General features: G+C 46.3%; 1 protein-coding gene across 1 annotated transcript; it reads right to left on the bottom strand.

Annotated features, from left to right (window-relative positions):
- Positions 1-1977: 1977 nt before the first annotated feature.
- Positions 1978-94129, bottom strand: UCMA (upper zone of growth plate and cartilage matrix associated). The gene is made up of 5 exons (XM_086919842.1): positions 93984-94129; positions 92008-92073; positions 91827-91922; positions 45445-45543; positions 1978-2969 (listed from the first exon to the last, which is right to left on the bottom strand). Exons 1-5 carry the CDS (start codon positions 94039-94041, stop codon positions 2872-2874), a joined length of 417 nt encoding a protein of 138 aa, XP_086775968.1. The 5' UTR covers positions 94042-94129; the 3' UTR covers positions 1978-2871.
- Positions 94130-121896: the final 27767 nt, after the last annotated feature.

Below are 121896 nucleotides of genomic sequence, written 5' to 3'. Positions count from 1 at the left end.
CACCACCAGAGCATCACTCAGGGGTACCACAACATCACTATGCGCTACCACAGCACCACTGAACACCACAGCATCACTTGTCGCCACCACAACATCACTCCGCGCCATCACAGCATCAATCTTTGCAACCATTCAAAAACTGGTTCAAATATGTTCTCTCAATGTTTCAAGCTTCATTGCAAATGTCACAAAAATATGTTAATAGTTCACTTCTGTTATTGGATTTTCATCACAATAAAATACAATGAACATAATCTTCATAAAAGTTATTTACAAAAGCTATTGCCATTATAAATTACAATAACTTTTAAGTATTAATTATTTTAAAAAAATGCAATTTTTATTTGTAATATCAATACATCTAAGTCACGTAAATACAACACATATTGCATTACAAATGCAATAGGTGTCACATTTGCGAAAGTTAAAACTATTGGCATTGTAAATGACAAAGCTATTCAATTCACAATTCACTATTTTCCAAACCAACACATAAATAAAAAATTTGTCATTTACAATACCAATAGCTCAAACTTTCCGAATGCGAGACCTATTGCATTGCAAATGCGTGTTTAAATTATTTTTTGGGGTGACCCAGCAGCTGTAATTTGCTGCCCCTTTCTTAAAATATGCTTTTGTGTTCAGTTAATTTCTATTTTTTTTTTAAATGTACAACTCGAAGATGGTCGTCCGTCATCTTAGAACTGTTTATTAAAAATACTGAAAATGGCAGATCTGCCTTGATGCATATGCATGCATGCTTCATCAGGTTTATGTGCATGATTCCTCATGCACCAGTGGCGGCCAACAGAGAGTGGTGGGTGGGTGGAGGCAGGCAGGAGTGGAGGGTGCAGGCGGAGTTGGAGGGGGAGCGAGCAGGGAGTTTGATAATAAAAAGTAATAAAAGACTTACCTGTTGCTTCTGGCTGCCTTGCCATCCTCTGCTTCCAGTTCCTGGTCCAAGCAGCCTCTGGGACAGCATCACAGACTCTCCATCCAATCTCCGTGCTGCTCTCAAGCATGAGTGCAGCGTGGAGATTGGCCTGAGCGGGCTGGATTAAAACTGACCAAACTGGCACACGCACTTAAAAGTTCACCCTCCTCCCATGGCCCAAACCTTCCTGCACATGCTGACTCGGCCAGCAGCTGAAACCCTTTCAAAGTTTGTCAAACATGTGCCTTGACACACGAGTTCACATGGTGTTGCAAACAAGCATTGACAAAGCCAGTAGCTCTGATTGTAAAGCCCCAACTTATTGACGTTGCCAGTTCTTGTGGAAATCTGGCTACCTAAATAGATCTCAGCTGCAAGTATTACTTTTTTCAACACAGAGCGTATGCAAGCTAGATAAACAAAAAATACACCCCCTGAACTCTAATTAAAAGCTAGGGCCTTTGAGGGTCTTCGTTTATTTACATAAAGCTTTGGAGGGATCCAATGTAATGGTAAAATGTTATTTTTGTGTGTTTACCCAATTTTTTTTTTATAAATAATATGTGTTTACACACTGTTGAAAGCTTTTGTCTTGTAGAATACAGCATAATCCTTCAAAAGAAAGCCTAGTATACATTTTTATGACATTCATACAGGAAACACGAAATATATATATATATATATATATATATATATATATATATATATATATATATATATATAAAAACGAATGTATGTCTGTCTGTTTGCCCTTTATGCATTACTACGCCATTCATCTGATCGGCATGAAACTTTGGGAAGTTGTTGAGTACACTCCTGCGAAGGTTTCTGGCAACAACAAAAAACGTTACATTTTTTTTAAAAATTTGTTAAAAGTTGTTGAGTACACTCCTGCAAAGGTTTCTGGCAAAAAAAAGAAAAATGTGTTAAATATCGTCCCCCCGGCCCCAAGGGCCCACATAATCTTTCCAATACTGAACGTTTACAGTTTCCGGTGCGACTCGCTTTTGCAATGACCATCAAAAAAGCACACGGACAATCGCTGCAAGTGTGTGGACTAGATTTGGAGAATCCGTGCTTCCCACATGGACAACTGTATGTGGCCAGCTCATGCGTCGGAAAGCCTTCTGATTTATTCGTGTACGCACCAGACGGAAAAACAAAAAATACCGTGTATCCACAAGCACTCGAATAAAAAAATAAGAATTAAAACAACACTTTAAAATGTTTTCCATATTAAAATGAATAAGTTTCATTAAAAATGACACAATGTATATTGAATGTCATCATAACAAGTTTCCTTAAATTTCCTTTCTTCTGAGATCGCAACAAAGCGCGACGGGTAAGCTAGTATCATATAAATGAAAGCTGTTACAAAAACTAGCCTTTCAACCTATTTTTCCAAATATAAAATAAAAGTGTACACAGTCATCAGGCAATCACCATTGAAAAATATGACACCTATTTTTATGTAATCTGTTTATAAAAATTTCGTACAGAAGTTTACACTTCCCCTTGTACATGAAACAGTTTCTGAATAGATAAAGTAACAAACAGGTTGTCTTCCAACATGAAGCGCATTTCTAGACGCTTTAGCTCAAGCTATAATTTACATATTGCCCCAGGAGGCCAAGTCTGCATATCTTTGACAGGTCTTTTGGAAAAAGCCAGATTTTTCACACAATACAATTAAAGCAAGCTCTAAATGGCACATAAAAGGCAAAGAAACAAAGATGCGTATTAAAATAACAAAATAAATCTATGGTGTAGTATTTGGTCATCAATTTTAAATTTCTGAGCCATTATTGAGAGACAGGCCATGACTATGTCCAAGATATGGCCACGTGTTGTTTACAGCACGCCGTCTCCTTCTAGCTGTCCTTTTGCACAGGGAACGCTCCTCGGTCTGAATTTGCTCTTCCAGCCTTTTGGTTAAATTAGATGTTGTAACGTTGGTAATGGTAGGATGGGTCGAGCCCATCATAGTGCCACTGGCGCCACTGCTCGACCTGCTCACGAGTCCTCTCTTGTTGTTCTGCAATGGAAATAAAATAGAAATGAGGGGCAGACTATTCGGGCGAGTGTTGCACGAGGGACCCAACTATAATACTGCCCCTTGAAGTACTTCTTTAAACCTATGGGCCATTGGCCCTGCTCACTCAAGCTGGCCAATGCTACTGCTAGTGCCATTAGATAGCTTTGGAAGAGTTTTTTCCATTGCATGCTCTTCACACATTTCAGCCTTATAAAGCTCTAAACGAGGAGCCCCCTCATAATTTGTGTTCTTTTTCACGTCACAAGTGTAAAGCAAATCAATGCCCCTGTTGTCCATTTTGCCTACTTTTTCACAGGAATACACTCAGTAACAGGTTCCAATAGCAATGATCTTAAAATAGAAAATCACAAATATTCACACCTTTTGCATTAATTCATTTGGAGTTTTTTCAGTAATACGTAAACATGCGATGCTTTTTTTGTCAGTAACCCAACATTTGCACCTCATATCCAATAGTAATATATACATTGATTGTGCACATGTAACGGTATTTCAGTCCGCACCACACCAGCTTAAAAATATTAAGTGGGGAAAAAACTTGTGGAGAATGTTTTTCTGCCAAGTGGTTTTATTTTTTCTATTTGTTACGCATAAACTGGCACAGTAAGTGCCTGGTTTCCCAAATACAAACATATTCAAACCATCATTGTTTATTTAAATTGGTCTTATCAAGCCAAGGGCTTTTAGCTCTTTTTGTCGTTTCTTACAGAAGCGCAAACAAAGCAGGGGGTGTCTTTATCTGCTATGCAACTGCTGTGTGGGGAACAGAATTGGCAAACCAAAGACATTCAGTTTGACTGTCATCAAACTGTAAGTGCTGGATATCTGCATTTTTTATCTCATCATGCCTTCGTTCCTTCAATGGTGTCTTTATTTTATTTATTTTTACCTTCTTCTTCTGTCGTGTGTTTCCTACTTGGACATTGTCGTTTTTCTTATGTTAGCCAGACTATGCACGCTACAGGCCGCTTTTGTTTTTCACACATTACCAAAGCATACGCTTGTTTTTTGTGTTACACTGTATTTTCACATATAGTTGGCACACGCTTTTTGTTCTTTTCATGGGATTTAGTCTCCAAACTGAACTGTATGGTGGACATCTAAATTAATTGCACGACTTAGAGGTCAACCTCCAACAGCCCGTCGGAGTGAGTAACCATTGGAGGAAAGGATAAAACTTTGGCCAGTTTACAACTAGGGTCTGCCTGCCTTTAAATCGTGTGGGTTGACCATTTTTTTGGTGGTAAGGTTACTCTGTTGCCATTGTGACAGAATATCCTTCCCTACAACATATAAATCAGTGCCTAACCCTTGATGGCGGCTTAAAGAAGCCGCACTTTAAAGATTCTTCTGTCTGGTCACTTCAACGTATGCAGCACTCTATCTTTACTGCTAGAACTCCCTTGAGAAAAAAGGCTAAAACAGAATCAAAACTTTTACTACCTTGACCTAAGAAAATGGAATGTGTTGCCTGTTGAACTGTGACTTGATTTCATGGGCAAACTTAATGTAATACTTTTCTGAAAATTTGCTGGGATTAAATTAATTTATTTCATTTAACGATAGCAAACATTTCCTACTGTAAAAATGTGCATGGACTCTCAGTCAGAGAAAGTTCTGCATTTTGTTATGCTTCGCATTTTTCCTTGGAGGAGAAAAAGTAATTGGCAGTATGCTCATCGTACAAATTGCCTTTGCTTTTGGTAGTCATTTGAACTCTTTTCTGTACAATAGAGATGTTCTGTGAAGTGATCTGTTGCATCTGGGCATGGTTCGGACACAAGGAAATATTGTAATAGAAAAAAAGCTACTAGATCTAAACACAGACTACTTCAGCTTAAATCAGTTCAGAAACGTGCCCCAGATTGCAGTGAGCTGCGTCCAGGAAGTGGTAAGGAGGCAGACTAGTGCTGTCTCTTCCCCAAAACAAAAGTTGTTAAACGATTTTCCCTTTCTGTGATTACTGTCTTGCATGTGGTTGTTACAGTTTAAAATTGTAGTTTTAACCTGCCTGTGATTGTATATTTTATCACCTGTATTGTGTTTTAATCTTGTGGTTTTTCCTGCCCATGATTGCTTCCATTTAACGTGTTGAATTGTGGGATTTGCATCCCAAACTCTGTCGTTTATCCCTCTCATTCCGGGTAACAATTCAGTTTTCCCTCCAAATTTCTTCTTTGCTCTGTGCTAAGACCTGTATGTGAAAACAGTGCACCACCAGCCACCATTGTGTGTTCACAAGCCGGTGAAACCAGCCTCCCTAACCCCCCCCCCCCCCACCCCTCCCTCCCACCCCCAGCAACAGGGATATTCTACGATTCTAAACAGGAGAAGCAGCTACCAACTCCCTGGACAGCAAACCTTGTCTGAGGTCGCTGGGACCTTATCTGGTCTGCTAGTGGTTATTTTTATTTTAATTTTAAAGGTTTTATATAGCGCTGGCTAGACCCAGAGGTATCAGAGCGCTTTACATGAGTATCAGATCATCGTTACTGGTTACATTGTTACAAAGGTTACACAGTTATTAGAGCAAGGCAACATATTTACTTTAAAGGTCGAGATAAACTATACGCACAAATACGTAAGGAGAAAAGCAGGCAAGCAGATAGATTCAGGGGAGGTGGGGTAGGAGCAGGGGAAGTAGACAGATAATGAAGGCGGGAAAGAGGAGGGGAGGGTGAGAGACGCAACATGGATAGAGGAGGGAACGGGCGACGGGGACACAAACCGGTAGACGAGTTAAAGCAACGTCCAAAGTCCAGTAAGCTGTGGTTCCAGGGGAAGTGGTATCACTTCCCCATCTCTGTTGAGAGAGGCTCCCTTTACGCAGTGGACTTCCTCAGAGGGGTCCCTGAGACTCCAAGGCCTACATACTGGATCCTTCCCCAACAAGCATTTACAATGCAATGGACTCGTCTTTGTTAAAGTTAGAGCTATCTGCATTGCTCATGACATTATTTTTGTTTTTAAAACATATAAATAAATGGTATTGTCATTTACAGTGCCAATAGCTTAATCTCTTGCAAATGCGAGACCTATTGCATTTGCACCCACACACACAGAGCCACACACACCCACACACACAGAGCCACACACACAGCCACACACACACAGAGCCACACACACACAGAACCATACACACACAGAGCCACACACACACACACACAGAGCCACACACACACACAGAGCCACACACACACAGAGCCACACACACACAGACAGAGCCACACGCACACAGACAGAGCCACACACACACACACACACACACAGATAGAGCCACACACACACACAGAGCCACACACACACACAGATACACGCACACAGAGCCACACACACACACACACACAGACAGAGCCACACACACACAGAGCCACACACACACACACACACAGACAGAGACACACACAGACAGAGCCACACACACACACACACACAGACAGAGACACACACAGACAGAGCCACACACAGACAGAGCCACACACACACACACAGACAGAGCCACACACACACACACACACACACACACAGAGCCACATACACACACACACACACAGGCAGAGCCACACACACACACAGAGCCACACACACACTAGCCAGCACACTGCATACCAAGCACAACTCTATAGGAACAGTTGTGAAGTCCTTCACTAAATTAAGCAACACAGAAACACAACGTGACACACTCTTTCTCTCTATAACTTAAAGCCAGAGAACAATTCTTGACAGAACATTCTGAATCTAATTCAATATAAATTCAACACGTCATTAAGGCACGCCCACCTCAGCATCCGCTGTGGAGGCAAGTGACTCACAAACATGAACAACTCATTAGGCACAACACCACACACATCCATCTCAAAGACACAGAACCACACACACACACGTGTAACACACTTCATCCACCGCACACAGACACCAGCAGTGCACCCAAAGTATCGCCACCTGCCAGGGACGGACATCTCACTGGTGTGGGGTGTGTGTACACAACCAGCAAAGCCCAGGGCCACACCTTTCCAACACCAACATCACAAACTGCAGCTCCGTGAACAAGCCACCGGTGCGAAACCGAGAGCCACACCAGAAGCACCAGCCAGGCCTAGTGCAAGGGAACAGTAACCAGACGGATGCACAGCACGAAACCTTCCCGGGTAAAGCGCCTGGAGCCCCTACTCTTAGACTGCGCGCTATAGGAATGTCAAAAACGTATCACAACAAAGCAACACGTACTATGTAACATAAGCAAATAAGAGATAAAAAATGACAGGGTGTAGCATACAACACAACCGAGGATAGCGCTTAAGAGAGTGATATTCAGAACACGTCATAAGACACAGCTCCTGGTATTCAGCACCCGTCATGAGACACAGCTCACCGACGGGGGGGAGGGGGCGTTGTGGGGGGATTGCACTCACCTCCAGTACCATCTCCGTCAGCTGAAAGCGCTTGTGAGAGAGCCTGTTGGGCCCCACGTGCTGGTGGTAGTAGACGCACAGCACTTCATAGCACTTCAAGGCCGGCTTCAAGCCGCTCTCAGTCAGCTCCAGCACCCGGTCCTTGCCGTCGTAGGTCGGGCAGTCCAGACCCTCCTCTGCCCGGCAGAGCGCGGGCAAGAGGAGCAGTGCCATCAGGAGGCGCCCCAGGCACAGCATGGTACCCACTATAGGGACCCACACTCAGAGAGCAGGCACTCAAGGGGCAGAAACTCCGAGTGAGCACTCAGGGGACAGGCACTCAAGGAGTGGACAGACAGACACTAACGGAGTGGACAGAGAGGCACTCAGGGAGTGGACACGCAGGGGATAGGCACTCAGGGAGTGGACACGCAGGGGACAGACACTCAGAGAGTAGACACTCAAGGGACAGACACTCAGGGAGTGGGTACTCAAGGGATAGGCACTCAGGGGGCAGACACTCAGGGGACAGACACTCATGGGCTACTAATTCTCAGCATACATACACTCAAGGGGAAGTGAAGGGTGCAGGAGACACACTTGGGTGGCATCAGGAGACAGACACTCGCTGTAGTAAAAGGCACACACTTAGCTACACGTGACATGCATCACTGAGCTGTAGTAACAGGTGCACACTTAGCTACATGTTACAAACATTCAGTGAGCTGTAGTAACAGGCACTCACTGAGGTGCAGGAAACACACCCACTTGGTGTCATGTGGCATGCACTCACTCAGCTGTATGAGACACAGTCACTGAGGTGCAGGAAACACACGCACATGATGTCATGTGACAGGCACTCAGTGCGCTGCAGGAACAGGCACACAGGTGCATGTGACAGGCACTCAATGCGCTGCAAGAACAGGCACACAGGTGCATGTGACAGGCACTCAGTGCGCTGCACGACCAGGAACACAGGTGCATGTGACAGGCACTCAATGCGCTGCAGGAACAGGCACACAGTTGCATGTGACAGGCTCACTCCCTGCCTCCTGGGTACAGTCACTCACCAGGCTGCAGCAGTCCCTCACTGTCTCTGACGCTCATGGGATAAATCCGACAGAGGGAGTGACGGCCACCCTGCACGTCTCTGCACTCCTGCCTGTGAGGGGGGCCAGGGATGGGTCTCAGGGACCCCCGACCCGCACACGCCAGCACAAGAATAGGTCGAACCCAGCCCGGCCCCCATACCAATCATAGCCCCTGGCCACACACATGGCCCGCCCCGGCCCAAGGACTCACCATTTTTAGGTAGCAGCAGTTGTTTACAGGCTAAAAATACCCGAAGGGGGAAAGAATGGGGAGATATACATGGGTGCTGACTGGGGGGATGTGAGAGGAGAGGGGGACTGTAGGACCTCACACTATGTAAACTCCACTGGGAGACGTGTCACTGTGGAGGGTAATGGGGGCTCCGTCTCACTCAACACAGGCCTTGGTGGGACACCCCAGGACCGACAGACAGACGGACACAGCCAAGGAACCTTGCGCCACCGGCGTCCGGGACCACAGCCGCAGGCGAACAATGCCATCACAAGAATAGGCCGAGCCCACCCCTGGCCCCCATACCGTACATAGCCCCCAGCCACACACATGGCCTGCCCCAGCCCAAGTACTCACCATTTTTAGGTAGCAGCAGTTGTTTACAGGCTAAAAATACCCGAAGGGGGAAAGAATGGGTAGATGTGCGTGGGCGCTGATGGAGGGAGGGGGATGAGAGAGGAGAGGGGAGGGGGGCTGTAGGACCTCAAACTATGTAAACCCCGCCGGGAGACATGTCACTGCGGAGGGTAATGGGGGCTCCGTCTCACTCAACACAGGCCTTGGTGGGACACCCCATGACCGACAGACAGACAGACGGACACAGCCATGGAACCGGGCGCCGCTGGCACCCGGGACCGCAGCCGCAGGTGAGCGCTGGGTGCGAGACAGGCCTCAGCCCACCCCCACACGCATGCGAGACAGGCAGAATGGGCCGCCCGGCCCAATAAACAGGGTCCCGGCGCCTAAGTCTGCAGTCACGGCGGTGATTCCCTGCAGTCCCGGGCTGCGGCAGTAAAAATGGGGCAGATGAGGGGTAGGATCCCTCTGAATTGAAAATAAACAGCGGGGTTGGCACCCGCTTAGGAATTAAAAATATAATGCGACCCGCGCAATAAATAAAAACAATCACATACGCGGTGGACCATGCCATGAACACCACCATGTTTCTCCGAGGTCAAGCAGAAATGGATCGGAGAAACGCCCCGTCATTTTCAGACTGGGGGGCGAATTTTTCTTTCTCTGCTCTTCCCATTGGCTGTAATGTAAACAACGGGCGTGTTTTGACTTGTTGTTGTTTACATTCCAGCCAATGGGAAGAGGAGAGAAAGAAACTAAAAAACACACCCCTCAATCCGAAAAAGACGGGGCTTAAATGGAAAGACAAACCTCTTCTCCAATGGCTGGCCAGCATTTAGGAGTCCAGCCAATGAAGAAGAGGGGTGGGTTTAAGCCTCGCTACTGAAAACATAAAATCTCGCCAGCGAGACTGCGCAAGCGCAGCCTACGCTAGACGAGACCTAAAAAGGGGAGAGGTAGTGCTTTGGCAAGGGGTGCCTTACCCTACCTCAGCTGTGAGTGGCTCCCTTGGCGCAGTGGACTCTCTCAGCGGGTTCTCGGGTTCGCTGAGACTCCAGAGTATAAATATTGGATCTTTCCCCAACAAGGGGAGAAGGAGCGCTTAGTCAAAGGGCACAAAGGACAGGAGGCTAGGCAGAGTAGCAGGCAAGGGGAGAGATTAAAGGGAGAGGGGATAGCAGCTAGGGAAGTAGACAAAGAGAGAAAGAGTACTAAATGGGAACATTTTTAAATAATGAGTTTTATATAGCGCTGGCTAGACCCGAAGGAATCAGAGCGCTTTACATGAGGAACAATAATGTTGCAATTTTCAGTCAAAAGTTACATAAGTATCCAGAAAAGCATTTAAAGAACATAGGGGACAAGGTGGATGGAGCAAGGAAGGGTAAGGGGAACATAGGGGACAACGTGAATGGAGCGAGGAAGGGTAAGGGGCTGATTTGAAGGCATCGAGAGAAGCGCTGGCATTTTGCCTCGAGGTCAAGGGTGCGGGTCCTCACAGAGTCAACATCTGCCCTCAGATCCCTGAGTTTGGAGCCCATCTCAGATTTAAAGGCATCAAAGGAGGCGCTTATATCTGCTTTGATGTCATCCCGCAATTCTTATTTGAAGTCTCTGAGCGCCACCAGCAGGTCCTCGTGGGTGAGCACCATCACCCCTGCTGTCTGAATGCGCTCTTGGCCTTGTACACTGATAGGTGGTTGTATCTGGTGTTTCTATTGAATTAGGGTTGGTGTCCTCATTGGTTGGGTATTTGAGGGTTCTGATAGGTCTAGGGTTCCCATTGACTGATGGGGTCACCTGATTACTACGGTTAGAAAAGGCCAGGGTTAGGGCGTCTCAGCCCAGGCGTTGAGGCTAAGGGCAGAGAGGACAAGGGCAGTTGCCTGTTTGAGACTGTTCAAGAGTGACCAGGGCCAGAGTATCTATATACTTTCAATGTACTTATGGATCCATATATTTATCACCTTCTTTTAATTTAGCATTTCCAATGCACTGCCTTATTTTTCAGCCTATACTTTGCTCAATATATCTTCTAGCCCAACCTTCTGACTCATCTCAAACTTCTTTCTACTACTCTTTCCAGTGCACTACCCTATCTCTCATCCTATACACCTATCATTATATCCTCTACATCCACTCTCTCATTTATCCCAAACCACTACTATGATCCCCAAAATAACCCTTTCTAAACAATCTCCTACCCTACCTCTCTTTGCATCATCTGACACCTCTTTTACTATACCGATCCCCTAAAACAAACCTTTCTAAACTCTTCCCTCTTTTCTACCCCTCCCCAACCACTTCTTAATCCAAATAACTGACTAACATACACACCACTAAAATCACTTTCATGTTACACCATACTAATTCAACACTAATCCTGATGGGTTCCAGAGTAGCGTGCTACTTGCGCTTCAAAATCCCATCAGGGGTAGCAAGCGCTATATAAAGACAAACCTCTTTCCCTCTTCTATCCCGCCACCTTCCCTGGTCTACCCAATTAATTGAATACCATATCTACTACTCAAATTACTTCATATTTTACTATACTAATTTTCAACACTAATCCTTTATGGGTTCCGGAGTGGCGTGCTACTCTCCAGAAAAGCGCTTCAACACCCATCAGGGGTAACAAGTTCTATATGAATGCAAACCTTTCCTCCTCTTTTATCCCTCCACTATCCTTCTCACTCCAAATAACTGACTAATGTCCACCACTGAAATTACTTTATATTTCACCATATTAATTTACCACTAATCCCTTATGGGCTTCCTGAATAGCGTGCGTCAACACCCTATCAGGGGTAACACGCGCTATATAAATTCAAACCTTTTTCCTCCTCTATCCTTCTGCTATCATTCCAAATCCAAATAACTGACTAACCTATCCACCACTTAAAATGTACTTGCATGTATCACTATACTAATTGAACACTAATTCTATTACAGGACCGGAGGCTTCAGATTATGCTTCTCAAACTTTACTGCATCAACACAGCAGCCAATGAAAATATATTGTTTTCGCAACAAACAATAAATGACTACATTTCCCAGGAACACCATGGTTATAGGCACGCCCCCATAGTCCATAAGAACCCTCTGCGTGCGTTACACATCCTCTTTCTTTGCTGCTCAGGTCAGAGTTAAGTGCATCTCCCCTGGGTCCCCTCACTCTGCTTGTGTTTGGGTTGTTCCTTTGGGGTTGAATTGTATTGATTTAAGATGTGTTGTATGATTGAGCCATAGCTCCGAATTGAATTGTTTTATTATTTCTGTTGGAATTGTTGTTGCACTTTTCTCTGTCCGTTTACGAACCACTTCAGAGCCGTTGACTTTGGACGTCAGTCTTTCGGTCCTCGCCCTTCTAGCGCTCAGGACAACGGTCTTTGGCCGGCAAGGGGGCCGCCGCGCTAACGCATACAAGCCCGCTACCGGCAGCCGCAAGGCGCGCAGAGGCTTCCCTCGTACGCCCTGACGCTTCTCCGGGTGGCTCTCGGCCGACGCGCGCTACCTTCACGCTTACCAATTTGGGCTAATTGGGCGGTTTTGGTAGCGTTTGGGCGGCGCGCCTCATTCTGATCCCTTGGCTTTCTGCGAACGCATTGCACACGCGTTCCACACACCGGCGGGTCCCCTTGTGTGATCGCCAGCGCTCTTGAGCCTGTTGGTTGGAAAATCTGCGAGGCCCAGAGTGTGCACATGCTCTCAGAATCAAGGGCCCAGGTCTTTGACCTTTGACTACAGCTCTGCTGAGGGGGTTTGGGAAACGTTACCGTCAAACTTGTTCAAGTGTGCCCGGGCTGACCCCCCCCGTTACCACCCCTTTGTACCAGCAGTCGACCGGCGTTCCTTCACGATGGAGGGCTGGGTTCGCTACCCAGATGAGGACATCAGGATGAGGAGGAGATTGTGGATGGACAGCGAGAAGCTGTTCTAGAGGACAATATCGTGGAAGCCCTGGATGCCTCGGTCCAGGCTTCGGTTTTGAAAGCTATGGAGACGCAAGTCCCGCAGACGGTGCATCAGGCGCTTGCAGAGGCTCTGCGCCCTATTCGGAAACAGCTCGAGGGTTTTGCCAAACGCCATGGCTATGGGAAGAAGAAGAAGCAGAAATCAAAACACGCAGCCACTTCTTCCGAGACGTGTTCGGCGGGTCAGCAGTGGCCGCATGCTCAGTCTCTGGCTTCCCTGCCGGCGAAAGGGCCATCGGACCAATACTACGTGGGCGGAAAGGCCAAGTCTAAACGCCCGATTCCTGTGGATACGGACACGGCTACCACGAATAGGGACACGGGTACCGACACCGACACCTCGGAGGAGCGCCCTCCTCCCTTTAAGAAGGCCAGAACCGAACCGAATCCGGCTGAGGAGAAAATCGGGACATTCAACTTTGACCCGGCGGATATCATCCACCCCCGGTCCTCGGACTGGATCCCTCCCCCGGCGGTCGCTGAATATCTATATGAGAACCTCCGCAAACCTTTCAGCAGGGAGGTCCGCAAACATTTAAGGTCGGAGTGCCCCCGGCCTGAGATTCAAGATGGCGTAGCAGACACTCCGGAGATAGACGCGAGCATGCTCACGTTCTTACGTAAATTCTCCAAAGACCCTAAGAGGGGGTTGGATAGGGCCTGGCGAGGCTGCCAGGATAAGATGTTGGATGTCGTGGGGCCCCTAGCGAAAATTCTGGAAATGGCGCTAAAAGCCAAGGAGGGTCCGGACGCAGTGGACCCAGACATTCTGGCAGGCTGGGCCCAGCGCACCATTTGCCTCGTGGGCAACGCGAACTGCGCCATCTCTTCCGAGAGGCGGAAATCCCTACTCCTTCGGATGGACAGCAACCTCACCGAGCTTGCGGAAGCGGAACCCGGGCCCCTGGCGGGGGGTTTCCTCTTTGGCGACAAGTTCGTGAAGGACGTTACTAAATATGTCGGCACCTTCACCACCCTTGACAAAGCCCAGAGCGGTATCAAGCGAGCCCTAAGCCAGGGGGTTTTCAACAGGGCCGGACGAGGTGGGGGCCGCTCGTCAGGCCGAGGATTCCAGCAAGGCTCCCAGCGTGGAGACTTGGGCCGTGGTCGTGGAGAGTGGGACTCCACCCGCGGTGGGACTTTCTACCCTTCCAAGCGAAGATTCTCGAAGGGCCGTTTCCAGTCGGGAAACACCAGGGCCAACTTCAAGTTCAACCAGAACTCCGGTGAGTGTTCCAGATCTTTCCATTCTTCCGTTGGGGGGACGGACGCAGCATTGCATGGCGCAGTGGCGAGCTTTGACGCAAGATGCATGGGTGCTGCAAACGATTCAGGGATTTCACCTGGAATTTTATTCCCGCCCAGCTCAGGGTTCTCCCCCTCCGCCTCTCCATTTTTCCCTACAAGATCACAATTTTATAAACGAAGAGGTGGAAGAATTGCTGAAGAAAGGGGCGATCGCAAGGGTTCAGAGGGGCCCTCGGTCTTTCTTCAGCAACGTCTTCCTTGTCCAAAAGAAAGGAGGCGGCAACAGATTGGTTCTCAATCTCAGGGATTTCAACCAATACCTTACCTACAACTATTTCAAAATGGAGGGGATCCACCTCCTGGCAGATTTGCTGCAGGAAAGGGATTGGTTTGTCCGCCTGGACCTCAAGGACGCTTATCTGTCTATCCCGATTTTCCCACCGCATCGCAAGTTTCTGCAATTCATTTGGGGCAACCAATGTTACGAATACTTGGCACTTCCCTTCGGTCTCTCCTCGGCTCCATGGTGCTTCACGAAAGTGATGAAACCGGTGGTCGCCTTCCTCAGGGAAAGAGGGGTACGACTGATCATCTATCTAGACGATATATTAATTATGGCGTAGGATCGCATTTGTCTCCTGCGGCATCTGAATATGACCATGTCTTTACTCCAAAGCTTGGGTTTTGTAGTCAACTCAAAGAAATCGGTACTGGTTCCGACGCAGTTGGTGGATTTTCTGGGGTTCACGATAGATTCTCTGTCAGCTCAACTATTCCTTCCGCAAGCCAAGTTGCGGGATTTGAAATCAGAGATACGGAAGTTGTTGGACAGTCAGGTAGTGACTCTCAGGACGCTGGCCAGAGTAGTGGGCATTCTGGCATCGTCCATTCAAGCGATCTTTCCAGGGCCGTTACATTACAGAGCCCTTCAAAGGCTCAAGATACAACATCTACGGAGGGGCCTCTCATACACAGACTCGGTACCTCTCTCGGAGGAAGTACGGACAGAATTACAGTGGTGGTTAAGTCACGTAGATGCCTGGAATGGCAGGGCGATTTTCGGGTCACAACCAGAGGTTGTGATCGAGTCCGACGCCAGCAGGTGGGGCTGGGGCGCGCGCTGTGGAGAAGTTTCTACAGGCGGCAGATGGTCGGCGCAAGAACTGGAAATGCACATAAATTGTCTGGAACTGTTAGCGGGGTCGTTTGCGATTCGCACTTTGTCCCCGAAACAGACGTCTTGTTGCATCCTCCTCCGCTTGGACAATGTGTCGGCGGTGAGGTATATCAACAAGTTGGGCGGCACGAGGTCGTCGATGCTTGTTCAAATAGCCAAAGATTTTTGGCATTATTGTCTCCAGAACCAGATTTCGGTGGTGGCGGAATATATTCCGGGCCAGGCCAATCAAGTAGCGGATTGGAATTCCAGACATCTCAGGGATTACAGTGAGTGGAAGCTGCTCCCTCGTGTCTTTCAGTGGCTCCAGGCCACATGGGGCCCGTTTCAGACGGACCTGTTTGCCTCCAGGCTCTCGTTTCAGATTCACCGGTTCTTCAGCTGGAGACCGGACCCAATGGCGGCGGCGACGGACGCCTTTCTCCAGGACTGGTCTCAGGGGACGCAATATGCGTTTCCTCCCTTCCTCTTGATTCCCAGGGTAATGACACAGGTAATCAGACAGAAAGCGGAGATAGTCATGGTGACTCCGTGGTGGACGTCTCAGGCTTGGTTTCCCAAGCTCTTGCAGTGGAGCTGCGATTGCCCACGAATGCTTCCGGACTCGAAATGGTTGCTGCAGGGCCCTCAGCAGGAACAGCACCCGTTGCTTCTGGAAGGCAAGCTGTCGCTGATGGCATGGAGGCTTTCCGGGAACAGTGGCAGTTGCTGGGAATTTCGAACGAAACTGCTGAGTTTATCAGACAGGCATGGGCGCCTTCCACCAGGAAACGTTATTCCTCAGCCTGGAAAAACTGGGTGGATTGGTGCGTGGGACGACGTTTGGACCCCGTGGGGGCGGAGTTGTCCCAGGTTCTGAATTTCCTGACGGAAAAGGCCGGATCAGGTTTAGCGTACCGGTCGGTTAATAATTTTCGGTCGGCAATTTCGGCGGGGCATGCCCAGATAGACGGGAAACCGGTGGGCATGCACCCGATGGTATGCAAGCTGTTAAAGGGCATCAGGGCTGCCAAGCCGCCCGCGCCCAAATATACAGGTTTGTGGGATGTATCCTTAGTGCTTTCTTTATTCAATACATGGCCGAGTAATGCTCTTCTGTCCAGAAAGCAGCTATCGGCAAAACTGGCTATGTTATTGTGTTTATCGTCTTGCAGACGGACTTCGGATGTGAGAGCGCTCGACGTAACAGGTAGAGTGTTCACCCCGGAGGGGGTTTCTTTTCATATTACAGGTCGCACTAAAACTTTGTCACGTCACATTTCATATAATGCTTTTCCTTCAAATGACAAATTGTGTGTGGTTCATTGCTTGAAAGCTTACGAGGAATGTACTAAGGCCTTGCGGCCGCAGGGTTGTAAACAATTGTTGATTGCCATTCAGAAACCCTTCAAACCTGTGGCTGCAGCCACGATAGCTAGATGGTTCGTTAAGTGATGGCCGAAGCTGGTGTAGATACTAGAATATTTGGTGCTCATTCTGTGAGAGGCGCAATGGCGTCGAAATCGTCTGGGTTGGGGTCAAGTATCCAAGATATCATGCGTTGTGCAGATTGGTCGTCTGTATCGACTTTTAAAACGTTTTACTATAAGCCGGTGGGAGATATTACTTCTGTTATATTTAATCAAGCTTTAAACCAAGCATAATCTGTAATAGAATCAAAAATTTGCTAGCATTCGCGCCAAGAATTTTCAATTCTATTAAGGACACGGAGGCGAGGATTATCCCACCCGGCTTAATGTCTGTATATCATACGCTTGCCCACCCTGTATTTCAGTGATTACGGTGGTGTTATCCTTTTTTCCAGGAGCTGAGAAAAAGTCGGATTAAGAGACGATGGCCGTCAAGCTGTTGAGCTGAAGTTATTCTTCCATGTTGGAGTTCGTGTTGGTTCATGCAATGGACTTTCGCCTCAAAGAAAGAGGATGTGTAACGCACACGGAGGGTTCTTATGGACTATGGGGGCGTGCCTATAACCATGGTGTTCATGGGAAATGTAGTAATTTATTGTTTGTTGCGAAAATAATATATTTTCATTGGCTGCTGTGTTGATGCAGTAAAGTTTGAGAAGCATAATCCTCGCCTCCGTGTCCTTAATAGAATTGAAAATTCTTGGCGCGAATGCTAGCAAATTTTTGATCCTCTATAAGTCCCGAAGTAGCGTGCTACTCACCGAAAAAGCGCTTTGACGCCTCGTCGGGGGTAGTAAGCGCTATATAAATGCAATTACAATACAATACATAGTCCATGTTTTTTCTTCTCCAGGGTTATTTCCGTTTCTCGCACCGTCCACCCAAGTATGGTGTGCTTACCCATTTAAAGGACAATTGTTATGTCATTTAATATTTCACTACTTCGATTCATATGGAAGCTAAAGATTTACTGCCTGTAAAATTTTAAACTATAGAGTATGGTTTGTATCAATGCATTCCCTTTCTAAAATAATCTGAAATGTGATGACTAGACTGAGAAGCTATCCCACCCCATACACTAACTTCAAGGACTCTAATTGTGCAAGCTGTGTAAGCTGCTACCAGCATCCCAACAACCACAAATATGTATTTATAGAAGAATGTTCATGCATGTTAATACACGGTTGAGCTGTTTAAAAGCTGGTCGCAGTATAACTGGTGTGAAAACACTGACATACTTCTGCGGGTAGACACTGCACTGGAATTCTTTTGGAAACTAGAAAAAGATTGCTGTGCTTTGATAAGAAATTATGGGTGATCAAGCACTAATCAATGCAAAATAGTTTTTATATGTGTTAGAAAGAACCATAGCTCAATTCGAAACTATTACCCAACAAACAAAACTAGACAAGATAGTCCGGGATATAAAGAATTACCAGAAACTGAAAACCGATCTCTACGTGTCTGAAGACTACTATCAAGAAGAAAGTGCTATATTTACCAACAGAGGTCGCCACTACCTAGACGTTTGGTGCCTTTCTCTGAACGCTTCGATATCAGAGGGGTCTGACACTGAGCAACAGCCAGCCGCCTGGCTCTAGTTCTCTTGTAGCCACTGACCCTTCTTTTTTAGAAAGAGGCAGACTGGGTCAAGGTCATACAGGATGAGGAGGAAACCCAGGCTACAGAGGGAACAGAGGCGGAGGGGGGCACAGGGAGGGTTATTACCTTCCAGATGCACACGGAGATAGGCAAACCCACACACAGAGGTACAAGTGGTAGAAGATACAAATTCAATGATACCCAGCATAGACACGGCACCCATCTTTACTCTATTAAATCACATTTTAAACCCCCCTGAATTGTCTGTGCGTGGCCATGGGCTTAGTTTTATACCCACCATGAGACATGATTTATTTTTTTCCACTGAGATAAAAATGCAAAACATTTTTTTGTAAAATTACATTGAGTACTTTTTTGGCCGCTTATCCCTAAACAGGAGCAAGGGTGCAACAGGGCTATGACCTACGTCCAGTTTCTTTCCCATCACATGTGATCCTTGCATGGATCTTTGCTTTTGAAAAAGCACCAAGGGACATTAAATCAACTGCTACATTACAACATTTCACAGGAAGAGAATCAGGCCCCACACACCATGAACTGGGATGTAATTATTAAACCTGCTGACAAATGTGATAGATTGCATTACATTACACCCAGGCATATTGTGCAGAAGTCAATAGGAGATTGTTTATGGAGGAACACTACACTAGACTGAGAAGCTATCCCACCCCAGAAATCCAAGCACACATCAAGCAAACAACCAGGGAGGGTTAGAGAAAGGGGTTCCAAAGTGGAAATGAACTCAGTTCCTCAATAAAAAAAAACCATCAGAGAATACTGAAAACCCACAAAGATTTGATGAATCCATATTATCGGGCTGTGGTCCTATTCTGGAACCACTTTGTCAATATGTGGATTTATTTGTGAAACCATTTGTCCCTAGGACAAGTGCTTACATTAGGGATTGTGTGCACTTTGTACAACGCACTGAGGACTTTCCCTGAGTCAGTAAATCACAGCTGTTAGTGACTCTGCATATCCAATCGCCCTTCACTAACATACGACAACATGAGGCTCTACAGCCCATTCTTTGGCTATTGGACACCGGGGGACACCTGGTTTTGGTTCTCTCTGCCTTCGTGGTTGAGTTGACGAAAATCTCATTAGCCCGCAAATATTTTCAGTTTCAGGATGCCTTTTAATTCTAGAAAAATTGGTGCGAAAATGGGTGGCGGCTTTGCTCATGCCTGGCGAATCTGTTTAAGGACAGTTATGAACAGCAACACATGTTTACTGGCGCTAATCCTTTTATTGACAATATCATCATGTGGTTACAATACATTGATCATGTTTTTTATTTAGAATTATAATGAAGGTTCACTGAAATCATTTTTTTCACTGGGTAAATCTTCAACCTAAGGGCATCCAGTTCAGTATAACCCACAACACATAGACCAACTCTAAAGATCTCACCGTCAAAGTCGGTGACAATAGGCTCTTTACCACTTTTTTCAGTAAACCTCCCGAAAGGAATTCATTACTGTCCACTCAAGTCACCATTTTAGGAACTTGAGAGATAATCTCCTGTTCAGGTAAGTTGTAAAGTTAAGTAGGAACTGTACCATGAAAACGAATTACTTTATAGAATCAGCTCAGTTGATTGAGAAATTGTCTGAACAAGGTTATCACATCACACTGCTTAAACAATCTGGAAAACGGGCCTGATTCACTCACAGAGAACATATTTTGGTCTCATAACTAAGAAAAAGTACTGATCAAAGTCTGACTTTTGTTAGTACATTCATGATGGACCATTTGGCTATTCTTAAAGGGATATCTAATTAAATAGAAAGCCTTTTTTATCACACAACCATTTTTAACACTGATTTTTTTGTTGTTTTTGGATCCCACGCTTAGCTGTATTCTGGCTTGTGCCCTTATTGAGCCTACTAAGATGCTTGCACATATTCATGCTAGGCCTCGTCAGTGTCTTAGAGGACATCGATGTGCTAAGGGTGCATATCCTTTGGGATCTCCATAGTGCCATATGCGGATAACACTCAGCTGGTTGTCTCTTTTACTTATGAGTCGGATCCCTTAACATCCACCCTTGGACCCTGCCTGCTCCCCCAGACCTCGAGGCAGGTGGTGGTTCAGGCCCTCGTTCTTTGCCATTTTGATTATGACAATCACTCTACCTGAAGTCTCCTAAAAGTGTCACGCAGAATCACAAATTGTGCAAAATGCAGCTGTACGCACATTATTTGGAATTCCTAGATCCTAGTCAGTCAGGCAGGAATCGACAGATCTTCACTGGTTCCACATTGCCCCGAGAATAGAATTCAAGGAATTGTGTGTCTCTCACTGGGCGATACAGGGGCAAGGCTCGTTTATCCTACGTCAGTTTGTTGCCCATCATATCCCCAATAGATCACTTCAATCCTAGAGCCCTCACCTGGCTACCATCCCCACTATTGAAAGAGCTAGAAGTGGTGGACGGTCCTTTAGTTTCAATGCAGCTAAGCTTTGGAATACTCTTTTCCTGGCCATCCAAGTCACAGACAATGAGTTTCGTTTTCGGAAAGCTCTTAAAACGTGGCTCTTTACATAAACTTAGGGCTTGATTACTAGCTTGGCGGTGAGGGAGTGGGGATGCATGCCACCGCCCTGCTCCCACACTGCCAAACTCGACCCCCGGCTGCCTGCAAGATTAGAAGTTTTCTCCTGGTCCGGGGACAGTCCTTTGGCGTTCCCACAGCAGTGCCTTTCAAAATGGCACTTCAATGGGAAGAGCAAAGCCTGTTCCTGCATGGCATGGACTGTAAAGTCCATGCCGTGCACAAAAGGGGAGGTGCATGCACACAGGGGGGCACACAATGTGCACATGCATGTAACTCATGGGTCATGAGGCACCATCAGCCCCTGTAGGTCCCCCTTTGTTTCCTCACCGCCACCCTAACAAATGCGGTATCACCGTCGTGTTTAGGGTCACAGTGATTGAAGTGGCACTGCCAAGCATACTGCTGCCTCAAGACCGCTGCACCAGCATCGGGGATCATAACTACCTGGCGGCTAAGGTGGTTCACTCATGGTCCGACTGCCATACTCCTAAAACGGCGGTCGGACCACTGGTGCAGCGGTCCCTGACCGCCACCGCACACCGGTTCGGTAGTCCATAATCAGGCCCTTAGTCTCTTAGGAATCTGCCTTGTTGTGTATGGTGCAATCTCTCCCTAACTAACACTAGGATGTCTTAGTGTCGCCATGCGCTTTACAAATCTTATAGTATAGTATATTATTATTTGTTTATAATTTCAACACTACAGCAATTGTTTTAACATAGACTTATAAGCTTCATTATTGTTCTTTGCTAAAGGTTGCTAGCTATTCTTTTGTCCTGAGTAAGACCTGTTCTAAATTAGACATTAATGATTTTTGCTTGGTCACACATGAATTGCAGATAATATGTCATTGAACTGCTAAATGAGCCATAATTGTGATCAATGTGTATTAATGTTCCTGGGGCAGCCATAAGTTCTTCACTGTTCTTTTGCAATGCATCTTCATTTGGAGCACCTATTACCAAAGTGTTTTGTTAGTTATTAATATTGTCTTGCCCTTACTACATTTATTTATTTTTATTTTATGGAGTTTGTAGAGCGCGCAGCTACCCCCGAGGGGGTGTCCCGGCGCTAAAATCCAGGGGTACCCAAGTGAAAGGGGAGGTGAAAAAGAGGGAGATGAAGGGGAGACTAGAGTCCGGAGAAAAGCCAGGTTTTAAGTTTGGCTCGGAAGATGGTTTCAGAGGGACAAAACCTCAGCTCAAGTGGAAGGGAGTTCCAAAGTCTGGCAGCAATGACACCGAAACCTCTGCCACCGGTTCTGGACAGTCTGTAACGGGGCGAGATCAGGAGGCGGAGGTCATTGGATCTCAAGGATCTGGTGGAGCGGGATATCGAGACCCGATTTTGCAGGTAAGTAGGACCGAAGTTGTTGACGGCTCGATAGGTAAGAGTGAGGACCTTAAACTGGATGCGGCTAGCCACAGGGAGCCAGTGGAGTTTCCTCCGGTATGCAGAGACAGATTGACGGTACGGGATATTACCGATCAGTCTGGCTGCAGCATTCTGGACAATCTGCAGCCGACCAATCAGGTACTGGGGAGCCCCTGCATAGAGGCTATTGGCATAGTCCAAGTGGGACGTGATAAGGGCCTGGGTGACTGTGCGGCGGGAATCCATGGGGAGGTAAGGAAGGATCTTTCTTATCATGCGTAGTTTCATGAAGCAGGCGGAAGTAACTTTATTGATCTGAGTTTTACATGACAGGGAGTCATCAAATTGGAAACCAAGGTTCCGTGCCGAGTGAACCGGGAATGGGGCAGGATCAAGAGCCGTAGGCCACCACCAAGAAGAAGGGATAGAGGTTTTCTGATTAAAAAACAGAACCTCTGTTTTATCTGCGTTCAATCTAAGGTGGTTCGTAGTCATCCAGCCACTGATGTTATTGAGGCATTGGCGAAAGTTGAGAAATGCGGAGTCCGAGTGGTCCCGAAAGGAAAACACCAGCTGTGTGTCGTCAGCGTAAGAGACCACCCTGACTCCGTAAGATTCCACCACGTCCGCCAAGGGGGCCAGATAGACATTGAAGAACAGGGGGCTTAGGGCGGAGCCCTGCGGCACCCCACATGATAGAGGTTTTTTCTCTGACTTAAAAGGGCGTAGCAGTACCCTTTGACTTCTGGATGAGAGGAAGGACTCGATCCAGCTGAGGGCAGTGCCACCGATGCCTATCTGTTTAAGACGATCCAGGAGGATGGAGTGAGAGACCGTGTCGAATGCCGCGGACAGGTCGAGGAGAACCAACATGGCCTCCTCGCCCCTGTCCACGCACTCTCGGATGGTCTCAGACACCTCCAGCAGGGCCGTCTCGGTACTGAATCCTGCTCTGAAACCGGATTGGGATCCATGAAGCAGAGAGTGGTCTTCTAAATAGTCCGTAAGTTGGAGCTGTACGGCTTTCTCCAGGACCTTGGCGGGTTTAGGAAGAAGGGAAATGGGACGGTAGTTGGAAAAGACAGCGGGGTCTGCGTCTGCCTTTTTCAGAATGGGGATCACCAATGCCTCCTTCCAGGTGGTTGGGAAGAAGCCATGGTGAAGGGAGGCATTCCAGACGGAGAGGAAAGGGCAGGCCAGTGAAGGCGCCAGTTCTCCCATGATTTTAGCGGGGACCGGATCGGAGGGGGCACCAGATTTACAGCCGATGAGTAGTCTGATAGCCTCGTCCTGGTTGAGTTTGTTGAATGCAAGGAAGGATGGAGACTCAGGGGGACTAATAGGGGAAGATGGAGTGACAGACTCTGTGGGGAAGGAAACACAGAGTTTGTTAATTTTTTCCAGAAAGAAATCTGAGAGTCCCTCACAAAGAACCTGACAGGCGGTGTTCTGGGGGGCCCTAGCCGGAGGGTTAATAAAGTCTTTAACGATGTTAAAGAGCGTTTTTGATGAATTTTTGGCTTTATTGATTTGAGCGGCAAAGTGGTCTTTCATCGCGCATTTTTTAAGTTTAAGGAATTGTTTTAGGGCCGTTCTGTAGAGATGTTTGGCTTCAGGATCGTAGTTAAGTCTCCACTTGCGTTCTAGAGCCTTACATCTGCTTTTCTCCTCCTGAAGGGGGGTGGAGAACCAGGGAGCAGAGGGTCGCGATCTGGTGGAGGAAATGGTTACCTGGGGGGCAATAGAATCAATTGCTTTGAGGAGAGTAGAGTTCAACCTAGAGACATTTTCATCAATGTCCGGGGAGAGGTGCTCCGACTGATAGTGGAATAGTGGATCCAGGGTAGCGCAAGTGACCTTATGCCACTTTCTTCCCAGTTCCTTCTTAGGGGCCATTGGGGCAGATTTGCGTCCCAGAGTGAAAGAAAATGGGACGAAGTAGTGATCGGTCCAGGTCAGAGGGAAGGGCTGAAGGACAGTGATGAGCGGGAAATTGGCGAATATAAGGTCCAGGGTGTGGCCTGCCACATGGGTGGGACCTACAACCAGTTGTTTAAGATTGAGGCTCTCCATGGTGTCCACCAGGTTGGTAGCCTTAGCGCAAAGCGGGTTGTCGATGTGGAGGTTAAAATCGCCCAGGACAATGAAATTTTGATGTTTAATAGATAGATCAGCCAATAAGTGGACAAGGGCAGTGAGGGAGGGGGCGGTGACGGGAGGGGGACAGTAAACTAGTGTGCCAGCTAAGATTGCAGACGCGGAGTCAGAGAATTCCAAAAACCACTCCCTTAGACTCGGTCATGTCCTTTTCAGCAGTACTTTAATTCTTGCTTTAGTTTAGATTCCTGTCTGCTTGTAATCTTTAGGAAGACCGAGTCTAAGGGAGTGGTTTTTGGAATTCTCCAGAATTGCCAGTGGTTCTGTTCCTCCCTCAAGGGTTGGGGTTAGCTTTTTGAAAGCTTCTGTGCCTCAAAGTCTTGGGTTTTACCACCATTAACTTCACAATTCAATGAATGGGACTGCGAGTCCTTACTCACTGCTGATTTTCGAATGGGGGCTAGTTTTTAGTGGAGAATCGGTTTACTTGGACATTTTGGACTTTGAGACCCTTACACTTCGTGAGCTGTAGAGCGCACCTGAAAGGCCACTCTTGGCACAACTGGTGTCCAGTGTAATGCTTCTATAAGAGGAAAAATGTACTCGGTTTCCTTAAGGCCTTGTATGCATCTTGGATGTCGACTAGCTGAAGTACAGTTCTTGGCTACGCCTGTGTAGGTTCTGATAACGTTGTCCAAACGCGATGACATCACGTGATGATCACTTTGTGGCATTAGCTTGCCATGAACATCACTTTACTGATCATCTACAGATGGAAGCACGAAATCTTGTAACTAAGTTGATTTTTTAGCGGAATTAGAGATCAGGCTCTAAAGTGACCGCTAAGTTTCTAACTTTACAGGGACTGCTGTTTGCCCTGACCATTGGCGTGGTACCTGTTTAAAAGTGACCTTTAGTCATTGAACTACGCCAGCACAGACTGCTTTCTCGCTGGCTCGGCTGCACATGAACTGTTTGGCACTGGTATTCAGCTGAAGGGGCATCTTGCTCGCATTACAACAGTTGTCTGTTACACACCCAGCCTGGATTAAGATAGCCATATTCTATTTGAAATGTCCCGTATGGAGCTCTAGTAGTGTGCAGTCTTGTGTGTGATCACCACCTGCCTGTCTCACCTATGAGTATGTCTATTATTGAGGTGTCTGTTCATCTGAACGTCCCGAAGCCGAGCTGCCTGTCCCGAAGTAGGGATATTATTTTTACTGCTTCATTTGAATTGGCTGTATACCTCCCATCTAGGGTTGAGAAAGGTCAATCAGTGCATGGACTGAGTACGCATATCGCCGACAGGTATTTTACCTGCAGACTGTTCTTATTTTGTTTGTGTTCGTTCAATAAGCCATGGTGTGGTGATGTATTTGTAATTTTAGTCTGCGCAGGGGTAATGGTGTTTATGAACGCGGCACTTTTTGTATGATGTTCACTCATTGGTGCTCGGGTTCAAAGGCTAGTTTGAAGGTTTAATTGGAGAGGGTTTCATGCATGCACGCTCACTCCTGAGCATTCATTCATCCACACCCAGCAATCCATCCAGATATGTATTTAAATCCATCAATATATCTACCAAACAGCTTTCATACATCTCTCCTCAATGAGGCCACAGATCGATCCATCTATCCATCCTTATACACAAGTATCCATTCTTCAGTGTGGGTCTGTGTGTGTGTTGTCTGAATGTGTTATCTGCATGTGCATCCAAATAACAATACCCCAGTGAAGGGCTCATCATTACAACAAAAATGCATGCACTTTAAATTATGGCCAGGCCTCTGGCTGTGTCAATATTGGTTTCTAATTAGACTGAATGCCCGAGGAGATCAGTGAATAGCTTTATCTTTTGGCAAAGGCTTCCAATAAGTGTTCAGACTAGCTCACTGAGCCCTAAGGAATGCGAGCTCATTCACCTGCTATGCAATGCAATAGGTCTCACAATTGCAAGATTTTGAGCTATTGGCATTGTAAATGACAATACCTTTCATTTGAAAGTAGTGAAGTAGTGTGGCTCACTGGTTAGAGGCGGCAGACCCGAGAGCAGAGGACGGCCCGGGACCAGGGTTCGATTCCCGGCGCGGCAGGTTTCTGGACCAGGGTCAGCGGACTCGATAATTCTCTCGCCTCGGTGCCCACTCTGATCAGCGATCACACTCGGCAACTCTGGGCATTAGCTTGCCTCATCTTCACTAACGGCCCCACCAGACCGCCGGGGATGACTGGTCTCACCCTGGAGATACCCATTAAGGGACCATCTCTCAGGGAAGCCAGGAAGGGTTTCGCAGCGGTCGAAGCGCCTTGGGACCCTACGGGTAAGTAGTGCGCTATATAAATGCCAATACATTTACATTTACACATTTGTGTTTAAAAAACCTGCAATAATAAAAGGCATTGTCATTTACAATACCAATAGGTCAAAGTTTCTAAAATGCGAGACCTATTGCATTGCAAATGATTGTTGTTTACAAGCGACCCATGCTGCGCTTTCAGTTAATAGAGGCCACACCTCTTTCTTTAGACTAGCTGTGTCTACAGAAAGGTCTGCCGCCACTATTAAAGAAAAAGCTAGGTATTTGTAAAAGCACTGCGTGAAGGCGTACATGGTGCGTTGAATCTTGCAGGAAAGCACCTCGTGCCTGCAGTAGGAAAAACCATTAAAGAAAATAGTGCTTACAGAGTAAAATAAGACAAACCCTGTAACAACTGAAGCAAAAGGGCCAGTCCTTAGGGGAGGTTACAAATGAAGACAAGACGGTACTAAGGAGGGACTAACAAGCTTATTAACAAATCAGAATTCTGCATTTATGAAAGACAATGACACAAGCCTATGACAAATATGTGCATAGAGTGGGCGGGGCTTCAAGTCCATGCCCCAATATAGCATGGCTCGCAGAGCAGCGCAAGCGCTACCCAGGTTCGACCTAAAAATAACAAGTGGCAGAGTAGAGTAGATCAGAAACAGGTTTCCTAGAAGAAAGAAGGACAATCCTGATCTTCAAGAATCTGAAGGTAGAGCGAATGATGGTTCTAGTGCTTCTTGTTAAAATGGCTGTTTACGTGGGTTGTTGTCCAGGAAGAGTTGATGGTGGTCTTGGTGGGTTTGCAGTTAGGAAATCGAGGCATTCCAAACGCTACCCCTGTGACAGCCCATACATGACTCCCATATCTGTTTCTTCATTTATTTTTGATTTTGTTAAACAAAAGCAGAATACAACCGTATGCAAGCACACAATGACACTATCAACAAAGGTGATAGAGAAGATATGCTCCCTCTGCTGAGGAAAGGGTCATGGTTACCAATGACCGTATTGCCTTTCATCAACATGCTTTGAAGTGGCTCAGACAGTACTTTACAAAACATGTAAAAAATACATATTTACATATGAAATGTGTTGATTAATGAACAACACGTTACAACAACAAATCAAATGAGAAGATGTCCACTTGAGAAGAGTAACCGAGGAGGAACTTAAACTGACGACTTGGGGCTTGATACAAAGATAATGCAGTCCCTAGATGTATTTTCATGGTTCTTTCAGCGTGAGGCCCTTATGCCAGTCGCTGTGTCTAAGCCTCTAAGGCCTTACTTTGCCAAGTCCTTCTGACATTTAGCTACCTTCAGTGTGAGCCCCCCCAAATCATCGATGTGATTTGGGGACACGAGGTGAATGTCTGATCATGTAGGTCACAGGAAAAGGGGGAATATCTACCCGATTATATTCTTTACACTGAGCAAAGCCTTTATCAACAAATACCGATTCTCAGGCCTGCAAATAAGCCTTCATTATCAGTAAAACAACCGAGACACTCTCCAGATACTGGAGCCAACGTCATGGATCCTTTTGGTAGTACAGCAGAGGTGATGTGGAAAATTAAACTGATTTAGCTTGTAGAGACATGCCTATTGAGACCACTCACAAACAACCACTTGTCATTTAGGTTCAGAACCCAGATGGCCCTCCAACCTACTTCTGGGAATGATGTACTGATGGGAGCCTTCTCCATTGCCAGTTTGTAGACATAAGTTTTAGTATACGAAATGAGGTGAACTTACAGGCATCAAACTGTTTTGGGAAATAATCCAGGAATATTCAAGTGATAGTGTGGCTCCTAAATGTATGAACAAATCAATGAGCATGTGCAGGACATCTAACCTGGGCTTCTATTGGAATTCTATAAAGCATATTAGCAAGCCCATTATCGCCGTTTTAGCAGCAGTTTCCTGCTGCTAAAACTGCGATAATTTTAACGAGGTTCTTGCGAATATGCCCGCTAGAGTGCTATCCTCACCGTTACATTTAAGTTGCTTTATCGTTAAAAAAAGTATCGCCTAACACAGATCACTCTAGCATAGGATTCCATCAAGTTTTGGTGTACTTTCGAGGCCAGGATATCCCAGAGGAGAAAGGATGGTCATTAAATCGATACGCCCAGTAGTATTTTAATTGAATGCTGAATTGTTCAAATGCTAGTCAATGATATACTGGTGTTTGTAGCAAATAACTTACATTATTCTATAAGAACAGGACACAAGATAACGAGGCAATCCGTTCACCCCTTCAGAAGCAGATATGGAATCACTTCCGGATAAGAAAACCAGTACTTAGCACATATTCTGCTAAAGTAGCCAGGCACCAGATCCCCTGATCTAGAGTCTTCCGTTCCCCCAGCTCATTCGGTATAATCAGCGTGTACCAGTTGGCGCAGGCCAATTGACACAGGCCTTTTTTATTCACCTTCCTCTAACAAGATGCAGGAGAGCAGTAGAGCACTGTTTGAAAAACACCCAGATGGAAGTAATGACAATACAGGACAAAATAGAGCTATGGGAATAATAACTTTAAGATTCAATATGTTCACACAGTCATTAATATGGACCACGAGATACACTTTTGCATCTTCTAGTACGTCAACCTGGTTTTACGAGCATTTGTATACCACACAGACATTGATAGCTATCTCTATTTCAATGTACTTAATCACGGGAATAAATCACTTACAGTTGTAGTAAATCAATGTGTTTGTGGTTTGAGGAGTATAATTCAGACGTATCTCATTTGATAGTATTGCAATAAAATGTGTTCGGGGGCGTTGCCAAGCCCAGCAAGATGGAGGACTTGTGATTCCTGAGCATCCTCACCCGGTTGCCTTTCGCTTGGCCCACAGTAACCTAGTAGTGGTGCCTAGTCCTGCCTAATCACTCCCCCAACAGGGCACAACTAGCAGTTGACAAGGGGTTCACTTCGTCCCACAAGGCAACAACAGCACCGCATGGCGCCTCAGCCCCTGGGATCAGACGAGGCATGGAGAGAGACCGCAGGGCCATGTGGTCCAGGGCTCAGCATCCCCCCCCGCCCCCCAAGGGCTGCTCGCTGCCACCCCACACACCAGAGGACAGAACTGTCCGGTGTGGGTCCTGAGGGGGACCAAGGCCTGATCCCGCTAACTCACACCTCCAATCCCTCCTGCAGCTGCATCCGGCCCCAGAGGAATGATCCTGGAGAAGTGCGCTGCAGCATGGGTGATTGCCGAAAGGGAAACACTGGAAGACTACCACCGACTCCCCAGCAATGCCTCCAGGATCCAGTGTGGGGCTCACTGTGTCCCTCAAGAGAAGGACCAACGTATGGCACCTTGGTCCAGAGGATCCTGCGAGGGGTGGTAAGGGACAGTGAGGCACCTCCACTGCCCCACACACCATAGAGCATCACTGACCGGCGTGTGCCCTGATTGGAGCTGGGGCCCATGCCCCGACGAACCCTCCAGTGACCATAACCAGCCTGGAGACAACATGTCAGAAGGAGTGTGGAGACTGTTGCAGGCTCTCTCATGGCACCAGGAGATAGCACCAAAGACCTGGCTCACCCCCAAGACTGCTGCTCATTCCCCTTGATGCCCCTGTTTTGGTAAGGAGGACTATTCCCTGATTAGGGGGTTCCATGGAATGGCCTCCAGCAGCGGGTGACTTGAGGGGACCACTGAACTGCATCCCCTAAGTGACTTCAAAGCTGGCCTTTGCCCCTGAGGTGATGGGGGAAGTGATGGGAGGAGACAGTCGGGGAGCACTGGCAGTGCTGCTGAGAACACACCCACTGATCACCTGTTACTAATGGTGGAGCTTTGAGCTTTTAAGGTACTGCCGAGCCCTGACATTGCACCGCTGGAACGCAATCCACCAAACCAAGTGACTAGCTTACAAGCGCACCACCCTCACCTTGCCCACCCAGCAGGGCACCATGTGCCCGAACCTGTTGGTGTACCCCCAATCAACAACTCACCAGACGCTCCACAACCCTACTATGAGGGGGAACTGGTGCACTGGACACTCCCACACCATGCTGCTGTTATCTACTGCCCTTCAGACAATGGCCTGTGGCAGAGGCAAGAGTGACTCCACCATTAAAACGTTCCTGCAACTACCACTTCAGCACCCCTCAGGAGAGTATGGACTGCCACTGATTGGCCGATACGGCCCGCCACATCAGGTCACTAAGGACCTGCTCCTCCAACTCTTCCAGGAACTCCCAGATGGCCTCAAGGGAGTCTAGACCTACCTCCAACAGGATCTCCGTGCCCTCCAATCAAATGACATCGGAGAGAGGGTAGCTCAGGCCGAAACTTTCATCAATAAACCAAACGAAGTGGACGAGATGCTGCAAAAACAAATCCTCCAACTTGTACTCTCGCTTGCAGGAGAAATTCGAGGACCTTGGAAACAGATTGCGCCATGGAGCAACTCACCCAACACATCAAGAACAACAATCTTCTAGATGACTTTCAATCCGGCTACAGTCAAGGCTGCAGCACTGAAAGAACACTGCTACAGGTTATTGCTGCTGCCCTATGAATCCTAGATTTAGGCAGCCGCATTTACCACTTCCCCGACAAGGAACTGATTATATCTAAGGCTCAACAAGTCGGCCTTATCGCCTTCAACGGTGCCCAACTCTTCCTCTTTCAATAACTCTTGGGGGCCACATTAGCTAGACAGAGTGCCTTCAAACCAGATACGGACTTCCCATAGCACCTAGTACCATTGGGCTCACCCCTTTCACACTCTCCTCACCTGGAATGGCCAAGCCCAATCCACAGCTACACTTGTGGAGATGAAACTCTTTTTGGGGTTGCCTACGGAGACAGCGGAGTCTGGAGCTCTCAACAATGGGCTGGGAGCTCTCCCTCCCTGCACTTGTTTCCCTCCTCAAGGAATTTGGGAGTTGGCTGGCCTCAAGTTCAATATGACATGTTGGTCCAATAACTCTGTTCGATACCTAGGTATTCAACTTACAAAAGCCACAATGCGTGGGATTCTTACCCAGCTTCATGAACTAAGTCATTCCACGTGCAGTGCCAGAACTATTGAAGACATTCACTCGGAGGTGGGCCCCTGCAGTTTCAGAATTGTTTTGCTGCTGGTCTGTGCACGAGGACTCTTTTCAGGCCTCCGGCTTCAGTGCTCACTACTGAAGCCTACATACCTCCACATTTCCGAGGACCAACCCCCTAGAGACCCCAGAAAGATATGTAACCCGCAGCACACAACATAACATCCAGATTCAGTCTTGAGCCTTTAAACCCTTTGCCTCCTTCTGCATCGCTGCCTTCACAAGCATGGATGGAACCTGCAATCTTCTGTGGGCAGGCAGATGGGCGCTGGGCCTCAGACACCATGTTAGGCCTTGTCTTCTACACTGAGTTTAGGTGGTGCTGGCAGAGTGATTCATGTCCTTCAGCACAAGCCCAGGTCTGGCATCCCTCCACATGAGCCTCCACTGCCATGGGGAACGTTGGCCCTAGGCCATTATTGCATTCTTTGATGTACAGCAATTGGGAAGAGGCCGAGTGAAGCCCTGGGAATAGGCATGCCCCTTTATCAGTATTTATAAAGGAAGGAATCGCTATAAAGATAGATCAGAAGGTGATTTATGAGCCTTTTGAATTAATATGTTTTAAGACTCCCTTGTAATCAAGGCAGCATCCCTGTGTCAAGGGTGTCATCCCTGTTTCAAGGGTGTCAGTGTACATTTTAAGCTGCCGGGGGGCAAGAATCTCAATATTTTCTTAATAACATTCTTTGAATAGACTATCATAGCATATTGCGGATGGGAGGTGGTCTCTGCCAACAGAAACCCATCCCAGCGGACAAGTGTAAGCCTCAGGCAAACAAGAAAGAGACCCAGGATGAAAATGTGCAGTGTTCTTAACCCATCGGTCCATCTCCTGTCATTGGAACCTGCCTCCCTCGTTTCTCCTTCCTATTCTTCCAACAGCGTAATGTGATCCGTCTACCTCTCAGTGCTGAGTGCTCTTGTCCATCATGCTCCCCCTGAGACCATGTCTATAATACTTTCTATATCATCTATTATCTTCAGTATAGAAGATGATCTCTTCCCCTTCAGCTTTTTCTTCATTGTAGTGAAACCTCTGTCCCACTCCTCCAATCTCGTCACTGCAAAGTGCTTTGTCCATTTTTATTTATTTATTTATAGTCTTGTATCGCGCATGAATCAGCCCCGAAGGGGTATCTCCGCGCGTGGCTTCTGAGAGAATTAAGGCAAAACTATAGGTCGGAAGAGAGCAGAGGGGGAGCTAAGTTAGTCCTGTGTAAATAAGTAAGTTTTCAGTTTCTTTCTAAAATTAAGAAGATGAGGAGTTTGTCTTAGCTGGGGGGGGAGGGAGTTCCACAGCATTGGACCTTTAAGGGAGGGGGCACGACCACCCTGTCTTGCTCTGTTTACTTTAGGTACGTATAGTAACATAGTGTTGCTGGAGCGTAGGGTACGTCCAGGAGAGTAAGGAAGAAAGATATCTTTCAGATATTTGGGACCAGAGCCGTAGATACATTTATGCATAATGCAGCAAAGTTTAAAATGAATCCGCTGTTGCACCGGGAGCCAGTGAAGATGGGAGAGGAGGGGGCGGGAAGGAGTGCGGGGGGGAGCATTCAGGATGAGTCTTGCCGCGGTGTTCTGTACCACCTGCAGTCTGCGAAGTTGTTCCTGGTTGGCAGATATGAGTAGACTATTACAATAGTCCACTCGTCCAAGGACTAGTGCCTGAACCAGCGTCTTCCTATAGATGTTTGGTAGGAAGGGGAAGATACGCCGTAGAAGACCAATTGTGCGAAAACACGTTCCCGCAACCTGACTGACGTGATCTTTCATAATCAGGGATTGGTCCAGACGTACCCCCAGATTCTTAATGGTTTGCTTGGGCGCTGGGACAGGTCCGAGCTCAAGTGGCCACCATTCCGGGGACCAGAGCAGGGAGGCCCCTCCGAACAACATGACCTCAGTTTTGGTCACGTTGCATTGGAGAAAGTTCTGGGCCATCCAACCTGCCACCGCTCTCATACCGTCTTGGAAAGATTGCATGACTGCGGGTGTAACGGTTTGAAAGGGGAAAAGCAGCTGAGTATCGTCAGCATAAGAGATGGGTGAAAACCCGTGAGATCTAATGATCTCTGCTAGGGGGGCCACATATACGTTAAATAACGTGGGGCTTAGACATGAGCCCTGTGGCACCCCCTTGGTAAGCTTCCTGCAGACAGATTTATAGGAGCCTAGTTTGACACCTTGTTGTCTGTCTCCAAGGAAGCTCTCCAGCCACGCAAGGGCGGTCCCTTCTACTCCAGCTCCCTTCAGACGGCCGAGAAGAACTTCATGCAACACCGTGTCGAAGGCAGCGGACAAATCCAATAGCACCAGAATCACTGAGCTCCCTCTGTCAAGTAACATTCTGATGTTATCTGTTACTGACAGAAGGGCTGATTCGGTGCTATGGTTGGGCCTAAAACCAGATTGTGAGTGGTCTAGGCCGCCCGCTGCCTCGATGTAGTTGGACAGGTGTGCATTAACATGTTTCTCGGCCATCTTGCTGTAATAAGGAAGGAGCGAGATAGGACGGAGGTTGGAGAGCTCCGTCCAAGGAAGGGCCGCATTCTTGCGGATTGGGTTCACCACTGCTCTCTTCCATTCAGTTGGTACTTTTCCCTCTTTGAGAGACTGGTTGATGATATCCTGAATGTAGGGGGCTAACAGGGTGCGAAGTGGGGTTAAAATTTTGGCGGGGATGAGGTCATCCGGAGATCCAGATTTGACTTGAGTCATTATTGTGTCAAGCTCTTCGATGTTTATAGGGGGGAATGTAGTTAAGGTAAAGTTTATATTCTCATTGAGGGAGGAGGCCTTTTGGGAATCGCTATTAGGTTGGGATCCTAGGATTTTACCATAAATGGATTCTATTTTGTCTTCAAAGTAAGATGACACTTCTTCGCATAGACTTAGTGAGAAGTCATCTGGGCAAATACATGCTGTAGGTTTTACAAAAGTGTCAAGAATCCTATACAATTCTCTAGGAGAGTTATCAGCTTCCATGAGCTGTTGAACGATGTTGTTTTTGCGGGCAGCCTTGATGTGTTTATAATAATTAGCTTGGGCTGCACGATGTGCTTTTTTATTTTCCTCAGAGTGTGATTTCCTCCATCTCTTCTCTATCCTTCTACATTCTTGCTTCTCTTTTCTTAGGGCCTCGGTGTACCATTTTTCCTGTTTGGCCACCGGAAACTGTCTGTCCATAATTTCTTATATGTCCTGAATGCGGCATGTGCACTCCTTCAGTCCTCTAGGTGCAGCTTACCTCCGACCTGTCCTTCTTTCCTCCTCTTCCACCAACAAAGTTGCTCTGTCTACTTACTTGCCTGTCTTTCTATGTAAATTGGTCTTCCTATTTATCTATGTCAATTTGTCTATGTCTTCTGCTTGGGTTCCTTGTGCAAAATGCCCTCTCCCACCCTTGGAGTGAAGGTGTTGTCCCTTCCATCCTCTTCATGCCGCTCAGAGCAGTTTACATCGATCTCTTCTCTAATCCCTGCAGAGAAGTCCACTCTCGCTCGACTGATGTCCTCACGTCTCTCTACAGTCTACCTCCCTTTGCACTCTCTGTCTACCTCTCACCAGTATCTACCTTCTTTAATCTCACTCACTCACTCAAGTGTCCATTAATCAGAAGGACCCACAATCCTCCTTTCTGCAACTTCCTTTCTCAACTTGTCCCAGACTTGGCAGATTTCAAATTGTTAGCAAACCTCCTTTATCTTGGTCCTCGGTGTCCTAATCGAAAACCTTCTCAAAATCCCCATTCTAACATCAAAGTTTCCTCTCAATGCTAGCCATGAAGTCAAGATGTCAATATTAATTGGTGCAAAGCCTTTTGTGTCCAGGTTGGTTTTGTCTACCTCTCCCTCTACAGTGTCAACTGAAATCAAAATCTGCCTGCTCCTCAAAACATTGCAATCCTGTATGTTTGCCTGCACACTTCACACATTTTTCCCCCCGTAGTTTTATTTAGTGCAAACTTGACCTGGTGACTTGACTGATGTGCTGTACATGATTACCAATTACGTTACACAAGGACAGAATATTTGTTTTTTGTAGGCATGGGGAGATTAAGTGATTTGATGTTGAGTGTCATTGCCGAGACTCAAACCCGGTTCCCTAGATTAGAGATCGACCGCCCTAGCCATTAGGCTACATCCTCTTCCATTCATGCTTGGATTTACATGGGTTTCTAGGGCTGTATCCTCTGTTGAAGCTCCAGCATATTATTATATATATATATATATATATATATATATATATATATATATATATATATATATATATATATATATATATATATATAAAGGTAAAGAAGAGGGTGGCCTTGATGCAAGAGCCGGTGACCATATGGAGATTGGTTGGTTTGATAAAAACCTTGCATCATTTGTGCCACTTGTCTTTGAAACAGTTAATTAAGCTATGTATGTTGTGGTGGTTCTTTGGTGCCTTTTGCTTCACGGAGTTGCTGGGCAGGGTTTCGGAAGGTGGTATGAGAGTGAAGGATGTGGAACTGAGCATCATCATTTATGCTTTAGCTTGAGGAAATCCAAGATGGATCAAGTGGGAAAAGGAGCAAGGATTATTTTAAATAGGATAAATAATAACGTGAGCCCAGTGTATGCTTGGTTTAAGGTTTAAGGAAAATATAACTTGGATTAACATTTTTGCCATAAGGATGGGAACAGGCTACTTGCTGCACAGATTTTGGTGATATGAGGAAGGGATTGTTATACATGGTAGGAAACCTAATGGATTTTGGTACTCGTTCATTTCGGATTGGCGCAGCAGCAAATAGGCTACATTTTTTGCTTTAAAAAGTTATGAAATTGGGTAGATGGTCCTCTACATGTTGTAAAAGTTACATCAGAGATATTGAGATGTGTTATTGAGTTCATGATTCTATTATGTTTTCTCTTGATTTCAGGTTGTGTAGCAGGACATAGTATGGCATGTTTCTACGTGTGGATTATTGGGCCTTCCTTTATTAGGTGCAGGCGGAAGTTGGTCCTATTGGAAATAACTTAGGTTTTCAGTCCACGAAAATTAAGACTGAATGATGGGGGAGAGAAGGAATGAAGTGGAGTTAGACTTATTGCCAAGGTTGTCTACCCTTTCATGTGGAAGATCCTGTGTGGTATATAGCAAATTCACTTTGGAGAGAATGATTTGGTTCAGCTGTCTGGTTTGGGATTGTTCAAGTAGATGAAAAAAGATTCTGATTCATTGGTCGCTTGTGGTCTTGCACGTATATGCTGTGGACGGCTCCTTGTGGCAAGGAGGGTTTGGTGTGCAGTGGTACAATATAATGCAGTTCAAAGAGCCAGGACGAAAGTTATAGAGGTGCTATGTTTTGCCAAGGGCGGTGGTAGAGCATGTAGACAATAAATGTGAATATTTCATGTTCTTTAGGCAGGATGTGAGTAGCTAATGTGGATCATTTAACCTTCATGGGGGAATGAAATTATACTTGTTTGAATTAAGAGATAGCTTGGCAAAAACGTTGTAGGTGTCTCAATAGTACTGTTGAATATTTCAGGCTGTTTGGGCGACAACCAGGGAAGGAGTAGAGGTTGTTAAGACGACTGCCTGTTAGGGACAATAGCTCTACTGAGAGCGGGAGCGGGAATAAAAAATGCGTGTTCAGGGTTGTTCCTGGATGGCAGGTAAGCATAAGTATTTCCAAATGGGTTGGCAGAGTTGGGATAGGGCAGGCCTTGGCAGAGGGAGACCATTGGAGCGATGGATGAACAGTGAATGGAATGAGAGCGGTATGGTGAGAAAGATTTGATTGGTTTAGTCAGGGTTTGTTCATGTTGGGAGGGTGATTATGGTTGGGGGGCTAATCTGAACATTGTAGTAGTGTGGTGGGGATGCTGACACATGATTATGTATTTAACCTTCAACTGTTTACCTGCCCTAATAAAGCGGTCTTTTGCTCTCTAAATTGGTATAGTTATTATGTACCTTTATCACCCGATGATTGCAAGCAGATTGGTTTCTAAAGTTTCCTTGATGTTGGCGCTACACAGTCTCTAACCCTTTCTAATCTCTCTCTTATTTCTCTACACTTGGCCCTAATTTCTATACCTTTGCAGAATCTACCTTCCCTCCTCTACCTCACACATAACTGCAGACTATCTTAATGAATCTGTTTTTAGGGTACAAATATGAAATGGCACAACAGCCATTTTTATAAGTTGATCGAGGGAGCATTTATCTTGACTTAAACATTGTTATCAATGACTTTCACAGTGTACACATGGAGTATGCACATCTCCATGAAATAGGCAACATTGTGTGCAGCAAGATGAGTTTTAGATTGTCTTAACTCCTCTATTTAGCAGCAAGAATTTGATTATGTAAACTCTCATTACAGTGCTGTGTTCCATAGATCAAGCCTATTATGAAATAGTCTAAACTGTAATGGATTGATTGAGAAATTCATTTCTTATATGCAAAAATTCAGGTTTCTAATTATATTTGAAGTGAGAGCTCATTCCATACTCAGGTCTGGTTGTTTGTGATGAGTATGTTTTTGTATCTGTTTTTTTTTTTTTTTTTTTTTTTTAAAAACCTTTATTTATAGAAAGCACAGTACACAGCGTCTGCCTACAACCCCACAGGGCCGGCCGCTATGACATATCGGAAAAGGATATAAAAGAACCATTGGGGCAGAACGCCGTTGAAGCCATCTCTGAACACATTGCATCGTATGGAGCGTAAAACCATAACATGAGGATAGAAAAAGGTTTAATTTTATGATTTTGTGGAGTACAATTTACCAAACTGCAAAGAAAATAGAAGCTAATAATAGACCAGGATAGACATCATCATTCAAGGAGCACCCGGAAGGAGGCGTAATAGAGGAAGGCATGTATCAGAAAGCAATTTCACCGTCCTCAAAAAACGAAGGCCAACCGCTATGTCACAGAATATTACGATGCAATAAACCCCTTGATAACACTAAACCCCGACCCCAAAGGAAAAGAAGAAGTGTAGAAAAAGAAACAGAAAAGAAGAGGAAAAAGAAAGAGGGCCATAGAAACAAAGATAGAACATAAAACACAGCCCATCCCCCCACCCTGCATACCAGCGGAAGGCCACGGCCCACCCCCCCCAATAGGCATGCCTGTCGCCCCAAGAGAACCCCCAAGTGGGAAAGAGAATAATGAGAGCGGGATAAGACCATCCCACTCTCCAACTCTCAGAAGAGGTGGGAGGAGCCAAATATAACATACTCCCGGTCTCCACCGGCCCCGTAAACAGCCCCAACCACAATTATCATCAGCACAACAATGGTGGCGATCAAAACTGAAGGTGGGGAGAGACATTTCAAATATACGAGTAAGTCAGATATACAGCAGTCCGATCCTAGTCCCAGTCCGTCAACTTGTCTATAACACTAAAGTAGTCCCCGAGCCCTGGCCCGATCGTGGGTGACCCCGTGTATCCACCCACCATAAGGAGTCACAATCGTGGGAGAAGGGGGAACGCAATAGGACAAAGAACCCGCCTAACCCTGGCCCGATCTCGGATATATCTCAGGACACACCCCTCGCCGAGTGCCAACCCCCTCCACAACAAAGAGACAAGATGGATGCGAAGAAGAAGGGGGAGACTCACAGTTACAAAATGGACGGCGCTGAATACCCATCAATGCATTAAGCCCAAGTAAAAAAGTTGCAAAGTTTTCCCGATAGCACAGATACAACAGGGGAAAAAACGTAGGCTTTAACGAGAGAGTCTTCAAGGGGGCCAAAAATCGCTCAGCCAGCCGTCCCATTGCCGATGATGGTGATGGAAACAAAGAAGCAGTCCCCGAATGTGCAGACAATGTATCACAGGCAGAGTCAGTAAGCCGTCTTCCGCGCGAGCCGATCCAGTCGTTCCAGGTCTCACCAACATTAGAAACACTTGATAACACCGTTGCAATCCCAGGCACCAACAGGGAAGTGTACAAATGTTGCTGGAAACAGTTCCCCCGAGTCTGCTCCGAGTCGAGGGCCATGTCATCGAGTTTCTCACATAGCCTGTGGGAGTCATGATACAGCACCGATCTCAAGTCACTGAGGGCAGACAGGATATCAAAATAAGACAGGGTAGGCTGCGGTCCCCCCGTGCCCGGGTCACAAGCGGGTGCAGTCAAGGCAGTCCCCGGCCCAGCCATGATGCCGCAGGCACGGAGCGAGGGTGGGCGATCTTCTTCACTCCGAGAGCCAGCAAGTATCATCATTTCGCCCAAAAGCCGTTTCCGAAAGCATTGGGGGGTCAGACAGTAATCTCCAAGTGCCTCGACTCCCATTACCGCCAGCTATAGTTCCACGCCTTCAGCGAGGGGACCCCGCCGGCCAGGACAGGAAAGCAGGGTGAACGGACAATCCACCGAGTCCGGGCAGGACCCGTGCTGTAGTCTAGGCAGCCCTCACCCAGCTCGTAGCAGAAGAGCCGGCTGTATAGCGCGGACCACTCACCAAGTGCGAGGAGGTCGCAGCACATAATACTCCACAGCAGCCAGCGCGCTATAGTCCGTGATCAGGGATGGAGCAGATCCGCACAGGCTGGGGGCATCCTACGGGCAGGCTGGTCGTCTTTGCTCGTTGAGGTCCGGCATCCGGCGGCGATTCACGCCGGGGACAGGGCGTCGGGGCGGGCAGCAGGCTATCTCCGCCTTCCGGACGAGCTGTGACTCCGGAGGAACATGGGCGATGTCAGCGCACCGTCCGCAGCCGAACAGGCGATGAATTGGACAGGATACCAGGCAGGATAGTGCTGCGGAACTCAAGGGCCGGCGGAGCCGGGAGCCTACACGTCCGCTCCGGTCGCCATCTTGGCTCCTCCGTTTTTGTATCTGTTGAAGTAGTGTGAGATGCTAAGGGCATTAATGCAACTGGTAAACAAAGGATGTGTTTTTTTGTGAGGATTATTGAAGTTTGTATGATTCCTTCTACAAACGACTACAACAGAGATTGATACTTACCTGAAGGGACATGACTTGCTCTCTCGACAGACTTGGATCTGCATTATTACCACCTATGTTAATAAAATTACCATATTTTGGTCGCCATGTTTGTTCCAAAAGTGGTCATAGATGTAGCTCTCTCTCCATATGCTCTTTCCATCACAAGCTACAGAGGAATTTCAGAGCAGTCAGAGTGTTGTAAGACTGTTATCAAACATTGCTCCCAGTTTAATGCTCAGGGTTGACTCTTACATACCTGTAATGGTCGCATTATTTCTGTGTAAGATTATTTCTAGGTTTTCTTTGTAATACTGCTTATCATTGAAGTTCTTTTCTAGATGCTGTAGAACAACCACACATGTCCCACTGCTGTATTCGGTGTCAGAGATGCACCCTGTTATGGCATCAACTATTTTGCTCTGCTTGTCCAGCCATGCCTGAATTTACTCAACATTACATGTCCAGATTTTAAAATTGTAGGGGTATATTTACCAGGAAATGGTGCAGCGTGGCACTGCGAACAATTTAGCAGCGCTGCACTGCATCATTTAAAAAAAACTCAGGGATGTGCTGTATTTACAAGCATACGATGCACCCCAGTGTTTTTCCTTGCGCTAAAAAAAAAGCTACCTAGCGCTAACAAAGACACCCTTGCGCAGTAGTGGAAGGGTGCCTGCATTACAGGGAATCATTACTGTAAAGCAGGCACCTTTGTACCATGTTGCAGGAAGAATGTTTATGTGCAGGAAGTAATACCTTGCAATGGAGAGCAGCCAGACATTCATACATTCAAATCTGGTGCTCTGTTTCATGCCCCAAATGATTATTGTGATTTAGAGCCAGCATCAGGTGATAATGCCGGAACCTTCTATAGAAATGGCCTACAGTCAATTATTGATTATATGTTGGTTACTACCCCTATTAGCTCTAGAGCCAGTCGAGTGCCAAATAAATGTACAACTTTAAGTGATCATGCTATTTTATCATTACGGATAAAGGTATCCATAGGGCAGTCTGCCCATATTTTAAATGTTGACACCCCAGTAGTGGCAAGGAGAAATGGTATACAATTAAAAGGGGCTTGTGTTAACCAACCAAAATGAACTGCAGAAATCATATCAACTACACTGAATAAAATAGCAATTTGCCTAGATTTAGAGGCAGATGCAGGAGAAACTGTGAAGGCTTTTAGTGACCTACTAGAGGAAGTAAAAAGGGTTCTTACCTGTAAAAAAGAAATGATGAATAAGAGTCCGGATAGGGGTTGGTTTGACTCCCCCTGCACAATGGCAAGGAGAGCCTTGCTAAATGCCCTGAAAAGAAAACCCAGACTCCCAAATGAAATCAGAGAACTGCGGATTATATATAAACTTAGTAGGAAATAGAGAGAAAAGGCCATAAAAGAAGAAATGTGGGAGGATCTTACCAAAGCAGCAAAAATGGGTAATTGCCGTGACTTTTGAGGGATTGTAAATGCCCCACATTTCAAAAATTCTGTAGATCCTACATTAGACAACAACGTAACCGAGGAGGCATGGGTTGCTCATTTTGAGAACATCTTTTCGGTAACAACAAATTCAAAAATACCATCTGTTAATATGGAAACAAGCGAACAAGTTCCCCTCTCATTCTCATTTGTGGAAATAAAAGAAAGCTTAATGTCATGCAGTGCAAATAAGGCCCAAGGACCAAATGGCGTCCCAGTTGATTTCTTTCAAGGAGTACCAGAGCTATGAGCACCCCCATTAACTAACGTGATGAATAGTATAGCCCGAGTAGGTCCCCCACATTCCTGGTCAGCAGGCGTCATTGTTCCAATATATAAAAAAGGAGACAGGGCTGATCCATAAAACTATAGGTCAATATCCCTGCTGGATACAACAGCAAAACTTATGGGATGCCTCCTCCTTTCTAAGTTAGAGGGTTGGGCCAAGGGAAATAATATCTTAATCCAGGCCCAATACGGCTTCCAGCAGGGAAGAGGCACCATAGATCAGTGCTTAAATTTGGCGCTTATAACAGACATTTATACCAGGATAAAGGAAGGGAACATATATATGGCTTTCATGGACCTGTCTGCATCTTTTGACTACGTGGTCCATGAAAAGCTATGGGCTGTACTGGGGGAAATGGGGGTTGGCTCAGCCATAATAAACTTCATTAGACAATTGTACTTCAATTGGACAACCACGGTCCGATACACAAAAAATGGGGACTGCACACGCTCTTTTAAAATCGCCAGAGGAGTAAGGCAGGGATGCTTCCTTGCCCCATTCCTCTTTTCCATTTACACAAATGGAGTAGAAAATTCTCTCTTTAAGGCTACAAGAGACGTTCCTATGTTTAACTCACAACTCCTACCAATCTTGGCATATGCAGATGATGTAGTGTTGATCGCTAGGACAGGCCTCGGTCTACAACACCTAATATCTTCATATGTATCTTTTATGGATTCAATAGATCTAAGAGTAAACCACTCCATGTCCTTTGCAGTAATAGTGGAAACAAAAAAAAGAGATAGAACTCCCTACTTACATGTGGAGAAGGAGAGAATAGAGGAGGTTGACTCCTTCCCCTATTTGGGGGTACTTTTTGATAAGGACTTATCGTGGTCAAAGCTAGTTGAAGGAAGAAAGGGGTAACGGAAAGATCCCTTTCTGCTGTAAAATCATTCGCCAAAAAACTAGGGGCTAGGCCACTCGTGCCTATAAGAAAAATTTATCAGGCTAAAGTCAAAGCACCAGTAATTTATGGGGCAGGCGTGTGGGGTATTGTAAATATGAGCGTACTACAAACTATTGAAAATACGTTTTTCAAATCCTTAGTGGGCCTCCCAGTCTCCACGTCCAACTACCTTCTACAAATAGAGCTGGGTCTCCCTCACATATTAGATACATTATAACTGGCCCCTATTCTTTTGTGGCACTCAATATGGAGGAGGGATACAGTGCCGCTGACACAAACCATAATAATGAATTGTTTAAATATGGATAATTCTAGGATGTCGAGATGGTTGGGTTATGTGGAAATACTTTTAAACAAAATTGGCCTTCCACAACTGTTTAACGATCCACCCTCATGTAACAAAGTCTCAAAGCAAAAGATTAAAAGCCTGTTTAAGGAAATGATGGATTATGAGAGAATGGAGCAACACAGAAAGAATCAGGCAGTTGCAATATATGGCCTAAACCCCCAAGTGTCGGAGGGAGGCTTATTTTATCTGTCAGACGTTACCAACTCACAACATAGATTTATACTGTTGAGATTTCGACTGAATGTGATTCCGCTTATGTTAGGTTACCCTGACAAAATATATAGGCATGCAGATTTAACTCTGTGCCCATGTGACAAATTGTCTAGACAAACTGATTTGCACTTAGTTTTATTCTGCAGCCTTTATAAGAAGGAAAGGAACGAGTACCTAAAGCCGTTATTTAAAAAAAATATTTTTAATCAATGTCGGGTGGCACTATACTTCTTAAAAGGCCTATTTGATCCTTTGACATGTTTTTCATCAGCGTCGTTTTTGTGGGCCAGTATGAAAAAAAGGAAAAAGAGGGCGATGCTAATAACAAATGGGTCTGCACCTTGAAAATAGTTTCAAGTGTTCTGGGGTTTGACAACTAAATAATGGAGTTTAAATTCTAAAAAGCCTGACTGTTTTTTAAATTCTTATTTTCTGAAAGATTACATGAATTATAATGAGCACTTAAGAAGAAAATTAATACTGTAATTTTTTTTTTTATTTATTGTACTTTTTTATCTTGTAAATTTATCTTGTACTTTTATGATCATTTTTTTTTGTTGATCGAATAAAGTTTTGATTAGGATTATTGTGATCAAGCGTCAGTGCTATTATTTTACCAAGAAGACCAGTAACATATTGTTTTATAGACATCTTTAAGAGAGTTTTGAGAACAGCATAATAATAATGTCAAAAAGTAATTTAATGCCAGCAGGATGCTGCTGGAATGAGGGGGATTTTCCACCTCAAAATAGAGATCCCTAAGTGATTATTTTTGTGTGTGATTGGTGCCAGAATATCCTTGAAGTACGGATGACACATACTTGTGGCATACCTCTTACAGATGGAGGTGTTCTCCAGGTTCTTGATATTAAAATAGGTCTGGAATGCACTACATGGGCGCCAATTTATCACAATCTTTAAATGCCCTAGTCTAATATTCTGAGAGCAGTGGCTTATTGCTGATAAGCAATATGGTTAATTATACAACAAGGAAGCAGTGGAAGGCCTCGTATGGTCTGCGTCGGTCATTCCAAGGTCTTCATCAGCACTTTCAATTCTATGAGCTTGTTACAAATGGACAATAGGAAAAATACACAAACTTTGGTGTGTGTTGTATGTTGTCAAATGACAGTTGCTCACAGGATTGCTGTAGCTATTTGGCGAGCAGGAAGGAGCGGTAAGCTGTATCCATCAGCCCGGGCAATGCTACTGTCCACCACACCCTCCAAGATTTCACCATTACCCTGAAAATCCGTCAGCTCCAGCGCCTGCTACCCCAAGCTAGCACTATCTGGGAGATGTGCATGTTTAGGGCATCCTTACCATCTTGCTCTTCTTCAACATAGTTCTCAAATTCGTTCCTTTGTTCTTCATAATATTCCCTCCTTTGCTCATCAGCTGACAGCCTTTGTCTGTTCTCCACTACAATGAAAATGTGAATTGAGTCAAATATGGAAACGCTTTTGCAATTAAGCTAATTGTTATTTAACCACATAACGTAACATCTTCTGGCTGTCTCTAGACCTTCAAGTTCCGTATTCATGTCACTATTTACTAAGCATATGAAAACCTTTAGATAAGCAAGAGCTGTGTCAATGCAAGAGGAAACACGGGATGAACGAAACACTGCAAAATACCATCAGTTAAATGCACTTTTATAAACACATAGGCCCTCATAATGCGTGACCTTGTTAACGAGTCGGAAATATTACACCTGGTAATTACAATAACTCAGGGGGTGGTAGTTACTGGGTGTTGCTTATTCCTACTTGCTTTGCTTAATTTGTAAAAGAAGTGCTGGTGCTTGACTCCACCTCCAACCTCTTTAATCCACCACTAGATTCTCACTGGATCTATACTTCTGGCTCACAGGCTCTTTTTCATCACTGATTTCTCCCTTTGCCCCCATTTTTCACCCTTTCTCTTCCTCCATCTTTTTTCCTTTTGTGTTTACCTTTTTCTTCCTGCGGATCAAAGTTTAAGAGAAAATAAGTGCTAGTCCTCAAAAATGAGTGCTGGTGCACCCAACCAGCAACTACCAGTTCAAATTAAGCCCTGGGTTTCTTCCCAATTATGAGCTGTTGCCCTTTAAATCAGTGTTTTACTGATTAATGCAAGTTGCACCTCATTCTGGCCACTTTTCCCATAAAAACTTCTGCCTGTTTTTCCCAGGCCAAATTTGTCCTGGGAAAAACCTAAATAATGTGGCTTTTCCTACCAACTCGTAATCTTGATGCAGAGGGTAACTCCGACTGAAGGTACAGTGTGATGTCCGCAAAAATCTTAGTGAGGGGCTGTTAGCAAATGCCTATTTTTGTATGGTCACACCAAGTTTTTGGACTGATGCTTCTGGTTTTTCAACTCCAAGAGTGCACCGAGGCCTGCTAACCAGACCTCAGTACCTGTACCTAACCCTTAAAACGAGTATGATGAATTTACTTTTATCCAATTGGCTAAGCAAACTTACCTGTAAGTCTCTAGTAAATGGTACCCAGGGCAGGTAGGTTAGAGGGTCCCCTTAGGGATTGCAGCACTGTTTGTGCTACCCTGGGAGTGACACACGTAAAATGAGACTCCCAGCCTGCCATTGTCATGCTAGAAGAGCAGTTTAATCTGCTAGCCCGACTTTGCCATTTAAAGTAATAGCAAAGCCAGACTTCGCCCTGATATATGTGTAAGTCGCCCCTATGGAAGGCCTCTCGAGTCCTAAGGCATGGGCAGACCATGCAGTTTTACGTGGTCTAATAGAAAATAAGTGAATCTGTCATTTTTATTGTGGAAAAGCTTGGTCGCACAATTGGCGAGTACAGAGGTACATGCTGACCCCTCAGCTCTGCTTGATTCTCAGGTCAAAATTTATGTAACAAGTTGCAGTGTGCAACTTTAGAAAAGTTGCCACTTTATTGACTTTAGTCTCCTGTGCCCATACTGGTTGCACACAGGGCCCTGTCGCAAGGCAGTTTTCTAACCTGTTGGGGAGATGTGCTGACGACTCCAAGGAAAGGATACAATAGGGGCCTGCTCTGGAAGGGGGTGTCACCTCCCTCCTGCAGGAAGCCACATGGGTGTAGGCTCAAAAGGTGAACTTCAAAAGAGAAGCCGCCTTTGAAGGGCACATGGGTAACACTTGGGAGAGGGGTTGCTCCATTGTTCAGGCAGAAAGTCTGGCACTAGGGACAGGAGCGGAGTAACCAGTTGCCTAATCGGTTTTCCAGGAGCATGTAGCCCTCTTGGTAGCCACATCTCTGGGCTGGGCAGCTCCACATGCTGGGAGAGGGGTCCTTCCATATTGAAGGTGGGTAGAATGGTGCATCCACTCGCAGGAAGCGGTCATCAGGTGGGAAGGAACCTGGAAGCCTATTGTCTACCAATTACATCTTGCCCTGAGGGCATTTTATGCACAAAAGTAGGGCACCCTAATGAAAGAGAGGGACGGTGCCTGATATATCCTGCTCAAGGGGAAGTCGTCTCCAGAGCCCAGCCAAGATACTCCAAGGACTAGCTGACTGGCTTCCTTTTTCAGCACAGGGACACAGATGAAGAAGCCTGTTGGGGCAAGTTGGTAGCCGCCAACTGCTGCAGTACAACATCAGGGATTAAGGCCTGACACACAAAGTTGCACTTGAGTTGGCTGAACCCGAGAGTGCCATTGGAGTGCAGCTGTGACCTCTAAAGGGTTAGTTATCGACCCAGGAAGGATTGGTCAGTGATTGCAATACTGGACGACTAGTAGTCTAGTGGCGACTGGATTCCTACCAGCACCGACAGTACTTAGAGGACCGAGGAATAGTCACAGCAAGACCCCCTTAAACATCATCACCTCCACAGTATCCTTTGAGCATCTGTAGCATACTTCATTCCTTGCATGAGGACTACTTCCATGGGAGAGCCATGCAAAGGATAAAAGTGCCTGGAAGAGACTGAAGACTGCTTCACTTGTTGAGGTAATAATTTTTGAGGACCTTGCTGGTGCACCCGAGTGGCTACACACTGGAGTTGGCCACCTAAAGTGACACCAAGCTACTGCATAACACCTAGCCCAAACTCTTTAGTGAAAATATTTCCGTGTCAAATTTGTTGACTTTGTCAAGCTTACTTTGCGGTTGAGTGAAATGATTAGATTTATTAAACCTTGTAAATTCTATATCTCCATAACCCTCTGTATTTTAGACACAACGAAAAAAATCCACTGTCTATTTTCAAAAATTGGTGACATATTTCTTTGGCGACGTGTCGATCTCCTCTTCAATTGTTCTGGTGATGCTTAAATGCTTTACACTTTTCCCTTTCTGTAAGCCTTCTTGCTCAGAGCCACAGCTACCCAGAGTTCATCTGTAGGTTTGGCCAACGAAACCTAAGAGTCCTAAAGGGGTTTGGTAAGTGTATTACCAAGGTGAGGTCGCACCATAAACAACACACCATTTCCACACAGCGGCATAGAATAAGTCAATATTTTGATGTAAATACAGAAATAAAGACCTGCTAAAAGAAAAAAAATATTATTTGATAGTAACCGTGGTAAAACTCTCCAGATACAGAATCATCAGATTTTGTCTGCCTGCAATATTTTTGGCCTCCTGTTGAGGATTGCGTATTATTTTACTATAATGCATACTATTGTTAGGACCAGACGGCAATAGAAGAGATTTTCTCCGATACCTAGACGATCCTACACAATTTTCAATTTCAAAGCTTACTGCACCTTATCCAGCAAGAAGTGAAATGTTTCAGGAGTTCAGCTGTTTTCAGAAATGGTCTACATTTTCAGCTTTGCAAAATGAAATGGAGACTTGGCTTCGAGCAAGAAAGACAGGCTGTTTCCCTACTAAATGATCTAATCCAGCCAATTTCACGTGTTGACCTTCTTTTACAGAAGGCAAACTTGGCATCATCTTTCTACTTCCCTGGAGGTTCACTTTCATAGCTTCTGCCATGTGGGAACCCATCAGTGAACGAGAGGGCTCAGGCTGGGGACATCGATTAGTCAACACAGAAGCTAATGGAGGCGGTAGAGAGAGGTTTAAAGTAGAGTATTTACGTTTCAGCTTGACAAATGGGTAGATAAGTAAATAAAAATTGTTTAAATCAGTTGTCAGATGTGTGGCATTCACCAACAACGTTCATTTTTTTTTTTTAAGTTTGAAGTTTATTAAAGTATAAAGAAGCAAAGACAGAAATGAAGAAACAATCAGAAGTTACAAAAAACAGCAAGAAATCTCTCTTACAAAGAAGCAGAATCGATAAAGAACTCTATACATAAAATATGGCAAATGATAATGTTCAAGGACACAAGATAATTGAAGCATAACCTGTTAAAATAAAACACAGAAGAGATATGAACAATAAAATATAATTAAGAAATATAATCACGGTGGTTTTTGAACTTCAACAGTACGAACTTGAGTGGTAGGTGGGATCTGAGCAATTCTGGATAAATACTCAGTGAGGGGAACCCATAGAAGATCACGTTTGATTGCGAGGGAAATGGGGGAAACATAATTAGTGTCTAAGCAATGATTAAAACATACTGCATTCCACCAAGCATTGAAGGAAACATCATTAGCCTGCTTCCAATGAACCAACAGCGTTCTATTTAATAAAATTAATAGATGAAAAATATGTGATGTGTGCCCTCCCAAATAAGTGTAAAAGAATATATTTGAAAGTTCTTTAGAGCATGTTTTAGGTCTCGCCTATAGACTGCTTTAGTCTGCTGATGAGCAGACCTATTATATCCATTATTGAATTAAATTGGGTTTTGTGCTCACTCCCTGCTCTTAATCCAATTTCTTTTCTTGTCTACCTCAGGTCCCTGCTCTTGAGTCCATTGCTTTCCTTCCTATCCTTGTGTTTGTCTCGCTCAAGAAGCTTTGTAGGCTCACCGTGTCTGACTCGATAACTTCTAAGATTGCTACCCCAAACTGTATTGCAGAAGGTCATCTTAAAATGTTGTTCGCCCATTCTACACATGCGCAGTGGGCATCTTTAATAGTTTTCCATATACTTTGTTAAAAGTAATTCAAAGATGACAGCAGAAAGTGCATATGCCTGTACGACGACCATCTTTGGCTACAATATTGAGGTAAGTTGATATTACCTACTTGATATTTTTCACTGCCACCTGAATGGGGCTTGTCAGACGTTGGCCTCCTGGCCCTATCAGAAGCCTGGCTAGAGTGTGGCTGGATCAAGACCGGAGTGTATATCTCTAGCCCTATAATGGCTTCTGATTTGGCAGGTTCATGCTAACTGAGGCACAGGCCAGTGAACCTAAGTAGGACAAACAGACGCTATCAATTGGAATAGCTTCTGCTTGTTATGCTGCCACACTGATTCTAGGCTAAGATCAGTAGCATAGCCAGGAGCCCATCCAGAGGACCAGCATTGTGTCAGAAGGTAAGCTGAGATGTGGGTAGAAGAAAGGGATTTAGAGCCCGAGCATGCATGCATGTATGTGTTTGTGCATGCACACCAATGCTTGACTGTGTGTGTGTGTGTTTGTGTGTGTATGTGTGTGTGTCTGTCAGTGTATGCATGCATGTCTGTGAGTGAGTAGATGTCTGTGTGTTTATGGAGGTGGGGGCAGAGAGAAAATGTTCATATGGTGGGCCACAGGTTAATTTTGACCATGCTTTTCATATTGGGCCATTCTGTATCTGTATAGGTCTAGTCCCGTCAGAACAATAGCCGTGGGCTAATGTTGACCATCATAGACACATTGTGAATATTCCAGGGCAAATCGTGGCTATCTCTGAGATATTTTGACCAATTTAGGGATTTCCTTCTCTTGCCAGATGTAGGATACCAAATACCGGTCGTTATCGGCCGATTTCGGCAGTTACCGACCGGTATTTGGTTTTTGATATGTAGGGGGCCTAAAATTTACAGAATCTGTCAATTTACTGATTCAGTAAATTTACCGATTCGGTAAAATACCGAATCGGTAAATCTAGATGTAGGTGGCACTGAAAACAGTGCCACAGGCCATTAAGAATTCGTTATTTACCACGAAGAAAACTTCTCAAATGTCTGCATTGCATCTCTAGCGCGGATCTTGGTATTTTGGGGACAAAAACACTATTTCCTTCATGAAAGTTGCCAACGTTTCTTTGGGGGAATTAATTTATTTATTTAAAATAAAAAGTATTTCTTTAATACTAAAATATGTGCAGTTTCATGGTTATGACTGAGGATTACAATGCGCCCGTCATTTCTGCGGGGCCGGGGTTGTGTTGCTCTAGTGGAGAGCTCAGACTAAAAGGACTCTGAATGTATGATGTGAGCTGATCGAGCGTTTCACGAAGAGAGGAGGCGGCCGCCTTGTCAGCAGAGGCGCCGCCGTGGCAAGTCTAAGTGGGACCTTGCTCTACCCAGCACCCAACACCAGGCCCTCGTTTCCCCCGAGTGGTGAGGGCAAGCTTCAATCGCGGGTGAAAGTGCTTGTGATATAGTGCTGTGGTTACCGCGACTGTAGGCGCCGGCGAGTGAAGGCGAAGGCAGAGGCGAAAGTGAAGGCGGGGATCCCGAGTGCCTCGGGCGGTGCCGGCACTGCAAACACCGTGGAAGAGCAGAATAGCCTTCAAGAGCGTTGCGGGAGATCAGGAGCTGCAACGAGCTGCTGGGGGCGCTGCGAGTGCCGTAAGTACTGTGGGTGCCACGAGTGTTGTCTTGCCATGCCGTGGTAACCCGACCCCGACCTCAGATTAAGTCCTGACTTCACTTCCCTAACGCGGACAGTTGTGACTCGTGACTTGGGAGCTGAGAAAAGCTTAGATGTGATAACGAGCTATTAAACAGCCTTCCTGAAGTAAAACATCTGCTGAGCAGGGTTTTCCTTCGTTCATTCGTTTTTCGACAGGAGGCGTCCAGTATCCAGGGTTTGCGTGAGACCCACAAGAGCGGGAGTGGGAGTGAGGAAAGCAGGAGACCGGCAGGAGAGTAGCAGTAGAGCGGCGGCAGCAGCTCGGACCCAGGAACCGCGAATCCTGGGGGGGTGGGCGTGAAATCGGCAGTGAATCAGGAATTGCAAAATCAGAAAAACCGCAAACTGCAAAAACTGCAGAAAACGCTCCAAACAGAAGCCAGTGAAAATCGAGAAGCCATACTGGTGTCACAGGAGGGCTGAAAGCTTGAAGGCTTTGAAGGCGAGGAGCAGTGCAGTGCAGCGGCAGCAGTCGGCATGCGAGGTGAGAGGAAGCGGCAAGCACTGTGCATTGTATGAAGTTTTGAAAGTCATGCCATAACGTAACAACGCACCGCAGCGCTTAGACAGCTTGAACTGCCCGGACTGCCCCCCGCTGAGCAAATACGGGGGGCTCGGTGAAGAGCAGCTACTGCACGAGCTGCGTGCCCCTGCGCGCTCCTTTTACGATAAAAAGAAGATCAATCAACTGTTAATTCTGTATGGAGCTTACAAACATCTAACTGATTATTTTATCTTGAATGAAATTATAATCTGAAGTGGCCCACATCGACTGTCATTCATCTATTAAACAATTTAAATAGACAAACTTTCACTGGGAAATAGACTTACTCTCCTTGATTCACATCCAGTGGTGAAAAAGAGTTCAAGCCAAGATCCTCCCGGAGCAATGAGATCCGGTAAAGTAAGAAAGTACACTGCTCCCAAACGAAGGAAGTCCAAGCAACTAGACGCAGCTGGGGTTCAGGGCCACATCAAGCACACCCCAAATCCTCAGAAACTCAAGAGCCTAACTCTACGGGATTATTTTAGAAAGACCCCGTCTAAAACCGAAGAACTAATACAACAATCAGAGCAACACCCGCAAGCTTTGGAGGCAACCACCTCTACAACCTCTGACCACCAAGGGATTGACCTTAAAGCAGCCCTGAAAAACTGGGCATTCAACACAATGCCAGCAAAAGAGCCGCAAGATATTTATTTTTTCGGGTCCACCTGCACCAACCAAAACAGGGCAGACACCAAAACAGTTTCTCTCACCCCGGAGATGCCCTCCACCCCTCTGGCAGACGAAATCGGGACTGTTCTTCCACTGCAAACACAGCTGGAAGACATAATGTGTTCAACAGAAGCTTCTCCCTTGCTGACACAACTTCCACATTTCCCGATTAAGCCACTCATGGGCCTCCCACAGCAAACAACGATGGCCCAAATCCACGGGCAAGTCGGGCCACCGCAATCTAATGATAGCTGCCAACCTCCAAACCCGCTAACCTCACCAATAACAAAAACATTAACAGAACCAACAGACGAAAGTCCATTACACAAGTTATCTTCACCTTTTGGCCTAATAAGAACTCTATGCCAAAGCCAATCAGCGCAGAAGGCAGCAAATGATCAAGCCACACCAAATCTGTCACTTTTCTTTAAAACCACCCCAAACTCCTCAAACCAGAGTCTCACCCTGGATGACAAACCTAACACAGATGAGGACACCACGACCAGCGCTTGGCCCCAACTATTGCAGACCCTCCAACAAATTGTGACCGCACTCAACTATCACTCAATAAAATTAGAGGTCCAAGTGGATCTACTAAACACCTTGGCACTCTTTACGTCAGGGATTGATGGCAAACTAGATCAATTGAATTCATTAATCTTAAGAGCGCAAGCATCCGCAAACTTTGTCCAACCAACGTCCTGCTGCTCTCCAATTATCAACTCCCTTTCCCTGCTCCCAGATTACCTTTCCACAGTTATCAGGGAAGTAAAGCAGCTGAGGGGGGGTAACGTGTCAGCCATATTGCAACCCACTAAACATCAAGAACAAGACAATCCACCGAAGGATTGCGAAAACAAAAAAACAAAAACAAAGGAAGAAGCGGATATTAAAGGGTCCACCAACCGCCTTCAACCGATGAATGATCACTTTCATAGCGCTCTAATAAATCCAACCCCGATGGTTGAAAACTGTATTCTTCCATCATCAACTGGGCTCATAAATCAGCATGTTAAACCTGAGGACAGACGAATCAACAGTCCTGATTCCTCGCCCGTTCCATCAGTCCTGGTCTCTCCCAGACCTATTCCCCCCTGCAGCAAAAGAGAGCGCAAACGTCAATGAAAAGCGAGGAACAAACTCAGGGCAAACTCCAACGTGGCCCCATCTTCTCGATAGCCGAAAATAAAAAATCCTCTTTAGAGCTCAGCACAGTGGCACCAACAATAAACCCAACAACAACCTCGAACGGACCAACTGTGGTCTTACCCATTCAACAACTGGCGAGGAGCCCTCAGATCCTAAGCACATCAACAATCGCCTCGGCAATGAAAACAGAGGGTAGTGATCCTGCAACAAGCACAAGGGTGAGTCCAGTCAGGTCAAGCACAAGGGTGAGTCCAGTTAGGTCAAGTAACACTGAGCAAGAGACAGCGGCAGGTAAATCTCAGCCCCTAATGGATCTTCCCCTTTCTGGAAATAAATAAACGTCAAAATTGAGTCTTACCAAAACCATTTGCAATGACATAGCTGCACGGATCAGACATACTTCACAATTAAAACAGGTTCCCTTCCAATCACCACAGAAGCCACATCAAAACGGATCTGATGCAACAATTGAAAAACTGATCCCCAAACCCACAACTCCACCTGAGCCGGGAACTGACAACCAATCGTGTCACCGGATTTTATTAGCCCCCGAGTATAAATCTAAGGGGCGGCACGATATTCTCAACAGATCAAATCTGCTGAAATTAGCGGAAGCCATACCGGGGCTAGTGGGCCTAGATACGAATAACATCGAATCTATTGAATTTCTTCCCCCACGAGGAAATCAACCCTCTGAGGTCACTGTTGTTACTTTCACGCAGGCAGGATGGGCAGGAGCCTTTCTCGAACACAAGACCACACTGCGGAATTGGGGGATTAGAGTGCACCCCTATTCAACGCCAGGGTATCCAATCACGCTGCTATCAGGAGCAACTACATCCAACAAGCTGGCCTGCACTAAAAATACAGAGCATGGGAGGCCGTTCTCCGTTCTAAAAAACGCCTCAGGGCCGGGCACAGAATTTAAATGCCCTGAAACAGCGGCGAGAAGCAATGAACCAGACCACGCCTGGGGATGGCTGCCAGCAGTACTGGCCACAAAAAGCAGAAACTGACCACCTGCGACAAGACCATTAGCAAAAACATACAATTCACTAAAACCACTCCCTTCGCCAGGGGTACAACAGCACAATGGGGCCAGTGGCAAGGGGGAGCCACTTTTCTCACTGTGCTCATGGAACATCTGTGGCCTACACCAAAAAATCCTAAATGAAGACATCATGTCCTTCCTGGGGGAACACATGGCAGTTGCCCTGCAGGAAACTTGGGAGCTAGAGGGTCGCCCCATTGAAGAATTCATTGAATTTCGGAAGCAGGCTCTGAGGGATAGCCGTTTCGGCCACCCTAAAGGCGGGCTCTCCATATACATATCCAACAATCTAAAAGGTGAACTGAGTCAACTTAACTTGAAAGAAGACTGGCTATTGGGGGTCAAAATTAAACTACGGAACAGACAGCGATTGCTCCTACTTATAAATGTGTATATTAATCCTAACACCAGCACAAAAAAAGACCACCTGGCCAGATTTTGCGAAACTATGAACGATATAGCCACAGAATATCCCAACTCGGACCGCATCATCACTGGAGACTTTAACACGAACCTTTTTCACGGGAGTACAGCAGACTCAGAAGGCCCCAATCTGACCAGTATTATTGAGGATGTCCCCCAATCTAAACCCCCCATGCAAATTTCCAATACACTAGGCGAGACCACTGTGTTAAGACTTTACAACGCGAGTTATCTGGTGGTGAATGGAAGATCAGCAAGCGATGCCCCCCCAAACTGGACCTGGTCAAATGGAAGAACAAAATCCTACCTGGATTTCGCTATTTGCAACTTGGATTTCCTGTCCAATCTGGCCAGCTTCTCCGTTCTGCCAAGACTTGAGAGCGACCACAGGCCATTGGTCATTTCCTTTGCCACAAACTTAACTCTCCATAAAAAGGCACCATTCACATACAAAGGAATATATTCCGACAACCTAAAACGCCTGAAATGGAATGAGTCTAACGAACAGTGTATCCTAAAAACAAGCAAGGATTTTATCATGTGTGCTCTTGACCAAATGGCCTCCCCAACAGCAATATGGACGCAGTTATGTACACATTTGATCAGACTTTATCCAGCGACAAGGCAGGGCCCAAACCGCACACCACCAGTAGGAGCAACAGCACTCCCCTTGATACAAACACTAAAAAGAACGAGAAACAACGCACTGAGGTTGCTCTTAAAATCTCCAGAGAACAGCAACCTCCTCGACACATATCGTCATGCCCAAAAGGCATTTAGGAGGGCAGTTACCCAAGAGAGAAAGGACCAGGAATCTCAATTCTGGGTCAAACTGGTATGGGAAAGTAAACGACAAAACTCAAAGTCATTTTGGTCACTTATCAACAATATCGATCGAACCACAACATCATTCGGATCAGCGAACATCCAGGAAGCAGACTGGATCTTGTACCTAACAGAGCATTTCCAGGCACAAGATAACCCTGACAGCCTTGGATTAACATGGGTTTCTGACACTGGCACGGGTGCAACACCGAATTCTCCACTCGATCAAATGCAGGGGCCTTCCTCATTTGAGGAACTGTCTGAAGAAAGAGTAGTCAAAGCTCTTACCAAAGGAAGACAAGATGGAGCACCAGGCCCGAATGGCCTGCCGCAGAGGCTATTCAAGTCCGATGTCCCTTTCTGGTCCAAAGTGCTATTAAACCTTTTTAACTACACCCTGACTTACCAAACTATCCCGGATTCTTGAAGAGGTGCTATTATCCATCCCATCTATACAGCCGGTCCACGAGGCAACCCAAACAACTAGAGATTAATTGCCTTGTTGGACATAGAAGCAAAACATTTTGCAGGCCTCATTTTGGAGGATCTGAGACAATGGGCAAAGGATAAAAATCTGATTCCTTTTAATCAAACAGGATTTGTTGCCAAATCAGGAACAATGACAAACTATTGGCAACCTCCACCATCATTGACAAAGCCCTCACAAATTCCAGGTCGATTTATTGCTGCTTTGTCGACTTCAAAGCAGCATTTGACAGGGTGCCTAGGGCAGCGCTGTGGCAAAAACTGAAGCAGTGGGGAATCCCAGACAACATCTTGAATTCCATCATCCTGCTGTACTCTAACACATGGGTCCGAGTGAAGCTAGGGTCTGGCACGCATCTCTCCCGGAAAATCTGGACCTCTCGTGGAGTCAAACAGGGATGCATGCTGGCTCCCCTCCTCTTCAATCTCTTCATTGCGGACCTATCAAGCACCCTAGAGGGAGTAATCAGTCATCCACCAAAAGTAGGAGGCACGGCATTATGCAATCTTTTATATGCCGACGACCTGGCACTGTTCAGTCTCACCAGAGTGGGCCTACAGAGACTTCTGGACGCCTTAACGCAATACACGGCTAACAACCAGTTAGAAATTAACATGAAAAAACTATGGTTGTCCCGTTTGGCAAAAAACGCTACAGAGGTGGAGGCTGGACAATAAACAAAGAAAGCATTTTAATCGGCCAATCGTATAAATACTTAGGGGTCCATTTGGACTCCAGGGGCAGTTTTACCAAACAGAGCACTGTGATTGCAGCCAAGGCAACAGCGTTGATGATATCCCTGGCTAAGCTATCGAGGAGACTCTCTGGCCCCACGGTTTTGCCCTTACTGGAAGTGCTTAGAGGAAAGATCGGGCCCACTCTTTCGTATGGTATAGAGATCTTCAAGGGAAAAATGAACAATTCCCTTAACAAACTGACAACTAAACTCTATAAGAAATTGCTTCACCTACCGAGGTCCTCCTCGCCAGCACAGGTCAGATTAGAGCTGGGCCTAACAAACTATGAATCCTCTAATGTTGGCTCATATCTTAATCTGATCCACAAACTAAGGAAGGCAGAATCTGGTACCCTGGAACTCCTGGTCTGGAATGAAATTAGTGTGAGCAATCCGGGAGGAACTTACGGCCGCCTCCTAAACGACTATATCCAACAAACGTCTGCTGCGGATCTCTGGGCCCTTAACCCAAGCCAGACTGCCTTCAAAAACACAATTAAAAAAGTTATAAGACTGAAATCCCTGATCATAGACAAAGCTCTCCTTGCGAAACGTAGCCATGCTTGGGCAGTAGCCAACTCCTATAAACGACTTCAGCCGGCAAACTATCTGTCAATAACATTTTCTTATCATCTAAAGCGATGCCTGATCGCCCTAAGACTGAGAGATTGCCGCTTCCTACAAAATCTCCCTGCATGGCGTCAAAAAAAGGCTGATCAAACGTGCAGAGGGTGTGGGTCAGCAAACAAAACTTTTTTGCACGTGCTTTGTATATGCCCCTTCTTCATTTCCCAACGCAGACGCCTACTCAGGCCGGAATGGAACAGGCTGGGAGTTCGGACTTGCAGACACGCCATTACTGCTGCTCTGTCTTTAGAGAACACTGACTTAAACATAAAACTGGCCAAATGTATTCAGTATGCCTACAGACTCTTAGAAAAATTGGACCACTGTGAAGAATAATGTGCATCTAACTCCACCTGCATTGTCTGGGAGTGCTAATTTCTAAATTGACGTTGCAGTAAGCACTGATAAGAAAGCCACATTGCACTCTGTTTTTATTTTCTTCATTTTTTAATCTCTTTTAAGTTGTAAGATTGTATTAATGTGCTGGAAGAATCTTTTAAAGATATGTTTTTATATATCTAAATAAAGAAAGTTTATATGTATGATGTACGTACTATTCGAGTTTAGCGGGGTGAGGGGGATGTAGGAGGGCGGGTTCTTCCCCTAGTTCGGGTCTTGTTGGGGGGAGGCTGGTCTATGGGTAGTTTGGGGGGGATCCATTGGTTGGGTCAGGCTCAGGCCCTATGTTCTGGGCCTAGGGCTACCTACACCGCGATAGGTACTTCAGTGTTCATGAGGTATGGGGTAAGGTCACACGAGAATGAGGTTGTCTCCTTGTTATATTTGCATGCATCTAAGGGGCCCGGCACAGAGGCACTTCCTTACATGGTTTACCAATGGCGAGCGCAGAGGCTAGAGTGATTGGTCCCGGAGCATCACTTCAAATCCTTAGCTGGAATGTGCGGGGAATGTTGGACCAAATTAAGAGGGGAGCAGTACTGCGACAGGCCAAAAGAGAGCGCGCTGATGTACTACTCTTACAAGAAACACATTTACTGGGTAACAAAGCACTTTGCCTGCAGCGATTTGGCTATCAGCAGGTTTATCATGCAGGCTTTGTTAGAGACTCCCGAGGGGTGGCCATATTAGTGCACCGCAGACTCTCCTATGTCCATGCCACTCAATGGGTCGATCCACAGGGTAGGTACATATTTATCAGGGGTAGAATTGGGGAGGAGACCCTGGTATTAGGTAGTGCATATGCTCCACCTCCTCTGCAGTGGTCCCTGGTTGAGAGGCTCTTTGCCCTCTGGGCCGACATTCCTGAGACACTAGCGGTGGTGGGGGGGGGGAGGGGTGGTTGGAATGATGTAATGGATGGGTTGGTGGATAGATGTAGGCCTGGAGGTGGGCGGGCACCAGTAGCATCTACTAAGTTTGGGGACATGGTTAAAAACTTAGATTGGGTGGACTCATGGCGGTATCTACACGCACTTAGGCGGGAATACACATATGTATCTGCAGTCCATAATTCCTTCTCCAGATTAGACTATCTTTGTCCCACCAGCGGTTATTGGTAGGGTAGGATCGGCGGCTATTTTGCCGCGGGGACTATCGGACCACTCCCCTGTAAATATCGAGTTACTGCAGGGTAAGGGGAGGCAACCATTTCGGTGGTGCCTATCCACGTGGCACCTTCACAACGAAGACTACCAGAAACACATGAGGGAGGCCATTGCCCACTTTTTGGTAGAGAATGTAGGATCGGTCACAGCTGCCGGGATGGTGTGGGAGGCCCTGAAGCCCACGCTGCGGGGAGTGGACATTGCGTGGTGCGCGGCTGCGCGGCGGCAGCGCGAAGCGGACTTAATACATGCCGCGGCGGACATAGAGCCTTTTGAGCGCCGTTGTAGCGTAGGTGGAGAAAGTCAGATGGTGGGGCAACTCCTCTTGGCACAGCAATCTTATTCGTCCCTGCTCTTAGAGGAGGCACGCCAGGCGTGGCTAGCGACGCGCAGCAGAATTTGTCAGTGGGGGGATAAGTCGCGAACGATGCTGCACCGACTTTGCCAAGGCACGTTCCAGGCTCAGACATTGCCGGGGCTCCTGGATGCTGCTGGAGATCCGATCGCAGGCCCAAAGGTTCTGGCGGAAAGTTTTGCGGATTATTACGCGAACCAATATGCCCCGAATGAATGCCTCCCAGCGGATATGGTAGACAAGTTCATAGCTGACCTGCCACCACGGGCGGTGTCGGACGAGGTGCGTGAGGGCCTCGAGCTCCCATTGACGGCAGAAGAGTTGGGAAGGGCCCTGGGAGAACTTTATACTGGAAAGGCTCCTGGGCCCAATGGGTTTCCAAGCGAGTTCTACAAGAAATATCACCTCCAGCTCGGCGCGCCCTACAGGGCGGCATTGGAAGAAGCACGGGAACGAGGCTGTCTCCCCGCAGACTGGAGACATGCTGAAGTGGTAGTGTTTCAGAAGCCGGGCAGGCCTCCGGAACAACATGCTTCTTACAGGCCCATATCTCTACTAAATGTTGAGGCAAAAATTCTAGCCAAGTCGCTGGCTAATCGTCTCCTGCTCCCCATTGCGGGACTCGTCCATCCAGATCAGGCCGGGTTCATGTCCCATAGGGCTACCAGACATAACATTCGTAGGGCCCATGTGGCAGTAGCGGCAGTTCCAGAAACCGTGATGCAGGCGGGACTTCTCCTAGCTGAAATAGATAGGGCCTTCGACTCACTGAGTTGGGTCTACCTGTTTGCGTTACTGCCCCGGCTTAACCTAGGGCCTTGTTTCCTGTCCTATCTGAGACTATTGTACACGGACTTGATGGCCTCGGTTAGAGTGGCAGGTGCCATATCATCCAAATTTGCAATCGGGCGAGGCACCAGGCAGGGTTTCCCTCTTTCGCCATACCTCTTCGCCCTAGCCATGGAACCACTGGCGGCTTGGGTGCGTATGGACGCACCGCTTAGCGGTTTTGGGAAATGGGTCCGTCGGATAGAATTGCCCTATATGCGGACAATGTCTTATTCTTTCTTACCAACCTTAACAGATCGGGGCCACGTATACTTGAGATAATGCAGAACTTTGACGAAACTTCGGGCTTGTATCTGAACCCCCCGTAAATCGACTTTGTGGGTGCTCGGAGCACAATCCAGAGTAGGGGAATGGGCATCCACGCTACAGGTAGCAGTCGGAGGCATTAAATATCTAGGAGTGTTTATCTTAGAGGTCCCGGCGATCTCCTGGGAGTGCAACTTGGTGCCGGTTTGGGATCGGGTCCCGTATGCCCCTTACTATATATGGCACATCGGCCATTTTTAAAATGGTGGCCCTCCCCCGGTTCCTTTATCAGCTACAGAATCATCCCTATTGGATATCACCTCAGTGGTTCCGCCTAGTAAATTCAGCGCTGGGGCAATTTCTTTGGGCCAGAGGTGCGGTGAGGGTGGCACTGCGGACGTGTTTTCTCTCAACGTATTGTGGTGGTTTAGCGACCTCAGATATCCTCTCCTATTACCAGGCCTCCCATCTCCTGGTCCTGAATGAGTGGTGGTACGGGTATAGGGGTGACCCAGCATACGCCCTGGAGCGACACCTTATGGGCTCTAACTCCCTACATGGGATACTGTACGCGGCAAGGCTTCGAAGGAGGCTGCCGCCGGCTACTCAACTGGTATTCCAGATTTGGAGGCGGGCACTGCATCGCATGGGATGGTGGGGCACGCTGACCGAAGAAACCCCACTGTGGAATAACGGATGCATTCCAGCTCTGGAGTCCCTTTGGGGCTTCAGGCGCTGGGATAATATAGGGATTTCAAGGCTGGGGGATGTAATGTCGGGAACGACACTTAAATCCTTCCAGGATCTCCGAACAGAATATGACATGCCCCGGTCCCAGTTTTTTCAATATCTGCAGTTTTGCCATGCCATTACACCGAGTTTGGAAGGTCTGGATTCCCTCCCAGAATTTAGTCCATTGGAAGCCAAGGTCTTCATGGGGGACTTAGGAGATAAAAAGATATCTCACATCTACCAGACACTAGTCACACACTGCTCCACAACATTGCAGAAGCTCAGAGAGTCATGGGAAAGGGATGTAGGGGTACTGGAGGAAGAAGATTGGCGGGAGGCATTAGAGGCCCCTAGAAGTGCAGCCATAGCGATGCGCCTGCGGCTTATCCAATTCAAATACTTACATAGAATCTACTATACTAGGGAGAGATTGTGGCGGGCAGGCCTCATTGCATCCCCAGATTGTCTTAGATGTGAAAGGAAGGAGGGGACGTTGATTCATACGGTGTGGAGTTGTAGCTCGCTGGCCAGATTTTGGAAAGGGGTGTGGGATTGTCTGTCCGAGGTTCTAGGGTGGGAACTCCCACGCACAGCGCGACTAGGTTTGCTACATATGTTGTTCGAGGTGGGGGGGAATAGGTATAAGAGGCATCTATTGTTACTAGGCCCGACCCTCACCAAAAGGGATATCGCCAAAGCATGGAACGATTCCCGAGCTCCTTCTGTTCCGGTATGGAAGAAGGGGTTAGATTTTTGTATGGGGCTGGAGCAGCCGATCTTTGTGGCCCGGGGCTGCCCGCGTAAGCACTATAGGATATGGAAGAGGTGGGCCGATTATAGGGGTATGTGGCTGGAGCCTCCGGAGGAGCGAGAGGCTACTATGGAGATTGTATAAAGAGCCACGATGGAAGGTGCATGTAAATTCTGGACCAAGCACTGATTTGCAAAGTAGGGGAGACAGTTGTGTGTGACCAGGGGTTTGGGGGGGTGAGGGAGGGGTGGGGAAGTTTATATTGTTAAGTTTGTTATTATTGCCTGACACAAAAGGATGCAATGATTGCTACTTCATTGATGCTTTGTAATGATTGGCAGCTTATTCCGGAATGCGGGGTGCTGTGCTATGTGTGCAATCTATCAAATAAAATCTGTTTTCAAAAAAAAAAATGTGCATTTTCAGAAACTGACAAGCTGCTGTATGGAGTCAAAATTGTTGCATTTCTAAAATATATTTAAATCTAATACTTGAGTATTAATTCATGCTAATCTGAGTTTTGTTGTTGATTTTGTTGTTGATTTAGGTTCCTTGTTACTAGGGGGCATTTCCCGCTGTTGGTATTTTTAGGTCTGTGTACAGATATATTATCATATACATTGATATAGCTTTTTATACTATTATTATTACTTCTGTTTGAGGCCAGAACATGTAAGATTTGTGTAAAAATTATGTTTTCTAATATTATAAGGTGACTGTAAATTGAGCAGTGGCACTGCTGCACGCACATTAAATACTTGTATAGCGCTTCTGTTTACGTAATTGTGAGATTTATTTAACTATTGATTTTTTCCTACCGTGCTCCTACAAGTAGATTCTTAGACAATGTGATTGAAAATCTGCTTGTGGTAAGGATGATTATATGAAAGAAAGTGGAAGGCTGAAGTGAAGAAAGATGCTTTATTCTTTTTGGCAAATAGTGGACCATGTAGAATTGGATGGTCAGGTTGAGCTAGTTCAAAAGAAATCTGTGATGAAAGTGCACCTTTTGCCACCACAGTTATAGGTTTTCGTGGGAGGGTGAACTTTCAAGGCTCCTTATGAGGGCACAACAAGAAAGTATTGGAATAGTTCATTAGTGCCTCTGCATAATCTATGGACTTTTAGCCAGCGTATGCATAATTGGGTTGTAAAATGTACTGTTTTGTCTCGTTTTCAAACTTCTTTTGAGGAGGAAGCCACAAGGGAATCTGGTTTGCTTGAGTCACACAGTCAATAGATACCATTCTGGACAGGTATTTACAGGACCGGCTTTAGCGCTGGTGCCGCCCTGTGGGAGAATTATTCTTGGTGCCCCCACACTACATGAATGCCTCCTTGGATTCTCTCACTACGACCGGGCATATGTGCCCCTCATCGCTCCAATTATATGTTTTTCTAAACACAGCGCCCCCCTGAGGGCGGCGCCCCCACCACACGTCAGCACCCAGTGCAGCCGCACCATTCGCACTGCCCTAAAGCCGACCCTGGGTAGTTAAGCCCCATCACTTTTTGTTTTCACCAAGTGCCACTGAAAAGAACTGCATTTTCTGCAAATTTTCCTTATTCACCCTCTCTGCCCCTTGCTGACCTGGGTCTTCACACCACCGTGTGCGACTGTTTGGAAACATTGAATTCACTAGATAATATTGGACAAAGATTGCCCTCTTAATTGGTAATCTGATACAACCCCCTAGCTTTTACTTCTCGCCTGGGAAATATTATCATAAATATAAGCTTGTCTTCAGTGATTCTAAGTTGGTTGTAACATCTCTAATATCTCTTCAAATGTTCTTGAAATTTTCTACTTCTTGCCGCTGCTTATTTTGTTTCAGGCATCAGTGGCATCTTGAAAGAGACTCCACTTTACTGCTCTTCTGCAGTGCTACTCAAAATACACAAGAGAAAAGTATGAAACTACTGGCGACTCATCTGACTTCCTATAGATTTCCCCTCCCCTAACCTCTACTGCTCCACTGTCTGCCTCCTCCAAACCCAGTAATGCATTAAGGAATCTCCAGAATAGGAGTTATGGTAGCTTGTTTTTCCATCTATAGCTTCATATTGTACTTCTGCCATTTCACTGGACTGTAAACAGAATGTGTTACTGTTAATAAGTTGAATGTCACTGAAAGTATCCACCTCGGAAATATAGAAGACTAATTTGTCCTTGCCAGGATTTATGTTTATTTTTTATATATTGTTCCATGTATTGCGGACTGGGGATTCTTCATAATATGGACTCTAACTAATCAGGTTTGATGAAGAATAAATAACAGAAATCGAAAACAGGCAGGTAGGTAGTGGTGCTGAACAACTGGCTTAAAAAGTCACATCAGATGTATTGAGGAAGCAATATAAAAGGATACAGTTACAGCAAGGCTTACAAGGACCTTTTATTCCTCTCCCTGCATGAAAACAAGTGACCGTGGCACTTATTATGTCCAGGTTTGATTACTTCCATGCTCTCTACCTGGATAATAATAAGACTGTTCTTCCTAAACTGCAGCTTGTTCAGAATGCTGCAGCCAGATTAATTCTTGATATCCCTAAATTTCATTCAGTCTCTGAGGGGATTCGGAAACTTCACTGGCTACCTGTGAACAAACGAATTACCTTTAAGACTCTTTGTATGGTTAACAAAGCCCTGGACAATATAGGTCCAGGACAACTTAGGAATTTGTTTCAAAGCTACATTGCTTCTAGACCGCTACGTTCCTCAACCTAAAATATTCTACTTGTTCCTAGGTACAAAAAATCGAGATGGGGAGGTACAGCCTTTTCAGTGGCCACATCCAAGCTGTGGAACTCCCTTCCTTATTCAATCTCCAGTCTTCAATCTCCCGCTTCATTTCTCAAAGGCCTTGAAGACTTGGCTTTTTATCCTCTGATGGTCAGTCAGCGAGCTCCTTCCTTGCCTTCTCCTTCCTGCCTAAGACTAACTGCTATTAACGCCTTGACACCATTTTGCATTTGTTGCGCTTTAAAAGTCTTTTTCATTCATTCAAGGGCAACATTATTAACATTTGCTCATGTTTCGACATGAATGGATGAGAGCAGGAAAAGTTAAAGGTGTATTTTACAATTATGGCAAAAAGAGGCAAATCAACCATGCTGTGAGCAACAGTAAAAAGTAGCACGATGGAAATAACCTTACAAAATACTCTGGAGGAATGGACTGGTTTGGCATAGGTAAAGGGTTTATTAGTGCTATACAGGTACTGTATTTGCAGCCAAAGGTGAGGGTGAAAATAAACAAGGAATATACTAAAACGGTAAAGATTACAAGAGGAACTAGACAGGGATGCCCGGCATCACCCCTACTCTTTGCCCTATATCTAGACCCGTTACTCAGGAGACTAATAGGTAATATTAACATCATGCCAGTTGTGTTACAGGGGGCAGAGCACAAAGTGTTTGCATACGCAGACGATGTGGCACTAGTAACTCCGGAACCAGGAAGGGCGTTAAGGGAGATAGAACAGGAAGCAGCAATTTTTGGGGACTTAGCAGGATATTCAATTAATAAAGGGAAAACCCAGATCATTTTGAATAAACGTAAATCCTTTGCGGACCCCAGAGTGGTAAAGGAGGCAGTGTATCTCGGAGTAAGAGTGTCAGCTGACTTGGCGGAATTAGTTAAAATAAATATGGAACCACTATTAACTAAGGTTAAAAGCAACACAGAGAGAATTCACAAACTACACTTGACACTAATGGGGCGCATAAATGTAAAATGGTCACATTACCGAAATTTTTATGTCTGTTTAGGGCTATACCTCTATTTTTTGAACAACATTGGTTTAACAAGTTGGAAAAAATACTCAATAGGCTAGTATGGGCACAAGGGAAAACTAGAAGGGCCTATAGACATTTGACACTTACACGAGAGAGAGGGGGGTGGGGAGCACCGGATTTTAAATTGTATTATTGGTCGGCCGCCTTGCAATATTCCCAAGGATTAATCGGAGGGAATAGGGAATACACAAATGTGTATAGAACTATATTGGGTGAGGCCGCGGATGACGGGTTGCTGAAAACGACTAACTATAGATTTTTTAAGAACACAAGGTTTAAAACACTAAAAGCTGCATACATGATATGGAAAGGTGTGGGGAAAAAACTGTGAATTGGCAGATTCAGCAGATATACTAGGATAATAGATAACAAAACTCTTCCGGGGGATATCTTCAGGGATGGAACGATGAAGATATGGAATGATAGGGGCATTAGGAAAATAGGAGACCTTATGGATATAGAAGGGGGGATAATACAATTTGAAGGACTACAAAATAGATTTGGAATACCCACCAACACTTTCTTTAAATATTTACAGGTGAGGAGTTACCTGAGGAATAAAAAGGGGGGACGGATGGGTTTTAAACACTGCAGGCTATTGGACTGTATAGAACAGAGTAAACAATGCAAGATACGGCAGTTACATGTAGAACTGCATGCTTATAAAACAGATGATAGAGAGAAATTCTCAAAAAAATGTATAGAAAAAGTGGGGACCTCTCTAGAAGGATTCCAGAAGTCTTTAGAATTAGGAAGGTCGGTTCTATGCTCGGCAACGCTGCAGTCACAGCATTACAAAACATTATACAGTCTTTATCATACGCCGGCAAAAATAGCGCAGTGGGGCGGGATAGAAGGCATAACATGCCCAGGATGTAATTCTACGGAGGCTGATATAATACACATGTTTGCCCAATGCCCGCAATTATATACCCTTAAAATGGCCATTGAAGAATTTCTGGGGAACATACTTGACATCAAGATAACATTAGACAACGAAATATTATTGTTGGGGGTAAAGACCGAGTTTGAAAATGGTCCTACAGAGTTTTTATTTATGGTGGCAGCTGTATATAGAATCTGCATAACACGGGCTTGGCTAGATAAGATACCACACACAACCAACAATTGAGGAAGGGTCTAAGGGCAAGTTTACCGACCAACCAGGTATATGCCCCGAACACAATACTACAACAACAAATAATACCTGGGGGTCAAAGTAATAGTAAGTCAAACGGAATGGATCACAAAACCAAAACTACGCAAAAAACACCAGTGAGAATTTCATGCATGCTAGTAACTGCAGGCCTAGTCAAGGCTCAAGAGCATATGGAGAAAATAGTTCCCATCAGAAGCCACACTGTACCGCCCTCTTTCTCATCATTTGGGTTCTCCTTACCCAGGAGACAAAACGGCCGGTCTGATGTTACCGTGACCGATAAATGTGACAAGTGGGTAGTATGTTTTGTACAGAAATTAATTCAAGTGGCTACTGAAAAAAGCAGTGTATGGTGATAAGAGTGAAAAGTGAGGGGTTGTAATAAAATTAGGTGAATCGGGTAGAAAAACAGAATTTATTAATATCTCCCAATCCCTAAGATTAAAAAGCAAGTGCGAGTGCGGGTTTGAAATAATAACCGCACTTAATGATGGTCAACATGTTTCTGCATTACATAGAACAGAGTTTCAAAATGCATTCTTCAGGACCTTGTTAGAAAAACACTACTGCTTTGGTAAATAATAATGAAAAAATATCACCTGAAAGTCCCAGGTGTACTCAACCGTATACTGTTAATGCATAGTATCCAGTGGCATCGGATCCAGACAGAAAGACAGACAAACAGGAAAAAACAAAAGAACATGAATGATTCATATTCAAATAGTTTTTTAGTAAAACCATAGTGTGATGAAGACGCATTCACACATACTAGGACATAGTTTCCAATATACACACTCACCCAAATATGATGGTTGAGAGGCTTCACCCCCTGGCTGCAGCGCAGGTAAAAGGAGCACCGCTCTAAAAACAATTATGAGTCACTTTTAGAGGTGTATCAATAAAGAAATAAAGAAATGGAGTTTACAGGGAGGCAAAAGATGACTGGGTACCCCCATTGAGTGCTGCGTGGATTTATTGCAGATAACCCGCCAGTACTATGCCACAGCGATCAGAATAATGACTAGGATCAAGTAGTGACACGTATGCTAGTTCGCAAGTCGCGTCAAGCGAAGTTTGGTTCAAAGGATTTTTGGCTTTGCAGCAGGACGGAGAGCGAGTATGCTTTAAGATCAGCGCCGCCTTCCGCGTGGGTGTTAACAGGCTTACAGCGTGCGCGCCAGAGAGCGAGCGCTGTGCGGCCCGCTTACCTGTCCGTCGGTGTCTCCTGGCAGTCATCCGTACTGTCTGGGGGGGCACCGGCGATCGTCAGCGGGAGCTGTTTGTAAGATCGTGTTCAGTTCAAACAGCATCACGTGATCCAGTACGGTCACGTGATGTAAGGGAATGCTGGGACATGTAGTTCCAAGCGGTTCTTTTCAGATACCTCCCTGTTGGCAAGGCAAATTACTCTTTGGGCAATAGTTGCACATAGAGATGACACTATTATGTGCCAATATTGTTAATAATGCTGGAACGTACCCAGAAATTGATTTTTGATTTTTGTCATCAAAACGTATTGCCTTTTTGGCGATGACTATTTTAAGGGCTTTTCTTTGTATAATAGAGGCATTGATTTAAAAGTGAGTTGGAACATCTAGCAATAGCCTGTGTGGTTATAATGAGTACCTAGCCTGATGTGAGGATTCATTGTGTCAGGATTCATAGTGTCAGTCAGAGACAAAGCGACTGAGAGTATAAGCATGTAATGACATCATTTAGAGGGACATCCAGGGTATTGGCTCATTGAGGCCCTCCTTATCGCTGTTCAGGCGGTAAATCCATTTCTGTTCAATTTTGAACAAGAAGCGACTAATGTCAGCACAAGAATCAGGGATATACGGTTGTTCCAGGACTGTCCAGAAGAAGTCTTCGGGGCCATGTCCTTTCTCCAAAAAGTGTGCAGTGAGGCGGGTAGCCTGTTTTCGGCATCGTACTGTACTTTTATGCTCTTGTATCCGTGTTCGTATTCTCCTGGTGGTCATCCCAACATATCGTAATGGGCACGGACACGTTATCAAATAGATGAGGTTACTGCTGTTGCAGTTGGTGAATTTGTTTTGTGTCCATGGGCGGTTGGTGCCTATGTCGATCACGGTGGATTTACAGGTTTGGGGACAGACAGTACATGCCCCACAAGGGTGATGACCGACAACGGGAGGTAAGTCCCACAAGGTGCCCACTTGTCTTGATTCCTTGTTACGTGGGCGTGTGTGGACGAGCTGGTCTTTTAGATTGGGTCCTCTTTTGAAGGCAAAGATGGGTAAAGCGATGTCATCACCTCCGGTTTTCAAGATCGACCAATGTTTCTTTATGATCCTTTGTACTTGGTTCGATCGACTGTTGAAAGTATTGACAAAGGCAATACGATTGGTCTTTTCTTTAGGAGGGAGTATTTCCAGTAGGGACTCTCTGTTATTATTAGACGCCCTCTTTTTAGACTGACGGATAATTCTCTTTGGATAGTTTTTCTCGCTCAGTTGAACCTCCAGATTTTTCGAATGGATCTCAAAGGCCTCTTTGTTAGAGTAGTTTCTTTGTACCCTGAGGAACTGGCCAAAGGGCAAGTTGTCCCTCAGGGCTCGTGGATGGCAACTATCATATCGCAATAGTGCGTTTTTAGCCATCGGCTTCCGATAAAGCTCTGATTCGATACCAGTTGGAGTTGCATGTAGCCTCAGGTCAAGGAATGCCAAGGATGTCCTGCTGTATTCGATGGTGAATTTGAGGTAGGCGTTCTTACTATTCAACCATCCATGAAATGACACTAAGTCTTCTTCCGTGCCTCGCCACACCACCAGGATATCGTCAATATAACGTTTCCATACATGTAGTGATGGTAAGTATGGATTGGCGGGCGTTAGGACATCCTGCTGTTCGAAATTATGGACGTAAAGGTTCGCCAGACTCGGCGCGAAAACGCTGCCCATACTGGTCCCGGATGTTTGCAGGTAAGTGGTATCCTCGAAACGAAAGTAATTCTCTTTCATGGCAATCTCCGCTAAATACATAATAAAGTGTGTTGGGGTGATGGACTGGTGGTTGTTTTGCTCCAACAACGCTCCTACTACCTCAAGGGTTTCGGTTTGCGGGATTGACGTATATAAAGACTCCACGTCAAACGATACTAGAATATCTGTATCGATGTCGAACTATACTGTTGGGAGGAGTCTTAGCACATCTTTCGTGTCCTGCAGGAACGTGGGCATTGCCTTGACCATAGGATTCAAGAAATGATCGACAAAGGTCGAAAGAGGTTCCAAAACCGAGCCAATCCCTGAAATAATAGGCCTGCCAGGTGGCGGCCTCTGAGGTTTGTGCACTTTAGGAAGACAATAAAAATACGGGATCGTAGGGTATTTGGTAACTAGGTATTGGCCTTCCTGTGGTGTTATCCAACCCTCAGTTGTTGCTTCCTCTACCAGGTTGCTTATTTTAGATTGTAATTTCTCTGTTGGATCTTCTCTCAGTGGCAGGTAAGACTTCCGGTCACTCAACTGTCGGAGGCATTCATTCCTGTATGTCTCAGTGTCTAAAATAACTGTAGCACCGCCTTTATCGGCCGGCTTGATAGTAATCTTGTCATTAGATGATAGTGAACGCAAGGCCAGCTGTTCGTTTCTTGAGAGATTCATGAAGGGTTTAGTCTCTGTTTTGTAGAGGCGTGTAATATCATTTTCCACGGCTGTTTCGAAAGTCAAAACCTTGGGAGGTAAAACAGCACTTGGTGGGTTAAATGTAGATGGCTTCTTCAGTCCGGTGTTTTTATCTTCAATGGCAGTTCCCATGGTTGATGGTTTAGAAAAGAAATAGTGTAATCTTATTTTTCTGAAGACCTTGGCTAATTCAATTTGGGCTATGAAAGGATCCCCTTTCTGGGTAGCCACAAAACCCAAGCCTTTATTCAAAAGACGCTCTTCGTTGGGAGAGAGTACATATGAGCTAAGGGTCATCACGAGGGTGTCTGGTTGCTTGTCCCTGCAGTGTCTTGTGGGACTTTCTTCCCGCTGCGGAGGTCCATTCTCGATTGTGGTGGAGTGTTCGTATTCCAGTGGACCTGTTGTGTCGTTGTTCCTTGTCTCCTCCTGCCCCTGCCTCGTTTTGGGCCAAACCCTAAAAAAGGGAAGGAACCAGGGCCTTGTTGCATTTGGAGGGGACCAAAAGAAGGACCCATTTGGGGAGGGCAGTTTGGTCCAAACATCCAAGGGTTAACCGGCCACCACGGTTGAAAATTGTTGAAGTTCTGTGGTTGGTGTCCATTCCTCCAATGTCTTCTGTTTCCTCGGCCCCTGGAGGTTTGATCAGCAGATCCATTTTGTGAGGTGTCTGAATCACTAGAAGCCCCATCGGAGCTTGATGTGCCATACGTCGAGCCACCCTTTTTGCCACCTCTATTGAATGTTGGTGCTGTGTATGTATCGCTTGTGTATGGATATACTCTCTCCATGGAGAATTTCGCTAAATCCTTCTTAAATTTTTCTAATTTGGTGAACAGAATAGATTCTTTAAAGTCTTTGTTATTCTTGTCACTGTCATCTTGTCCCTTTTTGAACAATCCGCTTTTTAGAGTGGTTTTTATCTGGCCCTCAAGTACCTGAATCTCAATTAATATTTTGTCCGCTACTCTTTTTGCGGTTTTGATGATTAGGACTAGCCAGTCCCTTGTACACCTCCAGGCTATCATTGACCAGTCTTTGAGGAAATCTTTATCGTCAAGAAATAGACGTGGTGCATTGTTAACAATGAGGCCCGAGGGTGCACAATTGTCTCGAAGGTATTGTGCCATGATTATGCCATGGACGGATGTCATGGTGTGGGATTTTTTAAGAATTAGAACCTTTGCCCAACCATCATCGTTATTTGTCACTTGGGCTGGGACCGGAATGCTATCTAGAAGACTAGGATTTTCGTCCAGAATGTTTTGTACCTCCGCACTTTCAAATGCTAAGCCCCAGTTAGTCGCCATATCAAAAGCTGATCGCAGCAGAACAGATACAGAACAGGGAACCCACTGTTATGGGAGAGATGTGGGGAAAGCCTCGCAGTAAACTCAGTTGTGCTGGAGACCGTAGCGGTCAACCAGTATTAAAAAGACCCACAGCCTTAGCTGTACTATTCACACACACAACCAACAATTGAGGAAGGGTCTAAGGGCAAGTTTACCGACCAACCAGGTATATGCCCCGAACACAATACTACAACAACAAATAATACCTGGGGGTCAAAGTAATAGTAAGTCAAACGGAATGGATCACAAAACCAAAACTACGCAAAAAACACCAGTGAGAATTTCATGCATGCTAGTAACTGCAGGCCTAGTCAAGGCTCAAGAGCATATGGAGAAAATAGTTCCCATCAGAAGCCACACTGTACCGCCCTCTTTCTCATCATTTGGGTTCTCCTTACCCAGGAGACAAAACGGCCGGTCTGATGTTACCGTGACCGATAAATGTGACAAGTGGGTAGTATGTTTTGTACAGAAATTAATTCAAGTGGCTACTGAAAAAAGCAGTGTATGGTGATAAGAGTGAAAAGTGAGGGGTTGTAATAAAATTAGGTGAATCGGGTAGAAAAACAGAATTTATTAATATCTCCCAATCCCTAAGATTAAAAAGCAAGTGCGAGTGCAGGTTTGAAATAATAACCGCACTTAATGATGGTCAACATGTTTCTGCATTACATAGAACAGAGTTTCAAAATGCATTCTTCAGGACCTTCTTAGAAAAACACTACTGCTTTGGTAAATAATAATGAAAAAATATCACCTGAAAGTCCCAGGTGTACTCAACCGTATACTGTTAATGCATAGTATCCAGTGGCATCGGATCCAGACAGAAAGACAGACAAACAGGAAAAAACAAAAGAACATGAATGATTCATATTCAAATAGTTTTTTAGTAAAACCATAGTGTGATGAAGACGCATTCACACATACTAGGACATAGTTTCCAATATACACACTCACCCAAATATGATGGTTGAGAGGCTTCACCCCACCTGGCTGCAGCGCAGGTAAAAGGAGCACCGCTCTAAAAACAATTATGAGTCACTTTTAGAGGTGTATCAATAAAGAAATAAAGAAATGGAGTTTACACGGAGGCAAAAGATGACTGGGTACCCCCATTGAGTGCTGCGTGGATTTATTGCAGATAACCCGCCAGTACTAGCAATAAATCCACGCAGCACTCAATGGGGGTACCCAGTCATCTTTTGCCTCCGTGTAAACTCCATTTCTTTAGTTCTTTATTGATACACCTCTAAAAGTGACTCATAATTGTTTTTAGAGCGGTGCTCCTTTTACCTGCGCTGCAGCCAGGTGGGGTGAAGCCTCTCAACCATCATATTTGGGTGAGTGTGTATATTGGAAACTATGTCCTAGTATGTGTGAATGCGTCTTCATCACACTATGGTTTTACTAAAAAACTATTTGAATATGAATCATTCATGTTCTTTTGTTTTTTCCTGTTTGTCTGTCTTTCTGTCTGGATCCGATGCCACTGGATACTATGCATTAACAGTATACGGTTGAGTACACCTGGGACTTTCAGGTGATATTTTTTCATTATTATTTACCAAAGCAGTAGTGTTTTTCTAACAAGGTCCTGAAGAATGCATTTTGAAACTCTGTTCTATGTAATGCAGAAACATGTTGACCATCATTAAGTGCGGTTATTATTTCAAACTCGCACTTGCTTTTTAATCTTAGGGATTGGGAGATATTAATAAATTCTGTTTTTCTACCCGATTCACCTAATTTTATTACAACCCCTCACTTTTCACTCTTATCACCATACACTGCTTTTTTCAGTAGCCACTTGAATTAATTTCTGTACAAAACATACTACCCACTTGTCACATTTATCGGTCATGGTAACATCAGACCGGCCGTTTTGTCTCCTGGGTAAGGAGAACCCAAATGATGAGAAAGAGGGCGGTACAGTGTGGCTTCTGATGGGAACTATTTTCTCCATATGCTCTTGAGCCTTGACTAGGCCTGCAGTTACTAGCATGCATGAAATTCTCACTGGTGTTTTTTGCGTAGTTTTGGTTTTGTGATCCATTCCGTTTGACTTACTATTACTTTGACCCCCAGGTATTATTTGTTGTTGTAGTATTGTGTTCGGGGCATATACCTGGTTGGTCGGTAAACTTGCCCTTAGACCCTTCCTCAATTGTTGGTTGTGTGTGTGAATAGTACAGCTAAGGCTGTGGGTCTTTTTAATACTGGTTGACCGCTACGGTCTCCAGCACAACTGAGTTTACTGCGAGGCTTTCCCCACATCTCTTCCATAACAGTGGGTTCCCTGTTCTGTATCTGTTCTGCTGCGATCAGCTTTTGATATGGCGACTAACTGGGGCTTAGCATTTGAAAGTGCGGAGGTACAAAACATTCTGGACGAAAATCCTAGTCTTCTAGATAGCATTCCGGTCCCAGCCCAAGTGACAAATAACTATGATGGTTGGGCAAAGGTTCTAATTCTTAAAAAATCCCACACCAGGACATCCGTCCATGGCATAATCATGGCACAATACTTTCGAGACAATTGTGCACCCGCGGGCCTCATTGTTAACAATGCACCACGTCTATTTCTTGACGATAAAGATTTCCTCAAAGACTGGTCAATGATAGCCTGGAGGTGTACAAGGGACTGGCTAGTCCTAATCATCAAAACCGCAAAAAGAGTAGCGGACAAAATATTAATTGAGATTCAGGTACTTGAGGGCCAGATAAAAACCACTCTATAAAGCGGATTGTTCAAAAAGGGACAAGATGACAGTGACAAGAATAACAAAGACTTTAAAGAATCTATTCTGTTCACCAAATTAGAAAAATTTAAGAAGGATTTAGCGAAATTCTCCATGGAGAGAGTATATCCATACACGAGCGATCCATACACAGCACCAACATTCAATAGAGGTGGCAAAAAGGGTGGCTCGACGTATGGCACATCAAGCTCCGATGGGGCTTCTAGTGATTCAGACACCTCACAAAATGGATCTGCTGATCAAACCTCCAGGGGCCGAGGAAACAGAAGAAATTGGAAGAATGGACACCAACCACAGATCTTCAACAATTTTCAACCTTGGTGGCCGGTTAACCCTTGGATGTTTGGACCAAACTGCCCTCCCCAAATGGGTCCTTCTTTTGGTCCCCCCCAAATGCAACAAGGCCCTGGTTCCTTCCCTTTTTTAGGGTTTGGCCCGAGACGAGGCAGGGGCAGGAGGAGACAAGGAACAACGACACAACAGGTCCACTGGAATACGAACACTCCACCACAATCGAGAATGGACCTCCGCAGCGGGAAGAAAGTCCCACAAGACACTGCAGGGACAAGCAACCAGACACCCTTGTGATGAACCTTAGCTCATATGTACTCCCTCCCAACGAAGAGCATCTTTTGAATAAAGGCTTGGGTTTTGTGGCTACCCAGAAAGGGGATCCTTTCATAGCCCAAATTGAATTAGCCAAGCTCTTCAGAAAAATAAGATTACACTATTTCTTTTCTAAACCATCAAACATGGGAACTGCCATTGAAGATAAAAACACCGGACTGAAGAAGCCATCTACATTTAACCCACCAAGTGCTGTTTTACCTCCCAAGGTTTTGACTTTCGAAACAGCCGTGGAAAATGATATTACACGCCTCTACAAAACAGAGACTAAACCCTTCATGAATCTCTCAAGAGACGAACAGCTGGCCTTGCGTTCACTATCATCTAACGACAAGATTACTATCAAGCCGGCCGATAAAGGCGGTGCTACAGTTATTTTAGACACTGAGACATACAGGAATGAATGCCTCCGACAGTTGAGTGACCGGAAGTCTTACCTGCCACTGAGAGAAGATCCAACTGAGAAATTACAATCTAAAATAAGCAACCTGGTAGAGGAAGCAACAACTGAGGGTTGGATAACACCACAGGAAGGCCAATACCTAGTTACCAAATACCCTACGATCCCGTATTTTTATTGTCTTCCTAAAGTGCACAAACCTCAGAGGCCGCCACCTGGCAGGCCTATTATTTCAGGGATTGGCTCGGTTTTGGAACCTCTTTCGACCTTTGTCGATCATTTCTTGAATCCTATGGTCAAGGCAATGCCCACGTTCCTGCAGGACACGAAAGGTGTGCTAAGACTCCTCCCAACAGTACAGTTCGACATCGATACAGATATTCTAGTATCGTTTGACGTGGAGTCTTTATATACGTCAATCCCGCAAACCGAAACCCTTGAGGTAGTAGGAGCGTTGTTGGAGCAAAACAACCACCAGTCCATCACCCCAACACACTTTATTATGTATTTAGCTGAGATTGCCATGAAAGAGAATTACTTTCGTTTCGAGGATACCACTTGCCTGCAAACATCCGGGACCAGTATGGGCAGCGTTTTCGCGCCGAGTCTGGCGAACCTTTACGTCCATAATTTCGAACAGCAGGATGTCCTAACGCCCGCCAATCCATACTTACCATCACTACATGTATGGAAACGTTATATTGACGATATCCTGGTGGTGTGGCGAGGCACGGAAGAAGACTTAGTGTCATTTCATGGATGGTTGAATAGTAAGAACGCCTACCTCAAATTCACCATCGAATACAGCAGGACATCCTTGGCATTCCTTGACCTGAGGCTACATGCAACTCCAACTGGTATCGAATCAGAGCTTTATCGGAAGCCGATGGCTAAAAACGCACTATTGCGATATGATAGTTGCCATCCACGAGCCCTGAGGGACAACTTGCCCTTTGGCCAGTTCCTCAGGGTACAAAGAAACTGCTCTAACAAAGAGGCCTTTGAGATCCATTCGAAAAATCTGGAGGTTCAACTGAGCGAGAAAAACTATCCAAAGAGAATTATCCGTCAGTCTAAAAAGAGGGCGTCTAATAATAACAGAGAGTCCCTACTGGAAATACTCCCTCCTAAAGAAAAGACCAATCGTATTGCCTTTGTCAATACTTTCAACAGTCGATCGAACCAAGTACAAAGGATCATAAAGAAACATTGGTCGATCTTGAAAACCGGAGGTGATGACATCGCTTTACCCATCTTTGCCTTCAAAAGAGGACCCAATCTAAAAGACCAGCTCGTCCACACACGCCCACGTAACAAGGAATCAAGACAAGTGGGCACCTTGTGGGACTTACCTCCCGTTGTCGGTCATCACCCTTGTGGGGCATGTACTGTCTGTCCCCAAACCTGTAAATCCACCGTGATCGACATAGGCACCAACCGCCCATGGACACAAAACAAATTCACAAACTGCAACAGCAGTAACCTCATCTATTTGATAACGTGTCCGTGCCCATTACGATATGTTGGGATGACCACCAGGAGAATACGAACACGGATACAAGAGCATAAAAGTACAGTATGATGCCGAAAACAGGCTACCCACCTCACTGCACACTTTTTGGAGAAAGGACATGGCCCCGAAGACTTCTTCTGGACAGTCCTGGAACAACCGTATATCCCTGATTCTTGTGCTGACATTAGTCGCTTCTTGTTCAAAATTGAATAGAAATGGATTTACCGCCTGGACAGCGATAAGGAGGGCCTCAATGAGCCAATACCCTGGATGTCCCTCTAAATGATGTCATTACATGCTTATACTCTCAGTCGCTTTGTCTCTGACTGACACTATGAATCCTGACATGATGAATCTTCACATCAGGCTAGGTACTCATTATAACCACACAGGCTATTGCTAGATGTTCCAACTCACTTTTAAATCAATGCCTCTATTATACAAAGAAAAGCCCTTAAAATAGTCATCGCCAAAAAGGCAATACGTTTTGATGACAAAAATCAAAAATCAATTTCTGGGTACGTTCCAGCATTATTAACAATATTGGCACATAATAGTGTCCTCTCTATGTGCAACTATTGCCCAAAGAGTAATTTGCCTTGCCAACAGGGAGGTATCTGAAAAGATCCGCTTGGAACTACATGTCCCAGCATTCCCTTACATCACGTGACCGTACTGGATCACGTGATGCTGTTTGAACTGAACACGATCTTACAAACAGCTCCCGCTGACGATCGCCGGTGCCCCCCCAGACAGTACGGATGACTGCCAGGAGACACCGACGGACAGGTAAGCGGGCCGCACAGCGCTCGCTCTCTGGCACGCACGCTGTAAGCCTGTTAACACCCACGCGGAAAGCGGCGCTGATCTTAAAGCATACTCGCTCTCCGTCCTGCTGCAAAGCCAAAAATCCTTTGAACCAAACTTCGCTTGACGCGACTTGCGAACTAGCATACGTGTCACTACTTGATCCTAGTCATTATTCTGATCGCTGTGGCATAGTACTGGCGGGTTATCTGCAATAAATCCACGCAGCACTCAATGGGGGTACCCAGTCATCTTTTGCCTCCGTGTAAACTCCATTTCTTTATTTCTTTATTGATACACCTCTAAAAGTGACTCATAATTGTTTTTAGAGCGGTGCTCCTTTTACCTGCGCTGCAGCCAGGTGGGGTGAAGCCTCTCAACCATCATATTTGGGTGAGTGTGTATATTGGAAACTATGTCCTAGTATGTGTGAATGCGTCTTCATCACACTATGGTTTTACTAAAAAACTATTTGAATATGAATCATTCATGTTCTTTTGTTTTTTCCTGTTTGTCTGTCTTTCTGTCTGGATCCGATGCCACTGGATACTATGCATTAACAGTATACGGTTGAGTACACCTGGGACTTTCAGGTGATATTTTTTCATTATTATTTACCAAAGCAGTAGTGTTTTTCTAAGAAGGTCCTGAAGAATGCATTTTGAAACTCTGTTCTATGTAATGCAGAAACATGTTGACCATCATTAAGTGCGGTTATTATTTCAAACCCGCACTTGCTTTTTAATCTTAGGGATTGGGAGATATTAATAAATTCTGTTTTTCTACCCGATTCACCTAATTTTATTACAACCCCTCACTTTTCACTCTTATCACCATACACTGCTTTTTTCAGTAGCCACTTGAATTAATTTCTGTACAAAACATACTACCCACTTGTCACATTTATCGGTCACGGTAACATCAGACCGGCCGTTTTGTCTCCTGGGTAAGGAGAACCCAAATGATGAGAAAGAGGGCGGTACAGTGTGGCTTCTGATGGGAACTATTTTCTCCATATGCTCTTGAGCCTTGACTAGGCCTGCAGTTACTAGCATGCATGAAATTCTCACTGGTGTTTTTTGCGTAGTTTTGGTTTTGTGATCCATTCCGTTTGACTTACTATTACTTTGACCCCCAGGTATTATTTGTTGTTGTAGATAAGATACCCCCTACATTTCAAACTTGGATCGCTAGACTGTTAGCCTCATATAATTTAGAGAAGGCTATATATGAGAGAAAAGGAAAAGGGGCAACAAAGTTGGGAGAGAAGATATGGAAACCCATAACGAGGTGGAAACATAAGCAAAATAGGGCAGGAGTTGGCTAAACAGCGGTATGTAGGAAAGATAATTTGTGAGACGAAATATATATATTTTTTTCTTTTTTTTCCCTGTTATCTCTTCCTCCCATCTGTGTTTTCCTGTTTTTCCCTTTTTTTTTCTTTCTCTTTTTTTTTCTTTCTTCCTTTCTTTTGAAATACAAAGTTTGAGGAGTATCGTTGCAAGAGTGCATATGTAATGTATTTATCCCATATTATAATAGGACATATAATATATGCTTTTGTGTTGTAAATCTGATGACTGTAATTCGGGGGGGAAAAACTGTTTTAAAAAAAATCACAATAAAAATATTTTTAAAAAAAAATACTCTGGAGGTGAGTATAAGTAGTGTAACTCCAACAGGGCTGAAGGTCAAACAAATCAAGGAAATAATCAAATAGCTAAAGGAAGACAACTTAACTGAATCAGGGGCAATAAATACCATCTTTGAAACCAAAAAGATGGATATGAAGTAACGAATAGGAGTAAGAGTGTGAATAAGAGAGCCAGGATACTGGTCCCACTGAGGAGCTATAACACAGAGTAGGCAGTTAGATGAGGTGGTACATATGAGTCATGAAATTAAGCATTCACATGCAGATGTTTTCCAAGGAGTGATGTTGTTATGAAAGGATTTGAGACTCTGAAAAGAAAGGGCATTCTTGATATGAATATGATGGGCCAGAAATTCTCAACAATCGAGCGATCAAGAATGGGTGTTGAAGGAGGGGTTTGACCTGTGCAACTTTAATGCAGTTCTGTATGACGTCATTTTGAAAAGATGAGTTGGTCAAGATCAACTAATGAAAGGCAAAGTCTTAAACAATGCCTTTGACAATGAAAGAAGACATCGGGTCACCAAAATATGAGAAGGGTTTCCTATCTGAGACAGTAGAGAGAAGGATGTCGTCAGGTATGACAAAAAAGGAACTTTGGAAGAGAGGAAGCCATGAGGAAGCAAGAGCAATGTTAGAATGTTCCCAGATTGAAGAGATGTCGTTAGAGACATCAAGTTTCTGCCTAATTTACTTTATTTTGCCTGAGAAGGATGAGGCAAATTTGTTGAACCTGGTAGCATCAGGAACAGAATCATAGGAGCTGTTTGTTTGAGATATGATCATTTCAAATTGTTTCCTGTGACAATTTTGACAATTCTGTTTTCACAGTGAGAATCAATGACTTATAGCATTTTCTTAAGTTCCATCTTGCTCAGTGACAAAGGGGTTTTCATGGCACTTCAGAATCGTCCAGCTCTTCTGACCCAGTATCTTTCAAGACTAGAGGCTGGATGAGAACCACCTTTTACAGAGCTTGATGTTATTAGGGGTTTTTATGGAGAGAGTGGTAGAGAGGTTTTGATGGCACAGTAATTTGCTTCAAAGAGAAGATTAGAGCTGTAGGATGCAGGAGGGTGAACAAAGACAGAGAAGACAGAAGTGTACTATCTGTAAGCTCATAATCAAATCATTTTGATTTGAGATAGAGAAACAGCAATACGGGTAATGGGAAGAAAAGTGAGTGATGATGATGAGCCATCCTACCAGCATTATATTAACAGTAATATGTGGTAAGTGTTGGCTCTCGGCAGGGTCACCCCAGATTTTTGACCTCATCTACCTTCCTTTGCTGAACCGGTTTATGTTTTCTTTTAGGACTCTGTGCACTTTTCTTTGCTTAACAGTGGTAAAATGCTTGTGCTCTCCCTTTTAAACAGGGTAAAATTGGCCTACACCTAATCAGTACCTTTAATTTGCTTGTAAGTCCCTAGCATTTGGTAAAATGTTTTCCCAATGTCTATATATGAAATGCTACTCGTGGCAGCGGCACTCATTGTGCCAGCCACTAAAGTAGCACTGTAAAACATATCTGAGGCCTGCCACTGCAGCCTATGTGTGCAGTTTTAAACTGCCATTTCAACCTGGCAAAATAAACTTTTTGCCAAACCTAAACCATCCCTTCTTCTACTTATAAGTCAACCTCTAGGGTAGGCCTAAAGGCTCATAGGGCAGGTTGCATCACATTTCAAAATTAGGACACGTGTACATACGTTTTATATGTCTTGGCAGTGAAAACCTCCTAAAGTAATTTTTTTGACTGTTTATTGTTGTAAGGCAGTTCTCTCCAATTGACTAACACTGGTTTACCTTATTATATTTAAGTGCTAACTTCAAATTGGGAGCAGATAGAGATATACTGTTTACACTCAAATGAATTATAATTTAAATCCTCTTTAATACTAGAGTTAGATTTTATGATATAACTCTGAAAATGCCACTTTTCTTGTCCCAACCAACTGTGCCTTTCTGCCGGTATCCTGGGTCATGACTGTTAATGACTCTGCTGTTGGGGTTTGTGTATTACTTCCAGGCAGTGAGACAAAGGAGGCTTACGAGTGGCCAGGAGGGGCAACCTGACAGGATGGCTGAGGAAGGGCTATACCCAGCTTCACTTATACTTCAGATGGCTTTGCCTACAGTACAAACAAAGGAACCTGACACCAGGCCTTCCCTGTCTTTTGTCACTCTGAGTCTACACAGTTTGGAGCCTGGACCAGTGGAAGAATTGACCAGACCCAGTTTTGAAGGTAGGTCAGGGAGTTCCCCCACACAAAGGCTGGCACCAGGTATAAAAAAGGAACCTTCAGAACCACTCATCAGAACAATCCCGGACTTGTGGAAGATTCAGCGGAAGGACTGCCATGATGCCAGAAGAACTGCCCTGTGCTTGGACTGCCTTGCTGTCTGAAGAAGAAAGTTTGGACTGTCTTGCCTTGATCCCAGGGTAACCAGAATGATTCCAAAGGTCAGTTGGATGACCTCCAGTGTGAGCCACAGGGACACAACAGTAAGGACCCCTAAATCAGAGGCTGCCGTAAAAAGTACCAACTCTCCCGCTGACGCAGAAGTCTGACCCTCCATGTTGAAGACCATACAATCGATGGTCAATATCATGGAAATACCATTCAGCAAAAATGGAACTCCAAATAGAGATAGTGAACACCGGAGCCACCCATGTGACTGAGATCCATGGCAAGATCTCTGACTTAAACAATCTCATCAGAAGGACCCAAGATGACGTTAGAGAGCTAACCCCAAGGTGAACATGCACTCCAACACTGGATAAACTGAGTACATTACCAGACACCCTTGCCAGCTTTTTTTTGAGGCCCCTAACGGATGATAGGATCAACCCACTAACAGTTGAGACAGTGGAAAAAGGGGGCAGCCAAGTGCCGACACAACTGGAAACAACAATGACTAGCCACTACGTACATAGTCCTACTCCATCAGCTAAACTTTTCCCTGGCTCCCTACTGCTTCTAAACCTCACCGAAGAGTCACAGAACCAGGTGTAGCCGCAAACCGAGAAACAAAGGGAGAAATACCCAATATCGACTCCAGCAGCAGGATAGACTCAAGCCAGCTTGGCCTCAATAGCTCGCCTCAAAACACATCACTAGTAAGTCCAACCAAAGCAGTTGGAGGTGCAAGATGCAAAATAAGATAAAAACTTCCCTAAAACTAACTGGTTGAAAAATTATGCCATCTTTGAAAAAGCCACTCCAAAGCCAGAAAGCAACGTGGCCAAATCACCCAATGAGGAAAGGAGAAGGGTGGCAGACACAAGCAAGGACAAATCTCCTTCAACACAAGCAGCATCAACAGCAGAAGGCCGGCATCCATTAAGGGACCAAGGCGCAAGAAAAGGGCCTCCTCCCTCTACCAATCTCCTGACAGCCAACCCACCTAAAGAAAATGCAAGCAAAAAGACAGTTAACTCCAATCACAATGCTCAGTGTCACCTAACGGCTCACAATTCATTCAATTGCTCACCGCCCACCCATAAAATACCGACAGCAAACCTAGCTAAAGAAACTGAGTACGAGCTGGCCAGTGGATTGCTCCCCTCTTAAATAATGACTCCTGACATCTACCCCAGAAGCCACAAAAACAACAGCTTGGTCCTGAAGAGAACTATTCAAACCAAACCTGCGGACCACAGGCAGCACAAAGGTCCAAAGGTCTCACTGTCTCTACTAATCTCAAGCTGATTCCCAAGAGTACACCCTATGAGATCCATGATGTTAGAAACCACAGCATAACCCTGTTCCACCCACTGTACTGCTCAATAAGAAGCAATGATATCCTCAATCGAGGCAACATCGTAACACTGCTGAAAAAGATTCCAGATCTAGCCAAGGCAACATCAGCCGGCATTGAATACGTTACATTTGTAAACATAAAACATAAACCATGGTCAACATGTCAGAAAAGGTACAACATGAAAGCAACTGCTTCCTAACTTGGGGCATTATTGTGTAAAAATATCTAGAACCAGGGGACCAGCACCCACTTAGAAGGAAAGAAGGCAGTGAGCCAGGAAATGCGAACAGCCTGTCAAAGCAAAAACCATTCTTAGTGCTGAAAAATGTTCTAGGGGCAAGTCCACAGAGTAGGGAAATAACGAGTGGATCAGAACCAATACCCCACTCCATGAGCCAGCACTGGAAATAGCCAGCGACCAGCGTGTATGAGTGGATTGCAAGAGCACTAAATAAGCCACAACCAGCAAGGTGACTGGTGGCAGTCCAAGGAGACGTCACGGAACTAGTAACACCAACTCTTCGATTTTGTTCTTGGAACATTCACGGCTTAGCCAGCAAACTCCAAGCCCTGGACCTCATCCCCTTCCTTCAAACCTTTTCAGTGGTTGCCTTACAGGAGACCAGAGCTCAAGAACCGATCTCCATCCCAGGCTTCTCACATCGTGTAACCCTGGAAACCAAAACAATCATAATTTGGAAGCAGTAAAGGTGATCTTGCAATTTACCTGTCCACATCAATCAAGATCATCACAAAGGAGCAAACAACAGACACAGACAACATCCAAATACTGCACTTAGCAATGTAGACAGGGCGAGCTGCAACCACAGGCATCTCAATGACATTAGTAAACCTCTACGTAAAAAACTGTAAAGATCACGCAGACACACTGAAGAAGCTGCGTGACAGTCTCATGAGACATGGGGCATTCCACCCGCAGCCCCTGATCATAGGCACAGGCGACTTTAACACTTACCTACTCGGCTCCACACCAACGCGTGAGATCACTGACTAAAGAGGCCCAAACTTAAACATATTGATCTACGGGCCCGGAGCGGCTGTTTACAAGGCGATTTTCGACCCGCCATGTCTTTTCACTCCACCAGCGGAAATTCTCTGGTCGACTACACTTTTGGTTCCTTGCCCCTACCCCAGCATCTACGCCCTTTAAAAATGGGGGAAAGATAGGAGCGTGACCATTGGCCGCAGGAGCTGGAATATTTCCTTGAGGTGGCCGAGAACACACCCACTGCAGACCATCTGGGATCAACCTACCTCCAGGACTAAGGAGGGTAAAATGGTCAGCAACAAACATGGACTCTCTGGAACAGGAAGCTGAAAACCACTTCAAGCAGGCTCACAGCAATAGAAACTCTCTGAAAAGCAACTGGGAAACATTTACAGCATCCTTCTCCCAACAACATGCCTCAAAGGTCAACTCCCACACAGCTCATACATCAACAAGCCATCCAGCACAAACTCAAAACATGTGTTGAGCAGAGATCGAAAATCACCTAAAAGTTAGGTCAACGGAGCCCTGAGAGCAGTACAATGGCTCCCTCAAAATGAAATTGTTACACTTAATCTCAGGCGCAAGAAAAAAGAGCTAAACAGGTCCATCTAGACCAAAATGAAGGAAACTGCGGGCAGCTTCTGGGTCAAGCTCACCTGGGATACAAAGTACCACAACAATACCTTCTAGCGATCTGTTAATACCATAAAAGACACAGCACCCCCACACCCAGGATCAAATCTGTCCAAAGAAGCCTGGACCTCCTTCCTTGCCACTCTTTCAACAGCTCTACAAATGTAGCAGATACATCGGGCCATCCAGGGGTGGCCTCAGTAGACGAGCTACACCTCCCAGATCTTCATCCATCCATCGTCTCAGAGGAGGAGCGAACCCTAGACAAGGACACGATGAAACAACAGATAACTAAAGGCAGACTTACAGGTGCTCCTGTCCTGAAAAGATTCCCTCAGCCCATCTATAAGACAAACCCAGCAAAATGGGTCGGGTATATGGTCCCTCTATTCACCCACGCTCTGTCAGGTGCCAAAATCCCAGCTTCTTGAAAAGCGTCTACCATCTCACCAATCTTTAAGGATGGTGACAAGTCAAAACCCTAAAGTTACAGATTGATAGCCCTCATTGATAATGAGGCGCAGTAGTATGCGGGCTTTCTGTTGGAACGACTCCTTGACAGGGCTAACGTCACTTCATCCTCCCGAATAACCAGACGGGGTTCACAAAAGCAAGCTGGGACTCTGACAAACATCATGGCACTGACCCTGCTGCTTGAAGCTTCAAAATCAACCAAGCAACCAATTTATCTATGTTACATAGATAGCAAAGCGGCCTTCAACTGTGTCACACGAAATCTGCTCTGGAGCACGTTAAGAACTGGGATGCACCGCCAATGGTTTTAGGAGCAATTGAAAACTGATATACAGGCACTTGGATCAGAATAAATCTGGGCAATGGGGCTAAACTTTCCAGGGCCATATCAATATCCGAGGGGCTTAAGCAGGAGTATGTTCTGGTCCAGATGCCGACGCAGCAAGAATGGTCACGGGAACTAAGAAATACGAGCACATCTCCTCGGCTCTTAAGGATCTGAAGTGGCTCCCTATTGACCAACGAGCCAGCTTCCGTACAGCCTGCCTCACACACAAAGCCCTGCATACAGGCAAACCAGAATATCTGGCCAACAAGCTCAAAAGGGCTGGTCAGTCTAGGAACCTCAGAAGCTCCAACAGGCTCCTACTCATTCCTCTGAAATCCCAGAAACACAAAACATCTAGCAAATCCTTTGCGGGTAATGCTCTCAAGATTTGGAACGCCATCCCCCCACATATCAGAATGACCGCCTCCTTCCCGAAATTCAAGATGTTACTCAAAGTCCTCTTCCTTGAGCGTTCTGGATCGTACTAAGAACTCCACTTTTGACTTTGAAGGACCATTATCTCTGCGATCCCAGAGCCGGTTGACTTGCTTATGTTTCTCCGCCCTGTTTTGCGCGCTTGCTGCTATTGTACAGACTTTACTTCGCCCATGTGCTCCCTGTCCTGTTTTCCATCCTCACTGTCTTTCTGATGCCTTTGTACCTGTTGTGAAGCGCTCTGATACCCTCGGTCCAGCTAGCGCTATACAAAACTTTAATAAATAAATAAATAAAAATAATCTATTCTCTGCAGACCTCTCCTCATCCTTGTCTTCGGTTAATTCTCAAGGTCCGAAGCTCTGCACTATTCCCCTTTCAAACTTGCTGTATGCCAATGGCTTGGTTTTGTTCAGCCTGACCCAGGTGGGATGCAACACCAGGGCCAGACTGGGAACCAAAACCGGCACTGGCATAGTGCTCGCCCCCCCTACCCGGGGTTGGGGGTGCCGCCGAGCTCGTTGCCAGGGCCGGTTTTGGGCCGATTTTGTTACAGGGCCGATATGCTGCAAAAACGTCCCTGTAACAAAATCGGCCCCCAGGGGCCCAAAACCGGCACCCACCCATGCGGCGCACCAGGGGATTGCCCGGTGCCCGCTACAGCCAGTCCGGGCCTGTGCAACACCTTCTGAATACCACCCACGACTAATTACTAAAAGACAGACTGACAATCACCACCAAGAAAACCAAAATCATGAATTGCTGTAGAAGAAAGGGCAGTAAAATCAGCTCGTTCCTCAACTCGACAAAGGTCGAAGAAGTCACTGAATACAAATATCTCGGTCAAACATTTGACAATACAGAAAACTTCAAACCGTACAGGGAGAAAATAACTAGAAAAGGGCTCGTAATGGCAGCGGGTTATCAGGGTACTTTTCAGGAACCTGAATGGGCTGTCGTACATCCCCATTTTGAAATAGCAATGACGAAGATAGTCTCAACTCTAGCATATGGAAGCGAAGCCCTTCTAGAGAGGGCCTCAACCACTCTGGACAATACTGTCATTGAAATCTACAGGGATATATTCGATCTACCCAGATATACCTCGGCCACCCAGATCAAGCCAGAACTTGGTCTAGCTAAACAAACTAAAGTTAGAAGCGTATCATTTGTCAAATTGTGCTATAGGATCCAGTCTGCTGAAAGGAACACCTTAATCACAACATCTAGCTGGAAATCAACAAACCCCAATCAGCAGCTGGAAAATATCTCAAAGATTCCATTGACCAGCTCGGACTAGCTCAGCTATGGTCCGCAATGCCCTCCATTGAGTCGTTTCTAAGGAAAGCCAGTAAAATCTCAAAAAGAATCTCATCCCTAGAGGACAAAGCTTCTCTTGAGAACTGTGCCCATGCATGGATGGTACCTAATAGCTACACACTGCTCAAACCACAATCCTATTTGGGCAAAGCCTTCAGCAGTAGGATCAAGGTAACCTTTTTAAACATCGCCTTGGCGTCCTCCCTACTAACGTGCCCGTAGTACCCTGGCTAAGGGCCACGGGAGAAGCTCCCTGTAGGTTGTGCGGCAAACCAAAAGTAGACGTGATTCACATTTTCTGCCTCTGCCTCTGCGGGACTACTTTAAATCTGATGAGCTGTTTCCACAGGGCCTTCTGGCTGGGGTCCGCTTCTGCAGACAAGCAGTAACAGCATGTCTGCATAGCTCACTCAGCAGTGATCTCTGTTATGTTATGTTATGTTAAAAATAGTCTTATAGAGCGCTCGGTTACTCGGGCAGAGTGTCCCGGCGCTAAAAGAGACCTGCAGTGGCTGAACAGAGAGAGAGCACAAGATTACTGCACAAACAACCACCCTGGTCTCCACCAGGGACAGGGCTAAAGCACTTTGCCCATTAAACTCTGCTCTGGACTTGAATTCATGGCTTACTCACAGAACTCATCTCCAGTAACTATTTGCACAGGTTTTCCCCTTGCAGAAAGTACTTTCTCCACCCAGGGGCGTAACAGAGGCCCCTGCAGCCCCAACGGTAGGGGGGCCCTCTACGTACCGTGCAGGGAGGCCCCTTCAATTTTCGCTACGCCAGTGTCTTCACCCAGACAACATGAATCCTTATTGTCTTAGGTAGAGGTAATTGCCAAACTTCTCATATGTGTAAAGTAACCTCTTGCTTACTTGCGCAAAATAGGACTCCTTTTTATACCCGGGACGCTGAGTTAGGAACATTGAGACCTTTCCGCTGCCACACACCAAGAAGTTTTTATTGTTTAATGAATTATTATCAAAAACAATAATTAATGGCATTTTCCTCTTTCTATGTGTGGTGCAGAATGCAGCTCGCATTGAAAGAGGAAAAAAACTAGGAGAAATAAAAGTATTTCTCCACGTTGTGCCATTCCTACGCCTCCCCTTGTAAACATGCCCAAGACCATTGTGCCACTGGTGGTTCAAAAAAAGTGACCCACTGGTGACGCAACAATCTTTTTAAATATGCCCCAACGTTTTTTACTTACTTACTTAGATATGTGCACTTTGTGTGGAAGTGGACGAAAGAGTGATTGCGTACAGTAATAAGATGAGTTGTGGTGAAAAGCCATGGATGATAGATGACTGTTGATTTTGTTGATGGCAGAGTGGATAATGCAGTGGGGGTTGTGCATGCATGCGCGTGTGTTTGTGTGTGTGTGTGCATGCGCACCAGTGGCGGCTGGCAGGGAACGGGGGTGGGCCAAAATTTAGTAAAAACACCTTTTCACGGCCTCTCTCCTCAGCTTTGGTCCCTTCTCACGGCTGCCTTCTTTGCTTCAGTCCCGGTAGCACACTGGCTCCTCTAAGCCAATCGCAACACTGCAATGCAGCGCTGTGATGGGCCTGAGCACCGTGGTTTGCGCTCAGACAGGGACTTGGAGCCTGTGCATGTTCCCCACTAGGCTGTGTATTACAGCCAGGTGGGAAACATGCAAAGTGCACATGACTGTTTGCCCGGCCCAGGTCGGCCGACCAAACCGTCATGCGCGCTTAGAGTGTGCCACCGCTCCTCCCCCTGAGACCCCAGTACCGCCCTAACTCAGCCCCATAGCAAACAATATAATGATAATAACCAGGTTATTATCATTTGATTTTTCCTGTTCTGAGTGCAGTGGGGCGACGCTCCTCCGCCTTAGTGGAGGAGCCACCCTTGTGTGTACGTGTGCGTGTGCTTGTGTATGAAAAATGTCAATATAAATATGGAGAACTGCATGAGGGGCCGGCATACAGTGTATTGAGTTTGTTAGGGTTGGGTTGTGGCTGTGAAGTGGAAAATGCGAGAAGGGTGACTGACAGGGAAGGTGTGCATGGGGAAACTGCATATTTTGAGTTATTTCACGTAATGGATAATGGAATGGATGAAATTGAGGGAAGTATACAATTAATGAAAGATGCTGGGTATGAATGGGTGAAGCTGAGGGTTATGGGCAAAGGCAAGGAAGCTAAACTGGATTTCAAGTTTAGTCATTTTATTATAAATCTTTAACATAAATCCTGAACAGGGATAGCGGTTTATGTTTCATTCTTCTGCCCTTAGTTAGACTTCACTGTGAATTTCGTAGAGATCACTCTGTTGTGGATAGTACTCCAGTGTCTCTTTATTCTGCACTTATGCAACCAACCACATTTACACCTTTTTCAACCAATGATTGATAGCTCGCGGTAGAAAAGCCAGCCACCGTTACCGCTTGGAGAGTGTTTATTCTGTTGAAATGATGGGTTGGTAACCCAGATATTATGTAAAAAGCGTTCTGTAGACTTCTGCATGCAGTGCCTCTGACCACACCTGCAGAGAGCTGCGTACCGCGGGCTGAAGTGAAATATCCTTCTATTTATACAAAAGTGTTTCTGCTTTGGCGTGAAGAAAAGAAAAGGGGAAGTTGATGAGAAGTTGCAGACTGTCGCAGCCCAGCAGGACGGCTCCAGTTAGCTGTTGGGCTGCGAGCTGAGCTGAGTCGCAGAGAGCGCAGAGCCATCCTCTGAACTTTCTCCAGGAGCCCCTGTGCCTCCCAGAGCCGCCTGCAGCTGCTGCTGTCCAGCACATAGTGCGCCTCTGTCTGCCCGGGCCCTCTGCTGCGAGTGCAAGGCAGGCACCCGGCGCGAGGCGGCGCAGTCCCCTCCCGCCCAGCGCCACGTTACTTTCCAGTGCTGAGGAATCTTCGTCACTGCGGACTACATGACGAAGAGTGCAGTGAGGGCAAGGAAGCGCGCCCACGAAGTGGACTTCAAAAATACGTCTGGCTATTTAACAAAAAAAATAAAAAATACGTCTGGACCGCTCTTGTCGCTCGGGATGGGCAGTATACTCTTCAAAAATGTCAGCACAGGGCATGATGTACAGGTTTCTCTGAAGTAATTAATAACAACCTGTCACGTTTGTTCGCCTTCATTAATTCAGACTCGACTATGTAGTCAGGCGTCGCCCACTATGGAAACAAAACGGCCGTGCACCCCGGCGGGGCGGCGCGTGCGTCACAGAGCGGCTGCCAGTGTGGGGGTGTCTGTCGGAAAGTGAGGTGATGGGAGGAAAGTTCTGGCTGTGGAAAGGATAGTAATGCACAGGCTCACCATTGATTTCGCCTTGGGTTTTGGGTGATCTTTTGGCGCGTTTCTTGAAGAAGCTGGACGCGTCGGCCTCCTTCATGAAGACCCTCTTTTTCAAACCTGGAAGGGGAGAAAGATTAGTGAGGCGGGGGCGAGGCGCGGAGTGTGCGCGCGCACGGGGTGCAGGCCGGCGGTCGCCACTTACCTTCTTTCACCTCCGGGCCAGCGGCTCTTGGGGACCGGACAGCGGCTCCTTCCCCTTCCCGGAGAACTGGAGAGAGAGGGAGAGAGCACAGCGCACTTCGATTAATCGGGGCTTTCGTGTCCACCTAGAGCCTCGCCTAAATACTATATATATATACTGCCTCTGATAGAATGGCTATATTCTGAGGAGCCGTCCCTTGTACCGGCTTCGGCCAGGCACTGGACCTTAGCCAGGCAAGGGAGAGCGGTGCAATGTAGCATCTCTAAGGTGCTTCCCTAGAAAGGTGGTAGCTTCGAAACGCTGTAACCAGGTCTCACCATTATGACATCGCGGTTCTGTAGAATATTTGCCTCAGACTCCAAAGGGGAGAAGCTGAGAGAACCCGTTGTGCCTTGAATCTGTTAGGCAGAGGCTACAAACAGGGCTCAGCAGCTAGCACTTAGCCCACCGGACTATCTTATCATCTGGTATGTATACAATTGGCCCCTTGAGGCTACAGCAACACTTTATTCTTTACAAGTACTCCAAACTAACACACACAGACCTTTAATACATACACTGGGTGGAAATTAAAATTACCCCGATAGTTCTGTTTCGATAAATATAATATTCGAAGTGTGTACGGAACCTTGACGGGGTCTTTCCCTTGCTGCCCTGACATTATGCATCGAATTGTTGGTTTCTGAATATAAGGTTCCCTTATCATCAATATGTGCAGATCTCCATATTTAATGTTTGCTAAGCCGATCATTATAGTAATATAAACGTAACCCCGATGGAAACTCCAGGTAAAGGGCATCCATTGCAAGGATGTGTATTTGGACATTTCACAATATGTACACAAGTAACAGACGAAGGACCAGTTTTTTGAGAAAGTAACACGAATAGCTCCCACAGTTACTTTAAATGAAGCCCCAGTTCTTGGATGAAACTGGAATGAACTTAAACAGTGCTTTATAAATTCATAGACCTTATGTCGCGCAATGGTTCGAATCGATACCATTTGCAACCAGTCAACTGCATTTTCCAACATGGCCTCAATCATGAAACCAGTATTTTACGACAGAAATGTTATCTAGACGCTGCATTGTTAATTCGGGAACCATAAAAATAGGGCTCTATTCGGAACTTTTGCATTTAACTATATACTGTGTGACCCTCGGCAAGTCATGTTATGTTCTTTTTGCATCTTCGTGTTTGAAACACTGAAGAAAATCACATACCTCTCATGGCCTTTAAAGGCTTAGGTTCGCCTTGCTCTCAATATGTATGCCTTACTCATCTATTCATGTAACCTGGAAGTGTCTTTGGGGGGAGTCCATACTTGCTGTTGTATTAAACATATGAGAGTGCACGTTCTTTTTGGGAGAACACATGTCGACTTCAGAGTACAAAGATAGAGGATGCAAGGTACTCTTCTCAGGACAGTTTATCGTGCCTTGAAAGACATTACAGTGGTATCAGCTAATAACATGCAACTAAAGGCACGCGCGCGTTAAAGCATGCGTTCCCATAATAGTTACAAGGATTTTCTGATCAATCACAGCGGCAACCTTGATTCATTTTGGCTCAGCGGGTTGGCAATGCGTTTTTTGAGGGCTGTCACACCATGTAAAGCCATTTTGAGATGAATAGATAGATGTCAGTTTAGTTCAGTAAATCTTTATTTCGAAGAATAAAAATTCCTCATAAAAGCACATTACATAAAATTTCATTAGATTTCATTACATTTCATTCCTGAACTTTTCATGTTAAAAACAACAATAGAGAAGAGAGGATATGATTCACGGGGCAGGTATGATTTTACAACACTAATTCATTTCTTGTATTCCTCATAGATAGATAGATGTCTGCTCTATTGAACGCCCTCAGGATGCACGGCTGCATCTTAAAACCAAGTCTGTTTAGAGTATGGGTCGCCCAGTGTCCTCTCCTCTCCCCGTAGAAATAGTCTTTAGAATGCAAATGTCACTTACGGGCTAGAAGTGCGACGGCCGCCAGGCAGCAGAGGAAGACCACCCGAGTCCAGTTCATCTTTGCAGGGCTCCGCAGGGCTCGTCCGAACAATGGTGCACACAGTCCGGCCGGGCTCTGAGCGCAGGCTGCACATTCCTCGGGAGTAGGGCGAGAGGGGAGGGAGGGGCTGGAATGTGATGGGGGGCCTGGGAGGGGCCGGAGGCAGGCTCTCAGCCACGGCCTGCAGTCTCCAGGTGCGCGTGCGAGCACAGCATCCAAGCTCGCGCAGTCACAGGCCTGTTCCCGAAATGTCCAGTGGCCAGCTCACTGAAGTATCGTGGCGAGGGTTGCATCCCTGGTCACTCCGTCCTGTACGTGGCATTCAATGTGAGCGTCGGACACTGCGCTCAGCGAAGGAAAGGACACGTTTACAGAATAAAACACTATTAATGTCATACTTTCAACACCTTGCATCTCCTTGGAGGGTGAAATTATGTGTTTTTCAGGGGGTAATCTCTTTGAATTCAATGTAGATTATACATTTTTGGAGGGAGATGAGTGTTTTATGAGCAGGCGATACCACTGAAATCTGCAGGTGGCGTTTCACTAGTTTGGAGGGTGACAAATGACAATGAGCTCTTGAGTGCCTATCCAAATGAGGGCGAGTTGAGAGGTATGTATCTCTAATAGGCTCAAATTAGCACAAATAATGTTCTAGTTAGTGAGAAAACCTAATCTGACCTGGCGTGGACATGGACGCGACCTAACAGTTAAGTTACAGCCAAGTACCACAGCATAAAAATACACAAAACCTGGGGTGTCCTGTAGAAAACCATTATGAAAACAAATAAACCATGCTTTCAGTCACGCTGTTGCCTTGTGCACTTCCGTAAACCAAGCAGGAACAAATGACGTCAGCACACTTCTCTGCGCATTATTTGTTTTGAGTTAGTTGCTATGCTCCAGTGCAGTCAGAGTGCATAACCTTAACTATGGCATGGCATGGCGATTGGTGACCCCAGCAGTTGGGGTGATCTACGGGAGAAATGTTGCACATTCCCCAAGTCTTCACTAACACAATTTAGATTAAGATTAACATTGAGTGTGCATTCGTCTCCCCCATAAATATTAGAATTGATTCCGCACCTCACTTTGCTTAAGGATCTACTTATCAATTTATTGATCATGAATAATCCCTTCTCGACTGACCATCGTTATTTGATCCAAATTCCAGTAAAATGAACTCAGCCCTGACTCCACCAGCGAAAGACAACCATCAGACGCGATCACTATTACTGGCCTAGGATATACTTCCATCGATTTTAAAAGCAAGATGGATCACTCCCCTTGTCAGGAAGCCTAACCCGGATTGTTGCTACCTAACTACATTTTGTCTCATTACAAATCTTCCCAGTATCAGGAAGATCTAAGAGAACACTATGACGAAATAATTTTAGTCAACACACAAAAGGTGATACGAGGATGCTTGCAATAAGTTTAACCGCAGGCAATCTCTCAGGATTCTCGGTGCAGTACAGACCATCAATCAGTCAATCAATCAATCAATCAATCATTTGTAAAGTGTACTACATACCCACGAGGGTCTCAAGGTGTGGGGGGGCACTACTGATCGAACAGCCAGGTCTTGAGTATCCTCCTGAAGGTCAGCAGGTCTTGGGTCTGTCGTAGGCTCAGTGGGAGGGTGGTCAATGTCTTGGCGGCGAGGTGGGAGAAGGATCTCCCACCGGTGGTTGTTCTTCGGATGCGCGGGACGGTGGCGAGTGAGAGGTCGACGGAGCGTAGCTGGCGGTTGGGGATGTAGAAGGAGAGCCGTCTGTTGAGGTAGACGGGGCCGGTCTTGTGGAGTGCCTTGTGTGCGTGGGTGAGGAGCTTGAAGGATATCCTCTTGTTGATGGGGAGCCAGTCCAGGTTTCTCAGGTGGAGGTGATGTGGCCGTGGCGTGGTACGTCGAGGATCAGTTGTGCCGAGGCGTTTTGGATGTGTTGTCGTTTGATGAGCTTGGTCGGGGCTCCCGTGTAGAGGGCGTTTCCGTAGTCGAGTTTGCTGCTGATGAGGGCCTGGGTGACTGTCTTTCTTGTATCTGTCGGGATACATCTGTAGATCTTGTGGAGCATGCAGAGGGTATTGAAGCATCAGGAGGAGACGCGTTGACTTGCTTGGTCATTGATAGCGTTGAATAGAGGATGATTCCCAGGTTGCGTCTGTGGGTGTCGGGCCTGCCCCCAGTGCCGTTGGCCACCAGGAGTCGTCCCAGGCTGAAGGGTTGGAGCAGAGGATGAGGACCTCCGTCTTGTCTGAGTTCAACTTCAGACGGATGGTCTTCATCCAGTCGGCGACGGCCTTCATTCCTTTGTGGAGGTTGGCTTTGGCGGTGATGGGGTCCTTGGTGAGGGAGAGGATCAGCGGAGTGTCGTCAGCGTAGGAGATTATGTTGAGGTCTTGCTGTCGGGCTACGTGTGTGAGAGCAGGGCCATGTAAATGTTGATCACAAAACAGTACCAGAGGGTCAAAAGTAAGACAGGCTAATTATCGAAGACAGAGAAGGTATAACGCTCCCACTTGCCATATAACTGGAAAAGGAGTAATGTAGAAAATGCCAGATCAAGATCAGTGTCTGGTCTCTGGCTCCCATCAGTCACCACTCGGAACTGCCCTTCATCATTTGGGGCTCCGAGGACCAACACTATACTAGATCTTGGTACTCTAGCAGAAAGGAATTAGCCTTCCTGTTAGTTAGTATGTGTTGGTATTATGGTCGAGACCATGTGTGTTGGTACAGTAACTGACAGGGTTAAAAAAGAGGGTGGTGGTTTGCAGTGCCACCACCCTCTTTTTTAACCCTGTCAGTTACTGTACCAACACACATGGCATTTTCTACATTACTCCTTTTCCAGTTATATGGCAAGTGGGAGCGTTATACCTTCTCTGTCTTCGATAATTAGCCTGTCTTACTTTTGACCCTCTGGTACTGTTTTGTGATTAATGTTAGGTGGGCATGTATTCAGAGCAGGTCATTAAATTGCCCGAAGGTCCCCTTTAATGTATGTATTTTGGATACCATGTAAATGTTGAACAGTATCGGGCTGAGGGAGGATCCCTGCGGTACGCCGCAGATGATCTCGGAGGATTTGGAACGGAATGGGGGGATACGAACGCTCTGGTTTCTGCCGGGGAGGTAGGAGGTGGCCCAATCCAGAGCCTTGTCTCGGATCCCTGCGGCGTGGAGGCATGCGTGTAGTGTGCGGTGGCAGACGGTGTTGAAGGTGGCAGAGAGGTCTAGGAGGATGAGTGCTGCGGTCTCGCCGTTGTCTAGCAGGGTCCTGATGTCATCGGTAACGGCGATGAGGGCAGTCTCGGTGCTGTGGTTGCTGCGGAACCCTGACTGGGAAGGGTGCAGGATTCTATTTTCTACGAGGTATCGTATTAGCTGTCTGCTGATTATTTTCTCGATGACCTTGGCCGGGAAGGGGAGCAGAGAGATGGGCCGGAAGTTCTTGAGGTCTCTTGGGTCTGCCTTAGGTTTTTTGAGTAGGGCGTTCTTCTCGGCGTGTTTACAGATCTCTGGGAAGGTTGCGGTCTCGAGGGAGAGATTGATGACGATGCGCAGGTGGGATGCGATGGAGCTGCTTGCTCTGTTGAAGACGTGGTGCGGGAATGGGTCTGACGGAGAGCCGGAGTGGATTGTGCACATGGTCTTCATGGTGTCATGGATGCTCACGCTGGCCCAGGCTAGCAGGGGGTCATGGTCGATGGTGTGCGGAGGGTCTGTTGTGTTGCTGTCTGGGTGTTGAAGCTGTCGTGGATGTCTGCTATATTGTGTTGGAAGAAGGTGGCGAGGGAGTCGCAAAGGGCTTGCAACGGCAGGATGTCGTTGGTGTTGGAGCTAGGGTTGGAGAGTTCCTTCATGATGTTGAAGAGCTCCTTACTATTGTGTGCGCTGTTGTCAAGGCGGTCTTTGAAGGAGGACCTCTTGGCCGCCCTGATGAGGTGGTGGTGCTTGCAGATGGCGTCCTTGTGTGCTGCGTGGCTGTCCTGAGTTTGTTCACTGTGCCATTTCTTCTATAGTTTCCGGCAGGCTTGCTTGGAGGCTAGGAGTTCTGGGGTGAACCAGCTGGCCCTCTTGCTGGTGTCTCTGTGGGGGTGTTTCTTCAGTGGCTGAGGGTGTTGGCGCAGTCCTCGATCCAGCGTCTGAGGCTGTGGGCAGCGTCATTGGTGTTGGGGGGTTCGGTGGGTGGGCTGAGAGTGAGGTTTGCGTGTAGTTGGTCTCTGGTGATTTTGCTCCCGAAGCGGCGGGGGATCTGTTAGGTGCGGTGGTGTGAGGTGGGCTTCTGGAAGGCAAAGTGGATGCAGCAGTGGTCGGAGGTGTGGCTGACGGAGTCGTGCGGGTTTGAGGAGAAGACGGGGTCGAGCGTGTGACCGGCGGTGTGGGTGGGCATTGTGACAAGTTGCTTCACTCCGAGGATGGCGAGGTTATCAATCAGGGTTGTGGAGTTGTTGTTCTCAAGGTGAAAGTTCAGGTCTCCAAGGAGGATGTAGTCGGTGGAGGTCAGGGCGTGCGTGCTGTTCAAGTCGGCTATAGAGTCGCTGAACTGGGGGCAGAGTCTGGGGGGGGGCGGTAGACGAGGGTGCCTTTGAGCGTGGAGTTAGGGGCTGTGTGGATCTGGGAATGCATGTGTTCGGGAGTGCTGAGCACGTCGTTGGTGCTAGTCGAGACCCTGATGCTGTTCTTGTGGACGATGGCGATTCCTCCTCCGACTCCGTTGGTGCGGTCTCTGCGGGTGATCTTGTAGCCGTCTCGGATGGCTATGGCGATGTCAGGTGCAGAGTAGTCGTTAAACCAGGTCTCTGTCAGGAAGGCGACATCCGGGGATGTTGTGTCGAGCAGGACCCAGAGCTCGACGGCATGCTTGCGTGCGGAGCGGGTGTTCAGTAGTATGCATCGGAGGTAATTGGGGTCTTTCTTGGCGGGTGGTTTGTCGGCTCTGAGGCTGGTGTAGCTGCAGTTCCGGCAGGTGAAGGGGCCGCGTGTGCTTTTCGGGGCGGCCTTAAAGCAGGTGTGGCTCTGTCCGGAGTTGAGAGCATGCAGAGTGCTGGCGTCGTAGTGGTGGCGGTCGTCGTGGTGGGTGCGGGGGCCAGTGGTTCTGGCGCTGGGCGCGGTCCAGGCGCGGAAGGGCACAGACGGGCTTGCCGCAGGCGTGCATTTGGCGCGCCAGCGGCGCGGGCGCGCAGCGGCCGGCATACATGGGGAGGGGGAGGGAGGAGCATGCGGGAGGCGGGAGGTGGGGGGCAGCGAATGGGCAGTGGGCCGTCAGGGGGGCGGGGCCGCAGGGGACGCAGCGGCGAGGGCGATGAGGGACAACGAAGGTAACAGAAGGAAAAAGGGGCACAAAATTGAGGGAAAAACGAGTGGCAAAGAAGGGAAAGGGGCACAAAAAACGAGTGGAACAGAAGGCAAAAGGGGCACAGAAACGAGGGAAAAATGAGTGGCACAGAGGGCACAAAAAACGAGTGGAACAGAGGGCAGAAGGGCACAAAAAACAAGTGGAACAGAGGACAGAAGGGCACAAAAAACGAGTGGAACAGAAGGCAAAAGGGGCACAAAAACTAGGGCAAAATGAGTGGCTCAGAGGGCAGAAGGGCACAAAAAACTAGTGGAACATAGGGCAGAAGGGCACAATAAAACGAGTGGAACAGAAGGCAAAAGGGGCACAAAAACGAGGCAAAAATGAGTGGCACAGAAGGCAAAAAGGCACAGAAATACCGGAAAAAAGAGTGGCACAGAGGCAAAATACAGAGCACAGAACAAAAGGCAGAATGGGCAGAGAGGCACGGGGGCAGTGGTGGGAACAAAAGGGAAAACCAGGCAGAGACACGGGGGCAGCAAGGTGAACAGAAGGGAAAACTGGGCAGAGACACGGGGGCAGCGAGGGGAACAGAAGGGAAAACTCGGCAGAGACACTGGGGCAGCGAGGGGTACAGAAGGAAAGACCAGGCAGAGAGAGCATGGGGACAGCGAGGGGAACGGAAGGAAGAAAAAGGGGCACGAACCACATACAGGCAGCTGGGGAAGATCGACAACAGCAGTCACAGACACAACATTGAAAGTACAGGCAATACAATGAAAGCAATAAAGCGGAGGATGAACAAACCTACCTTCGGCCTACCACTGGCCACCAGGGATGAGGCTCAGGTGATAGCCTGCGGGTAGTGGAGGGCCTCGAACTTCCTCAGCAGCAGCAGCTGGGGCAGGGAGACACAGGCGGTGCTGTGCAGAGGGAGAGCGACCTACCTGGTGGGGTCAAGGGACCATTCCATATATACACTGCACATGGTGACTGCAAAGGGAAGGTGTCTTTCTGACTTTCTGCTACTTAGAAACAGTTATTAACGGGCTAGTTGTGCCAATTTGAATTCATGCATGAAGGTGGGTAGCTCAGTCCCAGAATAGTTCCGTGTTCTGTACCTGGATGATCTCCGGTGGTCTCACCTTCCTCTGTGTAACTTGTGGTGTTCCATTAGGATCAACCTTGTTGCCTGTAGGAAATTGGGTTACCCGGTGAGAAGCGTGAAACCTTACTCAAGAAACAACCACAAATCTTGTCAGGGTGAAACAGAAGCAAACCCCAACTTAACTTATGCAAAACTCTCTATCAGCTTGGCACAAAAGTAGTCAGGCTTAACTTAGAGGCAATGTGCAAAGTATTTATGCCCCGACACACAACAAGGGTCATTTACTGGATTCTGTTTTCAGTAATATCGACACCTTAACTACTGAAACGCCTCTCCCTCTGCCCTGGACAGATCACTACCTAATTCCCCTGAGTTGGGTAACAGGGAACCCCCTATCTATCCAAGAGCCAAAAAAACAATGGGGGAGGAAATGGTCGAAACTTTCCTCCAGTCAATGGGAGTCGGCTCTTGCTGACCTTAAGCCCGTGCATGTTCCCAACCCCATCTTGGCCAGTAGTAACTTTGATAACTGGATCCAAAACTCTCTTGACCTAGTCCTTCCCAGGGAACGCCTGCAGTGTATAAAGAGGCAAAAAGTAGCCCCATGGTTTACATCCAAACTGAGGGACATGAAACAATCCTGTCGTGGGCTAGAAAGGGCATGGAGAAGTGATCATTCCCAGTGCAGGAAAGCAGAATACAGAATGGCAATTAGACTTTATAAGATTGAAATCAAAGCCGCACAAGCTCTTTTCTATGAAACAAAAATTAATACAGCTGCCAATTTACCTAGGGAAATCTTTCAGAGAGCCAAATCACTGATCTCCCCTCCCCAAGAATTAGTCTCTTCAGAAGGAGCACTGGCACGCTGTAATAATTTAGCAACCTTCTTCCACCAAAAGATTCAGACCATCTATGCCTCCTTTGCTCCTGACATCGCTGAACCAGACGCAGCTGGAACGGTGAGTTTTAACTCCGCAGCCACCTGCGTGCTGGAACAATTGACCCCCCTGGATCCTGTCTCCCTGGATAAAATAATTCCTAAGGTCACCTCGGGCTCTCCAAGGGATCCAGCGCCTCCCCAATTTCTCACTTCAGTCATTGATCTGCTTCGTCCAGTAATCCTTGATGTTCTTAACACCTCGATTGCCTCGGGCATAGTTCCCACATCATGGAAATGTGCAATGGTCAGGGCTCTTTTAAAGAAGCCCAATCTGGACCAAGGCAATTTATCCAACTACCGCCCTATTTCCCTTTTGCCCTGAATGAGCAAACTGGCTGAGAAGCACATCAACAACATATTGGTCGAGTATCTGGAATCTAATAATCTGCTGTCCACATCCCAGACGGGGTTTCGTCCCCAGCATGGGACTGAGACAGCTCTGCTGGCTGTGACAGAGGAGACCAGGACCGTGCTGGACCAGGGAGGGAAGGCGGCCATTATCTTGTTAGATCTCAGTGATGCGTTCGACACGGTTAACCATGCCATCTTATTACATCGTCTCAGTGGCATGGGGGTGTCGGGCGCAGCACTGACATGGCTGACCTCCTTCCAGGAGGAGCACTTCTTCCAGGTCTTTGAGGGAGAGGTTGTCTCCGCTAAGCAGCCACTCAGGTGTGGGGTCCCCCAGGGCTCTGCCCTGAGCCCCACGCTTTTTAATGTTTATATGAGGCCCTTGGCGGAGGTGGTCCACCCTTTTGGCGTCAGAATTGTTACCTATGCAGGTGACACCCAGCTTGTGGTTTCGTTAAACCAAGCTGAGGGGTCCTCTAGCACTCAGGGTCCCTGTCTGGAGGCAGTCGCCAGATGGATGGAACTTTCCTGCCTCAGACTTAATGTGGAAAAAAACGAAATCATGTTATTGGGTAATCCACCACCCAATATTCTTGCCCCCTTGTGGCTTAAATGCCTGGGACCCCCCCCCCCCCCTCCCAAGACACAGATAAAGAGTCTGGGAGTCTGGTTGGACAGTTCCCTCGACTTCAAGGTCCAGGCCACTAAGACCTCATCTACCTGCTATGGTCTGATGAGAATGCTTCGGAAGATTCTTCCCCTGCTTCCTTTCCAGGCGAGGAGAATCATGGTTCAGGCTTTGATACTCTCTCGCCTGGATTACGGCAATGCTCTCTACTTGGGAGCTCCAAAGGCCACAATCAAACAGCTGCAGGTCACGCAGAACTGTGCCGCTCGACTGCTCTACCAAAGTCCACGTAGGCAATCCGCCAAATCTGCTCTCAAGAAGCTGCACTGGCTTCCTATTGCAGCAAGGATACAGTTTAAAGCCATGTGTCTCACTCGGAAAGCAATTTGGAGGACCGGCCCAGCTATAATGCATCCTTTAGTCACTCCCTATCTCCCCACAGAGCTTTACACTCTAGCTCATCACACCTGGCTACCCTGCATAAGATAAACAAGGCCCGTTGAGGAGGTCGTTCGTTTTCTTTTAATGCCACAAAAATCTGGAACTCCCTTCCTCTCGCTCTCAGAAAGAATAACAACCTGTTGGCATTTAGAAAGCTTTTAGAAACCCATTTGTTCGGAACATCTTGCTAGCACGCCAACCTGTTCTTCTCTGATTCAGACACCAGCGCTGCGAGGCCTCAGGGTAGTCTATGCGCTATATGAATATAATTTTCATTTCATTTCAGTAATAAAGTGAAAAATCAACAAGAAAAATCCTCAACAATTGAGAAAAATAGAGTATATGTATTTTTTTAAAACATATTTTATTAGTTTTTGATAGTGCCACGAGGGCGCAGGCTCAACAAAATCCACATATGGATACATAATTAAGAATTCGCCAAATGTGAGGATATTAAAGGGTACAATTTGTTTATATAACATAAAATTGCAATAACAGTACACTGAACTCTGCGCACATGCTCTCCCACCCCACTCATTTTGATAGACACATTTTTTTTTCACACACACCCAAATAGACAGGACAGTACGACATATTTTATAATCTGCAACCCTCCCACTAACCTACTTTTACTGGGATTGTGATGGTAAAGGGGGAAGATCTATGCCCTGGTAAGCTGCCCAACGGGAAGGAAAATAGAGTATATTTTAATAAATTATTTGACACCAAAATGACCAAAATCCAATTAGTCGAGCCAGAGATAATTAAAAAAAAAAGCTTTAGGTAAAAATAGTGCTTAAAAGCACAAAGCTTCAACTGTGGTGTTCTGGTTGTGTCGGACCAGCAGGACAAAGTCACAGAGTGGGCCAGACAAAAGGGCCAAGTTAGACTGCTGAACAAAGTACATTAAATCCTGGTTGTGAAGCTCTGAGAGATTCCGCATTGAGGCTGTTTGGTTCAGCTACGGTTCCGATGAGCTGCAGGCTGCTATGCGAGGTCCTGCACTGAGGATGCATCCCGCAGCGGCAATTCCGGGGAGCTGCAGTTTTGTGATCGAGGATGCATCCCCTAGCAGTGCTTCCACGGAGTAGCCGGGCAGGTCCTGCAATGAGGAAGCATCACGCAGTGGGGGTTCCGAAGAGCTGCGTGGTTCTGCATCAAAAATGCACTGAACAGCGGCGGTTCTGATGAGGAGCTGCTTGGATGTGCATCGCACTGCGTTGGTTCAGCTCAAAAGACCACAGTTGGGCTGGCAGAGCACCTTCAGCTCCACTTGTAAGGGTCCAGGACTGAAGTGGCACCACTTGGGGACTTAGGACTCACAGCACACAGAGTCCAGGTGTGAGGCTCAAGGTGGTTGGGGCCTTTTCTGTCCCTGTGGCTCTGATCAAGAGGCAGCCAACTAACTCTTGGGCTCTGGTGGTCCTGGGTTCAAGATGCCGGTTTAGTCCTTTTCACTCAGGAAGAAGGGCAGCAGAGTCGCAGTCCTTTAAGCTGCAGAGCAGCACAGCAGTCCTTCTTTTGAGACTTCCACAAGTCCTGATATGTACTGACGAGTTGGCTCTGAGGGACCCATATTTATACCTGGTGCTAGCTTTGAAGCTGGAGAAGCTTCTTGAGTCCTCCTTCAAAGAGGCCATAGGCCCAGCTTGTCAGTTGTCTGGGGGCACAAAAGATTAGTGTGAGTTAGCTCAGGCAAACTCTTTGTGATGTGCAAGTGTGGTAGGTGACAGCTCTGCCCCTATCCAGTAAGAGATGGCTCATCCAGGCAACATCTATTCTCCCCTTCCCTTACTGTCTGGGTATAATAAACAGTGCTCGCCTAGGCAGCGCTTGCGCTGTCTCGTTGAGACATGCAGTATATACTGTAGTGATTGTCTGACAGCCTCTTTTTAAATAGTTGTTCTCATTTGTTCTCCAGTGTGCCGTTCAAACCGTTTGTACTTGGCATTGTTACTAGTGTTTGAAGTCCCTCCTTTTGGGCTATTAGCCACGCCTATGGCTATTGTCCCCTTTACTTGTATTTGGGGCGTTGTTTTGGTTGTTGGACTTTTTTATTTCATGCTTGTGATGTTGACGGAAGGCTCCCAAGGCACAGATACATGATGCTGTTGTTTTGGTTGTTGTTTTTTTCTTCTTTGAAGCAAGTGATGTTGATGCAGTGGCACAGTATGAAGACATAGAGCTCGCTTTAAAAGAAAGAGGTACAAACTGACTTTAATGCAAACATAGCGGAGGTGCTGGCTGTTTTGAATATTCCACTGCCACCATTTCTTTTTCTATTTGATGTTGATGGAGTGCCTCCCAGGCACAGACACATCTATTTTGTTAGCTGTCGTGATGTTTTATAGCCTCTTTTGTAAAAACACAGAAAGACGAGTGCCTTACATGCCTTGAAACCTTTAAGCAGACACTCGTCTGACATATCCAGCGCGCCTGCAGCTTGGGATCGGGTGTTGTTTTAAGAACAAGCAAATTAACTATACAAAAAGGAGGGCTCCATATGCTTTTAAACCTGCAAGCAGACACTCGTTCGTATCAAGCAGCCCCCATCCGTGTAATCTGTCCTGCGCACATAGTGAGCAACTCTGGAATGTGCGACAGCTAAGTGGTGCGGATCTTATAGTTTTAAGTCACTCAACTAACCAGCGGCCGTTCGCCTGTGGGTGTCCCTCAACTGTCAGTGAAATGGAAGATCCAATTGTTTGCATGCCTTTATTTTGCTGTGTAGAAGAGTCACTGTCGGTACTGTAGCTACTGTTGCTACTTTTTTGACGCACTGGCCCGGGTTTGAGCCATGAACACATATTAATATACTAGCATGCCCCTTTGAATGTCACCAATGTAGCTGTTGCTGGTTTATGAAGAGTTAGGATGCTGCACTGTTATCAGCTAATGAACAAATTGCTCGACATCATTTATAAGGCTCAGCGCTACTCCGTGTGACACCCTTTGAATGAGAAAGCGCACCCAAAGCTACGTGCACAAAGATGGATAGAACTGGATTTGGTATCTGCCACCGACTCCCTTCTCATTGAGCATAAATGTGATTTAAAGCTCAGCAATGCCACTAAGGAACCGGTTCTGCTGTTTGGAATAAAAAGTAGCTTTTATGGCATGGTTCTTTGGGCGTAGACTCGAATTATTTTTTACAAATTAAGCAGTGCTATAGATTTTTGTGTGAGGTAAACGGGTGTGGGATATACGAAGCTAATTGATAAACAGCGCCCGCTTATTAAATTGATAGCCATGGTTTATGATAGATCCGCACTCCACTATGTCAGGTTTCTACCCGTGTAAGTGTGTGTGTTTTTGCAGTTTTACTTATTGCCAATTTGACCCGTAGGTATAGCCGCGCTTTTTATGAGCACAATTACATTACCCAAGAACACATTATTTTTGGTAGACACGGGGAGATTGGTTTTGTCTGGTGTAAGTGCACGGATACAAAGCTATGGGCAGAGAGATGGATAGAACTGGGTTTGGTATCACTGTTGCAGACTCTCTTTCATTTAGCATTAATGTAATTCAGAACTTGGCAATGCCATAGAGGAACCGGTTCTGCTGTCTGGGAAACTCGGGCTCCATTGATGCTGGACCCCGTTTGTTTACTTGAACAAGAGAGTTTTCACCTCCTGCCCTTGTGTTTTTAAATATTTTGCATCCAGCCAACCTATGTCCACACCCTGTGGTATAACGTGCATTTTAAGTGCGGTTATAGTTGTGCATGGCGAACACTCCGCCGGGATCTGTTTCTTTTTATTGTTCCAAACAACAAGGGAAACACAATTTAGCAATTGGTCAGGGACCTTGGGTAATTATATTATTTCTAAAGACAGTGGTCCCTAGACAGTTCAAAAAATGAGTGTGGAAGTAAATATAGACAACATTTTCCACACTCATTCTTTGAACTGTTAGAGACCACTGTTTCTTTTTATAGCAGAGTGTCACTTGGACGACTTGTTGGCTTGAACCAGATGATTTAACTGTAACCGCCTTGCTCATTCACAAGTGAAATCAATAGCACTGCTAACGTAGCACTACACCTTGGTGCTCTTTAATTTGAAATACACAGTCTGGCTGCGTCATGATAATGAAAAACTAAAAGAGTAAATCTAACAAAACAAAACAAAATTAGAATTGGTCTTCAGGTTTTTTAAAAGCATACAATGTAGCCACAAAAAGACGAGTGCCCCATATACCTTTAAACCTGTAAGCAGACACTCGTTGTCCAACACATGCAGTGCTTACTATCAAGCAGCCCCCAACCATGTATAAGTGGCTTTATTGATTACCCTCCCAGACCTAAACTGTGTGCTTTTTTCCCTGTACAACCCCACCGACGCATGTCTAATAACAATCAGCCTGTGAATCCACTGAATCTATATGTGGTACGGGCCACCACTGCCTTAAGTCCCGGCAGAGCGTGGAGTCAAGCTATCCTGGCTGATGACGGTTGATAGCCCAAAACCGGTCCTACGATGCTTGATTCCGGTTCAGGGAAGACATGGCTTGGCAGTTCGGGCTGGACTGGTCCCATGAGGCACAGGGTCAAGACTGATTTGCATATAGCCATGTCTGAACTGGCATGGCTTGGTGAGCAAAATAACGAAGGATTAAACCCAGATCTGTGACTAGGGGTGAATGTTTTGTCAATGTGCAACATTGCATCCATCATCTTGTGTGTTTTGCTGTTCGCCCTATGTGGGAAGGGTATGCCCAGACTTGGGTCCCGTGCTCACTACGCCTCTGGAGTCAAGCTATCCTGGCTGATGACGGCTGATAGCCAGAAAACGGTCCTGGGATGCTTGATTCTGGTCCAGGGAAGACATGGCTTGGCAGTTCGGGCTGGACTGTTCCCATGAGGCAAAGGGTCAAGACTGATTTGCATATGGCCATGTCTGAACTGGGGTGGCGTGGTGAGCAAAATAACAATGGATTAAACCCAGATCTGTGACTGGGGGTGAATGTTTTGCCAATGTGCAACATTGCGTCCATCATCTTGCATGTTAGAGCGTGGGGGGCACCTATACTATTGTTCCTGGGTACCCACAACATAGCTAATCTCTTGACCGTCCACTATTGCAAGTTAGTTGATTGCTGGGGATTTTGCTTGCAAGTGACTACTATATAGGAGGCTTAATTAACACACAGTGAGATTGCATGAATATTTAGGGAATGGTATCGCAAACATAGACACTAATGGAGCGAGGTGGAAAAACCACATTTTGTATACCCCTCGTGAAGTAATTTCCTCATAACTGTAACCTTTATTAATTGCGTGGTTTTGAAAAAACTAATCAATGTAGTATAGAATGCACACACAAATACACGTGGGAATACTAATCTGCTTGCATGCAGAACTATAACTGACTAATTTGGTAATGTCGTAATGTTGTTTATTAATGCAATGCTTTAATTTAACCAAAAGCGGCATAAATGTGCTTTCTGTTCATGTGTTTTGTGGCAAAGACATGCAGATAAGCGAGTATATCATGCATATATGGTGCTTATTTGCTAGGTAACAACTAATAGGGAAACCCTTAGTATGGGGGAGGTAAACATAAGGGCTATATTTCAAATAATTAACATTTATTTGTATTTGTTTCTATGATAGTTCCCATTCTGGCCCGTGAGGCCTAGTAAAAAAATGGCTGCTTCATTAACTGTGAATGGAAAATGAACTGAGCATGCGCAGCCCAAGGCCGAGATTGAATGTGAGCTGCCTGTGCCTGAACGAAAGCAGTTCAAGGACGACTTGCCCTGGAAGTCCTGATGACTGCCAAAAAGAATGAACATTTGAGTTGCTGATCGTGGGAAAGGATCATGAAGTAGCTATTTGGGGATATGACTAGTCCAAAGACTTTCTTAAACAAAGGACTCTTTAAAATTCAGCTGATGCTACGGAAATTGAATATTAGAATGATGAGGTGATGCTCATCCACCCTTAAATTGTTCAATCAAAACTTTGGTCTGATAGTTACTTTTGTAGATAGATAAAGTTAGTGAAAAAGGTATAAAAAGTCTTGATTTTCTTTAAGAGAAAAACTCTCTTCCGATTTCCTCTTGAATTGCTGTTGGTATACTGATTTTCCTGAGGTGTAAGAATTCTTGAATAAATGTTTTATTTTCTTTGAGTGAGTACTGAGTTTTAGATGAGGTTATTAGTTAGGGAAGTTAGGAGAAAATGAGTTTTGGGAACTATCTGTCTTTGCCAATATTTGTGTTCTGAAATCTAAATAATAATGTCTATTTCTGAATCCCTGAAATAAATGAATATAACTGTTTGAGATAAAACTTTTACTCCTTTAAAGTTATTTTTTTTAATAAAGAAATAAATAAAGCGAATAAACTGTTAGACATGCTAAACTTTGTTTTAATAAAAATTAGATAAATGGAGAATTAAGTTGGTCTTGTATTTTTCTACGCCTAATTTTTTTACTAGCAAATTCATTGACCATAATGGTGGTGTGTCTGAATAAAATGTCTTGTTAATAAAAACATGGTAAAACTCATTTAAACTGCAGGTGTAAATAGTATAAATATTTAGTTTGATTTAGACACTCCGCTATGATACAGCCGCTCTCCTTTGAATCTCACCGATCCATGAAGTAGGATGGAAGTGTTTTGTGACTAACTCGCAGTGTTATGGACACCACCGATGAATAGATGTATGATTTGGTACTTCAGGGAAAGGTGATATGGTTTTAGAAAATATTTCTGGAGTAGCGCTGCATCAGTAATTAGCTTGGTAGAAGAGCATTGGTTGCTATAGAATTAGCTAGGATTATGTATAGAGTGATATATCAGGGTTTTGATGTACAGAATTATCTTTTAATTTGACAGTTTTTCGAAACTTGAGAGAGAGGATGATGAAGCTTGAGCCAAGACCTAGACCGACTCAATTTGAAGCTCTAGTTGAATGGGAAGATGAGATGCATGAAATGGAACGAGAAAGGTCGGAAAGACATCTCAGACTAAGAGGTAGATTACGTGGATTGTGGGGAGAGACACATGAGAGTAGAATGCGCAGATGGAGAAATGCTGACATGTGTGATGGAATGTATCCAGTCAGGTTAGTGGATGAATATGAAGGGCGGAAATGTACAGAGAAGAGAAAAATGTGGAAACAGGGAAAGAAAGTTATGGTGATGGTGAATCGGAGGATGCTGTACTGGAAGAAATAATAAATAGGAGACCACCACCATATCAACCAGGTTCTTTATGGACCACACCTAATGCTCCACCAGTCGAAGATAGAGTTAATGAAACTCCAAGGCAATTTTCTAATTTTAGAGATATACAAGAAAGAGTAGAAATTAGATATATCCCAAATGCCTCGATGACAGAAACAAGACTTAACGGTACTCCCAAGGAAAATAATGTAAGAGAAGAAAAGCGAGTTGAAGAACAAACAAGTACTGCCGAATATATACGATCTACAAATGAATTGACAGAAAAGATACAAGAGATTGTAAAAAACATAGAAGCAGTAACAGTCACAGTAACAATAGGACCTGTAATCCAAGTGTTGAAAACCAAGGAAAAAAGAGCCAAGTTTGACAATCCCTTTACAGCAAAGTCTGCAAAAGGCAAAAGAAAATATTTATCCAGATTTGTCAGAAATTAGACGAGCAAATAATGTAAATCCGCCTGACTTAACTTTCAATCAGAGTTTACCTTATAAGTATGCAACCGGAGCAGAATCTGACTCTGCTACATCTGAGAAGAGTATAGAGAAAATAGATTTAACACAGACTCCTATAGGACCATCGGAACAAGAATTAAGTGATTGGATTAAAACTTTGAAATTAAAAGAACATGAACCTTAAGTATTAGATGTGGCAAGATTAAAAATCGATATGGAAGAATTACTTATTGGAACAATTGGAACAGACAGATTAAAAACGTACCAAAATGATGAATTTATGTTCATGTGCAAGAACATAGCATGGAAAGCGAAGTCTGTACATGATCAATTAGAAGGATTAGCGAATGAATTTGAAGTAGAATTTGCGAAGAATAAAACATTGCAAACATCCTACAGAGTAGACTTTTCAGAAAAGGATATTGAAAATATGAATACTGCAGGAATTTTAACCCAGATCAAATAATGGATTGTACTACTAAGGAGATGGGGAGATGTGAATAAGTGGAGAATAAAATGGGCAAAGAAAAAAGAAGAGGCCAGTGATAAATCTACATTAGCATTCCCTGTGAGAGAAAAAGAAACAGTTGCAAATTAATTCACTATGAGAGAAATACCTTGAGGAGGTTCTGTACATGTTCCTTGGAGTAGACAGGATATATTATCCTTTACACATGATTTCCCCAGATTGAGAGAAAAACCAGTAGAATGGTATCGACAAGTAGATCGATTTGTGAAAGTTTCAAAAGTATAATGGGTTGATCTGGATGGATTATTTAACTTAGTTGTACCAGCAGATCTGTGGACCGAGTGCAAGATTTTTTTTTGAAACCTGTTTTTATTAGCATTTCGATATTGCACAATACAGACCATATCATGAGACATATACACAATAGTATGCACAAACAGCATTGGAGGTCGAGAATGGGGGAACAGTGGTGATTGGGTCGGGTCTGTATGGTCAGTGTGCTAGCAGTAGCAAGAAACGTGTGGGGTATAAACTAGGGAAAGAAGCATGTGGGTGCAAAGTGTGCGTGTGAAAGGGGCGGGACGGGTCTGGTGAGACTGGACGTGACTAGCTGTATCGCGGAATCGTGGTGCTGTCCGAGAGGGGGCCTAAGGACTGGGATCATGACTGCGCCGGGGGGCTAGGGATGGCGGAATTGGGTGGGGGAGTTTCCGGGGCTTTCTCCTGTGTCAGCTGTTTGAAGCTGTGTATTAGCATGGCCCATTCCATGGAGATGGGACGTTTCCAGGCCCCCTTAACCTCTTCTTTGCGTAGAGCATCCTCCTCCGCCACCGCCCACTTACATACCGCTCCCACCCATGCCGCCAAGGGGAGGCCCACGGGGGATCGCCAGTGGATGGCTATGCTCCTCTTTGCCAGTAATAGCGCCAGGGAGATGAAACGCTTGTGTGCCCTGAGATATTTGTGGATCCTGAATATGCCCAGCGCCCTGGCCTCCCATGTGGCGAGGGTTGTAAGTCCCGTGAGGTCCGTCAGAGTGGTATGGACTGCTTGCCATAGAGTGTGGAGGGTAGGGCAGCTCCAGAACATGTGGTGGAAGTCTGCGTCTTGGGAGTGACATCTGGGGCAAAGGAGTTGGGAGTCGGGGTAGAATTTTTGTAGGCGTGCTGGCGTTAAATATGCCCTATGAAGAATGTTGTATTGTACGTTTTTGAAACAGGCATTTCTAGATGTCTTTTTGGGGGCTTCGAGGACCATGACCCATTCAGAGTCGTTTAGTGGACGTCCGATTTCGTCTTCCCATGTGGCACGCAGCACTGTCAGGGGTGTGTGTGCAATGTCGCGTAGCGCCCTGTATAGCCAGGTAACCAAGTGTCGGCCCATCCCCATGTGTAGGATGGCGTGTATAACCCGACGCGTGTCTGGTTCCCCAGCCTGAAGGTTGTGATGGGGGAGGAAGCCTTCCAGGAGCTGACGATAGCGCAGGAACTGACCTGGGGGGAGGTCGTACTCGTTCACGAGCTGTCGGAAAGGTTTGAGCTGGCCCTCTTCAAAGAGGGATTCCATGTCCGTGATCCTGCATGTCGTCCAAGCAGTGAGCATGTTGTCGGGAAGTATTTGTCGCGCCTGGGCCAACCGATCAACGGAAGTAGTGGGGAATATGGGGGCGTATCGGGCGACATGCGATGTACGCTGAGCATGCACCAACGCGCCACCGTCACCTGTAGGGGATATGTACGCCACAGTTTCGTTCCCGGGAGAAGGAGACGAGTGAGTTCCGGTATGGGGCTCTCTCCCGTCGGGGTGTGTGTTTCGCCCATGTACCGCCCCGCCGTCCAGTAAGATAACCACTGGAGTTGAGCCGCCAGGAAATAAGACTCGAAGGAGGGGGCCCCTAGGCCTCCCTGGGTGGTTGTCAGCTGCAGTGTCCTTAGTGCTATTCTGTGCCTGCCCGATCCCCATATGAGTGTACGCAGGAGGGAATCAAGATCGCGGAAAAAGGCCCTGAGTGGGATGACCGGAAGGTTCACGAAGTGGTACAGTAGTGGTACAGTAGTCGGGGGAGCATGATCATTTTAGCTAAAGCCACACGACCAATCGAGGCGAGTGGGAGCTTGGACCAAAAGCCGATCGCCAAGCGGATGCCAGCCAGCGCCCTGCAATGGTTCCCCTCGAATAGATCGGTCGGGGAGTGGTAGAGACGGATCTCGAGGTATCGAGGGGCCTCCGCTGTCCAGGACACTTTCTGTGTCCCCACCTAGATGTCGCAAGGGGGCATGTCCGGATGAAAGGGCTAAACTGTGGACTTGTCCCAGTTGACTCGGAGCCCGGAGGCGCTCGCGAAGTCTGTAAGCGCTGACCATATGGGAGTAAGGTCGTCCGAGATGTCTCTTACATAAATCAAGAGGTCATCAGCATACATGAATACGCTGTGAGTGACGTCCGCAAGCGGAATGCCCCAGTGGACACCCTCCTGGCGCAATCGAATGGCAAGGGGTTCGACTAGGGGTTCGAATAAGAGAGGCGAGAGCGGGCAGCCTTGCCTCGTACCCTTTTGCACCGCGAAGGTCGCAGAGATGTGTTTCCCTATTCGAACCTGTGAGGTAAGATCCGTGTACAGAAGCTGTGTGTACGCTGTGAGGACCGACCGATGTTAAGCTGGCGCAGGACGGAGAACAGGTATGGCCAAGTGAGGGTGTCAAACGCCTTCTCAAGGTCTAGGATGAGGCAGACAGAGCGTGGGAAAAGATTTTTCGCTTGATCCTGTACGTGAAAAATACAACAAATGTTTTGGGATATGTTCCTGCCGGGGACGAATCCGAATTGATCCGGGTGTACTAGGGGGCGTATAGTTTGAATATATCTATCGGCCAATATTTTCCCAAGGATTTTACAGTCGGCTGACAGAAGTGTGATGGGGCGATACGATGACATAAGTTGTGGATCCAGGTGTGGTTTTAGAAAGGTCACTATGAAGCACTCCCGCAGGGATTGGGGTAGCGTCCCACGTTCGAGGGCTGTCGCAAACATCAAAGTTAGTTGCGGTACTAGTAATGGGGAGAATGTTGTATAGTATTCTAGCGGAAGCCCGTCTAGGCAAGGGGCCTTATGACTGGATAGGGCGTGTATCGCGTGGGTGACATCCGTAGATGTTATCGCGGAGTCCAGCGTCTGTTTGGTAGCGTCCGCGATCGTAGGTAATGTCAATAGGTCAAGGAAAAGGTCCACCGGGGATTGGGAGATTATGTGTGGGGCATTGTATACCGCCGCATAATAATGTTGGAACGCCAGAAGGATTTCATGTTGGGAGCGCACTAGGGTACCATCATGTGATTGGTCGGATCTCGGTGTCTTGGCGCGCCAACCAGGCTAGCATGGTGCCGGTCTTATCCCTATCTTTATGTACTCGGGCAGCATATGCCCTAAAATTGTATTTGCAGAGGTCGGTGCAAGCCGACTGATAGGCCGTTTTAGCCTCCGCCGTCAGTGCAGCATGCTCCTCGGAGAGGTCGTCCCGCTTGGTGACCATGGCGAGATGTGGTTCCGTTTTGGTGAGCGCCTGTTCTAGTGTCCGCTGAACCCCGGTGATTTGCTTGATACATTCCCCGCGAGCTACTACCTTGAAGGCATCCCACTCCACCAACAGGGATGAAGCAGAGCCCGCATTGTGGGCAAAAAAGTCTTGTATGCTCTGCGTGTGTGCGTGTTTAAAAACCTGGTCTGTCAGACACTCCCGAGGTAGCCGCCAGGTGGGAACTGGGGGGCGTGGGGGGCGCCAGCTGAGTCGCAGGATGTGGGCGTCATGATCCGAAATGATCCTACCCATGTAATCCGTGGAGACGACTTTAGGGAGGATCGGCGCGGAGCAGAGAAACCTGTCAAGGCGCACCCGTAAGTTGTGGGGAACAGAGTGGAAGGAATACAAGCGGGTGTATGGGTGAAGGTGTCGCCATGCGTCTGTGAGAGCCCAATGCAGGGTCCAAGCGCGGAACTTCTCCATCTGCCTATGAGCCGGTGAGCGCTGGGTTGGGGAGTGTGAGCGGTCCAGGGCGGTGTCGAGTGTGCAGTTATAATCCCCTCCCAGAAGCCAAGGGGTAGAAGTGAACTGGGCTAAGATTCCCGTGAGGTGGTCCCAGAATTTGTCCTGCTCTATGTTTGGGGCGTAAATGCTACCCAGAAGGACTGCTTGGCCATCGTGGAGCCCTTCGAGTAGGGCATATCTGCCTTCCTTATCGATCACCCGGCGAAGTTCTCGGAAGGGGGTCCCTGGTTTGACCCAGATCAGGGCGCCCGTGCAAACGCGGAGTAAGACGTCGCACAGATTGTGCCGCGCCATTTTGCCTGTAATCTGCCCACCTCGGTGCTGGTAAGGTGGGTTTCCTGTAGGAGCGCTATCCCGGCAGTCTGACGTTTGATGTAGGAGTACACGGAGTAGCGTTTCCGTGGAGTGTGTAGGCCCCGGACATTGAGTGTGAGGACGTTAATGTCCGATTGTGATGCCGCCATCATCTAACATGTGCACTATAGGGGGGAAGCACCCGTGTGAACCGCCAGGCGTAATGTCAGGGTAGTGTGTGCACGCTGATACGCACCATGTTGTAAACGGGGTTGGACCATAGTTAACCGGGAAAGACACTGGGGATGGGAAACAGTCCCAATACATAGGACATGTCACCGGTGGCAACATATCCAAACGAATACCCTGCTAGGGGTGGGTATACCAAGAAACTTCGGGGGCGGCAGCATGTGTACTCGCGAGGCTGTGCGCGAATCGGGCCTTTGAAGGAATGGTGAATGTCGCGCGTGAGCCAACATTGTACATTGGTGGCAGGAGAGCCGTGTTAAGGGCAAAGCACTTCTGTGTGAGCTATATGTCCACAAGGACGTTAATGAGACACAGTCACTTCAAGGATGCACCTGATTGTCCATCTAGGATAGCGTCCGCTGTTTGTGGAGTGACCAGAGGAGGGGTGGTGGAACCACCGCCGGATAAAGTGCCATCACTATCGTTGTCTCCCTCCGATGAGAAGATGTGCGGAGGCCGAGTAATGTCCTGCATGAGGGGCGATGCCTGCAAATCGATGACAGCCTGTAGGGCCTCTCGGCGTTCCTGTGCGATCTGTGTCAAGTCCGGGGAGTCCGAAGGGGAGGATCCAGTCCCGCGGGGGGTTCCCTGGCGTGAGCATCTCAAGCCTCGTCTTCTGGATCTTGCCGGTTTGGGACTGGGGTTGCGTTGGATCTCCGCCCTGGATTGAAAGGGACAGTGTAGGTCCACCCAATCCTGCGCCTCTTCCACGGTGATGAAGAAGATGGCAGTGCCTTTGTGTAAGATCTTGAGGCGCTCTGGGTATAGCAGGGAGTATTGAACGTTGTTCGCCCGGAGGCGCCTCTTGACATCGAGGAAGGAGGAACGCTTTTGTTGGACAGCACGTGCGTAATCCTGGAAAGATCATGATCCGGCTGTTTTCCACTTGCAAGGGACCCGCCGTTCAAGCCGCTCGAAGCACTGCTTCACGGTCACGGAAGTGAAGGAATTTTGCAAGCATCGGTCTTGGGGGGGAGTCCCGGTTTCAGTCTCCTGTTTGGTACCCTGTGGACCGTTCTATGGAGAAGAACGCAGTGCGGTCATTGGCTGGAGTGAATGATTTAATCCATGTTTCCATGTATTCCAAGGGGTGGAGGCCCTCAATGCCGTCCGGTAGGCCTAGGACGCGAATATTGCAGCGTCGAGAGCGGCCTTCCAAGTCGTCCGCGCGCCCCTCCAGGGCTGCCATGCGATGCAGGACCTCCTGTAGTGTGGTTTGCTGTGCTTTGACTGTGGTTTGCAGATCGGCCAATGTCTTTTCCCCGTCCTTCACTTTATCCGCAAGTTTCCTGTGATCGTCGCGGATCAGGCCAATGTCCGTGGTCAGGGTGCCGAGTCGGTCCTCCATGGAGAGCAGGGACAATTCAATGGCCGCCAGTACCTGATCGAGTTTTGCCGAGAGAGTTGGGTCGGCAGGCGGCGCAGTAGATTGCGACCATGCCCGCGCGTGTGGCATATTTTCAGGGGCAGTCTCGGGCACCTGGGTGGGCTGTGTGCCCCTGGGTTTTCCCATGGTGGCGATGTCAAGGGTAGTCTCCCGGTGGAGACCGTGGGGTAAGTGGAGGCGCCCCACACATGCTGCGTTCGGGCTAACGGGGGTAGGGTGCAGGTCGCTGCTCTGTAGGTATGCGCCGACCGCAGGGAAAGGAGGATCCAACGAGGAGCGGTATGGTGCAACCTCCTCACTCTTGAGGAGCGGCCAGCCTGTGAGGAGCGGGGGGGGAGGAGAGGTCCAGAGGCAGTGTTCCTCTAACAGAAAGGCAATGCGGGTGGCAGCAGGGGGCCCCCCAAGTCCCACAACCTCCTAGTGGGAGCAAGGCGGTCAGCGGGACTCAGGGGGGGCACCCCAATGAAGCGCACCAGAGTCAGGCAGCCACCGCAGCGGAGAGAAGAGCCGTTCACCCAATGAGGGCCCCCAGCGGGTCGCTGCAGAGGGCGCGACAACAGGCGCACAGGTGTCCTCGGGGAGCGGCCGCGGGAGAATCTCACTGCTCGTCCCGATCGGGCGCCATCTTAGGGTCAGGCACAGTGGATATCGAAGTGGATGCAAGGGGTCAGCAGTTGCCCAGTCTCAGGAATGGGGCCCCAAGGCACAACGCCTGCAGCACGCACCTTATCCAGGTGGGAGATCGCCGGGCAGCACTCTGATGTAGGGGCTCCACGCCGGGAGCCGGGTACACAGCGACGGTGGAGTCGTGGCAAGTCAGAGTCCCGCAGGATAGGAGGCAGGTCCCCGCTGGAAGGATGTGTCCCGTGGGCGGTCGCAGCAGCCTCCGATGCCCCTCAGTAGTCGCCACCATGCAGGGGATGACGTTAGGAGGCGGGACACCCAGCTCTGAATCACCGGGACACGGCGGCCATCTTGGGATCTGGCGCGCGTCTCCGGCGAGAGTATTTCCCTGTCTTCTGCGGCCGCCAGTGAGGGTACTCGGGATGCAGGGGGTCAGTAGTGCTCCAATCCCAGGAATGGGGCACCAGGTCTCAGCGCCTGTAGCCAGCACTCCGCCCAGGAGGGAGATTGCCGGACAGCACTCCGGTGCAGGGACTGCGCGCCGGTAGCCGGGCCCCCAGCTATGACGGGGTTGCACCCAGTTAAAGTCCCACGGGGCAGGCAGGAGGTAAGTCCCCACCGGACGAGTGCATCTCGTGGGCAGCTACAGTAACATCCAACGTCCCACTACAGCTGCCGCAGAGTAGAGGAGAACGTTAGGTGGCGGCCAGGGACAGCTGGCTCTGATTCATCGGGTTGCGGCCGCCATCTTGGGCTCCGGCGCGCACCTCCGGTAAAAGTATCTCCCCTCTCCTGTGGTCGCCAGTAAGGATGTTCGGGCCCACGGTGCTTTGTCGGCCACCAGGTATGTTCCAATCTCTGATTCCGTCGGGGATTGCCCGCCGCGATCTCTGGAAACGGGCAGTATGCGGGCCCGATCGTGGAGCCTCAGCAAGTCACAGCCGCCATTGTGGCTTGCGTAGCCACGCCCCGTGGACTGAGTGCAAGATAACTGTAAATTGGCCAAAAGAGGAATATCCTTGAGGATAAAATAACAGGTGCTCCGTCACCTGAAGTCATGAGAAAGTACGAACAAGTAATAGTGTTTTTTGAAGAATAAAATTCCACCAAAAGAAACAGTTTGGGTTAAAATAGACAGAACTACATTGGAATCAAAGGAATCTGTACATGCATTTTATGAAAGACTGCTGTTGGTGTTTAAACAATACAGTGGATATGAGGAACTGAGTGAAAAAGATTTGAGTCATTTCGTATATCGATTTGTATATGGTTTAAGACCAGAAATTGGAGACATGATTAGGCATAGTTTAATAGGATGGCAATCGAGTACAGTGGATGAGGTATTGAGACAGGCTAAATATTGTAGTGATGAAATTGAAGCTAAACAAAAGAAGTTAAAAGAAAAGGCTATGTGGGCACAAGTGAAAGTAGCTGAACACCAAGTAGCACAATTGGAGAATAAAAATACAGATAGTCAAGGAAAATGTAAAGGAAATTTTAACAAAACTAAATTGGTAGGAAATATGGAAGAGCTTAAGAAAAAGTTCCCTTGTCATAATTGCGGCAGGATAGGGCATTGGATGAAAAAGTGTAAGTATCCACTAAGAGTTAATTCCGAAAATACATCATTGAATCCACAGGTGCAGCATGAGGTAATTCAGCAGCAACCACAACAGCAACAGATAGTTACTCAACAAAGTCAGGTGCCACAACCGCCACTTCCACACAGTGTAAATCTACAGAGATACAGTGCAGAGACAGGATTCAGCAGAGGTGAGCAGGTAAACCGATCGCCCAGAGTGAATGTGAGTCCCCAGTATTAGTTACAAGAGGAAGGTGGGAGTGAGTCGGATGAAAGTTTCTGACAGTGCCTGAGAGAGGAAGAAGAGTGTGTGCTTGGAGCCACTCTTGAGGTAGATCATGCTGGTCCATTTGTGAACGGAAAGGTGAATGATGTAGAAATAACTTTCCTAGTGGACACTGGTGCTACCTGTTCTACTGTTAGATCAGTGGAAGTTCAAAATCTTCCTCTCTCGGGAGAAAGCATCCAAGTTGTAGGTGTAGCTAATAGACAGATTAAAACCTCCTCAATACAACCAATTGAAGTAGAAATTTGAAATTTTAAAGACATGCACCGATTTGTGGTGTGTGATAGTAGCCCCGTAAATTTGTTAGGACAAGACATTTTGTGTAAAATGAACCGTGCCATATACTGTTCACCAGATGGCATAGAATTGCAAACCCCAGATGAAGATAGCCTGTATAAAATGACCATGCTCATGATTGAGGCAGAGAAAAATAAGTTGTTTCCTGTGTTTGATCGAGAAAAGATACCGGATGAATTGAAAAAAGGTAGTGAAAGAGAAGGTGTGGGATTTCACAGGAGAAGATATTGGATTAATAAAAGACGTAGATCCTGTAAAAGCCCCTATAAAAGAAGGTGTAAGTTACCCGAACGTTCCCCAATACAAAATGACAGCAGAGATAATTGAAGGAATAACTCCCGTAATAAACAAAATGATTGATCAAGGTATTTTGAGAGAGATAGAAAGTAGTCCTTGTAATTCACCGATAATGGGATTGAAAAAGCCAAACGGAACATTTAGGATTGTACATGACCTTAGAAAGGTTAATAAAATAGTTGTCCCATGTTGTCCAATTGTACCAAATCCAGCAGTGATTTTATATCAAATTCCCCATGATGCAGAATGGTACACTGTGATCGATCTGTGTAATGCGTTCTTTACTGTTCAATTACACCCAGAAAGCCAGCCAATATTTGCTTTCCGGTTCGGAGATCGTATTTTGGCATGGTGCCGAATTCCTCTAGGATATCCTGAAAGTCCATCTATCTTTAATCAGTTGCTAAAGAAATCACTAGAAAGTTTGAGCATGTCTGGAGAGTCTGTATTTGTTCAATACATTGATGATCTCCTGGTAGCATCAAAGACAAAAGATGCACGTGTAACAGATACCGTTGCATTGCTAAATCGTTTGGCAGAGGCGGGACATAAAGTGTCTCCATCTAAATTACAATTTTGTCAAAAAGGAGTGCAATACGTAGGTCATAAGATTTGCAAAGGAATCAGACAAGTCACTGCAGAAAGAATCAAAATGATACAAGGAATGCAGCCACCAAAGACTCAAAGACAAGTAAGAATGTTCCTGGGAATGGTAGGTTACTGTAGACAATGGATTAGTGGATTTTCACTGATAGCAAAACCATTACAGAGATTAAGCAGAGCAGATATCAGAGACCCTACAGTACTGACCGAAACTGAGATGGAAGCATTTGAACAGCTAAAAACGAGCTTATGTGAAGCACCAGCTTTAGGGATGCCTGACTATGAAAAAGAATTTGAACTGTACTGCAGTGAACGAGAAGGATGCACATTGTCAGTGCTAATTCAAAGACTTGGAAAACTGAGAAAGCCAATTGCATATTTCTCAGCTGTTTTGGACCCAGTTGCAAAGGCGTTGCCAGGTTGTCTAAAAGCAGTAGCAGCTACAAGCGTGAGTCTAGAACAAAGTGAAGGAATAGTGATGGGATTTCCTGTGAGGGTGTATGTACCTCATTCTGTGGAGATTCTCCTCACTAGGAGAAAAACACAGTATCTCACCAACAATAGGATGACAAAATACGAGAAAATGATTCTGGGTGCAGAAAATGTGACAATCTTTAGATGTGTAAATATCAATCCTTCTACGCTATTGCCTGATACCATGGAAACTGAAGTAAGAAATTAGGTTGATAACAAATGCCTAGATGTTCTTGAATATTGTACCAAACCAAGACCAGACATCAGAGATGAGCCATTGCCTGAATCAGATTACGTAATGTTTGCTGATGGTTCGTGTCTGAGAACAAATGAAGGTGTTCTGAGTGCTGCATATGCAGTCTGCACAGTAGCATATGTATTGGAAGCATCTTGTCTGAAAGGAATTCGTTCTGCTCAAATAGCGGAATTGATTGCTTTGATTCGAGCATGTGAATTGGGAAAGGAAATCAAGGTTTCCATAGTGACTGATAGTCAGTATGGATTTGGGGTGGTTATTGACTACGGCAACTGTGGTCCCAAAGAGGTTTTTTAACTTCTGCAGGATCCCCCATACGTAATGACGAATTTGTTAGAATGTTGATTGATGCAATTCAATTGCCTGATAAGATTGCAGTAGTGAAATGCGCAGCACATAAAAAAGGAGATGACTACATAACTCGAGGTAACAGGTATGTAGATTCCATTGCAAAATATACATTCCATTGCAAAATATTGTGCCAGAAATCTTGCATCCATAAATCAGGGCAGAAGCAAAGAGCATGTTTCAAGTCCTTTAATGCTAATCACAGTAGTTGAGACTTGGCAGGAAGTGATGCAAATGCAGGAA

This window comes from Lissotriton vulgaris, chromosome 1_1, assembly GCF_964263255.1.
Source record: "Lissotriton vulgaris chromosome 1_1, aLisVul1.2, whole genome shotgun sequence".
Classification (NCBI taxonomy): Eukaryota; Metazoa; Chordata; class Amphibia; order Caudata; family Salamandridae; genus Lissotriton; species Lissotriton vulgaris.
Note: the sequence above shows the minus strand (reverse complement) of the source record. Positions and strands in the feature narration are given on the sequence as shown.

Bases quoted from the DNA above. Each gene is read 5' to 3' on its own strand.
- UCMA (XM_086919842.1), bottom strand. From the start codon at position 94,041: ATGAACTGGACTCGGGTGGTCTTCCTCTGCTGCCTGGCGGCCGTCGCA. The intron at 92,074-93,983 runs GTAAGTGACATT...CTCTCTCTCCAG, and splicing joins GGCCGTCGCACTTCTAGCCC to TTCTCCGGGAAGGGGAAGGA. The intron at 91,923-92,007 runs GTAAGTGGCGAC...CTCCCCTTCCAG, and splicing joins TGGCCCGGAGGTGAAAGAAG to GTTTGAAAAAGAGGGTCTTC.